This window comes from Trachurus trachurus, assembly GCF_905171665.1.
Source record: "Trachurus trachurus genome assembly, chromosome: 5".
Lineage (NCBI taxonomy): Eukaryota > Metazoa > Chordata > Actinopteri > Carangiformes > Carangidae > Trachurus > Trachurus trachurus.
In genome coordinates, this window is record NC_139896.1 from 14,251,098 (window position 1) to 14,395,276 (window position 144,179).

Below are 144,179 nucleotides of genomic sequence, written 5' to 3' on the forward strand. Positions count from 1 at the left end.
GTAATCCATCATTTATAACATAACTTTGTGATGTCACAACAAAGCAGTAAATAGCCTCAGCCATGACGCACCCTGGACCCACTGCCCAGCCTTGGAGGATTTGGTTTCTCTGAGTCTATCAGAAATTTGCTATATTTTTATTGAGCCAATCAAGAGAGAGATTCAGTTGAGGATTGCTCTGTCTAGTAGATTACTAGATGGTTTTTGGTTGAAACCACAAATATATCTTCTCATGAACCAACACTCAAACACAGGAGAAGTGAAAAATGCAGGACACATCCTTTCCACACAGACACACACAACCACTCAAGATCTTGCTGCCCCAACACTTCACTCATCTTGATGTCTACACAAAGTCGGCTGCTGTCTGCTTTGAAACAGCAGCCGACCTACTGAGGTAACCTGCACCTGGTGAGGAACAGTGTGTCTCTGTCCTGATGCCATCCTACACTCTTGATATATTAAAGCCTTTTTGGCAAGGCCATCTTGAAACTCACAGCCCCCCACTGATGTGGTCCATTGTCTTATGTGCACTTTGATGTTAAAGAACATTCACTCCAAGGACGTCATTTTAAATGAGACACTCATATTATATGAGATCAAATTAGATAGTGATTAAGGTCCCTTATTTCTCACTCATGATAACACAAACATGATGTAAATTAGGCAGTGGGAGTGAAGATATTGCATTAGATTAATCACTGATGATGAAGATCCAGAGCCCAGTCACATTACCTCAGACACAATGGGCATCATTCATGTGAGATGAAGACACACAGATTTCATCTTTAGATGATGCGTATGAGTGAAGGACGCCTTTATTGGCTTCATTAATTCCTACAAAGTCCTTGTGTGTAATATAAAACAGTCATGCATTACTGAGGTAAATTCAGTCAGATACGTTATATATGAATGTCCTATTTATGAAAAGTTGAAGCAGTTATAACCAACTGGGACTTAATAACATACAGTAACCTACAATGCAATGTTTGCTTTTAGGGGGAAAAAATAATGATGTAGGTTTGTTATTAATTGCTTCTATCTAGAATTTAATCATATTCTGTATTTGTACTTGTTTGTTTATTTGTAGTGAACTAATTCAGTGATGCTTACCACATTCTTAATTTTGTTGTGTAGACTTCTCTGGAATAAAGGTGAAGTCACATTGCTTTTCCCATGACAAGCACCCTTGTGGCTACACCCGCTCTTCATAGGCACAGGATTTAAGCCGAAAAATTGATGATACATTTTGCATGACCTTAGGAAAATCTTTGACAAGTCTCTTATGATTTGTTCAATTATCCCTGAAATAATAATAATAATACATTTTATTTCTAATGCACTTTTCATAAAACAATCTCAACGTGCTACAAGGTAAAAATGTGTGCATATGGCACATAAAATCAGCAGTGATATGGTCTTTTAAAAAAGGTGGGTTTTAAAGTTTAAAGTGTCCACAGACTGCGGTGCCCGCAGATGGTCTGGGAGGGCAATCCAAAGGCAGGGGGCAGCAGAGCAGAAACCCCGCTCCCCCATTGTATGCAACAGTCCTTGGGGTTTAAGGAGATAGGGGGATGAACGGAGGGAATGTGTGGATGTATGAGGATTGAGGAGAGCCTTGAGGTAAGTGGGGCAGTTCCATGAAAACATTGGTGGGTGAGGAGGGAGATCTTAAACTGTACTCTGAGGAGTGAGACAGGGAGCCGGTGGAGTGTTTTGAGAAGGGGAGTGATATGGTTGAATTTAAGCAGCGCTGTTAGATCCCAATGAGGAGTGCATTGCAATAGTCCAGCATGGAGGAAACAAAGGCGTGGACCATTTGCTTTTTTATTCCTGAAGAAGTTAATGAAGTTATTGCACTTTTCCACAGTGGCATCCGAGTGCGAGGTCGTTTGCATCTGGAGAAGGTGGCTAATGGTGGAGAAAAGCTGCTTGGAGTTGCCAAGGTTGTTGTTGATGAAGTTGGAATAAAACTGGGACCATGCATCTTTGAGGGATTTGGCATGGGCCTTTTGATGTTCCCTAAAGTCCTGCTTATGTACAGTTAGCCCTGAAGCCTTGGAACGTCGTTCGAGGATACGTCCATCTGATTTCATCCTCCGCAGCTCACTGGTGTACCAAGGGGCTGAGCATGAGAAGGTTACCGTACGGGTCCGGATGGGGGCATGGTGGTCTATAGGAGGCTGTTCAGAGACTGATTGTAAAAATCCACTGTGAGAAAACAGTAGAGTCAGAGGACCTGTGTCGGAGGTCTAGAGCTAAGGCATCAGAGTCAATGTTTTTAATAGATCTAAAGTGGATTTGGTACTTCAGTTTACAGTGGGATGAGTAGGAGACAGTCCTAGATCACGTATCTGTAAATTCAGTCCAGGGATTGGCCGTTAACATGGAGCTCGGCAAAGAAGGCAAGAGGTTGAAAGAAAAGTTCCCGCAGTTCCATAAACTTTGGCTTGAAATACACAGCAATAAGGAGAGAGACAACAGTGCAAAACACTCACATGAGCGACATGCATGCCACTGCTCCAGCCTACTGCTTCTGTGTGATAAATACAACACTTGGTTCTGGAAAGAATGTGCCAGAGCTGCAGCAAAGACACAAAAGCCTGACTAAATGTGGCGCTGATTGTCTTAATGATGCAGCCTAAAGTTGGGCAGACACTGTGTATGGCTTTTATTAACTCATTGAGTGCCAACCACGTAATTTCTCGTTTTTCGTTCCCATGCGTTGAGTGCCAACAACGTAATTTTACGTTTTTTGCTTTTTTTTTAAATTATGAAAATAGACACTTTAATACACATTATATGTAAATTTGGGGACTCTACGACGAGGAGAACTGAAATAGATGACGATCAAAGTCACATGACAGCTCATGATCTGGAAGTTTTTATCATAACTCGGCTTCTGCAAACGAGTTCTGCATGCAGATGCAGCGCAGCTGCTCCGCTGCTGCTCTGCTCTCACCCGCGCTGCTGCTCCAGCTGCTCGAGCTGCTCGGAGCAGAAACAGGAAGCTCTCAGCCGACAGTCCGCCCGGTCTTCAGCTGGAGCAACACCGTGTCCTCCCCAAAGTCCTCCCGCGGTAAAATCTGATGGTCTCTGGGCCAAAGCAGACCGGCATCACCGACCCGAACCACAGAAGGACCGCGACCACCGGCGGGACCGGCCTTCCCGAGCCGCGGTGGCCGACAGACCCTCACGCTCCGCGGGGAGAAGCTGTGACACGGCACGGTGCGTCTGTGTTATTGTTGTTTAGTGGCGCCCCCCCCCCGCCCCCGATGGTGGTTTTGTGAATAGAACAACCATTGTTGTATATATTTATCTTATACGAGCCCTTTGATCCAGAAATGCGAGTGTGAGAAGAGCGACAGACACAAACAGCGCACCTTTCATAAAAGACGCTCTATCTCCTTTTCTAGAAAAAAAGGAGGGATTTTGGTGAAACCCAGCCATGTTTAGCTTGACTTTTCTCAGGAACGGAGGCACGTAGAAACAAACGGTTTGTGGCCACTTGAAGCATTAAGTTAAACCTTTCAATTGAGCCACAGTATGTGTTGGTGGCAATAATATAGAATACACTGTGGCTCTACATAAAAAGTCAAAAATGGTCTAAATTGCCGGTACACTTGACTAAAACTTTGGAAAGGAGCGCGGCACTCAATGAGTTAATCTTGTACATTGTTTTGACTTAGGCTGCACACTTGAATTTGCCTAACAAGCATTGTCAGAACATAGTATAGAGAGGTTTTCTTTGCTCACACGTTCGGCTACAATCAATTGACATGGCCACAACATGGCTCCTCACTCCAAGAGCATATGGTTAGTTTTATTTGTATTCCAATAAAGTCCATTTAAACAAGGTAACTGAATCTTCTTTAATGCTGTGTAGGCTATGTTTCTTTGTGCCATTTAACTGTGTGCAGAAAGTTGGCTCAAGGATGTACAGTACATAATATGGTCCATCTACTGTATTCATCAGCATTCATTCACGATGAGTATTATATCAAAGCAGTAACCAATACAGGGTAAAAATCAGGCTTAAAATACACATTAGCTGTGTCCCAAATCAAGGATGTGAAGACTGTTTGCATCACAGCAGTGTGACTGGACTGACCATTCCAAATGTGGAAGATAAATTCTGCCTCTTTTTTCCTGGGCAACAAGGGCCCCAAACAGATATCTCCAACCTATCCCAGTGATGGAAATAATGAAAATAAAATGACGAACCAGCCACTTTAATTGTAAGTAATTGTCAGTTGAACAAATGGATGTTAAAAAACAATGACCTACAACCTCAAGTTTTTGTCAGAAAATGGAGTTGCTAGGAGACAAAAATGCTTTGGTCAAGCAGGGCACATTTGTTACAGAGCGGAAATCCTCGGTGGGCCAGACGTCTCATTTTGGTTTGGCCTTTGCAGTCCAGGCCGTGTCCCCTGAAGGATGTGGCACAGCTTGTGTCTGCATGGATTTTCAGCACAGAGTAGGCAGGATTTAATCATTAAGATCTGGCAACCCTGGTGAGGCAGCATACCGCACTGTATGTCCATATCCTCTTTTGGCTGACACAGAAGTCAGTAGTGAAAGTGAAATAAGTCTGTCTCTTTAAAGGGGGAATATTGGGAGGGTAGCACAATTAAACAGTCATGTGTTAAGCTAAGTACAGCATAAAAGAAGTACAGCAGATCTATTATGGTAGATTATTGTTATCTATTGTTTGTAATTAGTGCTGGCAAATGAAGACGAGAAGACATCAGATATAAAACTTGAAGAGCAAAAAATGGCACAAAACAATAGTGTAACGTTTTGAGATGGAAGACTTTGAAGATGAAACAAAGGACTTGGTTGTGATAGTTGCCCAGTCTCCCCAGGAAGTGCTCTCATATTCATACAGGATACAATTCATGTGTACTGCCAGCAACCAGTGCCAGCGAAACAGTATGCCACTTGTGTAGTATCTTCATGCTTGCGGATGTGGCAAGGTGAAGAGGGCCCGGGCGGGGATTGAACCCACACCTCCCGGGTAAGAGTCACGCGCGCTGGCCAGTCACCCAAAGGGACATCCCCTTGGCCAAGTAGCCAGGGCACATGATCAATTGGAGGCATAGTGACAGGAACCTCAACTGTCACACGGACATGTCGCACGGATGCAACAATTAATTGTGACCATGAAAGGTTTTGGGGTAAGAGGTGTAATTTTAAGGCATGGACACTTCACTTGTTGATAAGTCTGATTCGGTCTGAAAAAGTCATAACAGGTCATGAGAGCGTCATTTAATTGTGGTTTGAGAAACAAAATAAAAGTCCAAAGTAAATCAGTTTTGAGCATGATGATACTCCCCTAACCCTAATCCTCCCCTAACCCTAACCCTTTACCCCTGACTGTATTTGAGAAGGTACACTTAAATATTGTGCAGTATGTTGCATGATTGTGCACCAGCTGCCAACATGACTGGGAGTGCAGGCAATTTTTGTGACAAGAATAATTGCTATCATAAAGCAAGGATACATTTTGTCCCCCTAACTACCGAGGCCAATGTGTAAACAACAACTCGAGCACTATTGAGTGGATACAATCAGGGAAGATTCTTCATTGAAACTGAGATATTGACTCCACACCCAGCTGAATCAGGGCCTATTTTCTATTTACTTTCTGGTGTATTTCACTATTTGCTTCATTGCTTTTTGGTATTTTAACAGTCCCCTTCAAAATATGCATCAGGCGTATTTCAGAAGATGAAAATTTGTCTTGACAACATAGCCGCCTGTGTGTATTACCACTGTGTCTTAGCACACCTACACCCTGCTACCTGTATTCTTATGCTGTCCAACTTAAATAGCAGAGATGTAATTAACGTCTCAAACAAATGTTAATATAATGTAATGTATAATGTTGTATAATAAAAAAGTACCCTCTCTTTGTTGTCTCTTAACACTTGAATGCTTTTCAACATTCATGCAGAGATACATCACATTTACTGAATGAATACTGTATTACATCTGACACATTGCTTTAATTTCAGATGCACAAATTATGTTCAAAAGTTAAATCGTTTTATTTGTAATTGCCAAGGTGAAGCCTGTAGCCACTGAGAAAATAGAAGAGATTTAAGCAAATGCGTAACGTGTGTTACTGTATAGTCTTTGATAATAAAAATGGGACAGTCAGTTTAAGTATTATTTTGTTTACAACAAAAATAAACTATGCTACCTTGCATCTGAATTTTGGTTTGCATTAACATAAACCACAGACTGAGTTTCACAGATAATACTTAGCCTTGATAACTCAACTTGGCTAAAAAAAACAACAACAAAAAAAAACACTCAAGGTCCATGGAGCTTTTGATGCAGCAACTTGATCCGCATCAGCAGATGGATTGTGTCCAGTTGTCAATGCATTTACATTCTTACTGTGAAGGTTAAGGATATCTCAAGGAAAACATTGTGTTTCCAGAGCAGGGACAGAACAATCTTTGCCACTTTATTTCTAAGCCAACATGGACGAGAAGCACTGGAATACTTGTATAGTAAATGCCTGTACACCTCCAATCGGGATCATCCCTATGCTCCCCGGGTCCTATGTTCCCCACTTTGACCGGGGAACACAGAACCCTTTTTCTAAAAAAGGGTCCTATGTTCCCTGCTTGTCCCCAAAAGGACCCGGGGAACATGGAATTTTTGGTCCCATACCTGGAAGTGGAGTTGTGACTTTGAGTGAGAAGTGTAATTGTCCCATTGGTTGGGTTTAGGCAATGAAGAAAAGAGTTGGTAGTAAAAATACCAGGTAGAGGCTATACAGGCCAGATAGAGTCCAGATAAGTAGAGAGAGTCCATCGACTGGCAACGGCAGGGAACATACAGTAGGACCCTTTTTCAGAAAAAGGGTCCTATGTTCCCCATGTATTGCGACTGGGGAACATACAGTAGGACCCTTTTTGGGAAAAACAGGGAACATAGGACCCTTTTTCAAAAAGAGGGTCAACATAGGTACGCTCCCCTCCAATCAACTGTCACATTTAAAAACTATTCGATTCGATTTTAATTGGGCACTGGTATTCAACTCCAACTTCAAATTAAAATGTATGTTTATGATATACAGTATGACCTCTCCTATGCAGGCTGCACAAAAAAGCATACAATATCAATAACACATTAGCATAGAGGAGTTTCTAAATACAATCTGTTCAGCCCTTTGCTGTGGTCCACCATGCTGGATATTACATATAACACTTAAAACTTAAGTAGACTGTTTCTACTCAACACCAGCAGAAGCACATTTGGTGCCATAAGTGCTTATAAAACACTGTAATGTTATTTTTATGGCTTGCACTTAAGCCTATGTACAAGCTTCAATTACATTAAATCTATTGCATTAAGCACAACACACCTACAGGGCTGAGTTGTGCTTACAAGACCAACGCATCTGCACAAATCCTTTGTCTTCCCACCCAATCAGTGGCAGGTAAAGACTCCTCGTAACCTCGCAGACAGACTCAGCACTGTGTGGTCAGCTGTGCAGTGCCCAGATGATATAGCCAACACTGCCAGGGAAAGGTCACCTGGCCTTTATTAAGCAGTCATCTAAGCTTTATCAGGCTGGAGAACGCTTAAGGCAGGCCAACTGAAAAGACTGAGCTGCTTGGTGGGGCTAGGTAAGAACACACAACAAACACACATTGTGAAAAGGATGTTGATGGTCAAGGCTGCAGTGGGCGAGGAGACATTTCATTTGATGTTGGTAATAAAAATGGTATGATAGTCACCCACTGGTGCAGCCTTTAATTCAGTTCACAGCATTAACATCATACCAGACAAAAGTTTGTGTTGCCCATTCATTTACTATGACTAGACACGCGCTGAACTATTGCATCACTGTACCTTTATCATCTCGCTCAATCAAGGACAGTCTCTGTGTCGACATGTGAAGTTTCTCTGCTGAAATGGTTCTCCTGAGAAGGGTGGCAGCTGTTATTATTCTCTGTAAACCTGAGCTAGTACAAAAGAAAACAGGTGCCAGAGAATGTGTCATCTGCAATAGAGAAGAGAGAGAGAACACTCTGGTCTGAAAGTCCAAAATAAAACAACAAAAAACACTGTTTAAATAACTTCACATGAGCTCAATCTGAAATGTACATGCTTCAGTACTTTAAGTCACCATGAAAGCTGAATTATATTGTAGTGCTGAATGAATTCAAATCAGTATGGAGCTTCAAGCATTTTGCCCTATGACAAGTGCTTATTGCTGCTGTGCGGCTATTGCTTCCTTTTTAGTGAGTGAATGGCTCAAGCCCTGCAGGTGACCGCAAACCCATACAAGCTAGTGGTTAGAATGAATGAAATGAGAATTGCTGTACACAGAATATACTGTTGCCTTTTTTTAACTGTGAGAGTTTGTTGTTCAAGAATATACCAAAGGAAAAGGCAGAGAGATCACACCCTTTAATCCTTGACGTTTCCTCAAAAGGAATAAGAAGAAAAAAAAACTTCTGATATCATAACTTTTTTCTCCCTTCAGAACAAGATACAGCACTTTCATGATATTATGACATATTTTTCTCATTAAAGAGACAAACAAAAAGTAACTTTACTCACTGAAACAACAAACTTTTAAAAGCTTTTTTTCCCCTCATGATCACGTACAATAAGTTGGTAGGTTGACATAACATACAGTACAGGGGTTTGCAACCTCTCCCAACTCACATCCAAACACATACAGCAACAATACAGAGACCAAAATAATGTGTTTTAATGATACTGACCAATAATTTGTGGTTGGGAGGGGAGACATCACTTGTCACCTTATGAACAAACTGTATTTCTAACCAAAGTACTTTTTGTGAAATGTGGTGTACAAGATATCACTGCAAAGATCTATTCAGAACCCGCTCAAAGTGCATGTTATGCCTCATGTGATGCAAACTAAGTCAACAGCTGAATCATTTTTAAAGTTTGTCTATCTTTGCCCAACCCTGTCTCCTAGAAATTGCATTTATATTGTCTTTATTTTTTTTCCCAATCATGCTGAGCTGACAAATTCAATTGCTGCTGCTGAGACTGTCTTTGCAGGCAACTCTTTTTAAATGAATGAATCACCACATTCAGAGGAGTACTGACTGATGTTTGCATCCAGACTGCTGCCCCCTGTTAAGGTGAGATGTAAAAGAACTGATTTAGATTATGACGAATCGTGTTTTTTTCTGGTGAAATGTTGTGTATGAGATGTAAATCATTTGTTGATGTTCAGCATATAGTGTGCTCTGTGAATCAAGTCACTTTATGCGTTAGTCACCACAGGCAAATGCTGTATTTTGACAGCAAATATATGAAATGTATTGTCAGTTGTCAACATTCCTTCAAAATGAATAGTTGTTTGAAAAGAAGGTTGGCTAACTTTGTGCAACTTCGACATTGTGTTGATGTCTGAAGTGAGAAGAAATAGATACAGAACCTGCAACAAACAAGAATCTGACTTTCTTTAAATGTCCATTCCTGTTTACTTTTTATTACTTTAACTTAAATAATACAAGAACTGTAAGAGTAATTAAGACGTGTGGAAGAACTGAGAAATTATCATTCTGAAACCTTGTGGTGACCGTCAACAAAAATGGGCTCCTACAAGCGACCAACAAAGGATCTAAAATTCACTTCCAATCCAGCTTGAAATCTCCACTGTCTGAAATGCTATAATTATTACATTGAGGGCAACTGTGGAGGTTAACACAAAACCTGGAAGAGCAAGAAACTGCTCAGATAAAACTTCACGTCTGCTGGCTAGTAAAACCCCTGAAGGACTGGGAGGATTCAGCTAACACAGGAGTGGTGGTGCAATCCACCAATGTGCAGTAAGTTTGTTTATGTGATAGCTCAGTCTCAGACTGATTTCAAAACTTGAGAGACCTTCAACTCACACACATGGATCTTCAACCTACTTACTGCTGCCCAAAAGACTGCTGCTAGCCTCCGTTTATATCCTCCTATTGCAATCTCACGGCCTTTAAATGTTGACATTTTCTTGGCGCTCCCACTCTTAAAGGTCCCATATTTCACATTTTCCAAGTGTTTTATTTGAAGTATTGATCCTAAGACGATATATTTGTGGTTTTAAACCGCAAAACCATTTCAGTGTAGTCTACTTTCTCAGGCTTCCCTTTGGAGCTCTAGTAACAACAGGTCAGTGAGCCAATCACAAGATAATCTGAGCCTCTCCTCTGATTGGCTGACTGTTTTCTGAGCAGTCTAAAAAAAAGTAGCATATTTCAGGTAAACATTCAGAGAAACCAGTTCCACAAGGTTGGTTGGGTTGATTGGTGGGTCCATGTGGGCAGGACTTCACAAAGTCACAGTCCTAACAAACATAATTTCATAAGTAACAAACCATAATTGACAGCTAAACAAATACTTTTTAAAAAATAGTTTCTTTTTTATAAGCAGTGACATTAACAATTATGCCAAGCAAACATCATGGACACTTCAGAAGCAGCACAGATGAAGGAAGTGGTGGTTAGTTTGAGCAATTTTGCCTTTTCCTTCTCCTTGAAATTGGGCTGTTAATGTTGTACAAAACACACTGTTCACAAGTAATTTATTGAGGGGATCCTCAGTTTTTATTGAGTGTTCTATTTAGTTATTATGTGACACACTTCACATTTAAAATGTGCAAGGTGGTACTCATGAGTGGGAACTAGTAAAGCAAGCAGACTTTCCTTTATTTTACTACTTATCCATAATCCAGTTCAATACATATTAGTAGATGACAAGAATGAAGAGACCCAGAGGTTTTATTCTTTGTATAAAACCTGTAAGCCTAAATTAATGTGTAATTTGCATTAAATATGCAAATTCTAATTCCAAGTCATGAACTCAACGGGAAGTAGCAACTGCTGTGCAAGATCAGTGAAGATCCATGGTAGCTATAATGTCTGTTGTAACCTTTACATGATTACGGCATACATTACCCATTAAAGCCAGTTAACCCTCATCCGTGAAGTTTCTGTCATTTATATAAATGCTACTGACAGTGTGTACAGTACAGCGTGCAAGCCGTGTAAGCCGTAAATGAAAACTGTGTATGTGTGTGCGTTTATGTATGGCACAAGTTATGAAAGCACCGAGCCTTTGTGGGGTTTGTGTTCAAGCACAAAGCTCGTAAAGAGATGTGATCTGACCTCGTGGCTCAGGATTGATCTGCGGTAAAAGGATTTTTATAGTGATCTCAAATTTGACTGAGTCAGGCCTCACCACACTCTGTATCATATTTTCAAAATGACATTGCTGTACTTCTCCACATTAATATATATTCTGTTGCCGCTTTATTTCATTATTATTTCGACATCATATTGACTGGCTGATATTTAAAGCTTGCGAGTGGCTCAGCCATCGGCATATGCCAAGAAGGGACTCAATCACAGATTTCAGGGGGATATCAGGTTTGTGTTCAATCTTTTTTCTTCTCAGTTCACCAATAATGTCATCAATCTGTCTGTCTGGAGATGTCCTCTTCTCTTCAGTTCCTATTTGATACCCAGCTCACGAAAGCTGGGGCTGAATTTGCACAGATTGTCTTGTGAATTTGTTGAAAAATGCTTTAAATTCTTCCTGAGTTCATTCACATCTATTTTTGGTGAACCCAAAACATGATTAAATATTCATGTTGTAACATTAGGCCAGTAATACCACCAGAGTATATGTGGAATGATGCTGCTTCCCTGCATCACATTCAGGCAGGTCTTGGGAGTATTTTATAACCATGACAGGGGAATGTAGCGCTACAATAAATCAAATGTGTTGGCCAGTAATTATTGCCTCTGCTCTCTCTCAGGGACCCTGGGATTTCACTCATGAACTTCCTCTCGTTGGGCTCTGTGGCGCTAGCTCTTGTGTGTTTTGAAAGACAAGTGAGCAGGAAGCTGAATGTCAGTTTAATTGGTGTGTTTGCAGTTCCCGTTGCACGCTCCTCACCAGCTGCAAATTAGTTCCAGGGTACAAGTCAAGGACAAAGGGCTTGACACATTGATATGTGCGCACAACCATGATCAGTTGCTGTGTGCAAGCGTCTGAAAAAACGTTGAATGCTGCTGTGAAGGAGAACGCCTGTCCTGACACACTGTAAGCATAATACAGTATGCTTTTAATAATCCTGAGGTGCATGATTTTGCATTGCATTGTGAGTCACATTGTACCGTTATGTAGATAATGGAGCCTCTTTTATAGCCTCTAGTTTAGTAATGATGCTTATAATACTATTTACAATAATTGTAAATCATGAGACACAGGCCAAGGGCATCAGGGCAAATTGACATTGCTCTGGAGCAATATCTCATCTTCAGTGTAGCATGTAGTCTCATAGCTCAGTCTCTTTGTTCACTGCCCTGTGGAGCAATGATGTAGGTGCACTCTCATGCTCCAGACTTTGCCATTGAAAACCATAACTGGAAAAACCTCATTCAAACATGGATGTGCAGCATCAAGACTGCAGAACCCCCCTTCTTTGTCTATTCTCTTTGTGTTTCCTGGACCTGTGAACCCCAGCAAGGTGGAGGAGGCTGCCAATAGGACAGTGAGAGACTGTGAAACCAAGGGCAGACAACGAATGGAAATATGAGAAAAATCCTCTCTCAAATGTCTTTAAACTTGATCTGATAACATCATCATTATTTTCACCATATACATAGGTGACACCAAGGACTCTATCACAAAGCATCATAATGCCAGTGTCTGTGTTGGTTCCAGATCGATGCAGTTGTCATTTACCCATCCGACACATACTGTATGTTTATGTTTTTTATAATAGATTCCCTTGCAGCTATCTGAGCACCCAAAGACATGTGTGTCTTGTGTAGGTGCACTGTTGGTGGCATTGATATCCTAATGAAGCAGAGAGCCACTGTGTGATTGACCAACAAAAACCTGAGTCTGAAATCACTTCCACAATATAATTTTAAGACATTGATATTCTCCTGCATATTGTGTTCACTCTGCCTGTTACAAAAAAGCAGGCTGTGCTAAAAATGCACTTCAGATGTTTGGCTAAGTTAGGTGGAACATTACAGCTTTCAATAAGTTGGAGCATCATCATCATCATATGTATTTATTCTTTTGTCTCCAAGACATGAATGAGGCATTTCCTGTTACTCCCTGATTCATCCACCAGTGTTAACTCTGAACTGAAAAATGTAGTGTATAGCCTGCCTTTAATATAACAAAAGATGTAGTGATTGCGCTGTTGCTTCTTTGCAGAGCAGTGTGCAAAGCATCAACTCACTCAGCCCTCTGTGTCCCCATGGGGTGCTCACAGGCATGCACAGGGACTAAGGTCCCTGGTCAGCCACGATATTTAATTAAGTCGCCAATAGACTACTTCAATGTGGAACACTGCACCATAATAACAGCATTGCACTTAGGTACAAGCATGCCTGGCTTTTAAAGGGAATGGTAGAGTGGCACAGTGATTGGTTTATTGTATGCCTGCCTGCCTGCCTGTGCCTGCTGCAGCAATAGTGGCAAAATTACAAAAGTGGATGTGGGCATGCCCTAAATGCACAGGCATCATTCACTTTGGACTGTTACAAAAGAGCCCTGAGAGTCAAAGAGGATTTTTCCTTTTATTTTCAAGATTATTCCAAACAGTCTAATCTGTGATTATGTGATCATCAGCAACTCAACACTTCCTATGAAGAGGAGATTCACGAGGGGTTCAAGTGTTGATTACTGACTAGGAAATGCATGTGTGAGAACAGAGAGGATGTGTGACTAATGTAGGGATGGTAACAGCGATGCAGCTAATAGCTAACAAAATCCAAGGTGTGGTCAGTTTGACAATACACTGGGGCAATTTTGTAGCCTCCTTTTGATATTGGAACATTATCTCTCCATTACTGTCGTTCACACCAAAAGCTTCCAAAGCGTCCAAAACGCTCGAGGGTGCGCTTCAGACAAGACAGCTTCCAAAACGGCAAATATTTCAGCCGCTTTGGCCGCTCGTCACGTGATTGACGTCAGTGTTCGGTCGCGCTGGTCATTGGGGAGCCGAAGGATGCCTCTATTCTGACAGGTTGTCGCCGTGCCGCGTCATAGCTAATGGAAACAGTAAAATTAAAGTTTAATTATCTGTGTGTTGTTCCTATAGTGACATCTTTCATATTCTACATAAAAATATTGAGTAGCCTAGTGCAGCAGTTGGTGTTGAATTAAACTAAGCTTTATCATAGTGACACAAAGCTTAATTATTCAAAGTCAGTTACTTCAATTATTTTCACATTACCGACACATATGAGGACCTTGATTTATATAACTTATTTTCTCCTGGGGCTGTAACCTATTTTACAGTGTCTTTAACAACTTATTTGTTTTATTAGTTCAATTCAACTGAACTAATTTATGCATGGAGTATACACAGTATAGCTATCCGTTGTGTTTGTATAATGGTTCATACAGATTTTATAGTTGAATATGCTTGTCCATGTTATTTTATCAACTTGTTTTTATGCACCACTCTACATCACAATGAGATTGTGGTGCTTTTTATGCATTGTGGAGTAGTCTGTGGCGAATAGTTTGCAGTAACTGCCTCTGCATGTCGCCTTGCTCTGATAATTGCGCCTTGCATCGCAATCACTTTGGCCCCACATCCCATCTGCGAGTGACACAGGTTGTTTTTCAAGCTGTTTCTTGGGACATAGCAGGGCTGTAAATAGTGTAATGTTTCTCTCTCCGGGGAGCGCTGAAGCATTGTTGTATTCACTCTTGCAATCTGGGAGCATCACAACACCATTTTTCACTTGCAGAAAAAAAAGAGAAAGAATGCCTGACTCTTGTTGTTTTACAGTACTTTTATCCTGCAACAGGTTATTCACTCATTGGGTGTATGTCTCCTCCCGAGTAAAGCTGCACTCATTTGTTTTGCTGCAGTTAAACTGAGAATATGAGGTTGGCATGGCTGATTCCAACTCATTTTATTGAAGTCTGCAATAAATAAGTACCCAAGTGCCACTTTCACCATCCCGTCTGCTCGCCTGGATATACCTCGCTCCCATTGCAGCCATTTAGGGAGGGTAGGAATGTTATTGCTCTGTCAGTTTTATCTCACATTACCTGAGCTGCAGGATGTCAACAGTGGTGCAGAATCTAAACCCAGTTGTGGGATAATGGAGCCAGGCCAGTGTTGTGCAGTACAGCTGCTAATGTCTACAGTCACATTCACTTTTCTAAGAGGCTTGTCTCAATCTGCACTGCATCTCTGCTAAAGATACACTCACATTACATACTGTAAATGCATTCTGACATAAATTAAATGATATTCTGCAAGCCAAAACCAGAGGAAATGTTGACAGGAGAAAAAGGACATGAGAATTCCCTGGATAGACAATGCTAACATAGCCTCAAAGCTGCAAAAATTGTTTCAAGGAACAGTTTAAAACCAACATCAGAAATTAAAGACACCAGTATGAGGAAGCTCTCAATAGCTGACTATGAGCTCCAGCCTGCAGGCGGAGGGAGGATAATTAATGTCAAAACAGTGCAGTGGTACAAACAGACTTCGGCTCTGCTCTCGGCCTGACATGGCTACAACGCACCAGCAGGCTTCAGAGCCCTTCCAGTGTTTCAGTGCAGACACATTCCAGCAGACTGCACTGCAACAAGCCGCCTCTGACTCGCCCTCTAATGAGGTTGGGGACTGTCAACAGCCTCCCTCAGTGCTTCTCCAGCCAGCCAGGGTGCTTGCTCCCTACTCACTGCCCTGCTCCCTCCGGGCCTGCCACACACTTTACACTCGCTGCACCGATTAATCAAATAAGACCTTCTGCTGCTCACTTTTACATTTTTTTTTTAAAGATTGTAGCCCTTGAGAAGTGGTCTTGACGGTTATAATAATTGGGAACTCGGCTGGGCTTGTTAGCAAGGCTAAAATAGGGTGGCAAATGTGTTTCCATGCTGTAATTAAATATTTGCAGCAGCAGCAGCAGCAGCAGTGATGTTTGTCCATGTGCAGATTATGGACGCAAATTGTTATTGTATCAGGGATTTTTTTTTTTTTTTTGGGAGGATGACTGAACTCTCTTTCATGACAGACCACATCCTGCAGCACTCAAAGCCGAGCTACTACAGCATTTTTATTAAATTGCACTACATTTGTTTCAGGATGAAGAGAGGTCCAAGGAGTTCTCACTGCATGCAGGAAGACATTTTTTTTTATAATAACCACTATTACATAGCTTTTTAGTTCATGAAAAATCTCATATTGGTTTTCTTTCAAGACCTGTGATTTTCCAAAGAAGACTCCAGTGGAACCATGAAATAATATGTTTTATGTATCCTGCAGTAGAAGGGAAAAGGCACAGTGTAAGTGGAAATCACAAGTGCAGTGCAAAACAGCAGCACAGCTCACTAAATATGCCACACAGTGCAATAATGGTCGTGCTCCATTGTTTCCCTTTGAGTATATATCACACACCAAGCCATCCACTTCCTTGTTAGTCAGAGGTAACTGTGTGGAAGCTCCAGTGTTCACAAAAAAATGTGAACACAAACATTTGTTATTTAAAAAACAAAAAATATAGAAAGCAAATTTTAGTTTTGCCGAGCACAGGGCAAGGTAATACGGGCATTCTTCTTTATTGCATACATTGTTACATTAACATATTGTAACCCCTCCGATCTCTCTCTCTCTACTGTATAATGTCAGTGGAGGATAAGGTATCCCTCCACACTGTAAATATACTTCAGTGAATATTCTGAGTTGATAGTGTCACATAAATAATATGTGTAATGAGATACTGAGAAACTTGTGAATAAATACACATCAAAATACAAATAGCAAAAGCGACACATTCAAGAGAAAAGCATGCTAATCTACAATATGGTAGACATCTTCCATGTTGTACAACTTGAATTAACCAGTGACTATCGCAAACAAATAAATGTAACTGAGCAAAAGGGAATTGTCTACATTCACAAAGCAGCATTAATGATGATGAAATAGAAATTAAAAAGAAAACATTAGATTTGTTGTTTGCTGTTTCAACACAATACCTAAATTCTTTTGTTTTACTTGAGTTGAACTTGAGTAGACTAACAATTTCAGATGGTCATGAACATCACCTAAACAGCTAATGCTATAACATTATACATTTGTAAAATATTTGGAATATTCCCTTTATTATGTGTTTTTTTTTTCCCCCTAGCCATTTTTCAAGCCTTCAGGCCACTTTCACTGCATTCCTCTACTAGATTGTGAATGCCACTAATGAACTAATGATTATTTATAATGGTTTAATGTCAAACACTTAATTGGTGTCTAACAATTAAATACTTAGTAATTAGACAAATAAGTTCATATAAATAATTTAAGTTGTATTATCCTTTTTGGTTACAAAATACTAGCAAGACAGGACAGTAGAAGCATAAAAACTAACACTGAAAGTAAAGAGTCAATAACTCCTCAAGCAAGCGTTGGATCGTTCATGAACACAGTGTGAGAGCGAGGACAACACTGTCTACTGCTCTGCACAAACCATGCTGGCAACAAGGGGTGTAAGGAGCAACAACACGGTCTCCAGGGCTCATACAGAGGCTGGTGTTTTTTTTTGCACACAGAGAAAAGGAGCAGAACAGAACACAACAGATCTGCAAAAGCTTTGGATAAAAGCAAACAATGCGGTTTCTATCATATACGGTCAGAATGAGCACCCAGCGGGTTCTACATGCTTTACCAAAATAACATGAAACTACTTATCCCATCAATCACAACAAGCGTTAAATGTTATATTTCGGTATACTTATTGTGGGAAGAGCTGTCTCTGTCTGTGTCTTGGTTGATAACCTGCATGCTCCAGTCAGCATCAGTCAAAGTGGTCAATATGTGCAGAGGCGTGAATTGCATGTTTGGTCTCTCCCCACAGAGCGACGGGTGCCAAATTAGGGGGCTGGCGGCAGATGGTGTGGGGTGTGAGATTAGACTGGCATTGACACATGGCAGGAGGCTGTGCTGGTGTGAAGTTGCTGTGGGTGAGAGTGGAGTTCAGAGATCTCTTCCATGGGAATTAGCACTAGCGCTGAGGAGGAGTAGATTTACATATGTGTCTGTATCACCAGTTCAGCTTCAGACAGTGTTTCTCCAGTACCTCGGGGGAAGAATGTTAAATGCAACATTTTTTTTTTTGCTCTTAAAAGAATCCAAACAGTCAGCACAGTACTGTATGCTTTTTATGCTCCATTTCTCCCTCTGGACTAAACTGTGTGTCAGAAGTTTATATATAACAGGATGAATTACTAAGTAATCACTGACCAGCCCTACTTTGCATACGGCTGCGCTGGGAAAAATAGACTTCTTTATGTTATTGCTACCATAAAGTAGAATGATACTGCTGCTCAAGTTCACTAATAACAATGCCGGCCCATAACTCTTGAAGAAATATGATGTGTTTTATACATACAGGAGCACATTGGAACAACTGTATTTTTACTGGGGCAATTAAGGACAAGAACCTTGCTCAAGGGCATGAATACGAGTGGCTCTTTAGATTCATCTCCCTGGTGTTAAATCACTCGGCTATTGACCCTGTGTAATGCCTCCTGCTGAAACAGTAGAAAAAAGGACTGTAATTATATATTCAAGTGAAAATGGTGGGGGAAATAATGGGATACCCCAGTGGCAAGGGGAGCTCAAAGTCAAGAGCAGCTTGAAAAGAATATTACATTTAAAAACATCACTTTTTGCCTCTGTGGGCAGGTGTTAATAAATTATGACGCTTGATCATTTTCAGGCATTTGACCAGACCGACACAATGTGACACATCAGAACATCTGGTTTGTTAAGAAAAAGAAAAAAGAAAAGTAAAAATATTTCTGCCCTGAGTCCTATTATATTAAATCAGATGGGATGGGTTTTGAGGATTTGCATTTGAGGACTGTGTTTATATGCGTACGATCAAATACAGCCAGAGGAGGGCGACTGAGACAGCAAAAATGACAGTGCAGGGTGTTTCTTTTCTTTTTAATTTTAAGAAATTGTAATTCTTCTATAATACCAACAGAGGGAAGCAGAGCACAATTTTTATAAGCAGACTCTTCGTTGGGGGAGGGAAAGTGACTATACTCTGAAATCTCTGATAATTTCAGTAGATATGAGCCTATGAATCAATTTATGTCAGTCACTCACCACTGAAGAGACATCCGAGGTTATCTTTCCTCCACAATTCCCCTTCAAAATCACATTATGTTCTGAGGATTAAGATGATGTTCAACAAAGTAGCCTGCTAAACATTAATCCCTTAGCACATCACTGATCTTAGAAGTGATGCAAGGTCACACTGTGACACAAATTATTAGCACAGGGCAAATGTGAATCTACTTATCAAAGCCTGCCACTTGTGAGGGCAGCCTATAAACTATTCACCAGTCCAGAGCACATGTCAGTGAGTAGAAAAGCACAGAAAATATTTAACAAGAGCCAGGGAAAGTGATTTTTTCTGTTTTAAGATGTTCAGTATAGATTTAAAAATATATTAGGATTGAAGGGCATTGTTATTTATTATTTGCAGACACTTCCCTATTTCAAAAGCTGTTTCCACAATGACAATTTCATGTGACGCTTAATGAATGTGATGTGCCCCATCTTTAAGATAATTAGGCTACATCAAACTTAGCTGTTGCTGTAAGGAGTGTAGATACACACATGCGAAAAAAAACTTGAGGTCCATGTGATACAGATGCCCACGATCTAGCTCTGCCCTTTATTTAGCTTAACAGTTGCAAGCTAACTATGTTGGAGCTTTGTTTATAGGGTTAGGGTTAGGACAATTGGAATTGGTTACATGAGTGGTTCTTCAAAATAACAAATATCTTATTGGCCAATATTACAACAAAAATGATAATTAAATAAAATGAATACATGAACACATGAGTTAAAGAGGAACTATGCAGGATTTGTAGCTTAAAACTATGCTAATTTTTTACCATAATTAAACAGCTTTGGAGTAGAGGGAGAATGGAGACTCTCTGACTTCCACATGCGTGTCACTTATTGCATCTCTAGGCTGAAAAACAACTTTGCAAGATCGGGGCCGCCGCCCCGAGGTCCCATGCTCTCGTCTCTGCACACAGCGCCACAAACGCTCCCCGTAACCTGTAATCTCTTGTTTATGACAGATTAAACTACACAAATATCCACGTAATCATATATGATAATGTATCTACCGCTCCATTGATTGATTTCTCGTCAGCTTTGTTGTAATCAAATGCACATGGCCAGGAGGAGGGTTAGCAAAACTGTGGAAAAGCGACCTGACTTGCATAATTACTCTTTAAATGGGAGGACTCTTTTCATCTTCTGTGATGTTTTCAGTTTGCTGTTGATGTGAAGCTACTGGGCTACTACTAAATTTCAGAAAATGAATCCTCCACCTCCACACTGCTCAACCCTGGGAAATACTCCCAAACTTTGATTTTGACGTCTTTAGGGATCCATGGTGTTAATTAGGGAGTCCGAGCCCCCCTAAGAGCCCCAGTATTTTGCACACTGCTTCTGCAACATTTTGACTGTGTTTCACACAAAAAAGAAAGAAAAGCAAGAAAGCACTTTGCGAGAGGCCACAAGACAAAACAGTCTTTCTCTGTGGTTGCTCATACCAACAGAAACGACAGCCTACTGCGTAACACTGGCCTTTCTTTTTCATGGTAAACAACAAACTAAGTGGTTACCTACAGTAACATGCAACCAAATCAAGCTAATAAGTAGAAGAAGATGCTGTTTTTTGTGTTGATAGACTTTCTTCACGGCTGTTGCTATATTTGACTTTGAGTTGACAGTTTAAGGATTGTTTGAAAATGTTGTTGCTAGTTTGTTGAGAGGTGCTTCTTTTTTTTTTTTTTTTTTTTTACTAAATCTAGTTGTTAGTTTAAAGCTATACGTGGAGAGCAGGTGATTGACTGAAAGGTGATTAAGTGCATAGAATCATGACAGAATATTTTTACAATATTGAGTTGTGTAAATTATTATATTGTACGCATATTGCACATATTCAAACAATTAATTTTATGTTGAATACTGAACACTTCAAGGCTCTATTGCTACACCAAATCTATACATTCAGAAAATCAAAGGTGTATTTCAGACTGAAATATGTGGGTGGGTCACTCAAACCATTTTGTTAATGAAATAATCATCTTAATTAATTATTTGAAATTTCTATGATTACACTAGGAAAGCCTTCACTGCAACACAAGGATTCTGACTGCTAAGTTTTGTAATAAATATTCATGATGTGTACTGAGGTGGAAAATAAGTAGACACAAACACAGGTAGGGGCTGGTATACTATGTGGAGAAGGGCGGAAGAGCTTTTGTGAAGGGGGGACTTCATCAGAGCTTCATGTGAACACAAAGAGGCGAGACAGAAACTCGATTACTGCGAAATGGAAGTCTCCTGTCGTGTCACAGTGACAGTGTGTGTGGGGGCTGTGACTCCAAGATGATACCATCAAAGTCCTCCTTTATTTTGCTTGATGAGGAAGAGATGCCGCATCCCCAGAGCTGCCGGAGGGCATGCTGATGTCATCTGCCTGTCAGACACAATGACGGGAAGCCTCGCTGCTGCTGCTCCGAGCCGTCTGTAAATGAACGACTGAATGGAATCGGCTGGTGAATTCATCAGGTCCCACAACCGAAACTGGTCAAGGCACTGATAATGGACAGAGAATACATTTGCATTTTCCCAGATACACCGGACCTGATTTGTGCTGTGATATAAACCTGTGCCGATGATAAGCCCTGAACCGCCCTTGGTGAATGCATATTGCTTTTCATTAGTGCTGCTGTGATGCTGTTTGGAATTCACATTGCAATATCGGGAGCTGCGCTTCTGTGCATTTGGGGGTTTCTTCGGTGATGTTGCTCGCTGCTCATGCTCCACCCTTGATCCTCAGAGACACAAAAGAGCTGTGAGACAGAAAAGCAAGCAACTTCTTCAGAGTATTTTTGGAGGGAAATGCAAATCAAGGCAGGCTAAGTGTGTGTGCATGTGTGTGTGAGTGTCTTTTGAGGACTTTGTTGCACAGACAGATTTATCAGCAGGGCCTTTTGTGACCATCCCCAGCCTCCAGCACCTTTGGCTTCAGCACAGGCAGTGGAGACAAACACATGTGGTCTATCCAGATTATACCTCATTTGAGATCTACAATAGCTGCATTAGAGCATTTAAATGGAGCCCCTGAGTCATAAACCTTCACACTGCTGACAGGTCACAGATGCACGGATTGTAAACTGGCCGCTGCTCATTGAAGCAAACCGCAGGATAAGACACCCATGAATGCTTATAAGCGTAATTCTCCCTGATAAAAATAAATCCCAACCTCAACTAGTCACCGCTGCCAGACAACATTTTAATGAGATGCAGCCAGATTGCTAATTGACTTCCCGAATTCCATGTAGCCTACATCTCCATGGCAACTAAACCAGCCATCTCGCTCTTCAAACTCACAGGAAAAGAAGAAAAGTTTTTTTTTAGAGCCTCCATTCACTCTGCCCTCTTTTATTCTCCAAATAATACACTGATGATTACATTTAAACTCGGTGCTCACTCCAAACTATTAGCTGCTAATGTTATTCGTGAAATAATGAGGTTTAATCAGTGAAACACACGATTACACAGATTATATCAGCTAGGAGCATGAGTATTAATGGCTCAGATGTACAAGGCAGGACTGTGAAAGGAGGTAAGACCATTAAAAGAGGGACTGTAGTGGAAGGAGAGGGAGGAGGAGCAGGGATCGTCTGAGTGTCTGGCTCCCCACTGACACCAACATGGCCCTCTCTGTTCTCTGTCAAAGTGACATCAACCAGTCCTGAATCACTGCTGCTGGCCTCCTGGCGACGCCTCTGTGAATCTCTCCCCTTCACTGACACACTGACCCCCCCATACGTCAGATCATGTGCAGCTTCAGACGGGTAACAAGATCCAGGATGTCTCGTCCTGCTCGAGCAACGCAGGAAGTGAGCTTTGCAGGAACATGCTGTAAATTGCACAAGAACAAGCTGCACACGCCGGCTTCTCCAAACAAACTCTTGATTTGGTTCTGGCTTTGCCGAGCCAAACTGTTTATAACAGTCACCCCATTTCCTTTGCTCATGGTCAATTTAACAGCAATGTTAGCTCGTCTTTTAAAAATACATATTACATTTCATGCAGATATTCATCAGAGAGTTGGTGTCTAGACCCTATCAGGATCAAAAGATAATCAGCTGGGCTCATATTTATGCGTTTTATATCTAAGTGGCTCCGTGGCAATGCAATATTGCACTCTTGTGGAGTTAAATTGAAATAGAAAAAAGGTAAGCAGTATATGATTAATATAAACAAAATGAGAGAGTCAGCGGATTGCAGTCAAGCTTTTTTCCCATTGTTTTTCAAACGTGTTTATTTTCTGTAATAGATGTGGAGTCCCAAAGCAAAATACACTTAAATTCAGCCAAGAACCGTCTATCTGCTGATGTCAGGGTTCAATTAAGGCCATGACTCACTGATATGATGTCCACTAATTGCTAAAATGATTTTGCCACAGCCTGAAAATGTCACTTGTCACACTTCAAAATGTCATGACAACACTGTGATCATTATATCATACCGTACAATATCAGATGTGAATGTCTGAGTCTCAAGCACAGGAGGAAAGCCTTGAGCAAACATTAAGAGGGTTATACATTTGGTATTTACATTTGTTTTTATTCATTATCACTATCTTAGCGGATAATGGGGATTGTGTGACTTTTCACTCTGACTAATTCCCCACATATTAAGGGGAAAGTGAGAAGACACTGAAGCAAACATGAAGGATTATTTTTATCGATTTGAATTGCTTCTTTTTAATTAGCCCCAGGCCTTAAGTTGTGATTAGATGGAGTGCTGGATCTAAAGTTATTGATTAGTTGGCAGACTCCTTTAAAGCCACTCTGTTGGTTATTACCAAACCTTTCTGCTTGCCTGTGGGGAGCATTTGCCCCACTACCATAGCTGTCGCTCCCCCTCCAACGGCTCCCAAAGACGTTTAATTGAAACAGACAAAATAACACCCCTGTTATCCCGTGGGCCCAATTCTATTACCTGCTTATGCATCCCCCCCTGAGAATTGTGTGCAGCCGCAAACCATGTGTAACACCAGTGCATCATTCATACCTTCAGACCTCATCTTGGGATGATCATACAGCCTGCCGGACCAGTCAGAGCGGAGCAGAGATATTTCCCTGTTTGTTGAATAAAGCTGCGGCATGACATCTTCCTTATCAGAAAGCAGATGATGTTGTTTATCCATTCACGCAATAATGAATTAATACAAACATCGCTGTGAGCTGCCACTTGTGTTCCTAGAGATCTGATATGGCCGTGCCTGTCGACCTATCTGCCCGAGTACTAGCGGAAAGGCAATTATTTGCATGATCACACAGTCATTGTGTTGCATCCAACCACAGAGAAATTTAATTATCTAATGGGAAATTCTTTCACAGGAGAAGAGTTGTTACTCTGCCCCACGTTCTCTTGCTGTAGTGGTTCGTGTCTTAGACTGCACAGCACGGTCAGTAGCATTTTTCAAGTCTCGAGTATGACAACAAGGTGCGATGTGTGAAACTCACACTGAAAACACAGCAGCTTTGCTTGGTGTTTACAGTAAATGTTCACAGTTGTTAAGTGCACAGCTTCTCCTCTTTGATTTCCACTGGAAAGGATAATTTAACTGATGGCGGATTAAGAGTATGGATGCTGCACTGCAATTGACTTTATTGTCTCATCCCAGTGGTAGCAAAATGGTAAGCCGCAACAGACAACCACTCTCATGCACGCTCACAAAACCCACACGTGCTCTCATCTAATGATTACACTCCATCTTTATCTAGTGGTTCGGCAGTTATATTAGTGTTGGAAGTGAGAGAAAGCGTATTCCCCATTTCCTCTTTTGTTAAATGATTGACGGCAGTTTGGCACCAGTCTCCCACCTCAGCTCAAATTTCATCGCTGCAATATTTGGATTGCTATGGAAACGGCTTTTCATAATGTGAGCTCCCCTCCCCTCTCCTGCTTTCATCCAGACACCACGGTATCTCCCAGCCTTTATTGGGTGAGAGGATGCTCCTTGTCGCTCTCATAAAGACTAAATGATTCCACGAAGGCATATGATGAAGCTCCACTAGTAGAGCAGTGTGCTCTCTGGGGAGAGAGCGCCTACGCAGAGAGCAATCTGCCACAGGAAAACGCCCTCTCCCAACCTGCCGCTGATATTAATTACGAATCGAAATCTACGGCTGTGCCTCCAGCGCTTCCTGTGTGATGCGGGGAGGGGCTACGAGAAGCCATGGGGAAGCTACAGATGTTACTCACACATTCTTATAGTAGAAAATGGGAGAGGCTCTTGCTTTATTCTGATTTCTTCGCTTCAGGTGTGCTAGTAAAAGCTGAGCAATTGGAAGCCTGAGCAGAAAGCCTTCATGCAATAAATCACAACTGCCCCCAGTGATCATACAGCATGTGCTCAGCCGAGGATTCCTCTGGGTGGACTCCCATGATGTATCAATGTAATATATCCCATGTATGACTGGTTCCTGATTATCTTTATTCAGCAGTCCTGTGCCTGCGAGGGTAAAACTATACATTGATGAATAAACTATGTTAGAGCTTCTGTTCTATGGGGACATATTGAATGACTGGATCCAGTATCTACCAGTATCCACAGCAATGCTTTGGACTAAGAATACAGAATTAAAGAATTTAACATTGTGGGAAATATGCCTTAATTCCAAAACTGAGAACATTATAAAAAACCTCATGCCATTTCTCTTGCTGCAGTTTTGCACATACGTACATTTAGGAAGAACAACCTCTGTGTCAATAAACTGGCAAAAGAAAATGATATACATGAACCGATATTTCTATCCACCACAGTTCTGTGTGGGTGCATCAAGAAGAATGGCTTGAAACGCTATCCGTTTGGTCCCATGTGGTCAAACCCAACTCATGAGGAAAATGTCTGTTTCATTTTATTTTTTGTCACAATTTATTATGTGTTTCATCTGTTTCCATTGCCTTCTGTAGAATTTTGTTTTTTGACATGATAAACTAATCTTTCCATACTTGAGTAGAAATACATAGACTGATGGCTGACTTTGGGATGCTGTAGTCCCCTGTTCCCATAATCAATGCAATTTGTTTGCAGATGGGTAGACTTTGAGACATTTTCATCTTTTTCCCAGGCAGAAAAGAAATAAGTGTATTTCTCTGCATGTTGAGCTCTTGCTTCAGCTCAATGTGCTGTGTAAGACCAGTATGGAAGAGCAGAGGTTTTACTCAGAGCATTAACAATGGCTCTGTTCTATTCAAGCGCCCCAGTAAGTCATGATATTTGACAATGAGCCAGCAGGCAACAATACCTGATGGGACCCTGAAACTGAAGCAGCTAAATGGAATTCAGCTGGTGCTATTTTTACAATTTAGATCTCCACTTCTCCTGTGACAAGTCTTCTGTTAAAAAGGTGCATAGTTGTGTTGCAGTATACTGGGTCATAATGACTTCAAGACTTGCTTTGCTACACAAAAAGATTCACAGAAATGTATTGTCACGCAAACAAAACAGGCTGAAAATGAGCAGTTTTTTTTTTACAGACTTATTAAAATTACAGCACCTTATTAACCTTTTTTTTTTTAGTGCAGTTTCTCTGTGTATGCTTGATCAGATAGTATGTGGCATGTTGTGTTTGTTGTTATCAGTGCAGACTGTCCTGAGACTGTACAATGAGTTAGTATTTGTGGACCAGCAGCTGTGGGTGAACAACTTGCAGTTCAGAGCACACGCATTTGATAACACTCTCTCTCTGAAGAAGATTTCCTCTCCAGTGGCTCCAGAGCTGACAAGCTGCACTTTAATCCACCCTGACAACTTAGTGTTTGTTTACATCTGTGGTGTGTGAATTTCAGCCTGAGCTGTGTTGTGCTGGTTTCATTTTTATGAAGAAAAGCAGGGAATTTATTTTGTTGAGTTAGTCAGAGTAACAGAGCGGCTCCTCTAATGTTGTAACTCTTCGCCTTGATGATATTCATGAATATTTTAGATGTGGGGGTCTTGTGTAACGTTTACTGCACATTTCCCTCTTCACACAGAGCAACTGCTTAAGTGATGACTCAAAGAGCGCCTGTGTGGCCTGTTATACATATAATGAAACCACCAACTGAGCAACGAGAGGCTGGGAGCGGGGGCTTAAAGGACTTAGGAGTTGTAGGAGTTGGTGTTTCACATCAGTGGACTGCTATATCACAAGGTTCAATGTGATACAAAACATATGTTAACTGTTTGTTTTACATAAGTGCAGTTCAATGTACTGGATGATCTCCATCGTGTTCTCTTCAAATAAATATCAGCAGTGAGAATAAATGCAAATAAAGAACAAGTTCCAAATGGGAATTAATGCACATGTTAAATCCTTTGAAATGGCCTTTGAATTCCGCCTTAGATAAATAAAACACCGTGCAGCATTTTTATGGGCTTTTGGCAACACAATCCATCTTAATTTTTGATGAAAGCCTATGGGCTGACTGGTATAGGGTGGCAAACAGCACACAGCCTGCATATTTACTTCCAGCTCATTTATTCTCATTATGCAGCCCTGCAGACGTCAATGAGGGGATTTCTGCCCCACAGTGATATTCCATGATACAGAAGGAGAGGGAAGGAGAGAGGAATGGGGGGGTGGGAGGGGTGGGGGGGCATCAGGAAAAAACAAGACGGAAGCGAGGCGATGGGAGGGGGTTCATTCATTCATGCTCTGCCCGTGAACTTTGACACCTTTGACAGAGGTACCCTCTGTTTTCAGACCCCACGTTGACGGCACTGCCTCATTCTTCTCCTCTCCCTCAGTCTCCATTAGAAATTTCACATTCGCTGTCACGTAATGAGGCCCTGCCCTGTCTAGCTGGAGAGATGCCATCATTTCATATCTTGGGTTTTCTTCCCTGCTGTAATTATGGCTTATATGGACAACAGCATGTCACCTGAATAATGATGCAGTTTGAACATACATTATTTCTAAAGGTGAAAATATCAGTTAGAAATATTGTCTTGACTGGATAGTTTAGAACATGTGTCTAAGCAGAATATGCATAATTACTTTGCATATAAATAACTGTGTAAAGTTTTTTTAGGAAGATTGTTTCCATTAAAAATGGAAATGTAAAATAATCTATTTTCTAAGCAGTTTGTGTCACAGCATAAAACCTTCAGTTTTTAAATGTTAATACTTAAAGCAGAAGTAAGCAATCCGGTCGTTTTGGCTAACTTCCTGTCAGCCGATGGAGTCAGTCCCCGCCCTCGTCCCTACGTCACCACATGCATGTGCATCCCTTGGCTGCACACACAGAGAGGACCGCCCCTTTATGCCGTTCTCTCTCCTCATTGGATAAAGGTTGTAGGATACAAGGAAAGTTTTCTCCTCGGCTTACAGCAGAGCAGAGTGACTGACAGACCTGTGTTTCAGACCAAACACTCTATATAAGTGATTGCTGTCGGAAGATAAAACTATTTAAGACTTATATTAACACAAACATTCCGCTTACTTCTGCTTTAATACTGTTAATATGTAGGCTAAAGATTTAATTTCTCTAGCATTCACTTTCCATGACTAAAGGCATCTCTGCAAATTAATGCAGAGCTTAAGGATAGACTGAATGCACTGTAAACAGAAACTTTGCTTACAACAAAAAGTAAGTTTGGAGATAAAATATTGTGAGGTATTGTTTATTAAGTTGTTGACACTCCCAAAACTCTGCTAACTCTGCACACAGTGATTTGATTTGATGCATTAGATTAGAAGAGCAGTCTCAGTTTCAGGATTCAACTGAACCACATCTACTTCAAACTTCTGAGCCCACACAATAAGTAAGCTTAAAAGTAACTTGTTCCTGTATAGGGCCCTGCAGCTCATAATCAGAAACTGGTTGGATCGGGATTTAAGAAATGTCAGAAGAGAAAATCTTAGAATAACATAAGTGAGTCAGTTTACACATATGTCCACCTTTTAACCTGGGCCTCTGGAAAGTCAGCTGAGAACTGGGCCCTCTAAACTACTTCATCACATTTACCACATAGAGATGAGACAGTTCCTGCAGAAAAAAAGGAAGCAGATGTCCCACCAAATCTAATTGTATTTGATAAGAGCACTCACTGTAACACAGAGTCCTGCACAAAGGTATCTTGTTACATTTATTGCTCAGTTAAACCATTGGATAATCCATTCAGAGTGATTATGATACCCTAAATCAGGTTATTTGGATTCAAGTCAATCTGTTCATTTCCCCTCTCAGTGTAACAGAGAGGTCTTCATCTCCCCTCTCTGGTGCCATTTGGCCGAGGATGAATCCACCGTGGATTGACCAAGGAGACAACCTGATTCACTACTCTCTATTCCGCACCTTTGTTACCTTTAGATCAATAGCATGTATTTGAATTGATGATGGTGTCTTCTGAATGTGCTTTATTTAGCCAATTTGCATGTGTTTTCTTGATTTGTAGTGTGTTATGCCCTAAGGGCCACCATAGTTACAGTTGCCATTCAATTTAATTACAATGGTGTTGTAGCTTTGGGGGGAAAAAAACAAGTCTGGACTGGTTTCAGGTATACACACACACACACACACACACACACACACACACACACACACACACACACACACACACACACACACACACACACACACACACACACACACACACACACACACACACACACACACACACACACACACACACTCATCACAGACCACAGCAAATGTGACAGGTTTGACACTGACACTCAGTCTTCAATATGAAATGAGATGGATGTGACCAGGGAGAGGCAGGACCAGAACAATATCTCTGGAGGAGATGGCTGAACTACAACATTGAAATATTTTTTTCATTCCAGTTGTAACACCTGTATCCAGCCTTAGAATACACAATCTTTTGATCTCTCAATACTGATCAAAGGCCTTTTTATGTCTGAAAACAAACGGCTGTATATCATGGGCTGTATTGACATTCAAAATGACCCAGTGAGTCAGAGATGACAGAAAGCGAGCACGTGAACATTACTGGCAGTGGTGAGAGGCTCTTTCCACCTCGTCATTTCCAAGTTGGAAATCCACTCCATTTCTGTCTGCGGCTCAGATTCATTGGATTGAATTGATTTCTAGCCGACCTTTACTGCCCACTCCTCTGATGCAAAGAGTTCTTAATGATCCTGTGCTGTCAGAGGTGCTGAAATCACAGATCCCTACAGAGACTATTAGTCTACAATACATGGGCTGCCATTATGATGAAAGGAGGGAATACTGTTGATATATCCAGCAAGTTGAAACAACAACATGAACACCTGTTAATGTAATGCAATGAATCCAATACAGCAGCCATGCAGAGAATACAGCATTAGTGAAGCCTCAACCGTTCACCAGAAGGTATGGATTTTCCCTTATGGTCATTTTTGAGGCTTTAATTTTTAGTTTGGCAATAATGTGGATTACACTGTGAATTGTTTTTGTTCTTTATAGAGTATGTGTCTGACAAGCTTTTTTTTTTTAACTGTACAGTGCATTATGTTTGTAATAATTCTGCAATAACAAAATCCACTATGTTTTAAGACATTTAAAAGCACTTTATGTTGAGTATGGACATAAGCTTGATTTTAACATGAACACAGTTCCTCCAAAACAAAGAGAACTTTACACTATCAACTGAATGGTTTTCTCACTTACGTAAAGATTATGAAAAAAAACAGACGGACTAAAAGGAAAGGAGAGGAAACGTAACATGTTGATAATGCACTGTTGAATCAGTACAATTTAATAATGTAAAGTTATTTTTAATCATACAGTAGTGGCTACTGGTAACCAAACAACAACTTCTGGTCTGACAATGATAACTGACCCTACTGATCTGCTCTTGCTTCATCACTGTCATTAAGCCTGATATTTGTACAGGCCATGAGTCTCCAGATAGAGGCCCCTGCTCTCTCAGTCAATCAAATGCTTGCGTCGTCTTAGAGACGCAGCCAAGAGTTCACGCAAATATTGGTAGGGACAATTCTGCCCTTCCATATCATTGGTAGGGACGTGACCCTTCTGTTCATATGCAAACTGATGCCCTTGATCTATATTTTCTTTGCTGTTGTTTTTTTAATATCACAAAAAGAATTACAAACTACATGTTTTCCTTCTCTGAAATAAATGACTGTGTGTGTGTGCATATGAATATCAGAGTTAAGTGATGGTGAAAGTGAAGATGTCTAATTTACATGGTTGCGATGTCACAAAATCCTACTTCAAGTTAAATTAAAAAGTATTTGTAGTTAAATCATTTTCAGATATCTTTTAGTTTCAGCCTACAATATCCATAAGGTTTATGCACTAAAATCAAAATCTCTTGAGACCATGTTGTTTATAGCCTATTGCGGAAACAGAGACTTCTGGGAGAAAATGCTGGATATTATGAATGAAAATTGTCACTCTTCCGTTATTCCTGCATTATTCAGGTGTCCTTGGGCGAGATATTTACCATTTAACTGTGAACATGCCTTGAATGCAAGTTATGAATTAAAAAAAAAAGACCAATAGGCCTAAATAAATGAATAAATAACAAACTAAAACATCCAGTTATTTAGTAGCCTAGCCTACACAACAATATTATGATGCTTAATACAGCAGACAGTGAACATGTCATGGTCTACTGGACCCACAGTAAATGTAAACGTTATTTCATCTCATCCATATTTGAGCAGCAGCAGAGTTTAGTGCTCCGTTTTCCTCCCAGTCAGAGCCGCTTATTCCGGAGCTTGGGAATAATGTCGCTGTCACTGTTTTGGGGGCTGGGGAGCGCTTTAACCCGGTCACAACGTGGGGAAGTTGCGCACGGTTTTTCTACGTTGCCATGGGATTTTGTAAAAACCTATTGACTACGATAGGGTCCCTTCTTTCTTTTCTCCGGCTCTGTCTTTGTGGAGGAGGAGGAGGAAGAAACTGCTATTACTTTTTTCTTACAGAGGCGGGGAGGTGGAGGAGGGTGTGTGAGTGAGAGAGACAGAGAGAGAGAGAGGGAGTGTGTGTGAGTGTGGTGGGGGATAGTAGCATCCAGCAGGGGAGGGGGAGGAGAGGAGAGGAGGTAGCTACTCCGGCTCACTGCGAGGCAAAGCGGCGTGAACAGTCAGACCTCCCTCTCTGCCCGGTCTGCTTCTTCCAGCGGAGGAGGAAAATCAACTTTTGTGAGAGGCTGCCTGCCACGGCATGACTTCCACCTGAACGTGAGTTGACACATTTTTTTTTCTTTCTGTACTCTGTAATTGTTATTTTTTCCCCCCATGCACCCAACACATTGTTGAGTGTTGTCAGTTGTTGTTGCACACTTGTTAGAAATGTTGGCTGAAAGCTGTGAAACACGGAGCTCTCAGCTGGTAAAACACGGGTTGAGCGGGCACCTGTGCAGAAATTGTCGATCCTGTGTCGCTGCAGGTGGCTGGAAATTAAAATTAAGAGAGGTGAGGTGAGATGAAGGGGTGTGTTGTAGGGAAGTGTAGTCACGACTGATGTTTTATCTTCATTTTTAATAAGTAGACTTTCAGTTTAGTCACAAGCAGAGATGAGAGGAGGGGAACCAGTGGAGGGGCTAAGCTAGCTTAACCTGGTTTACCCACCTGCAGAGGCACTACCCACCCACCCCTCCTTTTTTATTTTTTCCAATTTTTATTTAAGCTTAACCTATCATATTAAATTTTTTACATTAACTATGTGATGCAAGGATGCAGGTGGTATTAGAGCTGATGGGAATGCTTTAATGTATCTCTGCGGCAAAAGTTAATTTCTTTTATTACCTATTTATGTGAGTGCCTGATAACAATCAGTGAGTGCACATCACACTGTCTTTCTTCTTATTTTCCACCACACTGCCCATCACTCATGTAATGATCTCAGCCTGCTTATCACTGCCTCTCTCATGCTGAATACCGAAACCGCAGAACTGAATCATACCTTGTCACCCAATGTGGTTGAACAGCATATTTCTCATTTTTGTATTGGCAGCAGATTTCTGCGGCGTGGCCGGCATAGAGGGACAGTTGTGTATAGAAGAGGGGGGAAGAAAAAAAAATTGCATGAGCAGACATCTGTGACTGCTGATGGTTGAACTACAGCAACATTTTACTGTGCAGATTTCAGTGTAGAGCAAGTGCCATTTCAGCAGATTTATTCTTACACTGTGAAAAAGGTAAGTGTTGTCAAGTGGCACTAGGAAAAAACATCGAAAGTCTCCAAAAGGTTGTTTTATTCTTGAGAATAAAGTAAAGAATCCCCCTTTTCAGGACTTCCTTTGTAGCTGGCGCCTGTGACAAACCACTAACTATTTGTCTTTGCAGAGAGAATTTCTTTTAGAGCAGTCAAAATAACCTAGGTTTACTTTAATCCCCTTTCACACTTAATGTAATTGCTCGTCATTACATGCATTGCTGTTGCACAAGTGTGAGGCGTGGATGGCACAAGATTAGAATGACTGATGAGACTTCAATGAGTGTGATTAAAATCACATTACACTGACATTTCAGTAGATTGGTGTTGTGGTTGTTACCTATAGCTTTGGTAATTGATGGGGATGTGGATGGAGCAGTTGTTGCTTGCATGTTTGATGTGTTTGTTGCATTTATAGATCAGATATATCTCACGTGGTTAACACAGTGATTCCCTCAATATGAATATTTACAATGTATGCAAATTTATCACACACTGTGGAAGTGCTGCGCATTCGAATGTTGGTTTTCTCAGTTGTTGTTGTTGTTGTCGTAGTTGTGTGGTGTCTCATTACAGATGATGCCTTTGAGGGGATCCCAGGAAACAAAGAAACGTTACACAGTTTACCCATTATTTGATATTTGTATTCTTTTTGATGCCTTTCTTTCATTGTTCTCAACACACTCAGCCTGCCCTATATCGTCTGGAACACAGTCTGTGGCACATTTTCCCAAAAAATCAAGAAATGCGGTCCCATTGTAGTAAACACACTCCTCACTACAGCTTTTGCTACTAGTCGTAGTAGTGCTAGTGGTGCTGCCACTCCTGACTCTGATCCTGCTGCTGCTTAATGTTAAACACAACCTTCTGAAGGTCAGACAGCCATTAGTGAATATAATCATCTCAAGCTGCTCTTCAGGAGGAGCAGATCCTATTTATGTTGCCCCCCTGCTCCTCCCAGCAGCCCCGTGCCAAAAGCACGTAAGTTCTCCAGCGTTGCCAGAATTATCGCAGGTAAGTTGCCTGAATTTAATTTCTAGGCCAAAGACAAGAGCTCCTAATGGCACTTGTCATCACACGTGGTCCCCAGCCTCTCTGTATTCAGGGCAGTGGTGCTTTGTGTCCAGAAGTAGGTCGAATGCTTCTCACCAAACAATTTGAGCGAGAGCCAGTAATTGGACAAGCGAAGTGTCGACCATCTCCCAGCCGGTCCATGTCAGCCAGCCCCTCTCGCCACTTAATATGCAGCTCCAACCTGGCACATTTCATGGACCTTTTTCATCCTTTTAATCATTTAGATTACAAAATGCAGGAAACAGAACATCCTTTGTAGCTACAGACAGACTCAGTCTTCATATGTTAGTGGCTGGCAGACTCAACCAGGAACAAATGTCTGCTCATGTGTCAAGAAAACACCCAGTTATGGTAACTGTTTGGATCAGACTTTCCTCCTGCACGTCACAGTATGATATCTGGCTGTCTTTGCCGAAAAACAGATTGAAACTCAGTCACACAGACGAGCGATAAAAAGCGCCGGAGCCTGCGTCTCGCTGTGTTGTTTTCATCTTTTTTTTGCGCGATCATCAAAAACTTGTTCGGAGGCAAGAGGTGCACTGAAGATGTGAAAGATGGAGGCAAGCTGTGATTTTGTCTTTACCCCATACAGGTGTGTGTTTGCGGTGATGCAGGCCTGTTTGTGCTCTCGAAACTTGGTGGGTTGTCCTTTGTGCATGAGAATGAAAAGGAGATAGGGAGAGAGAGAGACATTTCTTAATGGTGGGGCTGTATACACCTGGCCTTAAACAGTGCACACTGACAGATGTATGCATGAAGACTCAGTGCAGCTTCAGTTATACATCGGTGTATGACGAGCCAACCAAAACTGGAACCTGAATTTACCACATATGATTTTGAAGGTTTAGCTTCTGTCTGTGAATCTTTGTGAATTTAAACCACTTTAAAATGTGTTTTCTGCTCAGTCATGAGTAGATGCATCTCTTATCAGCATCAGTGGTGTAATTTCAGGCTATAATTCAGTCTCTTGGATTGAATCAGGAGTATCAGATGGCTATTAGAGATTAGAGAGCAGGAGTGAATTGGTATATCAGTCTAATCGTCCATTTAAGATGCCCTATCTAGAGTGTGTGGTGTGATGATTTAAAAAAAAAACAGTGAAGACTATGTTTGTAGGTTGATTCGTGGATACCAAGTGTAAAACCTAAACTCTGATAACAAACACAAACACTACAGTGATACCTTTTGGAGTTGAGATGTTAACAGTGTGTGTCCAAGTGTAGCTGGCGGATGCGGCGGGAAGGTGTGGAGCCTAGCAAGTAGTACCCAGGCCCTAATTGAGGTTCAGCTCAGGCACCAGCACTACAAGCAATTACAGTGACGATTCGTGCTCTCTGTGCTGCAGGCAGAGTTGAGAGTGCTGCAGCGCCATCGTACCTGAACACCACCCCACCACCACCACCCCTTTCATGTTTGTCACTTACTGACAGCCGGAAAAGGCACATTCTAGCCAGCATGCTCTGGAAATGTGTTTGGTTACATTAAATATTCATTTCCTTGTCTGCTGTCTGGCAATGTGCATATTTATTTATCAGATTTTTAATGATACCTTTGGCCAGTTGAGAGCAGAGAGAGATAGGAGAGAGAGAGAGCATCGGTGATGATTCCCTCCTCACAGCCTCTGATGGGAATGGAGGAGGATGTGAAGATAAGAGGCTGCTGATCATCAGAAATCAAGGTTTATTTCTTATTTAACAGGCCAATGCATCATCAGGAGCCACTGGGTGAACGTGATCAATGGCTTCTGGAGCTGCACGGACAATTAATCAGTGAAGTTAATACTGAAGGACAAACCCGCAGTGAGGTCAATGTTATCTCGTGTGTTCAGCGCCTCTTTTCTCAGCAGGAGGGAATGAGAGGTCAGCAGCCAGCGCTGGCAATGTGTTATGGATATGTCTGCGCCTGAGGGTGGAGTTTAGCCCAATGTTGTCCTCATAAACAACATGTAGCCCAGACATATTGTTTGTTGCCAGCTGTGAGGATTGTGTGCTTTTCATGCCTTTCATTACATTTCGTGCTTGCATGTCGCCATTCAGAAAAAAACGGAGGATATCTCTTTATTGTTGTGTCCAAGCGACAGCATCCACTTGTTGTGTTTTACATCCTTACCCCTGGGCTTTTTGTGAATGCTTCTTTCGTGGGAATTCTTTACATCCTCTGTTGTATTCAATGCAAAGCCTGTGATTTGCCCTGATACCCATCCTCATAGGGTTTTCAGAATTGTAATTCTCTGTGTTTAATTAATCAACAGAGATTATGCTCACATGAAAACCATAACTAGTAAAGAGAACCAATAAGGGGATGTTTTATGAGAGCAATTCTAATCCCCATGTGCGCCGCTGTCAGCTCCAAACTCATTTTCCAATCGTATTGTCCCGATTCTTGTGTGCCTGCTCAGATTTATAATGCCGCTGTTGAATAACAGGGAACATATCCTCTAAATCCAATGTTTATGTTAAAAACCTTGGTGAAAAGGGCAGCACAACCATAAGATTCACCCAGGAACAACAAACATGACAGCAATGCCCCAAAGAGTAAGAAGTTATTGCCTTAAAGTCACCGGGATCCAGGGATGATTTCCATTTCAATTGCTGGCTCAATTTGGGATAACTCATGCATACAGAGAAAAAAGGAACAAAGAGCATAGAAATAAAACTGACAAATGTAGAGAATGGAACAGAGGAACGTGGTGTCATTGGCTTTGTGTCCCATGAAGGGTATTGTGTATGGCTTCATGGATAAGGTTGGAAGGAGACCCTTGGGACGTGGAAGTGAAGGGCACCAAGGATGAGGGGAGGACATGTGTGACAGGCAGAGGACATACGAGACAGAAGTGAAACACGCCTTATACTATAATGCTAGTGAGGTTGGTACTGTTGGCCAGTACCAATTGCTCAGTACAAATTCCCATAGTGCAAAAAGCATGCTTTGTCCAAGCAGCAGCCCAAAGGCCTACACTCCATTCAGCCATTCAGCTCTTAACCTCCAGCAAATCCAGTGGCCTTTGTGAAGCTCTAAGGAACTGTATCTTAGCTATGGTATCTATTAGAGCTTTATAAAAGGCACATGGAAGTCCAGTTGCCTTTTGTAAAGCTCCAAGACTATTGTAAGCTTTGACTTGGTATTTCTTAGAGCTTTGCATTTTAGGTTGATAATTTAGTTATTAATTTTAAATTTCAAGTTTTTTTGTCAGTTAATTCACTAATTGTTAATCCCTCAAACACATTTTGCAACTATTAAGCTGCATGATTGTGTATATAGTCATCTAATATTACATCCATCAAACAGATATTTCTTTATCTAGCTCATTACTTTGCTGGTTTCAGATTGCATTTCATCTGTACAAATCTCAAATGGCTGCTTTCTCTGAATACAAATTTAAAGTCTGGACCAGCAAAATAAAATGTCAGAATAGGATACTGGCATACAGACTTTTTATTTTTATTTTTTACTCAGAACCCCATTCCCCTCCCCCCTGCACATTCAGATGTGATGCGGTACCTTACAAATCAATACTTGATCATTTGTATGAGATAATGTGTCCCTTAAATGCTGTAACAGCCTGTGTAGAAGTAGGTGGGTCGTGTGTGTGTGTGCGACAGGGTCTGCTGTGCGGGGCAGCAGTGTCCAGAGGCGTCCCCAGGGATCTCATTACACTGTGCTGGGCTCCGCTGGGTACTGTAAGTGGACTGCTGGGAGCCCCAAGCCAGTGCAGCTACATGTATGTTGATTCGGTGTGAACATGTGAGCCGGGCACTTGCTCTGCATAGTAAGAGGCTGTTTACTGGCCCATTGAGGCCCAGAGTCAAGCACAGCGCTATCCTCCAAATGGGGGATTAGAGGGCAGATCAAGCATGATTAGAATGATGAAACAAAGAGGCTGAGCCTCTGAGTGGTCAATTAGCTAAGTCGGCTATGAGAAAGTAGCATAGTTCTTGTTTTGTTTCCTCTTGTAGTGGTTGTATTGGTTGATTTGCCTCAGATTGTCATTTTATGTTCAATCACAATGTGCAGACAACAAATAAACAAAATATTTTTTAGACCTTCCTTCCCAATATAAACTGAATGGAGACAGCCTGGTCCTGCAGCACTGTCTAGTTATTGTCCATTAGCTACACCATTGAAGTATTTTACTGCAGGTGCACAGCCCTCCTATCTGTGGCAGAACTGGACTATTTTCCTCATAACTTACATGTTCAGCAGATTTTGAGAGCTGAAATAGTTGTTGGGAGTCTTTGCACTTGTCCTTAAGGGTCTCCTTCCAAGAGTCAGAACTCAGCATGCCTCCTTCTTAATGTACTCACACCCACTCTGAGCAAATGTTGAGTGAAAGATCTTGCCAAGCTGGTACGAATCCAAATTAATTCATCAGCTTGGGGGAGCGCCGCTCTCCATTTTTACAAGTGTGACCCGCAGACCAGCCGTTATGAACTACACACCTTTTTGACCTCATTATTTTTACACCTCTAGATTCTTTTGGGTAGGAAACAAGACTTCTTGCCAGAGCACGTTTTTATGGCCCCATATCGCGTTGCAAAAGACCTCACCTTGTAACATTTTCTGCGGTTTACAATGGATTTTTAATGACTATCGGGGGATGGATTTGCTGTAGAATTGAGACCAGTCACAATGTCTCATTCTGGTTAGGTAGTACTGTTATTATTCTGAGGCTTAAAAAAAAACAGCCCGCTACTAAATTACTAAGCATTTTAGTCACAAAACACTGGAACACGCAACAGGGCAGTGGTATGGGTAAATACTGTTTAATTGCATTAGCTAATCAGTGTAATGCAGCCTTTCCTGAACAACTACGAGGGTAATGCTAATTCTGAGTGTAGTGCTCATTATGAAATGCCAACCAGTTAAGCATCCTCCATAATTTGAATTAATAATAATTATTTTCCTTTTAGACCGTAGCATGCAAAGACTGTAATGCAACAGATTGGACCTTTAGATGACAGTAGAGACAGCAGATCACAGTATAGATTTGTAAAGGTCTGTCTTAGAAATAGAGGGAATAGAATGAATTTCCACAGTAGACAAAACTTTGAAGGGTTTTTTCTCTTTTACAGAAATACAGCTGCAAGGTCCTTCTCTTGGCCATGAGCCTGAGAGTTAGAAAACCATGCATTTTTGTATGTTTAGTCTTGTGTGAACTTCTACACTGAAAGAAAAACACAGAATACACTGTAAACTCTTACAGTTAGATTAACAACCTGAAAAAATTTCAGGTCCTCATTTATTTAACATTTAACATGGAAAGAACAGACAATTGTTTGATTCTATTAATATTAAACCACCCAATATTTAATAATATACTGATAATATTAGTGCTTTGCAGCTGTAGTGGTTTGTCAGTAAACATTCATCAATGTAGAATCCACTTATCCTCCAACAAATTGTTTTATGTAGGCTTCACTCATATTTTATACTTAAAAGACATTGATAAAGTGAACTATCAAATTAGAGTAAGACAGAGTGATTTTTCCCCCAGCACAGGAAATGCAATTACATCTGGCTCTACTGCAGGCATCTGTAGGCCATATTAAAAATCTGGGTTTAATCTGGTCTGGGTTCCAAGTGAACCAGTGGAGTCACAATTTTTGTGCTCAGTCAAAGTTGTTAAGTCTTTGTAAGAGGAAACCTACAGGCGTTCAGTGTGAGTGCTTTGCCAATTTGAAATGGCTTAAAGGTTTGAGGCAGTGGCTTCGAGAAACAAAAACAGATCAATAGAGGTGATCCTAGTGGAATCCTGCTTTGATATCCTGGGCTTCAGCCTGGAAATGCTCCCATCAGTCTTCATGTGACATGTATCACAGGCATGTTTTTCATTGTTTTGTTTTTTTTATTTTGCTCTTGGACACTCACTTCTCCATGGCTCACTTCCAGTCAGCAGGTGGTCTTCACTTGTATGATTCACCTTCATCACTAGAACTCCTTGAGATACAGCACTCTAGGCAGTTTGTTGTTTTTAACACTCACATTTGCATTTAAATTGACTTCATGCCACCATCATTTATTTTCTTGAGAGAGTGACACGTTCGTCGACGGCTTTGCTTCTAATTCTCTTGCATCTGCTCCAAGTATGATAACAGAAGCAGGATTATTATTCTGTGAAATGGTGGTCTACGGTAACTTTGTTTCATAGTGCACCGAAATCACACAGCAGCCCCAGACGGACCACTAGTGTCTTACAAATTCTTTCAAAACTGCAGATTAAATTCTGGTCAGTCATGCGTGATGGCTTTTCTCATGAATTAACTGTAGCTTAGAAGAAAAAATGTCTTCGTATTGGCGAGTAAAATGAACTCTGAATGTTGTTGTAGGAATTTAGTCAAATTTTATTTCCATTTCTTCTACTGAGGTGAGAGGAACACTACGACAGAGCTGTGCATGTGGGACTGTTGGCGCTACATATCACACTGACTTGTAATGCAAACTGACGTGTTTCTCACACAGTTTTTGCATGCGCTTTAGTGTCAGCAAAAATGGGAATTACACCTGTTTAACTTGAAAAATAGATTTATTAATCTGAAGCTCTTTGAAGTCATGGTGATGTCACCTCTGTGATTTATCCAGCTTATAAAAAATGTTGAATAAGAGCTCTGCCAGCACTGCAGGGGTCATAATAATTTAGGAGACCACGGTGGGAGATGTGATGGGATCACGAGAGTGACAGTTTGACGCAGGATGCTCGCACAGATCACCCCAGACAGTGACTATAATTGACACTATTAGCCTTGAGGTCTGTCAGTTTTTCTGACAGCCGGTGAATTCACGTGCACCCTCCCTCCACGATACATAACAAATTCATACCTTCTGTTTTTAAACCATTTTATGCCTCAGTAATTCCTTTCTAACAGCCACTTTCTCCAGCTGAGCCACAGTTTCCACCCTGTGTCATGGACTTGTGATTCAGAGACTGAAGTGGGTGAACCGGTGGCCAACATGCCCTCGTGAAATTCAGGTCTGCAGGTCTGATTCCCCTCAGGGTGCTTGTCTTCTTGCTGAACTGGTGCTGTATAGGCCCCTTGGCTCTTGCCGTGTGGCGTAACTCACCTGCTGTCGAAACATTTGGATCACATCCCCTAGTGCCGAGCAGTCCCCGGGTCTCCATTTGCAGCCAAGACCAAGGTTACAGATGGCTTTGCTTCTTCCTGTGGTTCATTGGTGGAAGAGGTACAGAGGGTTTGAAGGTTACGAGCAGGTCTTCCTGCGCTCCGTGTCGAATGTCATTACCAACACACAGAGGCCTCTTTAATACTTGAGCCCCCCTTTTTTCTTTACCACCTGCAGTGCGATGGGATTTTAGCCGGGGTCAAAAGTGTGCCAGAAGTACTGCTATTAACCCTGTGTATTGTGCCTTTCTATGAAGGGCAGTCCACTGGCAGCCTCTTCCCCTGTTTATAATAGAACAGACTGCATTCCTTCCAGTGAGCACGGACATCGTCAGCTGCCTCTCAAAGAGCCTTCATGCCGATTTCGCAACAGTGGACACTGTTTTAACCCTCTTTTACACAGCCCTCATTTTTCAATCCTGTTTAGACCAAAGCTGCTCCTCATTGGGGTTGGGTTCAGCCATCTCCATCATGAAGTAAACAACATCCCTGCTCTTACTCGCTACATGAGCAGAGTGTAAAGACTCATTCAAAGCGAGTGAAAAAAACAATGAGCCCTCTCCAGTGTGTGTGGGAGAGCTGTGTCTTAGCTCAACAAAGAACGACTGATGCCGTGTTTGCAAGTTGACAGAGTCATGTTAGCATCCCACTAAAGAGAGGAGGATTTTCCCAGCATTCACAGCAGCGCTATTTTGATCCGCTGCATCAGGGAGATGTAAATCACCACAGCGATGTTCCTCGCACTTCGTGTGTGGTGGTGTCACTCAAAACGTTAACCTGCACACATTTAACTTCACAACATCTTTTCTTGGACCAACTTATAAAGTTGTTTAATTGCTTGTTTATACACTATTAGTCTATGAATTATAATTTTACACATACTGGCTGTGGTTGTAATCGTAATTTAAATTCTCTACATGGTTTTCTAACACAGATGGTAGAGCAGCTGTGATAGAAAGAATTAGTCAAAAAAGCTCTCAGGCCCGGACCCTCCTACATCACTTTGTGACTGCATGATTACTACCCTGAAGGGAAAGAAACACACTGAATATGTGGCGTGAGTAATGGATATTCATCTACTGTCTGTGTGGTGATTCATTTTATATGTGGCTAGAGGAGTACAGTGTTACAAGGTGAGTGTGCGTTGCCTGTGGAGTCACATCTATCTGTTTATTTTTCTGTGAATTGTGAAACAGGGACCAATATTGATCAAGTCAACCGTAAGCATAGCTGTAGGCCGGGGGAGTCCATTACAATGCTCAGCCTGAAGAGACCAGACACTGTCCCCGACAGCAACTGTAGAGGGATTTGTTTTTCCCAATAAAGCAGGGGAAATGGTATCAAAATGCCCCCACCCGCATACACAGGGGCTGATTTATAAGCCTGCATGGCTCCAGTTTCCTGCTGCCGTGTTAAAGCAGGAGGTGGTAACATTAAACTGATGGCACAGCTTTCATCCTTTTCCACGGTCAGTAAACAGCACCCAGGTAGAAAGCTCAGGTTTTGCACTGGATTTCACTGCTTTGATTTGGTTAATTTGTAGATGTGTTTTTTTTTTTTTGCTTTGGACTTCAAAAGCAGCGTAAACGTACATGTAAGAGAGAGGGAAACTGGTTTGATCAAAGGTATACGTGTCCGCATCAAAGGGATGTTGTTTTGAGTCGTTTGGTTCTGGTCTTGACACCCTAAATCCAACAAGGCTACTATCTACACTAGAGCATGCTGGGGAATCCTCTTCCAGTCTGACCAGAGCCAGAAGCTCTGGTTCCCATAATGCAGAGCACAGCAAGTCCACAGCCATCATCATTAGAGCTGCACCACTGTGGACACTAATGGCTGTCCCCGTTCTGCTGCCTCGGCACATTCAGGGCTCATCTGAGACTTGGGGGGGTGTGAACACATGAATTAAATCAAGAGAGATGAATTCACTGGTTTTGTTCCTGCTTTAAAGCAAGACGCAGGACGCAATAACCCACTGAGCTGGGAGCCACCATGAGTGCATTTGTTGTGAGGTCTTCTTTCAACCACCCCTTGAATCATCAAAGGAGGCTTATTGAGGAGCCGGTCCTTGTTTATCTTCATTTAAAGGTTGGGAAAAGATGGCGTGTGTTTTTTTGTTTTTTTTACCCGTTTCAATATTGAGCAGAGAGGATGTGGGAGGAAAGATGAACAGTGGTGGTAGTGTTAACTGGGGGGATGGGGCTGGTAGAATTGATGGGCGATGTGTGTGCTGTCCCTGGACTCCTAATTGTCTTTTAAGATTTCAAATAGCCTTATAAGCATCTCGAGATGGAAAACGCTCCAGCATCTTAAGATGCATGGTTGTACATAATCTGTGTGCAAATTTTAGGCAGAATGAAGATTTATCACCTCTGTTTTTCAGAAAAGATTATAAAAAACAATATTTGAAAATCAATATAGGGTCATGACAAGGAACATTCATCAAATATTTTTTATATATATATATTTTTTTTTCAGTCATGGTAAAAAGCTTTAGATGGCCATCTTTTTCCAATTACATGCAAAGGCGGACATCATCCAATCCAACCCCGTTCCTGCTGTTTTTTGCAGTGACAGTATAGATTTTCAGCCATCCAAATGAACTCTTCACTGAAGAGCCTGCAGTCATTGTGCATGCCCTTTCCCTGGCTTTAGGCACAACCATTCCCTCCTCCAAATGTACACTTTACAAATCAATAAGCTTTCACAGTAATTTAACTCCTATGTGTGTTCCTATAGAGCGTGCAGTAAATTCACTGTACATCAGAGGTAGAGTTAAATCAGTGTTGTTCCCTGTTGTCCTCGCTACTGAAAGGCTGGTTAATTGATGTCATGGCACAGACTGTATGGTTTGTCACAGTCTAACATATTTATTTTACTCAGTGTAAGCCATTTACAGGCTTACTTGTATGGAATGCACAAAAATGGTGCTTGGTTTTCTGCATGGATTGGCTGCACTCATCAGGATTGCACATGAGATGCTACTTGATTTATGTGTTGGCTTTTGAATCCGGGGTGATTCTGGCAAGTAGGGCGTCATCAGTGATTAGTTCAGTTGTTGTGCTCTGCCCTACCTGATGCCGATCAATACTCATATTGAGGGAGATCGATCCCCTATATAGAGCAGGGGACGGGATCCCCAGTGCTGCTTTTTGGTTGGAGGCTGACTAAATCTGGACTTCTGGGGCCAATGATTAATGATTTTCAGGATTAAAATATTATCTTAACAATTTATCAGCTGATGTTCTTTTAGTTTTTATTTCAGTCAAAGAGAGCTAACAGACACAGTGCTAAAAAGTCAAAAAGTAAAGTATTTTAATTTTGAACATGCTGCTCTGCCAGCTCATTTGTACTCTGACTGACACATCTGTCTTTGTTAAGCCAGTTGCTGTCAATAATATCTGCCTTCCAATATGTTGGCCTGGCTCAAATTTTTGGTTTTTAATTACATTACCTTTGATTCCAGACCAGTAAGGGCAAACTCATTAGTTTTGTGGAAATGACAAACCCAAAAACACATAATTAAGCATGCTGGCAGAAGGCTGCAGTCACTTGTCCAAGGTTGCTTAATTGTATAAACCCTCTGCTTTACATTGTAAACGTCCTCTGACAAACTTGTCTAGCTAAAATTCAAATTATTCCAAACAACAAGGCCTCTACAGAAACCATATGTGGTGACATGATTTTACAGTTGTAATTTCCAGAGATATACTGTATCTAGTTCACTTGCTTTTTGATCAATTCTGCTTTTCAATAACCTCATTCTGTGGCGGTAGTGCCCTGACTACCACGGACAACTGGTGAGGGAAAATCAAAGCCACCTACTGAGAAATGTAGGCACGTTGCTAAGATGCAGCGGACCGACCATTGTTCATCATTAGGCACAGCTGAAGAATATGCATTATGGATGAGTTAGCCATTGCGCATGTAACAGGTAAACTGATAAAGGTTTGGAGATGAAAGCTGGGATGTCAGACAGCGAAGAGCCTGCCTCAGACTGACCACAGATCCCGCTGCGTCCACAGCATGAGCCAGAATCAGAGATCAATCAAAGCCTTCGTTAATGGAGCAAACAGCAGAGAGGGATTCTGTTTGGTCTATTACCAGTCTTCTGAAAAGCAGCAAGGTAGAATACATTAAACACTTCTGTCTTCGTGACATGAAGCATCTGTAGGTATGTTAAAAAAAAGGAGTGTCAGTTGAAGATTAAATATTTAAGGCAAATGTATTCTCTTTTGGGTGTGGTTGGTTTCGTCCTTTGTCACAGCCAGAGAAGGTCATAAATGAAGCACAGTTTCCTCTTATTGACCTTAATGTGATATCAGACTGCCTTCACTCACTATGTATCCTACTTGAGTAGGATACATTATTTCTATTCCATGTCTTCAACTTTGACAGGCGCAAAAACAAAATATAAAAAGTGTTTAAAAGACAGGGAAAAGTGTGGAATTTATTTACCATATTTATTTGGTTACATTTCTCTGTGTACAAATAATAAAATGAGAAATAAAATGCGTAATTGCTGAATAAAAACAAAACATCTTCTAGGAAAATCTACTGTCAAATGTTCTCTTCATGCTGTCCCAACTTCAATATGTCCAAAACAGAGCAATTCCTAAACCCTTTAATAGAGTCTTTCAGGGAGGCACAGGAAGAGGAACAAATGCCTCTATTCAGCAGCGTCCAAAATGCTAATGCCTCCGGCTCTTAACACGTTTATAAGGGTTCCCATGTCACGACATGGCATAGTCCAACCCCTAATGGTGGCTATGGCTGTGGACAACATGAAAAAGCCAAGACACATGATGGGACATGAGAAATATGACAACAAGACTGCCGGTTTCCAGAGGAACAGAGCACATCTAAAAACCCTATTTTCCCTCTTGGAGATGGTCGTAAGCATGTTATGTCACAGCGAATATTGAAATTTCTTTCCTCACAATCGCTCTTTTCACTGAAAGCTCTGTTTGGAATGCAGCTTCAGCCCTGACATTTAAAGTATCTATAAAAAGTTACTAGCGTTGCGTAGTTTTGTTATTACAACTGCCCACACATCAGTGTAGTCACGGACAAGTTAAAGGGGGAAACGAGGCATTAAAGTGACCAATAGCGCAGGTGTTGGCATTGGAACTATTGGCTCAAACCAGTGGGTTGTATTGAATTCTAGTAACTATGTGCCTCCATATGTAAATGATGTTAAAACGTGCTTCCGTATTGGACAAACTTTCAGCGAGCAAATAAATGAAGGGCAGGCAGGGTTTAGTGATTGCTTGGGAAAGTAATTACTCCTTATCTATATGGGTGCTGGGAGGCAGTCTGCAGAGCCAGGCTCCAGCCTCCAGGCCCTTTTTGGATTGATATTGTGTCAACCACTCAAAAGGTATTTCTCGAGTGACATTCTGGTCAACCTGTGGAACTGGCTCAATGTAGTATTGACCCGTTTGACTGATTAGTCAACGAAAACACGAAACTTCTCTTTCAAATCCTAATTCCATTTTCAATATGCTATTTCATGATCCAAGGCTTGTAGCTGTTGCAACAGTTGCCGGTCGACAAGGCAAACGCTGGGCTGACACTATTGAACTACTCTAGGGATGAGGTAGACATAGATGTAAATGGACTGTGCAACACTAGAACAACAGAGTGGCATGCTGCTATCAGTGCCTCAGGAGTGAATAAATGTGTCAATGTCTTTTCCCCAAGGCCAAAGCCTCATGCAATATCACTATTGGCAAACTCTTTTTGTGCATACCAGGTAACATTTGTGCCCAAGGTTTTTCAAATCCTCTGTTTTCCAGCATCGGTTTCATTCACTCAGAAATGGCAACGCTCATTGCTGTTTTCGGTGCTGCAGCAATCCGTGTCTCCACATTACCTTAAGTGATGTTTGTGACTGATGACTCATGACATAACTTGTGTGCTGCGTGCAGCTAGAGAGGAAATGGAGGATGTTACCCAAACTTCCTTGTGCTTTTGTCATCTGTTTTTTGGCGCTTTCTTTGCATATAAACAGCAGAAGCTGCTGGTTAGCATCCGATGTGTGTTTAGCTACAGAACACACAGCAGCTGGCGTCCTCAGAGGAACTGCAGGGTCTTCAGTGTCTTGTGTAGTGTATTCACTCAGACATAATATTTATTATTAAAAATTATACCATCATTTATTTAATGGAATTTGTTACAATTATTGAAGGTCAGTAGTGTGAACATTTCCCACCATGTCTAAAGGCTGCTGGTCAGTGCAGTCAAACAGTTTGGTCAGATGTTCCCATGAACAAATGGACCACTATTATGACAATCTTGTAGCTTTGCTTAGTGGTATCGCCTTTTTTATGAACCGTCTTTTGTTGTCATTGTTCCAATTCTTTTCAGATTGTACACTGCATCTTCACCATGACATCACTGACACAGCTTTCAATCTGTTGGCATGTGCATCAAAAGAAATAATCAGGTTGAAGTCACTGGTGCCTTTTATTCAAACAGAGCTCCTCCGTTTGTGTTGTTGTGCCGCCTGCCTCTGAGTGGCCTGTTGTGGAGCTCACAATGCTGTGTGTTCAATCATTAGTTAACCTGATTATCCAGACACCACGTGGAGTCAGCTACGTGTCTGGATAGCTATCGGCCAACCTGTTACTGGGATCTATTACAAACCACAAAGCAAATCTATATTGCCCTAGTGTTTGAAGTAGTGTGCGTAATGAGAGTACAACTCTGTGGCCTAGTCTATGGACAGAGGTAGCATGCCACCACAAACGATTTTTGTCTCCATTTCCTTCCCACACCCTGCCCTGTTGTAGGTTTGATTTTATGATCAAACTAATTAGATTTTATACCACTCAGTGCAGATGCTAGAATGCAGCATGGCTGTTGTGGAGTAGTACTCAGAACCTGAGGACTCCAGTCTCGCCTTTGCTCTATCCACTTGATACCTCTTGAGACCTGAATTATCTCCCCCTTTACTCATTTGAAACGTGGAGCTTTTTACTGGTATTACCTCTCAACCTCCTGCAGTTTAAGCCTTTACACAGGATGTAGTGCACATTTTTGTTTTGCTCTGCTTCACCTGCACTGTACAGCTTGAGCGGAAGTCAATTTGGTCACAAATTGTATGGCCTGAACCTACAGGTGTCTGTGTTGGCTTTAAATCTAATAGCATGGGGTTGGTAAGGTTGCTTGTGCTTAAAGCAGATATCAGCTTCACGGCCATTTCGGCTAATGCTGCGTTCAAGGCAGGCTTTTGAAACCGTAAGTTACAGCTTCAAGTCACAACTACGACTTGGTAGCGTTCCAGGTAACCCGTAGCTCGTGTTTTTACCATCCTGTTGTCTGTGAAAGTTCCCTATAACGGCCACTCGTAACTTCCGACCCGTGAACTCGTACCAGATCGAACTGGTATGACTTCACAGGAAGGAAAAACACAAAGTACGAGTTTCTTTGAACGCACCATGAGTTAGCAGCCCCCGCCCTTGTCAGGCATCAATTGGTCCTCGTGCTACGTCACCACATTCACGCGCATCCCTTGGCTGCACACACAGCCCTTCATGCCGTTCTCTCTCCTCATTGGATAACACTTGTATCCCACAAGGAAAATTTTCTCCTCGGGTTACAGCAGAGCAGAGTGACGGAGAGACTCGTGTTTAGGCTGAAATACTTCATGTAAGTGATTGCTGACGGAAAATAGGACTATTTAGGACTTATATTAACAAAAACATTCCACTGATATCTGCTTTAAGAGAGACCCATGGAAAAGGCAAGGTTAAAGATCTATTCTAAGGTGTTTTTATTACTTTCTTTGGATTTATCTGCAATAGGGTTTGTGGTCTGAGAAGCAGTCTCTTGGTGTGTACATTGTATAATAATTCATGAAGAACCGTGGTGCTCCCTAGAATATGTAGTTTGAAAACAACCTACAACAAAAGTAAATGGTTTCTCAACTGTTATTTTTTTTAAAGGTTCAGTGTGTAATAATTGGTAAGGTTTATTGGCAAAATCTGAATATACTACCCATGAATATTATATTAGTGTATAATCGCTATAAATTAACATTTGTTTGGTTTTCGTATAGCCTTATAATTATTCTTTTACAGTACATATATAGCAAGGGTCTTGTTTTAGAGAGTCTTGCGCCACCATGTTTGTACAGTAGCACGAAAACAGAAAATTCAGCCAGGCAGAGAGCACGTTTCACGAGTATAAATAAACCAACGAAGAAGAAGGTGGAAGGAAAGGAGAAGTATGGAACAGCAGGCATATCTTAAAATGGTTTAGATCTTCACCTCATGGCTCCATGTTTCTGAAATACTCCCAGTTGTGCCGTCACTTTGCCGACAGGAGGGGTGAGTGCGAGAGAGTGATTGAGCACTGCAAACTAGAATCTGAACACTAGATATCACGGTTTTACCCCCATATTACACACTGGACCTTTAAATAACTTTTTTTTTCTTGGGATCTTGGGAGGCTGGGAAGAATAAGAGCAACACCCATCATTCTGGGTTTTTTTATTCCCAGCTGCTAATTGTAGTCACACCAGCTAAATAGTCCGAATTAACTTCTGTTGTGTTATAGCGGTTCGTTAGCAAGTGAAATCAGATGTGGGTATGAGGTGTATTTCCAATGATGCAAGCTGTGAGTGTTAATATTGGCTTTTATTTGAATGTGTTTGCCAGTGATGGTGCATTTGCAGTCAACAGTTTGCTGATTTGTTTGTTGTTCTTGTCTTGCCAGAAATTCCGAGACAGAAATACGAAGTCTGAGTCTGACCTTAATGATTTTTTCAACTTGGCAGCTCAAAATTATGGTTTAACTGATTCGATGTGAATGCAAAACAAGACATGCAGCGTAGATGTTTTGTTGAGTAACAAGACACTAATGCTTTTTGATATTGTAGTAACAAATAAGGATGTTTTTTAGGTAGTTTTCTTCCCCCAAACATCTCTTTTAAGCTGTAATTAATCAATTGAATTGCAATGTCACTTAATCAAAGAGAGCTACCGCGATTGATCTCCATGGATCATTCTTGGTCATTGTTCAATAAAATTAAATGATCGGTAAATCAGAATGAAAATTTCCTGTTACCAATCACCGACTACAGAATAGGGTCGCATGTTTGCTGCTAAAACATGCAGCCCAGTGTTGCCCTGTCTGGACTGAGATCTCTGACTTCCAGTTCCTGTTTCAGTGGCAAAGATGCAGAGGAAATAAGTCACGGTAAGAGCAAAAGGTCTGTTTTGTGTCTTTTAATGCTTTTTTTAATCGCTTTGGACGCTGGTGTGTAAAATGTGTGCAGTGATGTGTGTGGAGTCTTGCCAGCTGTTGCAATTGCACAGAATATCTAATAGGCGTTACCACAAGTACCTGCAGACCTGTTGCTTCACCTGCACTTTCTGCCACCATTCAACACATTGTTTTGTTTTTTTACTGGACCTTCCTTTTTCTCTTTGAGTTTCATGTCAGAGTAGAATACTTGTTGTATTTATCATTTGAATGTAAATCCATTTGAAATGATCTTTAGACCATAACAGGAGCTGAAAGAACTAGATCTTTGCAGCTTAGTCGTAAATCAGCGAAACAATAAATATGTGGGAAAAATACTGCAAGTGCTTCTCAATGTGACTTCCAGTACAACAAACAGTAGACCTCCACCCACACACATACACACAGAAAACAAAGTGATATTCTGTCTTCAGGCAGAGCTTTTGATGTTAGCCTGACAAAGGCACCAACTCCAAAAGCCCCTTTCACTGGATTTTTTAATGCCCCATGTGTCCTTTCAAGTTGTGGAAAGATAACTTTCTGGGTGTGCCTCGTGTTTCAGTCTGAAGCAGGCATTTGTTTCATTTGTTCAAGCATCCTTTCAAGTGGCAAAGGCTCTTAGAAACACGGAGAGCTTGTAGCTCTTGAATTCGGTGACACACTCCACATCTGTCACAGCGGTTTGATGGTGGGCAGAGATCTCGGCATACCTACAGCATAATGTCCTGTGGTTATATTTCCTACTTGATGGTTTGTTCCACAGCTTTGTCATTGCACTTTGGCACTGGTTGCACCTGAACCATAAAGCAGTGATGGAAGCCAGTCATTTTTTATGATTGGCGGCTCAGAATTGCATCTAATGAGGAAACTGTACCTGCTTTGCCCCAAGTCGGCAGGTGCTGCTTTATTCTCATCCATAAATTTCTCTGCTACACTATTATTTATTAAGCCGACCGTGTCGTGCATGAGGTTCTAGGCAAATGTCAGGTTCTTGCACCTCCTCAACAGGCCCCCCTCCAGACAGGATGAATTATTTATGAAAGATTGATTCTAAGTTTTATAAACCACTACTACCCTGAGTCCCAGGTACGCTGGAACATATGTAACATAAGAATATAACTCCGCACCGATAAGCTCAATCCATCAAGTGAAGCCAGGAGGCGTATTTGCATGGTAGCACGATTTCTGGTGTACTTAATAGAATTGTGCCTGTGGGCTACTACACCTGACATGGGCTAATTGGCTATCAAGAGAGGCTTTGAGAATAACAGGGCTACAGGGTTCCCACCAGTGCACGCTGCCTGCGCCAAACGTAAAGAACTACGTAGCATTGTACTGTAGCATGGGGGTTCTTTTTAGATTTCAAGGTACAAATTGGAGAAACAAAGCTTTCCAAATTGTTGCTAAGGCTGAGAAACATTGAGACGGTGTTACCGGCCCACACACACACCCTGAGGTAGATGTGCCAGTGTTCTTTTTTTATCTGTGCTCAGTGAGGATCACGTTTGAGAAGTTGTGCAGTCAACCTATTGACGAGCATGTCTGTGGAAAACACACACACACAGCCTCACCCACACCCACAACACCCCCCAGCTCTCCAAACACACACACACCCACACACACCTCTTTAATTCGGCCCAAATATTGGTCTGCCTCCTCGCCTCTCGCTGTGCGTCCATGTGAGACAGATCCCGCCGACATTTTCCACCGCAGGATTAACTGTGTAGCGCGACGGGGCCGCTCTGCCTCAGCGCTCCTGAAGGGCTGACCCCGAGATGTGTGTGTGAAAAGGTGGCCAGCAGGGCGCTCCTTAAAAGGCTGTTAGATCCTTGCTGCTTATTATGAGTGGGCGTGCGACTAAATTATCTGTCCCGCTCTCCCCTTGTCACAGGACTATAGGCGGAAAAAAAGTTATTTTCCGGAAATAATTAATCCTACTTGTTGGCTTAATAATATTGTGGAGAACACATTGGTGCGGTGCCTTGAGTGTTTCCACATGAAACTTTTCTCTGACAGGTGGGCTGCTTCTGATGAACATGATCATCTTCTCATTTAGCTTCCTGCCTGCAGGACTTTTCCATTAAATTACAACTGAGCCCCCCTCTCTCAGGAGAAGGCAGGGGATTTGAGTGAACACTTGTGTGAGCAGGTTGTTGCATATGTGAGTGCATGTATGTGTGTGTGTGTTTGCATGTTTGCACACACACACACACACACACAACACAGTCTGTGTGCCAATGCGTGTATGCTGATCCCGCCAACCATTTGGAAGGCTGTGTGTCCAGGGTGTATCTCAAAAGCAGAGCCAAGCCCGGTTTCCATGCCTACACGTTTTCGCTGAGAGACAATGCGTGTATCTTAATGAATTCATTATTCAGGTTTATATTTGCCTCTGTACTCTCTGTCAGCTGGGTACACACTCTAAATAGCTGTGGAGTAGAGGCCTTTTCCAGTGCTAAAAGTGACCCGGGGGAAATAGCTTATTGATTCTTGGGGGGAAACATGATTAAATTGAGTTCTAAGTGGACACTTCATCTGAACTTGTCTACAGGAGAGGAGATAAGAAACTATAGAAGCCAGTCTACTTTTGTCCAAGTTCTGGTCTAGTATTTCTGCTTTGATGTGCTCAGATTAATCGCTAGCCTTCCATTTCTATAATAGGCCGGCCATTTATGTTTGACTGTGGGTTTGAATTAAAGAAATAGCACATGACTGTGATTAAAGGCATCTTGAACTCTTTATTTTTCTCCAGCCTTTTAAACTTATTAAAGGAGATGTGTTTTTCGCCATAAATGTGAATAGTTTCAATTTAATCAACAATATTTGTTGTTGTACTGTAAGAGGCAGAGTGCTCAATGTTTGTAAAAGTCATGTTTGCCTACTACTGTAGGTGTTTTGCAGCCAGAGTGAACAGACGTTGTTGTGCACACTGTGTTCAGTAGGTGTGCTAATCAGGAGAAGAGATCCCCTGATCACTGCCATGATCGCTGAGAGCACCATCTGTGATACTCTGAGGGCCGGCAGTCTGACTGAGAGAGCTGGAGAACAGTCTCTCTCCCGTCCCGTCCTCACCGGGCTGCAGTCAGATCCGTCTTTCTGTTTCTGGACTTGAAAGACCTGGAACCACTTAACACTTGCTTGCATCACATTTTAAAAACTACACCACTTTTAGAATATCAATCATTTTGTTTAGTATAAAACAGAATGTGTTCAGCAGCAACCCCCCGGACTGTATTTTGACTTATCTGTTTCTAGATATGTCTTGTTTGATCCGTTTCTTTGTAGTGTGCTGCACTGAATAAATCAGCTGTCAACACAGATCTGGAAATAATTGAGGAGACTATTAAAGTGCCATGGATAATGGAGAACTGCACATAAATGTGGGCAATTTCATCACAGGAATTTTGTCTGTTTTTCATTTGCAGTCACAGGTCATAAACTGCACAAGTCGCAACAATAATGGCAGTAATGACAATAATGTGCAGGTACTTCCTGAGTTCAGACGGTGTTGCAACTTGTTTGCGATGGAATTCCTAAACTGTGACCTGAACCAAACATGTGAACACCTCATCGGGTTATATGGTATTGCTGTGACCAGCTGCAGAGTGGATCAACACAAGAAAACTTTTTTTTATTTTTTATCAATGCCTGAGTGATCAGTAGATCGGGGCACTTGTTACCATGGTAACCCATAAGATAACCATACACAGAAATGCACTGGTGTTCATATTGATTCAGAGTGCAGCGAATAAAATGCATGATATCAGCCAAAGGCAGGTTGCCTTCCTTCTATCTGCAAGTGCCAGGTTAGAGGCTTATTGACTGTTTTTGACAGACTGAGTAACAGACGACTTTTTGGCGAAATGGGCTTTGTGCCCAAAGTTCAATTAAAAGCCTCACACTGTGTGTAGCCAGCGTATTTGCCAAATGGTGAGAAACGTGTAAATCAGTCTTCGTGCTTTCTCAGCAATCTGCTTCTCCTCGAGGGATATTGATGGCTCTGCCTTGACTCATTTTTTAAAAATTCCCTTCAGAGTTTCACCATTTGTCTCAAACTGACAGGTGGAGGGAGGTTTTGAAATATCACGTGAGCAAATGCTCCAGAAACACACAGCTACGTTCTGGGGGTTTAGTAGGGGCCATGAACTATTGGTGCGACCACCTCCATTTTTCTTTAGCTTTCACTTTGAATGGGCTCGATGCGGTTTGTGATTCCTTCTCATTCTGTCTGACTTGCCTGTGGGGGGCCGGTGGGTCAAGGGAGCATTATTTAAATTCATGAGTGACATGACATGGCTGCAGACCTCTATCTTGTAGAGGTTAGATAACACTTTGATTGCAGCTTGAGGTAGATAAGAGATGTGTTACAAATTAGATGTTACACACATTTTCTGTGAATGTGCAGTGGATTTTCTCATTTAAATTGAATGTATGAATGAGTTCAATCCAGCTGTAGTACCCACATACTCGGGCGTACTTGACTCCGCGGACGTCTGCGCGTACTCAAAAGTTGGATGTCCACCAGACCCGTCCGCGCAAAGCTCAATATTTACGACCGCGTGGACACTGTACGCCCGACTATGAAACCTCAAACGTGCACGGACAGTGCACATAGAGTCCGCGCTGCTAAGCGCACAGTACGCCCGAGTATGTGTGCGTTCAAAAACTGTATTAGACAGGGAGAAGTTTCAAATGAAACATCAGGGGACAGTGAAGCGTGGTGACAGCAGAAAATATATGCTTGTTCGATTTATGAGAGTTTATGGAGTTATTTGATCTGCCTACACTTTCTCCCTGACTTCCTTTATGGCATTTTTAACAGTTGGTTCAAAGTGTGAATAAATGTTTGCCTTCTTGCCTCCGTAAGTCATGTCCAAATCAGTGAATCAACGGGGCTGGAAGTGTGAATGAGCCAGAGTAGCGGAGAAGAAAGGGGAAGAGGCTTTCCCCGGGGCAGTGCCCAGGACAATGTCAGGTTTGTCTGGCCTGAGTGCATGAACACTAAGCTTTTCGGAACTGGCAGCCCGCCCCGGTACCTACCCATCTCCCCTTGCTTCCAGAGCTGTCCAGCCCCGGAGCACTAAGCATTTGTGCAAAGTTCATAAGGCTTCCCTCTGTTTGTGTGGCCATAATGGCAGCTCCATCCTGTTGTAGCTCAAAGAGTGCTTATGGGCTGTGAGGGCCTGGCGCTGACGCTGCAGAGGCGTGTGAGTGTTCTCAGTTACTGACTCTGGCTGACTGGTCTCATTATGAAAAGACCGATGTAACCCCCACCGCCCCCTGCTTCCAAATCCCAGCTTCAAATATCACTATTTCCCTCATCATGTTCTCCGTCCGCCTTTTAAACCTAATTTGCTAAATGAAAACTCTCAATCTAGATGAAATGAAAAGCCAGTCCATTTACTTCAGTCTATTTATTTGAGCAAAGAAGCTCTTTCTGCATCAAATCAAGATGTTTTGTTAAGTAGAATAAAATGAATATATTTGAACAAGCTGCAAAATAACAAAATGCATCCGCTTTATCCTATAAGTGTACAATCTCACCTATACACCATTCCCCAACTGTCAGCATTTGCGAGGCCTGAGTGATAATAACCTTGTTATTCGTAGCTGCCAGTTCCGTCGACACAGCCGTGCCTACGGTTGGTTTTTTTTTTCTCAACGCGGTTACGACCCACATCAGCATAATTCAACCATGACCCTCCTCCCCTCTTTCATTTTCTGCCTTTCTCCCCCGTTAAAACCCAGAGTCTCAGACTAGGGTCCACACCATACATCATCCAGACTGGGGGCGCGTCCTCCCATCCCCCCTCCCCCGAGTGTCGTGGGAGAGCGAGACTGCAGTTTTTGTGTGTGTGTGTGTGTGTGTGTGTTGGGCTGGTGGAAGGCTCTTATCGACAGTCTCAGCACTCTCAGCGCACTGAGCTTTCCCCCGACATGTCACCCAGCCTCCACTCAAGTCCATCTGTATAACCGTGGAGCTGGGTCCCTGTTCGCCAGTGCGGAACAATCAAAGTCCTCTTGAATCCAGATGCATACCCCCAAAAAACCCATTGGTTTTTCAACCAAATACCCTTTTCTAAAGGGAAGATAAAGGGGAGGAGCATGGTTTAAAAGCTCCAACAATACTATCCTAATACAGGGTGACAATCTTCAGCAGTATTAGCAATTAAGGAGATTGTTACTGGGTGACAGAAGAAGATTTTAGCAGGACCAAAAACTCAACAGATTTTCACACAGCAGGTGATCTGTGCCCCCACCCAGTACACTCATATTTTCATTTTTTCCCCCCTCAATTGATCATTGCAAATAAACACTTTCTATCCAGCCTTCAGGTGCACCAAACATCTTTCATGATGCTGAACAGCGGGCAAGATGGAACTTGCATTCCACCACTCTCCTTTGTACACAGCCAGTGAATAGACTTTAGATTGTTCTTTGTCGGGATGATTGTCAGTGGCTTAATGAGCGTCTTTGCCAAGCTAGAGGCTTTGGCAACATATGTGACTGCAGTGGCTCTTGCTCCCGTTCGTCTCCAGCAGCCTGTATGACACGGCACACAACCGGGCTCAGTACTCTCTGCTTTATGCAGAAATCTGATTTCACCTAACTCATGGTTTCCTTCTATTTTGGATGTTATCACTGGGAAAGAAGCGGTTGCACCTCTCATGGGGACCAGAGCTGAAGGCTGAAATAAAACCTTGTAAGTATTCTGTAGTTGCTGAGGGTGTGTGTGTGTGGAGCTGCTGCAGCACATTTGGGTTAAGCATGTTTTGGTCTTTCCACATGGAGGATTCACTTTAGGAGGCATTTAGTAGGTTTACGTCCACTATAAGCAGAATTGGCAGCTGATTCACATTTATGTCACTGAAATGTTGTAGGTTATGGTCATGTAGGCTAACATCTGACTTTGCAGTTTCTTTTTCTAAGTTTGTTTTTTAAGTGAAATGTCAGCATTTTCAAGTCTTTCTATCAGGGTTCAGACCTGCAGCCAAATCAACTCTCCAACTAAACAAAGTTCTCTTCACCACTTTGCATCTCCAAATAATTGTCACAGAAAAATCAACAGTTTACAAGACAGAGAATGTTTGTTTCATGAGGCATCGTCCTCAGTAAATATTTGAAGCTTGAAGTTTGAATCCATCTATCATGTTGGATTTGATCATTTATTCACATTTAATTGTAAGGATGTGGCAAAACATGTAAAAAATAGTTCTTGCTTTGTGTTTATTTTTGATAATACATTGAATGAAATGTGTTTTGAGTTCATTAATTGTGGCTTAGTGTCCAGAATTAACAGTTTTCAGCTCCACAATCATGGTTTTCTTTACTGTTATGAAAGTAAAGTAAATGATGGACTGTGGGACGTTGTGTCATTCTATCACTATTGTCTAACATGCTCTGAGTAAATGTTAAATAATTCATTAGAAAACAATTGTCAAATGAATCAATACTGAACAACAACTGCAGCTCTAAGTAAGATTAATTGTTCATTTCGAGGTAAACACATTCAGATAAAGCGGTCCAGAACAAAGCTCATCTTCGGTTCCACAGGATGAAGCACAGTTTGATTATGTCCAGTGTAATCAGGATGATTCTGTTGTCATGTTTTCACACTGCATACTTTATTAACTCAAAAAGCCTTAAGCTTAAATGAAAGTCTGCTGTGATATAATACAGTATGTCTGGATAATGTCCAAGTCACACTCACCAAACAGCCATAGACTGTATTCACATTCACTGGAGTTCATTTTGCCCTTGCTTCTTGCCAAAGCAAATTTACATCAAACTGAACAGTAAGACTAATGATTTTCAAACTGACTCCCTGGTGCAGCACTGTCGACCCCCAATTAGTCTTAGTTAATAAGCCATTTACTGTGGATTGAATCTTATAGTATGAACTTTCTTGTATCAGATTCTATGTGAAACCAAACCAATTATTTTCATTTGTTCGTCTCGGAGGCATCTTGCTTTGATGGGTTTGTTGGCTGATAAATGATAATAAAGAGGACGAGGGGAGCTGTATTTTTTTAAATATTTTTTACAGAGGAAGTCAGTGATAAGATACTGAATATACTGTATGAAACTTCCCGTCTCTTTTCTCTTAAATGTGCCTTCGAACATCAAAGCCAGAGTTGATTTCCCTTTCCATTCTGAAGTTTTTAACTTTGATCATTAATATTTCAACAAGTTGTGAGTTGATGACACTTTTGCTTTAGAAACAATTTAAAATTATGGCTGGATGTTGAAAGTTTTATCAACATTTAAAGGTTCAACAAAGATGCAGTGACTTATTCCAATGGGGGTCTTGTTTTCATCTCTACAGACCAGGAGAATCCAGTGTAAATACAGAGATTCATGCCTTGTCATATGAAAATCTTAAATCTTGAGCGTCTGGTCCTGAGCTCACTCCATTCGGTCGGTCTCAACACAGCCTCATCTCGACCTTATTAAGTGATGGAGAGGCACAGGAACTGGGCCACATATCCGACAGCTGTGTCAAACAGCTTACCCAGAGTAACACTGTCCAGATGCTCCGCTCCAGCACGGAACAGGAAATTCAAACTGCTGAATTAGAGTCAGTGCGGAACCTCTCATTTCACAGGCTGAAATTATGATTTTTTTTTTTTCAATATGCATATTGGACACCTGAAGGGATTAGAAAAATGGATGAAGCAGCAGAGGTTTTCCTGTAGAAAAGTGGTTTTTGCTGCAGCTGCGTATGTGTGTGTGCTGTACGACATCAGAAATGTTCGGTTGTTGGCAGAAATAAATTGCTTCGGGGTCTGATGGAGGTAAGGATTTGGGATATAAGAGCCATCGATCATGTCTCGCTGTGGCACAGTTTCATCTGGGGAAATTGCCAGCATCAGTCAGACAAAGTGAACGAATGTAGAGAGAAGCACCATGTGTTAGTTCGCAAAAAAAATAATATTCGGGTCCCCGCAGTCCCAACTTGTGAATTAATCTCTCTGCCGGCTACTCAGCGAGGATCACACACTAATGTGATTATTGTCCTGGGCAAGGGGCACTCCTGTGGGACTTCAAAGAGAGCAGATCAGAGGGGAAATGAAGGAAAGCTGTAAGCTGTGATGCAGACAGGTGCATGGCTCCTCATGAAACCTTTTTCCTGAGCTTGAAACATATTAATATCAGGTTCAGAGTGAGGTCTGAAAGTCTGAAAGCATCTGTTATGTGGTTTTATTATCATGTCATGTGGCGTTGTCGCACGATCACCATTCCCATTCTGCTTATTAATTATGCAACAGACTAGAATTAAAAGTCGTAATCCACAGCAGCGATAATGGTTACCTCCTGATATGGAGAGACTGCTGTAGTGGTGTGGTTTTCATTCCTGTTTAATTATCCACTGCAGAGTTTCATATTTAATGGAGACAAACAGCTTTCAGAAACACAAAAGAGCATCTTATCAGAGGCTGGAGGAGGAAACCGTCATTTCTTCCGTTTTATTCATGAACAGATGCAAAGCTTTTAGGGGGGAAAAAAACGTTCCTGACAAAATGAAAACCTCTAGTGGCTATCATTTTTTCTTCTTTTTTTTCAAAATCACTTCCATCCAGAAACACGCTCATGTGTGTGCATGGTGGCTGCAGAATGTATTGGTTTTGATTTCAGTCACCATGTTAACAGGTTAGAGCAGACGCGCTGCCTGAAGGATGCATGTTCCACGCCTCACGGCTGCATCGCGTTATGCAGACATCCAACACCTGAGGTCCCATTAGAAATAGACAGGAAAAAGACATGCTGATGTTAAACCGACTCAGTGGTTTTTGGTGTCCAGATTGAATCTGAATATGACAGAGACCTGAAAAAATAGAAATATATTTTAGTAGAAAATAAATCAGCAATTGATTTACAATGAAGAGAAATTCAATATTCGACTAGCCTGCAAACTATGTTCAGCAGTGTGTTCTCGATATCACATAAACTTCCAGAGCTGGTGACAGTATCATTGTAACTGTAGTTCTTTGTACTGTTACATGAAGCTGCTGCAGGGTCACTGCGCCATATACACTGTGTGTATCCCACTCTCTCCTGGGTGATGGGAGTTCATGCCGGGTCACAAGGGTCGTTCTTCATTAGTTCACAGAGAACACCGGGGTCAGACCCTGAACAGCTCATCAGTGCAGCCGCTCTATATCTGTCTACAACTGAGCCCCATTCCTCCACAGCTGAGAGCATCTCTTCCTCACTCCACCATCCTCATCCCCCTCCTCCTGTCACTCCTTCGCCCCAGCTCCAGAGCCATGTCCCCGCAGCATGCTGAAGCCACAGACCCCTGAAATATTAATGGTTTGATAATGGAACTGTCATGCTTTCTGAAGTGGAGTAAAATCTCACCAAATCTCAATTAGACGAGCATATTATCTAATATTGCTCCCACTTCCTAATCTCATTTAGTGTCTTGTTTCTGTTATGTCTCCCGCCCCTTATATTTTAATAATGGATTAATTGCATTTCCAGGGTTATACAGTGGGAGCCACATAGAAATTCCCCTGCCATGCTGCTGCCATGCTGTTCCCATGCTGTTCCCATGAGAGTTCCAGTAGAGCTCCAGCAAAGTCCCAGCAGCTGGAGTGACCCCCTCCTTTTCCTGGGTGTGACTAGTTTTTACTGGAACTCCACCCATTCAATGAAATACATGACATGACCAGAAGATGGCGCTTCTCTCACAGAACAGTACATATCGCCAGAGGCGGCATTTAAAGTGCCGCCGCTGGTGGTGAGTGGAAATTCACATAATTCATAGAACCACGAGTACATGTTTGATTTAAGAAGTGAAATTATAACAGACCTAGCTACTGGAGATGCGCTGGCCACTGTTTTATCTGGAAATAAATTGTTGTAGCTAATAATACCTACTGTCAATTTTTTATCACAATTTATTTACTGTGAATCTACTTTTAAATAGGAAAAAACTAAGGGAGTGATGAAAGCCTTTTTAAGATGTTTGCAGTTGCAGGTATTCAGTGCATGCCTTCGACCAGGGAATTAGCATTATCATTGCTCAATCTTTTGTTTGCCCTAATGGGCCACCTATTGGTCACCCATTGTCACACAAATCGCACAGAGCCTGCAATGGAGCTGGCTCAACTTTGAAGGAGGACCGGGGGAGGGGAGGTTATGTTGGAAGGCTAGCTGGACCAGACTCTCTCCTGAGCAACAACACACTCCAAACATTCACACCTGCTCCAGAGCATTACCATCTCCAAGCATCCCCCACCGCTTTGACTATGAATTGATTAGAAAATGAGCAGGTATTTCCTTAAGGTCCTGCTTTAAACATTTTTATTTTCATGATTATCTTACATTATTATCTATCTTACAAAAAATGTTGTAATTTTGCATATGGAGTCAGTGCTGGAATTTCATTTAACTCTCCTACTTCCTCTGGATTAAATTTATTAATTAAATGTATTGATTTTTCACTATAATTTACTAGTTATAGCACTAGCCTATACTGTCAATCCCCCTATAAACCCCATTCCGATTTGATATCACAACTTCACAAAGTTGAAGACACCTGCTGCACCTAGTCTAATCTTTGTATGACTGAATTATTCTGCATAAGACCCTGACTAATACTCATAGTAATGCTGCATTAGCATCAAAACAAAGTAGGCTAAATAAATACATCATACATACGTAGTCTAAGAAAAAAAGTGGAAAAGTCAGGGGCCCACTTTAGTATTCTTTCAGGGGCCCCAGAATTCCTAGCAACGGCCCTGATTATCTTGCTTATTTCACTCAGTGGACCGGCGAAACCGCTGGTGTGCAGTGCGCGCTGCATAGCCTACTGTATGGTCTCTCTCTCTCTCTCTCCCTCTCTCCATCGCGCTGCACGTCTTCACAAGACACAGGTCGACGTGTGTGGGGTGAGATGGAAATAAGAGCAGAGCGCACCTTCGCTCTCATGTTGAGTTCCATATTAAGACAGGTGCGTCAGTGCCAGTAGATCGCGCGTCAGGCATTTGGCTCTCCTAATGGGAATGGCTGGTTTGACGTGACTTTATCATTAAAAGTGATAAAAAAAGAGAGAGAGAGAGCTGTCAACCACTCTAGACGCGTCAGGTCAGCATAGCGCAGAGGGAGGGATATTAGTATTCTGTGGTGAAAAATACACTCATACATGACATTTTATTGAGAATTTTACAGAGGTGCACAGCGCATGTTTACGGTGTCCGACTGTCCGGCCACTCTGACCCCTACACCGCAGCAGCCAGCAACAGACTTTTACAAAAATAAAAGCATGTGAGCAACATGCATTAATGCGCAATAAAATAAATGTCGGCGTTGATGAGTTGCCATAACGCAACTTGCACAGCCCTAATAAATACACAAAAGAAGCCCGTGGTTCGGAGACGTGACGCGCTGTGGTCACTAGAAATGTATTTATGTATTTGCGGATCGGGAGTGAATGAGCAAGCCAGAGATGCACAGCAGATTTCATGGTTGCCGACTGGCAAAAACTGAAAGAGGGGCTTGTAAATAACTGTTTATATTACAGGTTTCACACAAACCAACAAAACACATCCAGTAGCCTATGTTTAGTCTCAGCTGTGCCATGGCGAGGGCGCACGACGCACAATCATGGTGTTTTAATTTATGAACCTCATAATTATTTCTCTTTCCTCTTGTTTGAATATAAGGGCGGTCACATAGGACCACACTTTCATTTTACACGTACAGTCTCATGCGTTTATATTCACGGACACGTTGGCATGTTGTTTATTTATTGGTTAGGGTTTATTTGCGCACCGTATGCTTCAGTGTTAACATTAAAACCACCACAAGGCAAACATTTACTAGAATGCAAAATCTGTAGACAGGTAAACTGCGAGTGATATACATTTTTATTTGTGCTCTGTCGGTGTTTATTTATCTTTGAAGCTACTTATAGATCGCCTGTTTTGGAGGCAATTATAGCAATTCATCTGAGGGAAAAAGAAAGGAGGAGGAAAAGTGATTGACAGATTAACTCGGGTCAAAATCACTGCTCCTCCCCGTGGACAAATGAGACACTGCTGCTGATTTTCACACGGGCTGCAGAGGGGCGTTAACAGTCGTGGCTGCGTTCGCTACGTCATCGCGGGGGATTAAATTATCACCTCGGGCCAAGCGGGAGCCCGTCACGGACCCGCCACGGACCCATCACGGTCCCGCAGAGGTCCCGACAGGGACCAGGGGGAACTTCTAGGTGGCTACATCTGTAGTAGAATACTGACGTGCTTATCATCGCTAAAGGTCAGAGCAAATGCTTAAAATTCAGAAGAGCATGAGGGATGGAACAAAAATGCCTAAACAAAGAGGAAAATTAAATTCTAAATAAAAAACAGTTTCACTCTCATGTGGATTTTGGTTTTTCAATGAGAGCCAGGCGGCGTGTCAGATGCACAGGCTAAATGAGCTATTGATTGCACACAAAAAAAAAAGAGAACAAAATGACGACCCCAAAAAGCTGCATGCTCATTAAATACATCTGAAGATGCACAAGTCAATTGGCGCTTAGTGTTAATCAGCTCGGTCGTTGTTTTAATTGTTCTCGAGTGATCAAATAGGAATCAGTGTGGAGGCATTATCAGGAGTGTGAGAGGGGAGTGTGGAGCTGCTGTCTTCCTGTTGCAGGTCTTTAACGAAGAGAATATTTTAATCCGGCCTGACAAGACGAGGATCTGCTTAATCCTATTACAGGCTTGCACTTTAAACTACAGTAGGCCCACACTTCTCGGCCTGTTGTCTCTGTGTGAGAAGCGGAGCAGCAGATGGTGCCAGCTCAAGAGCCTACTGTATTGAACTTGGACCGGTTGAGCCTGGACCCCGCCCCCTGCCCACCCCACCACTAAACAACACATCTACAAGTGTGTAAGAAACAACAAGTTGTGGCCTTTTTTTTTTTTTTTAAACTTCACACATAGTATCCTTAGCAACCACGTGCAACGCTGGTTAATGTAGCTGTACGTTTGTTTATGGGTCACAGTGAAAGTGCGATGCCATGACCAGATGGCTGAACTATAGGAGTCAAGAGACAGACAGAGCCTGCCAGTCGCATGGTGCTGTGCCAGGATTGTTTCCTCAAGATAAAGAAGTGAAAGCTGCACAGTAATCACAGATGCATGCAGGATTCAATAGCGTGAAGAACGGCTGAAGGACTCTTAGATACACTGACACAAGAACGAGCAGTATCCATTACGTGATACAAAAGGGGATAGGAGTTAGGTTTCGTTGCCATAGAGAGTTCTCTTGATAGGAAAATTGGAAATATACTGTGGAAAATGCGGAAATTATATCACACCTCATATCACCAGAAGTGAGGTATTTTCTATCTAATCACACGGCAGCTTTTTGAAGATGTAGCAGCTCACTGTGGGCTGTGTAGTGGCGATAGTTTGGTCAGCTAAACTCACAACATGCCACCGCTTTGATATCAAAAGTAGATATGAGAGAGAGACGAGCATCCCCGCTGAGAGAACTGATGCTGCTGGCACATAAAGTTACAGCTCTGCAGCCACAGCCACTGATCATGTGAAGGCACTGGAGAATATAATCAACAGATTAATTATTGATGAAAATGATATTCAGCTGCAGCATTATATATCACACACACATTATATATTCCCTCCTTTTAATTGCAAAAGACATGGTTTCAATTAGGACTACAACTAATGATTACTTCCATTAGCGGCTAATCTCATCTGCTGCCTCATTTTTATGCTTTATCATATAGTCTATGAAATATCCAAAAACGACAAAGCTGAGATATGCTTGGTCTGCAGTGAACTGTGACAATGAAAACCAGCTATAAATTCTCATTTGAAAAGAAGCAGGGATTATTTTAGAGCATGTTTTCTTGAGAAAATGACCCAAAAAGTCTAAGTAATGATTTAAATTGTAAATTTTCTGCTGTACAAGATTGATAGATGCCATTTGAAATAATGAGTTGTCAAAACAGACCCAAGATACAAGCTACCTGATGTGTCTCACTGCAGGATTTCCGGATTTAAACAGAAAGCACCAGACTTAATGTTGAGGTTTATCTTTGTATGACTTATTTATTCAAATAGATTCACTGTTTGCAGCTCATATAATCAGCTGACTCTACAACAAAGTTGTTTTTAAGATGAAGAAAGTCTTAACGCTCAAAGTAGAGAACAAATTTATGTTGAATAAACAGTAATAAATAAACAGTTTAATTCCAACATGTTGCCAAGTCTATATGCAGCTCATGACAGGATTTTTATTAAAGCTGGAAGCTCAAAAACGGAGTGAGCAGCCTTCTATTGTGGCAGACGCATCAATGATGACGGGCGAAATTGGGTTACAATGTCTTTGCATCAAATTGGTCCACATTCGCAAAAGTGGTTCGGTCGTGTTTACGAGGAGAAAGTTTGTCGGAGAGTGCTCTACATATGTCACTCAGACAGGCTTTAAAGTATGGAGGCAGATTTTTCTTGGCCCATCTCGCTTGGTTTCCCTCTTTGCGCCCACCTCCTCGACGGAGCTTCTGTCCCCTCTGAGCCTTGGCTAAGTAAGGTTAGGGTTCGTATTGGCCTTCCCACAGTGCGCAGCTTTTAACCTCCTGCCAGCTTCATCAATCTCCGGCTGGTGTGATCGCCGCTGAAAGGGGCGGGGATTAAGAACAGCCCCGCGGTCTCTAAATCAGCCGAGCTGGAGGGTTGGAGGTGGGGGGGGGGGTCTCTCATGTTCATGGTATAGGTCCGAGTCCGACACCCTCTGACTGCAGTGTAGACATTGTCAGCAGTTAAGCTCTGCGCGGACCTCCCTCAGCCAGATGGCGAGTTGGTTCTCAATAAATGTTTAACGAGGGGAGAACAAATTAAATCAAAAGGCAAGTGATCAAGCACAGTTTGAACAAAGTGTAATCCATCTAAGGTGTTGCCGGGTTGGTAAAGGATTTTTTGGCCGGCACAATAGGACAATGAGAACACATTGTCTTGTGGGAATTGTAACCCTCCCTCCCACTCCTCTTAACCAGGCCAATCTTACCAACAAAGCACAAGCCAATTAGCACAAAGCCCTTACGTACCTTTTGGTTTTAATCTTGTGTTTAGTAGCATAAATCACTATGTGTGGGAAACACTGAAACAAAGGAAAGCCTCGGGCATTTTTGTAGATGACTTATAACTCTGTGAGACCAATAAGCCCGAGTTGGGATAGAGGCAGGTGGATTTGTGTCACGTATAGCACCCTGTCTCAAACCTCGTCTGCGATGCTATTGGTGGGCGGGGCAGGGGTCAGCAGTTGGTTCAGAAAAGGTCAATATTGAAGTCACAGGCGGAGTTAATACCATTACCATGAGGCACGGTTGAAAAGTTCAGAGTGCGTGTTCATAGTTCACCCAATGAATGAAATCGACTCTTTTGTTCTCTGGTCAATTATTCAATTACATCTCTTGAACAGGAGTCTGACCTCAGTGTTTCCTGTCCAGTTTGTTAAAGGCAGTGAGAGGATCAGGAAGGAGCCGGCGTCGGATTCAAGCTCCGTGGTGAACCGTAGCCTCTTTTTTTTCGAGACGGTACACAGCTGGCTGAGCGTGCTCCTTCGCTGTACTGTTCATCATCTTCATTACAACCGCTTGACAACACACAGATGCCTTTTTTTGACATTAACTGGTTGCCCTGTCACCACTAACACAGTAACTGTGATTACTGAACTTCCTTTGCTCCTTTATTTACTGTATTGTCTAGATGTTTTTAGTTATACTGAACTTTTTCATCTCGGTTCCATCCTGCTTTTTTAAATATCATCACCTTGCTCTGTAAAGTTTGTCTTTAAAGGTCCAACATAAAAAAAAGTAATTTATCTACAGTATATTATCGATATAAGCTCTTTGCATGTTTAAGCATTAGTGTCCACTGCCATCAAGTGCTTTCTTATGGTAAGAACTGTTGACTGAGTTTCTCTCTGTAATATTATAAGGTCTTGTATGTTACAGTTTGGTACTACACAAATAAATTGAATTGAATTATGTTTTATGAATCCCTGTAACCCGAGAGTATTATCTTTTACCATTTGTCTAAAGCTCCTGTTTTGCAATTATTTCTCTTTTTGTTATGATGGTGCGAGTTAGCTGCTGAGCTAATTAGCACAGCATGACCTACCGAGCTGGGTCACAGCCAACACAGGGAAGACTAATGAACTGACACCCCACAGAGTTTCACAGAGCACAGACACTAAAATTCCCATACATCGCTCTTTTCCGTCCTCCTCCCTGCTTCACTTCTGCACTCCAGACTGATCATGTGCTCATTATGGTTCGGACTCTGGTTTGTTAGCTGGAAAATGATCCAGAGCTCTGTACTCTACCAGAGTCTGTCGCTTTCGAGTGCAGACAGCTCGCTGTGACTGTTAACTATGTATGCGATTTATGACTCACACCCCTCAGGCAGCAGTATTTGCTGCAATAATAGATTAATGTTTGGCTGCATTGTTAATCTCTTTGAGTCATTGTTATCAGAATCATGCAGGCACTGATCAAAACAGCAGGACGATTAAATCGACTGAATAGTGTCTCAACTACAATGTTAATTCTGATTTCAATCTTGGCCATGTTTTGGAATAAATGCCCCCCCCCCCCCCCCCCCCCCCCTCTCCGTCAATAATGTTGAACATCTGCCATGAATTAATAAATCCACAGGCTCCATTTGCTTATTTATTTATTTTTATCTTCACATGGAAATTACACTTTCTGCTATGCACTTCCAAAGACATCAAACTAGAAAACAATTTTAGTCCCAGGGGTGGGGGGGATGATAGGAGGCTTTAATGTGAATATTCCTTTGTCACAGCAAAATTCAAACTAACACGGTACACAGTCCCTGTTGATGCAAATGAAAACGTGTGGTGTGCCTTGTTATGCCTGGCTGAGCAGAGAGCAATCAGACTCCCAGTCACGGGGGATTTGTTGTGTTTGGGGTTTGCCTCTCTGTCTGCCAAGCGCGTGGGTGGATTCATGGGGCCTCTTTCGTCTGTGCCGCTTTTGCAGGTACAGCATCTTCAACGCCCCAGAGAGATGAACTGAAGACGTGAAGAGGAGAGCGTTCGTTTCTTCAGGACGTCCGAGATTTGCAAAGAAAAACCATGAGGAGTGGAACGGTCACCGTGCTGGGTTTGATCACCTGTATTTGTGCCTTTCAAACGAGCATCGCCATCGACATCCCACTGGAAAGTAAGTGCCAACTTGTGCTGTAGCGACCTCACCTGTGCTCACCAAAGTTAGCAGGAAGGTGCATGTGTGTCTCAGTGAATGCTCAAGTAAAGGGGCTGCTGACTTAAATTAATACACATGTTCTCTTGTTGTTATTGCAGGATTAACATTTTTCTCCTTTCTCTTAAAGTTCCTATTTAAAACAACTTGTCTCCAGATAAGCAACGCCATTGTTTTCTGAATACATTGTTGTTGAATGTGTAAATTTCAAAGAATAAAGAGAGGGGTTATGCCTGCACACTGGTAGTCACAAAAAGATTACTACTTTATTTGCACACACAACTTTTAGACCAGGTGGTCTTCTTCAGGTGATATCATAGCACCTTGTGGCTATTAGTGTGCGGGCATACCCTCCCTCTTTTTTCTATGGCATTTTATACTGCCCTGCACCAAAAAAACTGTGATGTGCGTATAAAAAACACTCTTTTTGCTCTAAATGTAAAAGAATGTCAACATCTAAAACAATTCTATTCAATAGATGTATCAATACAATTTTAATTAGATTAGAGATACAGCAGAATTTACCTGAGGTCAGATATTATTATATTATACTATTGTTCAGCAATGGAGTCCAAGAAAAGAGGACATGAAGTTTAATATAAAAATTGATGTGAACTAACCCTTTAAATCATTCTTTGTACACTTTAAAATTGCGCTAAATTTAAAGAGTCTTGTGTTGAATGAATTGTTTGTCCTGCTCAGAACATGTTTTATTCCCTTGCAAACGTAATTTGAAGAGTTGAAAAAATACTTTGCAACACATTCATTCAAATAATAATTTTAAGTCACAACAAGAACACGTGCACTCAGTTAATGATCAAAGATTAGTTTATTCTAGTAAATGTTGGTGTGATGTTTTGTAGTCCAACAGTTCAGAATCAATCAACTACATGTTGAGATAATAGACACTTAATGAACACACATAGGAAACTGAAAGAACTGGGATCTGGTGGAATATATTAAAGGGATAGTTCAATATTTTGGCAAACTGGCCTACTGCCATAATCCTTATCGTCATAGGAGGATGACATTCATTACCTGCATGTTGTTTTGAGATCCGCGAGGTAGAGACACGAGCTGCTCAGCGAACACAATGAGGCTGTCCCTCAAAACTCGTCAAATACACAGTCCAACAACTCCAAAACGCTCTAGTAGTGGACAAGTAGTGACCTGCACAACCATGCTACAGTATAAGATAATAATGTAACACTACGAGACAAAGTTGTTTTTCAAGCTCGGCTGCTGGGCGCAGTGATTTCAAAAGCACAAGTAGTTCCGGGTATTTGCTTCATGTGTCGTAATGTTACATTATGATTATTTCATAGTGTGGCGAACGTGAAGGTCACAACTTGTCCACAAGAGTGTTTTGGCGTAATTAGATTGTGTATTTGATGAGTTTGATACTGTAAGGGGCAGGGGACCTTGTACTGTTCACCTCCATTGTGTTTCCTGAGCAGCTCGCGTCTCTGCCCCCCAGATCTCAAAACAACATGCACCGATAATTAAAGGTAATGAACCTACTCCTATGATGATAGGGATTATGGCAATGGCGAATTTGACAAAATGTAGAACTATCCCTTTAACAAGGAGAGCTTGCGTCGGGGGAGTCCCACGATTCTTTGTGCTCATCCTCAAAGAACCTGTCCTTGGTTTAACTAAGGGCTTTTATCAAGATGCTGAATAATTTAGAGGCAAATGAATCACACCACAGAGAACTGTTGTAATCATCAAACACTCAAATAAATACATCTGCAGCTATTATCTCGTTTGACTGAGGTTACAATAGTGTTTTGTGTTGGATGAGTGTGCGCCCCTGTTTCATTCAGAACCTCTCCCTCTAAATAATTCATATAAACATCTCCTAAAGGCTTAATAATCAACAGTTTTCTGAAAAGGCAAAAGCACTTTTGGGGCTTAGTGTTGTCAGAATATCTTTTTTAATTCAGTCTTATGTAGTGCATTAGTAATGTGTGTGTTTATAACGGTTTGTGTGCAGAGAATACTTGTGACAAAGCTGTTTGTGTTTTGTTTATGTTCCCTGCTGCGGTGGATTGTGTAGTTTTAGGTCATGTAAACAGTAAGTTCACCCTGCCATACTGTCGTTGGTATTAGTGACGACCTCAGCTCTGTCACTTAATCTCCTGGCTCGCTGTTGAGCACAGCAGCAGCTTTGCTCGTAGCCATATGTATTGGATCTGATTCTCATGTGTCATCAGTCATGACTCCATAACACTGGTATTTCAGCTTTCTAAGACTCATGCGATTTCATTCTGCTTCACACTGAATCATCCTATTATCACACATGCTCCATCCGTACCATATGTCACAGTTCTGCCATCGTATGAGATTTAAAGGAAGAGTTTTATGCCAAAATAGAAACTAAACAACAAAATGAATTGATCATTTAAATTGCACATGTTTATATAGTTAAGTTTGTGTTGTATGATGTGTTTTGGGATAGAACTCTGCTTAGTCACTCCACTCACAGTCATAAACATCATTATGCAGTGGTTTTCAATCCTCAGCCACAGGGTCCCAAAATGTTTAACCCAATAAGACCCATTTGAGTACGACCGGAAAACAGATCAGATGAATCTTCCCTCTGTTGGCAGTGATACTGGCTCTCACCTGGTGGTTAGCAGTTAAGCAGATTGAAATCAGTATCTGAACCTTTTAAGTCTTGGTTGTTGTTGTTGTTGTTTTTCTCGATGCAACTCCAGTAATCTGCTTCAGTATAACTTACCTTGCTCAGGTCATTAGTCACTGTCCAAACCACAATTTAGAAAACTTTGTTGCAGCTGAAAAGGCTGAAAAACAGACAAAATACATTTCCCACGGTGGATTTAGCTTTCCTCCTGTCAATCTCAGCAAACAGCAATGCATTTCATTGGTCACTTAAAAACCTCAAAGTCATAATTGCTGATCACATCAAACTTCAAAGGAAGAAACATGCACACATCTGGTCTTAATGGGCTTAAATAATTTTTTTTAATCCTTGGATTTTTCTTCTTTTTCTGAAATCTTAGACACTTAAACTACTTCAGGATCTTAAATTCCCTCACATAAACAGTCGCTGCAGTTGAACTGAACTCACTAAGACCTTACAACCTATGATCCAGAGACATAAGAAGGCGCCAAACGGGGTTGGAAACCACTGCTGTAGTATCATGTTTAACATGGTGTACTTTCTGAATTGGGGTTTCAGTATTGAGGCCTGTGTTGTATTTTGCACATCTCCATGCTTGCTTGTGTGTTTGTTGCCCAGTTGAGCAGCTGCCCACCATCACAGCTCAGTCGCCCAGCTCTCTCATCGCCTTCCCGTTTGAAGAAAGCTTCCCCGTGACGTGCGAAGCCAAAGGGAATCCCGAGCCGGAGTGAGTACCAAGCCTTGCATCACTTCAGATGGGAGGGGGAGAGGATGAGAGAGCTTGTTAGCAGCCAAACAGACACTAATAACAAACAAACAACAAAAACAACAGTTGGCCGTCGAGTTGATGATGTACTGTATTTTGTCGCTCTTGAGTTTGTGCACCGGCTTTTGGAAAAATGAGCATGCTGCAGTCTCAGATGTACAACTTGACATTTTAATACTGGCTTTCTTTATGTAGCTTCAAATGGACAAAGAATGGCCAGGAATTTGACCCCTCTCTGGACCCCCGGCTGATGAAAGAAGAGGATTCTGGGACCTTTGTGATACCCAATAATGGGAACCTTACAGAGTACCAAGGAACCTATCGCTGTTACGCCTCAAACAAACTGGGGACTGCTATTTCGCAGGAGATTGAATTCATTGTGCCCCGTGAGTAACATACATCTGTGAGTGTATAGATGTATGCATGTGTGTGTGTGTGTATGTGTGTGTGCATGCAGGGTGCTCTGTTACAGTCCTTTCAAAGTGATTCAGGGCCAGCAGTCCTGTGTAATGACTGCACCTCTCCATTGTGAGATTTTCATTGTATTGGACGTGGCAGAAAGTCGTTGAGGCTCCCTAGTGCTCCACCCCTCGCAGCATCTCATCTATAGCTCGGTATTGGAGAAAGCATCGAATGTGATCCGGCCTCTCCATCATCGCCTTTGCTTCATTTTTCATTTTGCTCCCATGCGCAATAAATTCTCAAAAGGAAATACACTCCATAGGGGCGCTTTGACTGAATTTGAGTGGGCCTCAGCCAGCTTCTCAGCAGTGGTGACGAGACACACACAATAGTCACAGTGACGTCTGTTTTGTTTCTGGAGGCCAAGAATTGAGAAAAAAATTCCCATAGAATCCAATCTACTGAATGACACAGAGCTCAGGAAAACACTCGTTCCTCACAGAATTCAAGTATGATATTACTGCCATCTGCTGGAGAGACAGGGCACTGCATGGTCTACTATATTTAATCTTGTCTGGCTTGAACTGCTGCTCACTGTTGGTTTTGTCTTTCATCTAGATGTTCCAAAGTTTCCGAAAGAGACAACTGATCCTGTGGTGGTGGAGGAGGGCCAGCCTTTCACTTTAAAGTGTGACCCACCCAAAGGAATACCTCCTCTGCAGATCTACTGGATGACTATCAGTAAGTGATACCTTGTGCTGACAATAAAAGTATAATGGTGTATGTGCAATTCTGTTTTAAAATGACAATTTAAATTTTTACTTTATTTTACTAAACTTTTATTCTCGCCCATGATATCCTTTGATTAGGTTCAGTGAGATAGAGACAGATTTCAGCTTCTCAAAAAATCATTCTTCCTTTGATTGATCCTGTAAATCTGCTTGCTGAGAGTTACAGATCTTTATTTTGATTTTAAGAGACTGAAGTTCCCAGACGTGATAAAAATGTTCAAGGTTTCAACAAAGAGCTGACACACAATATGGTACATACTGTATGCAATGGTGCCAAATCGTGTGGAATAAATGGATTTTTCGAGGCATTTAACAGGAGTAATGAAAGGAGTAATTGCATCCTTAGCCCAATTTAAAGTAGAAACGCAATATATGACTGATACATTGATTTAACAATAGACTGATGCACCAATTTTTCACTTTCTCTACTTTATAAACAGTTTGGTGGTAGAGTGATTCTCAACATTAACGTCAGGCAATCACAGTGTAAACCTGAGGGGACATGTGATTATTACTTGGGGAATAAAAGAAGAAAATGTTTCTACACTAAATTGGTTATTTGTTTGGTTTGGATTTTTTCAAAATCCTTTTTTGACTCATACCATCAAAAAATCCACATTTTCATGCCTCATATGTTGCAAGAGGATGAATCATAATGATTGGGAATAAAAAATCCATAAATGTGATTTAGTAAAAATTGTAGTAGGCTATCTTCCTCTGAAATGTGGTGAGTAAAAATATAAAGTCATATACATTTTAAACTACTCAATTACATGATATTTATAGATTAATACAGCACTTGAACAACTTGACAAAAATCATGTATAAATGGATAAAATCATGGCATTTAGAGTAGGCATGATTTACGTATATCCAGTTTTATAATTACATTAAAGCTCTGGTTAAACGCTGTCTAAACTGGTCCTGTGTCTGTCCTCAGACCTCCAGCATATCGAGCAGGATGAGAGAGTTTCCATGGGTTTGAACGGAGACCTTTACTTCTCCCACGCGGTGGAGAAGGACAGCAGGAGAGACTACTGCTGCTTCGCCGCCTTCTCAAGAATACGCACCATTGTTCAGAAAAACGCCATGTCTGTCATCGTCAAGACAAGTAGGTGTCACTTCGGTTCCTTTGTCTTCGCCAAAGCGTTGTTTTCCTCTCAAACCAGCATGACGCAAGTGTTGATTTGTTTTGAGCGCGCTGATCATTTCCAACATGTTCATTGATGTCCATGTTCATGGCAACACTTCAAAAGCCATTCAGATGTCATGCTGTCTTGTTTGTGCGTATCCTTGGTTTTTTTATGTTGTGATTTTGATCTCGGTGATGTTTGTCATGATGCATCCATGTTGTCCTCATGTTCATTGTGCTTACGTCTCATCCGCCTCCATTTCAGAAAAAAGTGACAGTGAAAGTCCTGACACTGGTAAGTTGTAAGAGTAAACCTCCCCTGTGCTGTGCATCATCTGTAAAGAGCTTTGTGCACATTGCAGGGGTGTCAGTAGCAGTGCATAAAGTATAGACGAGTAGCCTTAAGGAAGCTGCATTACACCTCTGATTGGTGTCACACCCTCTAATTCTCTGCTTTCTCTGCTTCATCAGCGAATGCAATCCTGGAGAGAAGGCCCTCTCTTCTGACGCCCTCTGGTGACAAGTCAGCAACATCGCTGGTCAAAGGAGACGACCTGAAACTGGAGTGTATTGCTGAGGGAATGTAAGTAACACTATTATTATTTTTTTTAATAATTTAGTGCTCTTACCAAAACAAACTGTAGACTTTAGACTCACTTTAAGACACATCACCTCTTTGAATGATAATTTCTGTAATGTATATGTAACATCTAACCTTTTTGAGACTCACTATATTTCCCCCCTTTTCTTTTAGTCCAACTCCGGAGGTGGAGTGGGTGAAGGTGGCTGACCAGCTTCCTGTTAAAGCAAAACGAGAGAATCATGGGAAACTGCTGATTGTGCCATCAGTTGAACAGGAGGACGGTGGGACGTACATGTGCAAGGCAAAGAACACATTAGGAGAGGTGGTCCACTACTTCACAGTGACAGTAGAAGGTAACTGCTGCACACAGTGGAGCTACAGTGCTGCTGTCACAGCTGACAGACGTATTTTAAATCCCTTAATATTTGCCCTTTCAATAATGGACTGATCCTTAATTTCTGGTCTAGAGCAGAATTATTGTGGGGGCTCTAATAATACAGTATTCAATCATCTTTTAAAAGGAGCACGATTAAGTGCTGGAAGAAAATTGATGAAGAAGTATGAATATAACAAAGAATAGTCTATAAATTCTGTCTGACATATTTTAATATATGACATTAACGGATTATTTTCATTTTTTTTTTTAGGTTTTTATAGTCTTAGCTTTTTTTTTAAAATATTGGACAGTTTTATTTCTTTGTGCCTCAGACACCTATTTAAATTAAACTATCTAATGAACTATAAAGGGACAAATGTCTCTTTAGATGAATTAGATAAAATTGTATTATATTTTATGAACCGAGTTATTACTGAATAAACTAGCCCACTATGTTGTATGTAAAATCTTAAACCGAGAACTAACAGAGTAACTAGTGACTAACTGTGGCTTTCAGCTACATGTGGTGTAGTTAGAAGTACAATATATCCCTCTGAAATGCAGTGGAGTAAAAGTATTTAAGTAACAAAATGGAAATACTCAAGTAAAGTACAGTATGTTGTGCTTGAGCAGCAGTGTAGAAAACTATATTGTAGTGTTACAATTATAGACTGTATCTAAAAATGTTACAATAGATGGTGTCTAAATCAGAATTTTAAATGCACTGGTTTCAGGACAGATGCCTATAACCACAGTCCATAAATTCAGACTGATGTATTATCACAGATCTACGATAAATGCACTGTTTAACTTTAGAGTACATTGTTAACCCACTGTAGCTGTGTAGAACAGCTTATAGGCATATCACTACAACCATGTGGGGAAAGATAACACCCACTGCATAACATATCAGCCTGGTGATGACTCAGTCAGGCGTGACTGTGGTGTGACACTGGCACTAGCGCTGTCTCCTGAGTAAACCAGGAGTCATCCTGTACGTATTGTCTGTTCTTGAGATATCCTATAAATAATATGCTCACTTGAATTGTTTCTATGGTCCCTGTTGTACTGAAAAAGAGCCATCTGTTTCAATATAAATACATTCATATGAATAGGATAATATTTGATAAAAAACTTTACACATCTTGAATATAATGTGCCAACAATGACATTGGGGAGAAAAATACAGAAGTGCCTTTGTGTCTCAAAGTGTCTGTCATGTGCCGACCTGTGAATGCAGCTGTTATTGTAACAGGGCTCCTCTATTCAATAACATATTCCTGTCATTCTGTCCTCTCTTTGTACACGCTTATTGTCTTTCTTCAATAGAAACTCTTCAGATTGATAATATCAGACTAACTGTGTTGTTCCCAGAGCCTCCAGAGTGGCTGTTTGAGCCTGAGAGTCAGCTCAGCATGATCGGCTCAGACGTGTTCATCAAATGCTCGGCTAGTGGGACCCCTCGGCCCACTATCACATGGAGGGTCAACGGTGTACCTCTGCAGGGTCAGTCGCACACATTTTACAGTCTTTTTAAATAGAAAATGTTGTTGGAATAATCCCAAACTGTTCAACAGTCTGGACTCTTTGCATACAACCAGTGAGACACAGGTGTTTTGTGCAACAGAAGAAAGATCTGTGTTACGAGGCTGATAACTGTGAAGGAGCAGATTTTAAACCAAATAACACATTGACTTCTCTTTGCTTTTTTCTGCTCTGCATTATAGTTAGATGCTACTTTAGATTAACTGATGCAAAAAAAAAAAAAACATTCATTTTGAATAATCATGTATTTTTAGCCCAGATATTATTTACCTAACAAAAACAATTATTCTGTGCTAAACAAGTGTAAAACTACATAACATCTCTAAATAGATTATGGATGATAACCTTTGGTTGTGTTTAATTCTGACCTCAACATAATGGAAACAGTATTTTCTGTGCCATGTTTAATTAAACAGAGTTTATGGAATATTAACTGCAGCAAGAAGGTTAAAAGCTTAAGTGCAACGTCCATGTACACGCACTTTACTTAATGATCCACACGATCCAGACCTTTCTATTATAGTCCCCATTTCCACAGTTTGCAGCGTAGTACCAACTCTTACTGTAACTGCCAAACTGCCAGACTGTAGAGTGATGTGTGATTGGGAGACATGCAGGACTTGGGGAGAGGACTGGACATTGGGGAGTGTGTAAAGAGCTGGGGCTGGAGGGGGAGAAACTGGAGGGAAGATGGTTCCACGACATCAGCATCAGGATGGAGAAAAAGAAGTTTGTGGGAGAGCCAAGATGAAGTGGTTAAAGCAAAGGGAGGGTCAGTCAAGCAGAAATAGCAAAGTGTACAGTAGAGTTTAAGGAGCTGTTTTGCCACTTTTTAAAGCACTAACAGCCAGTGGAGTATGGATAAGACAGCAGCTATATCACCGGGTGTGGAAAAAACATCAGCTGCAGATTTAAATGCTGGCACCTGTTGCTCTTTTATTACCTGTATTTAAATATAAATGAAGAGTGTTGTCTTGTTTTGTTGAATGTTAATCTGATTTTATTACAGAGGTCCCAGCGACCAACAGGAAGAGGTCCGGTGACACTATAGTTTTGCATAATGCTAAAGTGTCCGACAGTGCAGTGTATCAATGCGAGGCCTCCAACGTCCATGGGAAACTCCTGTCCAATGCGAACATCATGAACATGAGTAAGTACAACGGCATTTGGTTTAGTTTCACTGTGTCGTGATTTTATCAATTTTTGTGGAAACGCAATGTAAAAGTTTTTGCCACAAAAAAGCGGTAGTTTCACTTGTTCATGAGTGAGTGCAGTGAGTCCTTGGGAGATGTTTCAAGCTGGAAGGCCGGCGCTGATGTAGGCAGGCATATGCCCATAAAGCAGTGAGGAGCCCGGGGAAGCAGGGCTGTCTACAAGCAGCACTCCCTCATTCAGGCTGGCGGCTCTCCCTGCGGAGCAACAAGCACCGTTCCCTGACATTTATATGCTAACAAGTTCTCCTCTCAATTCCATACTGATTTCAGTGCCATAAGACAAACATGTGCTGCTTTACAAGTGCAGATAAAAAAAATAAAAAAAAAGACAGAATGCTGCTTTCCTTTGCTCTGCACAAAACGTGGGGAGTTTGTTCTTGGTGACACAGGAGTTAATAAAGCTGGACAGCCTCTGAATGCTAAGTCCCAGCTGCTGTCTTTGTAAACAATTAGGGGAGACAGACCATTTTAATGGGAGGCTGTGGCTACAACAGATAAGGTCCACGCGCCCGGCTAACTCATTATTCCACAGTTTTTTGTTTTGTTTTTTTTCTTTGATTTCATTTTAACGTTTACACATTTCTGACAACTTGACAGTTGAATCTTCTTCTTTTTTTAACACCCAGGAATCTACAATTAACAAACAAAAAAAGCAACCTCATTTAACCCATAATTATCTGCCTCATTCCACTGCGGTTTTATGTGTTTTTAAACACAGCCAAACTGTGAACTTGATTGCGCTCATTGTTGTTTTTGTGCCTCCTAAAAGCTACGGAAAGCACAGCAGTGATCGTTCCATCAGTGATGTATCGCATGTGATCCGTGACTAGATTCTGCTGCTTGTCTTTGCAGATGTGGCCCCCATGATTTTGACCGAAGAGGGCGAGGATTACTCTGCTGTAGAGAGGAAGGGAGTGATAATGCACTGCAAGGTGTTCAGCTCTCCTCCCTCCACCATCACCTGGTAAACACACATCCCTGTCCTCCATCCCACCAGCAGAGAGCAGTAGATCTCAACCACTCGATGCACACAAGCCTCCTGTCCCCTGCTTCCGTATTGATGACCTGCTGTTTCTTTAAAAACAAGCTTGTTACTCAACACTTATGTTCTATTCAGTAACTTTTATCTCATCTCTGCATTTAGACTGCTGCTGTGTTCATATTTAATTTGTCCTGACAGAACTTGGAAACCTAAATGGGTGCTTTTTCTTCCCAGGAGCAAAGATGACTCCTCTGAATCCGTAGAAGGGCCCAGGTTCACCGTCCATGACAACGGCTCGCTGGAGATCTACAGCGTAGAGAAAGAAGACACAGGACAGTACACGTGTTTAGCTAAAAACACAGAGGGGTCGTCCGCCATAGACGCCATGCTGTATGTGAAAGGTAAGCAGTTTTACAGCAAGCAGTGTGTGCTGTTGCTCGCAGACCTTGAGTTGTAAGTAACACGCTCTTGCCTATGGAAGATCCCACTAGAATATCGGGGGCCCCTGAGGACCAGCGGATCTTAATAGGTACCACGGCCCAGCTCTCATGCCTGGCAGAGTACGACAAGTCCTTCAGCAACGACTTTGAGCTCCTGTGGGAAAAAGATGATGTGGAGATAGCCCACAACTACACTGAGAATTCAAGGTAGGACACTGAATTTTATTTTTTTCTTTATTTTTTTTCTCTCTTGCGGCATTGCAGGCTCAATCCCATCTGGGATTGAGCCTGCAGTTGTTCTACTATTCGTCAGTCAATATTGTGTCTCCATCTTCTTCTGTCTACAGATACTTAGTGGAGGATGGTATTCTTCAGATTATCAATGTAAGCCACAGGGACCAGGGTGTGTACACATGTGTGGCAAGAACTCCTGTGGACCAAGACATGGCCTCGGCACTGCTCATGGTGTTAGGTGAGCTAACATTTGAACAGTATTTTTGTTCTGGGGCCAGAGAATCAGGGACCCCCAGTGCTGTATTAATGCATAACACCTCCATGCACAGATCAATATGTCAGGAAGCCGAAGTAGATCATGAGCATGCAGACCATAGCTTTGTTAGTGCAGGACTGTGTCTCACAGTCGCCCTTATGAGATGTCTGGGTGAAACACTTGGAAGACCACGCAGCTTGTTCCACATCCCTTGACTCTCAGGATGCTTTTATTGAACATTTGTTCCTTTACCATTTTTTTTTTCGGCTGCATAGTTTGATGGGTCAGTGATTTTTCGAATCCATGTTGTTGTGATGGTTTTTAGATGTCCCTGATGCTCCTGAGAACTTGGTGTTATCCGAGCGCAAGGGCAAAAGTGTGAAACTGAAATGGATCCCCGGAGACGATCACAACAGCTCAACCACAGGTAAAAGGGAAGTCTGTGAGCAGATGTCAAGATTCAAGATTTCACTTTTAGACCATATACACAAGACAAGGGCATAGCAGAATTAAATGATGATGCATCCACCTCACGATGTAATTAGTAAAAAAAAAAAAAAAAAAAACAAGGCAGGAAATATATAATTATTTGTGGAACTACTGACCATTAGATGAAAGAAAATGCACATGTTGAATAAGGAGATAAATATAGTCATGAGTTGCACACAGCTAAAAGAAAATTGCACATATAAATAAATATATTAATGAAATATGACCTGTATAATAAAACAGAGCAGAGAATATTGAACAAGACATAAGAATAATTTAGAGAGCAGCGTCGGTCCACCAGTCCAGGCATATATATAGTTGGTACACTAGCAGTTCAGCGACTCTTGCAATTAATATGATATACACATGTTGGTTATCGTTGTGCATGCATGCAGTTTGTTGGATACCATCTTGTACGATGTGAATCTCTTATTGATTAATCTGAGCATGAGTTATAATGTGGATTAGTGATTTAAGAGTTTTCTGCACAGTTGGGTTTTAGATAAGCAAGAACCACATCAGTGAGGGACGACTCTGACCGTCTATCTACCTGTCCACAGAGTTTATCATAGAGTACGAGGAAAGTCAGTGGGAGCCGGGAAACTGGAAGGAGTTGCTCCGGATGCCCGGGAACCACAACTCGGCCGTCCTCAAACTCCACGGCCACGTCGACTATCGCTTCCGCGTGTCTGGACTGAACTCTGTGGGGAGGGGTCCTCCCAGCGAACCAACAGAGAGATACAAAACCCCAGCAGCAGGTCTGAGGCGTCAGCCGCTCATTGTTTATTATGCTTTCTGATAAGGTCCTCCAGGCCACTTGAGCTGCCAACAGTGCTGCTCTGTGAACTTTAAAACACTCAGACCTGCTACATAATTGATTCCACTCTTGTTGAAAATCTGCTCTCTTGTGTGTGTGTGCATGTGTGTGTGTATGTGTGTGCGCGTGTGCTTATTTCACTGGAGATTTCTTCCACTATGCCAACAAAATCTATATTCCCTCTTTTCTACAGCCCCTGACAAGAACCCAGAAAATATCAAAATCGAAGGTCATTTGCCACATGAAATGAATATCAACTGGGAGGTAAAGAGAAGAGTTTGGTCTTTTATTATCCTCTTTCTGCTAATTGTGCAATGTGGGCTACGTTTACACAGTGTATTATTCACATCTACTACAGTTTTTGCAAGTCAAAGAATTTCTCTAACAGAACATAGATGAAGTTTTATCAATGTTTCATAGGCAGTTACCAATAGCAATTTAAGAAATAGAAATGTCCCACTTTTGATATTTCATTCCGTGGTTCAGATCTTTAGAAAAGCCATTTCCTGGGATCACTGTGAAAGAGCTCCTATTGAAAGCTGCTCCTTTCCTTTGATTAGAAAGAGAAAAGGAGGGCCATGAAAAGGGGAATTTTCTTTTAATGTGTACAGTAATATATTCAGCTTTATTGTAGAAAGATGAATCTCTCCTTCACTTATTATCTGCTTGCCCTGTCATGGTAACGTAACCCCAGAATCCTGGATTCATGAGCTCTCCCACTGTTAATGATTTGCTTTTGTGGAAAATGGTATCTCATTCTATTTCTCACGGTCTGACTTCTGTGGGGAGATAAATCTTTTCATCTACGATGATGTACGTAGCCCTATATCAAAGAAAAGCCTCGCTGCGAGACCAGGTCAATTGTTCCATTGTTTATTAGATAGCAGGATAAAGCAGTGCCAGTGCTCCACGCACAGTTCACTGGCCTAGCTTGTCATTTTAATCCCACAGAGGCAGTGACACTGAGCAGTGAAATACAAGAAGCGTCTTATGCAACTGTGAAAGTCTGCATGAAACCCTTCTCATTGTTCTTGCTTTTCATGCCTTTGCGCCAGCGCCAGCCACGGCAGGAGACGTTACATTTTTCGGGTCGTCTGTCTGTACGAACATACGCATGTCTGTCGGGCCCATTATCGTGACCATCATATCTCAGAATAGCTTTGAGGAAAATTCTTCAAATTTGGTGCAAACATCCGCTCGGACTCAAAGATGAACTGATTAGGTTTTGGAAGTCAAAGGCCAAAGGTCATGTGCTTGTGACTGTGATAAATCAGAAATTCTCAGAGTGAATTTCATTGCATCTGGCGCAAACATTCACTCGGACACAAGGATGAACAGACTAGATTTTGGTCAGCAAAGATCAAAGGTCAAGGTCACTGTGAACTCAGAAAAAAACTTATCGGGGAATAACTCCTTATTAGATTTATTACAACAAGATTTGATACAAATGTCCATAAGGATGAAATATTACAGTGATGATACATTTTATATCCAAAAGGTCAAAGGTCAACTTCTTTGTGGCATCATAACATTCAGCGAAAACACTTCAGTGCTGTAACTCAAGCACAGAAGGGGAGATTGTGACCATAATATATTCTGCAACTAAACATGTCAGAGGCAGTAATTCTGCTTTACTTATGCTTTCTTGTTTCCATCATTCAGCCCTTGTTGCCCATTGAGCACAATGGCCCTGGTCTGGAGTATAAGGTGAGTTACAAAAGACAGGACATGGAGGAAGACTGGAAAGAGCACATGGTGAAGAGACACTCATTTGTGGTGAAGAACACGCCCACATTCGTCCCCTATGAGATCAAGATCCAAGCCAAGAACCATCAGGGCTGGGCCCCCGACCCCAAGATAGTGACCGGCTACTCAGGAGAGGACTGTGAGTAGATGACATTTCATTGAAACTGTACTATTTTATAATAATGCAAAGAAATATCACCAAACTCTGTAGTTCCCTTTATCTCTCGTGTCTTTTAACAAATTGATTCGGTTGTCCTCAGTTCTACTCTCTTCAGGGCATCGGTTCTAATAAACTGTACACTGTATCACCTGTCAAGCAACAAACAATAGACAAAGAAACTAGCTGGTGAGCATGTGGAGCATTCAGATGCTAAGGAGTCGGGTATTTCTCTCAGGAGTTGGTGGACCGTGATACAGAACTAAAATAAGAATGAATAAAAGATACTGGACTTCCATTCATCAGGAGCCAGGAGACACACATCAGAATGAATGTTCAGTGATTGAAAGAAAAGATAACGCAAACAATTATCTCCCTAATGTAAAAAAGCTAGCAAGTATTACTTCTAAACACTTAGATGTAGACTTATATTACACAAACAAGCAACTTAATTACACTCAGTTCTGCATCTTTAAAACATTATGATGCTGAACTTTAGAGACAAACTAAAATGAAAAGATGATACTTGTTAGAGAGACCTTTGTAGATTTTCTTTTAATTACTTTCTAACAGAAGAGTAGGAAGCTGGAAATCAGAATTTGTTGCTATTTTCAGTGGGTATCTGGACAGCATATACCCCTGATCATATTTTTGGAGTTTACTGACATAAAGTTAAATGGTTTCTGGGTATTAGAGGAAAGAATTTCACAAACCTCCCACTCACATCTTGTATCTATTTGGAGCTGCCAAAGTGCAAAGTGGCCGCTGTTGCTTTAGGATATTTGATATATGGAGAAAGTTGTGGCTTAATTAAAATATGTTCTCCCCTCTTTGCTTAACTCAGCTGCAGTATTCAGGTGGACTTTGTGAAATGATTTTCTATTTTTAAAGTTTTGTCTTGAAATTTCTAAGAAGTTCCTTTTAGGAGTTAAAGTTCGACTTTGAGATTCAAGGTTGTGCACTGTCGCAGTTGCAGTTTCCCCAGAGATGGAGTCTTTACAGAGCTTTACTCTATTTCCTGTGTGCAGTTTTCTTCTGGACTTGTCCCCAGGAGGTCACCTCAGGTCATGAAACGCCTCACTGTTGTTGTTGTTGTGTCCTCGCTCAAGTGTGGTGTGAAATTGCAGTATTTACCTCCTTTAGTGTAGTTGATAATAGGAAGAATCCTTTAGCGATTGATTGATCAATTTATCCCCAGTGTCTTTTCCTATAAATACAGTAGGTGAAGTTATTTCCAGGATCACAGTTGTAAGTCCTGCCTCACTGCTCTGTGCTCCCTGACTTTACTCTCAGTTTACTGTAGATTGTGATGTGTGTTTGCCTTTGCAGTTCCCTCTGCTGCGCCTGATGATGTAGCTGTGGATGTGATGAACAGCTCAGTGGTCAAGGTTAGCTGGACGCGTGTACACAAGGACAAGCTACATGGACATCTGGGAGGCTACAGGGTAATACCTCAAAAACAGACCTTTGATTTTAGACACAGTTTAAAAGGAATGGCCCTGACCTTGCTCCAAACATTTGCTCCTCTCACCCCACTCTGTCTCCTTTACTTGGCCGGCTCGATGTTTTCCTTCTCACACCAGCAGATAAAAAAAAAAAAAAACAACAATAACTTATTTAGCATCCTCTCATACAGTGTAGTGTCTAGTGTGTGTGTTGTACAAAGTTTGATCAGTCTCCTGAGGATGGCTCTGTGTATCTCTCTCTCTCCTGACATAGATAAACTGGTGGCGTCTGCGGCGTCTGGTGGACTCCAAGAAAAGCCACGGAGACAAACACACACTGACGTTCCCCGGGGACCGGAATCACGCTACGATACCGGGACTAACGCCCTTCTCCGAGTACAGCCTCATTGTCATGACCTTCAACGGGCGGGGAAATGGCCCCGGCAGCCATCCCGTCAACTTCAAAACCCCAGAGGGAGGTAGGATTGTGGAAAAACAGCATGAAGTGTATTGATTCACAACTACTGAAGGGAAAATCTAATAATAGCCAAGGAAACTGCGTTGGAGAATTCAACTGCTTACTGTGTGTATTACCTTCTTTGCCCCCACAGTCCCTGAGAAAAATCCTGTTTTCAGGGTCACAGATGTACAGAGGCACACTGTCGCTCTGGTTTGGGCCCCGCCGCTGGAGCCTAATGGGATTCTCACCGGGTACCTCCTCGAGTATCAGCTCAGTACGTATCCCTACGCCTCATGCTCATACTTAACTAAGTCCGATATAATGACGATGCCCCCTTCTTGCCACTGGGGGATATTGTTTTTTCCCTTGTGTTTAATTGTGCTTACATAGCTCTGTTTGTTTCCAGTCCGTGCTCTCATATGGAAAAAGAAATTAAGTACACAGAAACACAGGCTGCATATTTCCGTCTGGCAACACCGACTGCATTTTAGAGACCTAAATAGCTTCCCTGTTTTGAATGCACAGCCTCTGCCTCCATGTAATAGAGACAAGTAAGTCAGTGCAACATCTCTGGAGTGTATGGGTAAAGGAGGGCGGTTTATCTTAGGCTCGCTGGTGATTGTGTAACCCGTGATCCTCAGCACGGAAAGGAAAATCATTGTGTTGCTCTAATAGGGCCCAGGTCATAGTGAGGTCAGAGCATCTGTATAGGAAACATGTCAGGGTGATGTCTGCTGGCCCGTGTGTCACAGTCATGGCTCAGCTCCTGCTGACCAAGGCCACTGTGTCACCGTCTGTCAGGGTCCAGGCATACTGACCCCATACTGTCCGCAGGGGGGACATCTCCACCATAGCTCACGGTCTCACGGGATACCGTCACCCAACACATCCCATGTGTGCACACACTTTGCTCGTCCTTAAACAAAAGTCATATAACGAAGCTAATGACTAACTCCCAACAGCATCTTAGTGCCACATTTCCCGGCTAATTGAGTTTGATTTGGCGGCTGCACGAGAGGGCCAAGTGTCATACAGTATTTCAGGAGAGGACGTTTTCATTGTGCCACGGCTATAAAGCTGATGGACCCTTTGAAGTGTGACTTTTTTTTCTTTTTTCTTTTTTTTTGAAGTCCCCTTGAGGGAAGTCATGTGCGAAATGTTGGGTATCAGTGTATCATCAGCAACATAAGTGGAATATCAAGCTGCAGCACAGCTGTTTGGAGGCAACGCCCACCTTCATTCCCGCCTTTAATAGCTTCTCATCTCACAGGTTTCACTCTCGTAACATTGTGTAACGCGCTGAACCCGGCTTTGACTAAACTGATTTGAAACTACAGATTATCTTCTATTGGCAGCTCACTGAACCCATGTGAGGATTTTCACCAGTGTTCTCTAAATCACTAAAATTAATTTCCAAATGTAAAGCCTTAATATCCCTTCAGGTTTTCCTGACCAAAAAGTGGGTGGCTTGTAACACGCAACCACATGGTGAGAACTCAAAATGCAGGTCTCAAAACACAGCAATTAGAGACACAATCTCTATTACAAGCTTGGTCGATACACAGTGGGTCAATCAGGTCAGGCAAACAAATCCAAAGGGTGAGGTCAAAGACTAGGTTAATGAAGGAAGTTTACGGCAAAGACAAACACAGAGAAAAAGACAGAGAAAATGAATGCTACAACACCAGAAAAACTGTCACAGAGGACTAGGAGCATGCAGACTTTTAGGAGGCGTAGTCAACAGGACACAGGTGCGACACCTGTTAGGGGTGTGGTTGACAATCACAGGCGCAGGAAACGATGGCAAGATGTGTGAATGTGAAACAAGAGGAAAGGTTGGACGCACCAAAATAAAACAGAAATTGATTAATAAATATGAAAAACAGATAAAAACGTGACCTAGGTTTCAGGACAGACATGACAGGCACATTCACATGGCTGTGAAGAGCCGCTTATTTTTCAGCAGGCTAGTTGCAGCATTGTCAGGTTAACGTAAGTGTGCCAGTTAAGTTAAGATGTGGACTCACATGTCCATTCTCTCTTTGTAAAGACACCTCTCCTATCTCCTATCTTCACTCTAACGAAAGATTTTTCTTTGTCAGTTACAGAAGGCAGTTTTCACCTCCACTCCAAGTGTATTTTAATACTGAAAGCTGAAGAATTTCTGTGAAGAGTATTGTGCTATTGTGTATTCATGCAGACTGATCTTGCTGAACACTAGACCATTTTACTGTATACTGTACCAGATATACTAAAGAGAAAAAAAACATGTGTGGCCCAAGTGAAGTTTGATCTGAAGCACAAGTAGGAGTTCAAAGTGACCTTGGCTGCAGGTCACTCTGTTTTCTTCCCATTCGGCACTAAACTCACACTCAGTTTCAGCGTTGCGGAGCCTCGTTTTGACTCACACCACACAAGGCCAACCGTATTTGGCCCAGCAGGCTGAAGAATATTTGGAAATATTCAGTGGAAGAGCCAAAGTGTGCAGCCTTCAGCCAGTTCACTCTGTCAGATCATGTGCACCAGCTGTCAGGCCTGAGTGTTTGTGGATAAGTGAGAGAGCAGACACACAATGTTCGCAGCCTCGATTGCATAATTCACCGACGATGGATCGCTCTCTACCCTAGAGACACAACAAAAAAAGATCATGATGTCTGATAACAGTGGACGGTATCCAGGCAAAAAGAGAAGCGACCCGATACATCCTTGTCATTGTTTGCTACCACAGAGACACAGCAGCTCTTTCACGACAAAGGTCACCTCAACACCTGGTGTGTTTGTTTTTGTTCCATTGAACATAAATGCCACCCTCTGACCTCCTGGCCTGCTTTACGTAGTGAAAAATGAGAGATCGCATCACAGTGTAGACAGAGAGCAGATAATAACATAAAGACATACTGGTTGAAAATGTGCAGGATATATGTGTATGTTTGTCAAATGGGCCATTACAAAAAGAAAAAAAGAAAAGAAAATAACAGCTTGCCTTGTGCAAATATTATGCAAGTCAAAAATAAAAGTGACATTTGCTTTCTTTGGCTTTGTTGAAATGTCTAATAATAATTCATCTAATTACTAAATAGCGGGCACCAATCCCAACACATATAATGGGTGGAAAAATTGGATGAAAATGGAAAATTACACAGTGATTATTGATATACAGTGCTACTGTTAGCGGAGAAAAAAATATTAGGGTAAAACAGGATGCTAACATGTTATTTGGTTTGAAACTGATGTGATGGGAAAATATTGGGGAAATAGCTGAGTGGTGCCTTGTGGTGCTAACAACAAAGCTGCCAAATACATATTTTTCTGTCATTTCACCTGAGCTAATGGCTGACTGCAGTTGTAAAATAATGCAACCACTGTTACTGTAATCACAACAAAGACATGTCAGGTATATTGGATGTGTGGTGGGGTTGTATGTGTGAGGTAACCCTAACCCTACTGGAAGTCCCAGAGGTAAGGAGTGAGATCACCACAGATGCAGACACAGGTAACATAATAAAGTAAAACTAAATTAACCACCACACAATGACATGGTTTCGCTGTGTAAACCAGCGTAACCCCTGTAAATGTACCTAATATTAACAATGGTATGATTTTTGTTGACAAGCAATATTATCTTAATGTTTTTGGAAATGTGTTTTCCTTTTTTGAAAAATGGTGAACGCTTTGAACAATGCCAAAAATTACATGGAGAAAATTGGTAATGTGACCCATGTACTGTATGCTCTTGTTATTCTATTGAGTGAAACTGAAGAAGCCTGAGGATGTGTTGATTTTTCATTTAAGTTATTTCTGCAGCCACCTGATCACTGGTAATGGTTGCGCATAGGGAGTTATACTGTATGTGCTGCGTGAGACAAAACAACACCAATGTTGACCCAAAAAAACCAATATTGTCAGGAAAAAGAATTAGAAAACAGTGCAAGTACTGTAAAATGTTCATTTTCCCTCGATTGTACATCATGTGGTTTTATTTTATTTCTTTACATCTAGTCAACGACACCGAGGAGGTGGGGCCGCTGCAGACAGTGGACATCAGCAACCCCGACATCACCCAGTGGATCCTTCGCGACCTGGAGCCCGTGAGCAAATACAAGTTCTACCTGCGCTCCTGCACCACCGTGGGCTGCGGGCCTGTCGTCAGCGACGAGTGCACCACCACCCTTGAAACAAGTGAGTGATTGGAGGGGTCCAGAGAGCAAACGGCTGGGCGGTGTGTGTCTGGATGGGCTTGTGGGTGTCTGAATGGGTGAGCGAGCATGTTGAGAACACAGACGAGCTTTGAGGTGCAGAATTGGCTCGGCATGAATTCAAGCTGAGCGAACAAGGTGACAAAGCCATTTCACGATTTCAAAATGGCATTGAACTAGCAGAATATGATATATGCTTGGGCAGCCAAGCTTTTCATATCTCCATGTAAGTAATTTTTGTGGATAAACAATTTCATATGGGTGTAGTGGAGGTTTCCATTTGTCACTGTCATGAGAGAGCAAGTGCTTATTGATTGGACAGAGAGCGCAAGCTATGAAACAATCAGCTAAGAAAGAAAATTGCTTTTAGCAGGAGGGAAACTGCAGGTTTTGATACTGAATTGTATAATCATGAAAGAGTTGCTGGGTAAGTAATCATAATGAGCCAGCTCGTACTATATAATTTTTTTTTCTTTCGATTACATATCATTTGTGGAGGACTGCACACTGTACCTTTCAGCTGGCCTCAACTCAAACCAAGTCTCTGTGAGATTGTGGGCAGCGGTACGAGTGATTGGACGGGAAATGAAACAGGAGGGCTGGACGTTTCAGTTTCACCCAAGTGTCATTAAAAATCCGACCGCAGCAACAGATACTGTCAGCGGAAATAATAGGGTGGCACACCTAAAGAAATTAAGTGTGTTGTTCAAGTTCTGTTAGGCAAAATACGAAACTTAATGTTGAAACACACAGCAGTTGCTAAATATGCCAGTGATTACTTAGCGCTGGAGAAGAATCACAGAATGAAACTTAATTGGCTCTTAGGGGTTGTTTATTTGCATGCTGAAAAGCCGGCAAAGTGATTACAGGGAGGAAGACTCATTTTTTATGTATTGAATAGCAATTGTGCAGAGCTACGTTACATGTGTGTGTGATAACTCTACAGTCAACAGTACGTTTATCACTTACACCACTAATGCTTCTGGCATTACCTTTTTATTAAAGTGTGTGTGTGTCATAAATGTGTGTGAACGTGTTACCGTCTGCTTAGAAATGCAATGTTTGTCCTTTCTGTCATTTTCTTTTTTTTTTTTTTTCCTGCAGCTTCCACTTTGGCTCCTACTGTTGGTCTCAGTATGTAGATCTGTGTTTATGTAGAAACTGTGGCCAGTCATACCTGCACACACAATCTGACACTGCGCTGCAGATACTATGTATTTCTAATTGTGTGTGTTGCTATGACATGTTTCACAGTATCAGTAGCATTAGGGTAGTGCTGTAAGTGCATGGATTGGATGCAGAAATGTGTACGGGTGCGGATGCTCTAGGCCTGAATAAATCATCAGCTTTGGAGTGTCGACCAGCTGAACATATTTTATTTTCCCTGTTCAGAATTAAAAAGTGCTAAACACTGTGCTCCTCTGCAGATAATTGACCTTGTCTGCTGTTTGCCCTTGCCATCAGCAGAGAGCACTCTGATGCCTCCTTTCATTAGAAAAATGTCAACTTCTTCTTAGATAAAGTTTGTGGCTTTCTCGCTAATAGCAATGGTAATGAGTAACCTAATTATAAATTCATATTAATCTTGGCTCATTAGTGACTGTAAACGAATATTGACTTTTATCCTAGCAACAGCAGACTCATAGAACATGTCTACCAACTCAAGCTGAGGAAATAAATGATGCTTTAAGAGCCAAACCCAGGAAGAAGATCAGACACGCCACACATCCATCCCTCTTCCATTTAATGATGTACAAAAAGGAAATTAAACCTAATTTAAAAGGCAAATTAAAATCCCACCATCTCACCTTATGTATACAAATGTAAAATGTTTGTTTTTGTAGATTATGTTTTACTATATAGCCATGTAGTGACTAATCTTAGACTTTAGCTGAAAACAGGATGCATGCTAACAGTAGAACGTAGCACCCCCACCTCCCTGGGGTTCGAGCACAATCGATAACCACGACTGTCTTTTTTTTCAGGCAAGTCAGCTTCCCCCTCACCTCCAAGCACTCGAAAGTCCCCAGTGACCAAACCCACTCGTTCCACAATAGGTAGAGGAGCCGCAGCACATTTTGACACAACAAGCATCAAACCGCAGAGACAAACAAACATGAAACAATAGACACTGAATATTTTGTTCGAACATTTTCACAGTGACATGACAGCCCGTAGAGCTCCCCGACTGTCGGCTCAAAGTAAACTGACAACCCAAAAACAAAGATGCAAAAGTAGCTGTGTATCGCTGTGTGCAAGCTAATTCGCTACTTCACTTATTTTTCCTCGATAGTTTAAGTTCTGGGTTCCCGGTGCAACAACTGCAGAGGTGTAAGGTAGCAGCTCCATTTCATTGTTTGTTATATGACAAATGCATGCTAATGAAAAATCCGGTTTTAATTTCTCTGCTGCACCACAGGGAAATCTAGGATACTAAATCTATCCTGATCCAACAGTGGAGCTGCCTGAATGGGACAAATATGTCGAATTGTCAGTGATTGATTTGTTGGGCCTCAGTCCCCTTGTACACTGCAGCGTATTGACCCACCAGCCACCTGACATTTCCATGAAATCTTCAAGTGGGTAAACAGCAATACAGCCCTGGGAGGAGAGTGTGTCCCAGGGCAGCGTCTGAGCTGAGAGCGAGGAGAAACGTCCTCCTGGGCATTGCTAGGGAGGTGTGAGCTCAAACTGGGAGAGTGATATTTACAGGACACTGAGATAAGTGGATAAGTGGAGGCTGTTGAAAGCTCCTATATCAGAATATTTGGTCCCTCCTTATAAAAAAAGAAAAAGAAAAAAAAAACTCTTGACTTTGAAGGGGCGTCTTCCAGGGCATCAGTGTCCTGCTGGGTGAGCAGCTGCTTTCTGCAGCAGTTAATAGCAAGCTGCGGAATGTGGTGACAAAACGCAGCAGCCTGCCTTGGGATATTTTTAGTTCAGGGGCCTTTGTCAGTTGAAGTCATCGCACAGCTCCAATAATTGGAATTACCATAGTTGCAGACTAATCCATCAACATTAGTCAGAGAGTGTCATTTGCAGTGGTTGGGACAGGCAGCTCAGACACAGGTGTCCTTGTGTGCTGAATTATCACCTGAGCAAATAATGCACCTGAGCTGGAGACACAGCAGAAGATTTGCATGTTTGCCACGGGGAAATGAAGTGGATTGTGCTTTGTTGACTCGCTTCAACAGCTGCTGTCAAATCATACTTTTCCCATACTAATGATGCACATCATTCACTACATTATTAGATTATTTTTTTTTCTCCTGTCGATTATCAAAAGGCCACATTACATGTCGGAGTTGGACGGCGCTTTGAATTGCCTTCAAAGGAAATAACATGAAAACAAAGTTATTAAAACCCATAAATAAAAATAAGCAGGACTATATCTGTCATTGAAGACAATGACTTCATGTCCTCTGTGTTATTCCTGCTAATTAAATAATGCAGACAACTCTGCCTGATATCTAGCTAATTGTTTATTTACCTTCTAATAATTAGTGTTTTAACAAGCAAAAATTGCCCCAGGTTCCATTTTCCATTAAATGTGAGGATTTTTTTTCTATTGTAAATTATTGGAAACCAAAATATTTTGGTTTTGGGGCAAAATGAGAAATTTGTAGATCTGATCTTTCATCAAAGAAAATAGTTATTTCACTAAACATCTTCAAATTCAATTGTTTCTAAGGTTGGAAATATTGTAATAAAGGAACATTTTACCCTAGGGTAGTAGTAACGTACCAATCTGGAGAGGGTTTGTACGGTATAAATAAAACAATATAAATAAAATGATAAATTAATATTCTGTCTGACCAGCCTTTTTTGTCAAGTGAAAAGTTTTTCCTAAATCCTGGCTACAGACTTAAGTAAACTACTTATTAATTAGTGTTGGACATATCCGTCTGTTATATAACAGCACAGTTATATACAGAAACATGCTTTTGATTTTAAACCCTTTAAGGTTGCAGCAGCGGCTAATTTAGCTCTGCAGGCTTAACTCATCTCCATATCCACGCTCCTTACTTGTCATGTGTGCTGCTACGCTCGACCAGTGTCACATTCTGTCAGATGTAATTGATGCGCCCTTACAACAGTGTTAGGAAACAGAGGAGCACGCTCAGCCCTGTCGTAGAAGGTGAAGAGCAACATCCTTCATTGCACGGTGACAATACTCCTAACTGCTCCATGATGGCCTTGACCTTTTCTGTCCTTTACAGTCCTTTACTAATCCTTCCTCAATGTTTCTCTCCGCTTCTCATCTTCTCTCATTTCTTCCATCAGTATCTGCCCTGTCGAACGTTAGCTCCGCTGTTAGCGACAGCTTTGCAAATATCACCTGGATATGTGAAGGGGAGCACACAGAGTTTTATATTGCATATATGAAAAACCGTAAGCTCATGTTGTCCTTTTTCCTTGTTAGTTTTTGGACGTTGTTTGAGTGATTGAAGTAGATTATGTAGGTGAAACATCTAATAACATTGGCTGTGTTGTGGCTACTTTGGATTTTTGTGATTTTTCTTTCATATCTACATTAGATTAGACTAGTTTAGTCCTCATGAGTACTAACCCACCATGATCATTCACCCTCTGCACAGGTGATGGTCTCTGGAAGATTTCAGAGGCCTTAAACACCTCTAAGACTTTCCACATCATTGACGGGCTTGAACCTGGGACTGAGTACACTGTGCGTCTTATTCCTAACAGAAGGGTTGAGAGCTCTAGTATATTTGAGGATGTAATCACGACCAGGTTCACAGGTGAGGCTATAGGAAATAGCTCAAGTTAAAACAAGATATTGGCAGAAATGATTGACCTCTGAGTGAACAGAGTACAGGTGCACCAGTGCACCTCAAGCCGCGGAGCGTGGTTCTTTGTGATGTCGCTAGGATTTAGACTCGCTGAGAGGAATTACATTTGTACAGCGTCCCGTACTTGATTAATTAGACAAGCAGGATTAGCTGTTTAATATTAATATTGGACCGTTTCCATCAGCGGCGTGCCCTACCACCTTCTGTCTTTGCATCAGATAGGCTTTGTCGATGTAAACATTCAATCAAGTCTCCTGATGAAAAGGCCAAGGCATGTCAAAGTCATTGGGTATTGTTCTCCTCAGGTCTGGCCAGCATCCACGGAGGAATATCCACCCAGGGCTGGTTTATCGGCCTGATGTGTGCCATCGCTCTCCTCACACTCATTGTGTTGATCGCCTGCTTTGTCAACAGAAATAAAGGAGGAAAGTATTCCGGTAGGTGCTCACTCACAAGCACACACACTTCACCTCGCTTGAATACTAATTGCAGCATCATTATATTTCCATTCTGGTTGTTTGTTGCTAGGAGAGAAATTATCAATCATCCTTGAAGCCACTGCAGGAGTATGTAACCTGATAGGTTGTTTTTTTTTTTGCCCCCAAAGCCTCAAAATTATTTTAATGCAAATTTATACATAAAATAGGCTGCTGTATTGATAGGAAAATGAGCCTTTTGCACTGTATGTCCAGCATTTGAATGTTGCATTATTTAGACACGCAGCTTTTTCCAGCAGCTATCCAAACAAAGTGCAGCGCACAGCGAGACGAAAAATGCAAATGCTGCACGCGGGGTGGCTGCGCGGGGAGCAATGACATAAGCTCTGTGGTGTGTCCCAGTGTTATCCCTCCTGTTGGGGACATGAGAATCCTTATCAGCTTTATTATTCACTGCTAATGGCCATCAGGTTGTCGTCTGGGCAGCCATCGCTTCACTCATCAGCAGAAAAAGAGCGAGGCGCAGCTCTGTCCTTTGTTTTCTCATTAAATTCTCATTATTGCCCGTAGCTCCGACAACATTTTCTTTCATTTGCCTGAGCTATGTGCCTTTTTTTTTTTGTTACACCACATATAGACTGTGTTTTTTTAACCATGAATGTAAAGTTGATTATAAAAAAAATAAAAAGCATTTCAGTGAAAATAAAAGCTAAAGTTCTATATAAAACTAGGTTTATATATATATTTTTTTTAAAGATAAAAAAAAAATGAACACTACAATAGCAATAACATTTTTTGCAATTTTTCCTTTGGCTTGCATTGAACTTTCATCTGGTGAATAAGAGCAGGGAATAAGTAACTGAGAATCAAACAATGCTACCAGTCAGGGGACACAGTGATCTTCATTGGCAGGAGTCTCCTGAGGTAATCACTGATATCTTCTCTTCATTTTGCGAGCAGTAAAAGAGAAAGAAGACCTTCACCCAGACGTGGAGTCCCAGGGCATGAATGACGACACATTTTGCGAGTACAGGTAAGCATAACCCCTCAGAGCACTATTTCACCACCTCACTGCAATTCACGCGCAACACCGTATGAATTTCTTCTTCTCCTTCTTCTTCTTCTTCTTCTGGTGCTCATTTCCATCTTCTTCTCTGAGTAATTCTCTCTGCTTTTCTCCTCTTGCTGAAAAGACAACCCAGCACGAGTCAGGTTCACGTGGAGCCTCACACTTCCGTTTGATGGACGGAGTAACTGGAATGTATGTGATGAAGAGCAGTAGCATCCCCGAGTGTTGTCGGATTGTTAGCTCCTTCCCCTTATAGGCCCATTGTGAACTTAGACACGGTGTTGTGTTGGTGGTTGACAACGTGGTAGACGTGTGTGCATCATAAACGGAGCAGCAGTGCCGCTCGGATTCTGCCATTTTCTGTCCTTATGGTGCTAAACGCAGGCTGCCCGGCACACAGCGGGATGCTAAAACCAATCAGCGTAATTGAAAGCAGCTCATCTCCAGGGCAGTCATATCTGGGCACGTTTCATTAATCCTGTAGATGTCCAATTCATATCAGTCCGCTGCAGTAGGAGTCCCCGTCTAATCCCCCGATCAGTGGGATCTACACAACACAACGCTGATATGATGAGGTTAAAAGAGGCTCGGTGTGCTGGGGTTTATGTTTTGTCAGGTTGACTTCTTAAATGCTGCTCGCACCAGCTGATCTTAAATCTGTCACTGAGTGTGAGTGGTAAGCACTTCCTGAGTCCGTAGTAACTACTGTAGTAATCAGGTCACACCATTAAAACGCCAAATTACGTGACAACTTCCTAGCTAGTAAAAAACCAATCGCTCAGAAACATCTGTAGCAGTGTCACTTTCAGGGGGACAGAGAGTTAATTAAAACTTAAAGGAACAGTTCAACATTTTGAGAAATATGCTTCTTTGTGTTGTTGCTGAGAATTAGATTCGAGCACTCCACTGACGCCAAGCTCATCATCATCTGTCCGTTCAGCAGGTCAGGTTAGCTTAGCTCGGCACAAAGAGTGGAAACAGCTACTTTTTCGTGGCTGGGATCTCTGCTTGTTGCCTGGCAACCTCACAGAGATGACAAGAGGAGATGCAGAGTCCCCAGCCAAAAAATTGTGACATGACTCCAATTGAAACTGATTCATACCTACTTCTGAAAATGTCGAACTTGTCCTTTAACTGGTCCTTTGCAAATGTATGTATTTTGTTTTATACCGGCATGTCTACATGGAGAAGTATGTGTGTTCTCAGTCACAGAGAGGCTGCATGATTTCACTTACACTTTGACACAGTAGGCTACTGTGGTTAGAGCCAGTGGAAACAGTGGGCAGTCACAGGCACAGTGTTTGTCACACATCTTGCCCTGACTTTTTTACTGATGACCTTACACTGTTTATTTAGAATAAGTTGGACTTTTGCACTTAGCTAATCAACTTTTTTTTTTTTGTGCTTTAAGTTATTAATTTCAGCAGAATTGTATCTATTGTATCAATTTAGATGTGATGTGTTGGGTTAGGCGAAGGTGAAGTATAGTAGTAATAGCAGTATTTATAGGTATAGGTATTTATTTTTAACCTGCAATATAAAGGGGTTATACATGGAAAGCTTGGAATAGTTTTGTTAGCTATTAGTTGTTGAGTGTAGATAATTAGTAATAACTCATTCCCAGTAGTTTGTGTGTTGCAGCCTGTTTAAATGTAGGTAGATATAGTCCCTTGATTGGTGTTGTAGTGGTTGTGGCTGTGCTGGAGTTGTTAGTCGATGATCTCCATCCTCTGTCCTCTGTTGTTCCCTGTCCTCTGATTTAGTAGGGTGTAAATTTGCACTTAGTAATCACTCATTATAATTAGGCTCAGTTACAATTTAACAACAACTGGCACAGCCGACTCCTGACTGACAGGAAGCTCTTAATGCCGTATCGAGAAAGTAAGTTACTTATGAACCAAATCAAATAAAAGTACAGACCATTTAATAGCCTCACAGTTAAAGTGCAGTTAAATTACAGAGCCACAGCATGTGCAGCCTGAACATCAGCACCGGTTTAATGTCCTGTTCAGTGTCTCACTTCTGTCCTAGTCATCACTTTGTCAAATGTACTGTATTCACATATGTACAGCAAAGTGATTAATATCGTCTCAACATGTGCAACTGTGTGATTATTTCCCATTGGTCATCCAGAGGTAAACACCAACACCAGTCACACAGTCTCATCGCACAGGCAGTGATTGCTGAAGCCTGCACGCCCGTCCTCTCCAATAAGCCGTAGAGTGAAGCCATGAGTGAAATGAGGTGATTCTAAATCCACTGTGCCTCTCTTGCAGCGACAACGACGAGAAGCCACTGAAGGGCAGCCAACACTCGCTGAGCAGAGAGATCAAAGCGGGGGACAGCGGGGACAGTCTGGTGGACTATGGCGACGAGGACGTTCAGTTCAACGAGGACGGTTCTTTTATCGGCGAGTATGCGGGGCGAAAGGAGAAGAGAGTGTCCACCGAGATCAAAGCCACCATTCAGACCCCAGCATGAGGAGCGGAGCTGCCATCCGTCCTCCCCTGGACACCGTTTTCATTAAACCTGCTGGGAGGAACAAATGAAAGAGGAAACAGACATTATCCATACCGAGCACAAGATTTGTGTCAAATGTAATGCGTCATTGCCAACTGCACACTGCCATTTTTCATTTTATGAAGCTCTGTTTTGTCAAGTTGCAAATGAATGACCATTACTAAATAATGTGTATATATAGTGTATATTCTAAGTGTGGAGTGTCTTTTTTTTATAATTATTATTACGCAAACATTTAGAGAGCTTGGATTTTCTTTTCTTTTTTTCCCTATTCCATTACTTCAGCTGCAGTACTGTTTGTGCAAAATGTTAGGAACATTTCATTCACTCCCTATTGCACATGGTTTACATGCAGCTTTGCCTCTGATGTCATCTTGTAGCAGACCACACATGAGTGGGGATATCAAGCTGATATTTTTCAAGTGGAGCAAATATTACTGACCTTTTATATCTGAAATGGATTCATTAAATATGATGTACGATGTGTATAAAAGTTGCTTATTAACTTATTTTTCTCAGTGGTTTTATACCTGACAAAATAACAAGGAATTTGACATATCATTTCATATCATAAACATTGATATTTGAATTGCCCTGTGATGCTAGAAGAAAATATAATTTAGTTGGTATGCCTTGTTATGAACATTTAGATTGGACATTTTACACTATTTTCTTGATTTTACTGTAATAAGATCTTGTAGTGTAAATCAATAATCCACATTTTTATCAAAATATTCAAAGCGCCTTGAATTAAAAGTACAGTAAAGTATGTTGTAAGTATAATTACAATGTATTCCAGTTTATTAAGACATTATTACAAGAGGTACTGTTTCAAATGGTGACACATGGTACATTTTTCTCAGATTTAGCCCCCACAGAAAAGGTTTTAGTTTTTACAAGTGGCCATATAAACTTGAGAGGGACAGTTTGGTATTTTGGAAAACACAATTAATGTTTTATTGTAAGAGTAAGAAATGAAGATTGATACGAAGTCCAGCAGCAGGTTAGATTATTTTAGCATAAATACTGGGAAATAGCTAATCTGGCTAAAGGGAACAATGTTCTCCTCCCTACACCTCTAAAATTCACTGATTAATATGTTTTTTTAAAAATATAGCAAAAAATAACTTTTTTCTTCTTTTTTTATAATAAGTCGTCACAAGTTAATCAGTGATTAAGTTATGCTAATTGGCTGCTAGCTGTTGCATCACATTAAGCTCTTACCCCTGACAGAGTGGTATTGATCTACTCCTTGCAAGAAAGCACATGAGCATGTTTCTCAAGAAGCCAAACAAGCCTTTAAAAGGGGAAAACTCCAGTGATTTAGTGTTGCATTTCCATGAAGTTGAAAGATTTGAGATACTCAAAGAAAGACTGTTGCAGCAGAAGCCATGGTATCCTGATTGTCATCCCTCAGCATGGGCCCCTGGTCAGGCTCCAAAACAAAAGTGGACCACATATTTTACTTAATGCAACTCAATAGCGTCTTTCACCAGAAACTTTAGGATCTTTCTAACTGTGGACTTTAAAGCAGATTTCTGTTTATTTTTTTGGTGTTAAGACTGCAATCTCACCAGGGTTACCTCTCTAAGTTGAATCCAGGACCACAGACAACATTGTATCAGGCGGGCACAGTAGTGCTCTGCCTGATCAAAACACTTATTATTATTACTTTTAATAATGTAAGTTGATGGAGTGTCCCTTGAAGAAGAAAATGCATCATAATTGTAATGACTTTTTTATAATCAGATTACTGTATTCTGGTTGCATATTTGATATCTACCAATCCTGCTGATCCAATATTCTGTAAACATGAATGTTAACAATCCTTACTCTGTCAGTTCCAGTATACTGCCATTCAAAACACAAACATGATGCTGTTCGGGAATTAACATTAGAAGGACCATGATCAGAACAGTCACAACGTTTTGTAAAACTTCAGCCAGTGCATGGTAAGAATTGTTAATTGGTGTTTTTTGATGTCATTAAATTGCTTTACTTTCCTACTTCTGGTAATGGTCTGACTACCTGTCTGGTCACAGCCATCAGTGACAGAATATTATTAATGTGTTTGATGCCTTCTGCACTGCATGGAGAGCCCCCATGGATGAAAACATGACCAACTAAATCCATGTCTTCATCTCCTGTCTGCAGTAAGATATGAGTGGAGGGAAAGCAGTACCTGGAGAAACATCCGAGTTCACTCTGAATAAAATGGCAGATGTTTGACAGATTGTTCCCACTCAGAGTATGACTTTAACAAATGTCGCACCAGGGTCAAGTCTCTGTCTGAGTTGAGCATCTTGTTTGATTACTTTAGCTGCAGGAGAGAATCATGAGAAATCAAAAGAGTGGGCTCAGACAGGCGCTGGATCAAGGAGCGAGAGCTGTAATCATGTCTGATGGTTGATAGTATGGAGTGAAGAGTGTCACTGCGAGGGTTCTCACTGCGTGGGTCACATCTGCCTCAAATACCCTCTCATCACTCAGCCAGGTTTGCTTTATCTGCTGAAGTTACAGGCTTCGGTTTCAACATGTAGGACCTTCAGGTGTTCAGAGTGGACCCTCTGATAGCTGCACGGGACGTTCTCAACAATGTGAGCAGCTGGATGTGTCTCGACACATGCAATCAGTGTTGGGGGAAGCTACTTACCGAGGATAATTCTCCAACATGATAATTGCTCCTCTCTGACAGGCTGTACACACAGTTAGAGACACGTATTAAAGCTTTGTAGAGAAAAGTAGAACTAGAAGGATTTGTTCGGAATTTTCAAGTCTGTGTTATAGTAAAACCTATAATTGCATTAAAGTCATATATTAAATCAAGTCATCAATTGTGTTTTGGAGACAAAAAAACACAATTTACCTTTCAACATGGATGTGTATTGTGACTGACATGGGAACCTGTTCTATTTCATACTTCTGTCATCTTCCTTGGATGAAATTTGTGGTTGTTAGCTTGTGGTTCTTAATCACACAGTCACAGCTATTAAAAAAAAAAAACTTCCAGTATGGACTCAGCTGATTTGACTGATCTCTTTTTTTTTGTCAAGACCTTGCTGACTCAATTTACAAGCAGCGTGTCATTTTAAAGGCTGTTGACAGCAGAACGAAGCGATCCGGTCGTTTTGGCTAACTTCTTGTCAGCTGATGGAGTTAGCATTCCCCGCCCTTGTCATGGATCTATTGGTCCTCGTCCCTACGTCACCACATGCACGCGCATCCCTTGGCTGCACACACACAGAGAACCACCCCTTTATGCCGTTCTCTCTCCTCATTGGATAAAGGTTGTAGGATACAAGTAGAGCACTGGAAAAGAGAGTAACGACACGCATTGGTTCAATGGAAGCGCCTCCTGATGGCGGAATATGGGTATTGCAAAAGCGCCCAAGAACTGACAACTCTGCACTGTTGGTGAATGAGCAAGTGGTATTTTCAATAATTAAAGGACATTTATAGATCACCCACGTTAATAGCATCATTGAGGACCCTTTACAGATAAACACTAACACATAGGCGAGTAAAAAAACAAAAACAAAAAAACAGTTGTCTACATGAATGTTTCAATCTACATTTTGTATTAAACAAATTATAAGTATAATTTGAAATGACCAAGACACCTAAAAACACAGCCGTTTTCATCAATTTACAAGCAAGTGGGCAACACACATACATTGGAGTGAATTAATTTTCTGGGCGCTTTTGCAATACCCATATCCTGCCACTAGGGGCGCAAAACCCTTACCACGGGAGTCAATGGTGGTGTCGTTACTCTCTTTTCCAGTGCTCTAGATACAAGGAAAGTTTTCTCCTCGGCTTACAGCAGAGCAGAGTGACTGACAGACCCGTGTTTCGGACCAAAAACTCTATATAAGTGATTGCTGTCTGAAGATATAACTATTTAAGACTTATATTAAAACAAACATTCCACTTACTTCTGCTTTAACAGCTAACAGCCAGTAGTCCAATCCCTCCTTCATAACCCTGAGTTCATGACGTCCATAGTGGTACAACATGCTTTAAAATTTGTTTGCTTAGGGGAACACCTATGGTATGAGCATTTAAACACATTTCTCAACTCTGTATCTTCCGAGGATGAAGCAAATTGGGTTGATTCATGGTGCAAATTGACACTAAGACAAATATGCAAGCTGTAAATATCGTTGAGACCTGAATTCAGTCAAAAGCTGAGTTAAACACACGGAGGCACACTCCCACTCATCATTCATACATAACGTACTAAAGTAAAGTTGGTGCATTGGCAAATAAACACAAACTATCCAGCATTTCAATATGTGCAGTTGATAGTCTTTCTGTCCCAATACTCTGATACGTAATGATCAGCTTCATTTAGCATTCACTGAATTATTCAGCTAACTATAAACAACAATATAAAGAGGCTAGCATGCCTTGTGGCTATAGCCTGGTATCATTCACCAAGATCAAAATGGAAATGCAGATGTTGTGTTTGGCCAGTGGAGGATTGATGCTGAGGAGGTCTTAGTCCTTGTTCATAGTAGCAGCCACATAGTTCTTCAAGTTCACTGACAGCAAAATTCCAGTTAGGCTACACTATGTCAATGTTTACACACTGCAGAGCTTGTCAAGGACAGTGAAAAGTTGAACCACAAAAGTTTTAAAGAGTAGAGGTAAGAAGGTACATTTCAGATTCCTGGCATTAAGAGATAGGTTTTTAAGTTGTTGTTTTTTTTTGTTGTTTTTTTTTGTTAAGCATTCAGCATCCACCACCCCATAGGTGTCCTGTTGAATGGTGGCGCTTAGGCTGCATGTTGGATAGCAAACTGGATGTGGCTACTTTTCATTCACGGCAGTTACAGTACAACAGATTCTTGCAGTGACAAGTTTTCACAGAGGAGAAAAGAAGCAAAAATAACCTCAGAGTTACAGAACCACTGCTGCAGCATAATAATAATTCATTTTCCCTCTGTCCATCTGTAGGCACACTCACACAGCTACTCAACAACAATATTGCTTCTGTTTATAGCATTATCTTTCTTGACTGTATCTTTTTTTGTTTGTTTGTTTCTCAATCTAATGATAAAGCACAGTGTAAAAACTGTGCTATATACATTCCTTTATTTTTATAGTCATAGTCAGCTATGAACGCTAAGAATAGTAAAAAATAAAATAAAATAAATTTGGTTTGAACATCCATTGTTCATTCATCAGTTTGAAAAGGATTTACAGCTATATAGTTTTTGTGTGTTTTTCCCCCTCTCTGCTCTTGTTATTGACTCATCTTGTTAAAAGTGATATCCTCTCAAAAAATTATTTTGTTTCATACAGTAGGGTTTATTTGTTTTCTTTGCTGTAGAATGGGGTTTCTTGCTTGGACTTGGTGGTGATTTTTGCTTGACAAAAGCTCCAGCCAGAGTTGCATTTATGACATAAGGTTCTAATACCCATTTTTATCAGGGGTGTATGTATTCAGGGTACAATGAAGGCAGCAGTGACTATTAGAAAGTGGGACAGGCAAGGGCTTACTAGTAAGCATGCCAGCCTGATGTGAAAGATGTGATTGACTTAACATTGTGTTGCTTTCCACAGCTGTTGGTGCATTGAAGAATGAGCTTGTGATGTTTCTTTTTGACTGGTGGGCTAACAGCTGTTAATGCTTACATTAGTTTTATAACAAGAGCGGCATTGCTCTATTAACCATATGTTTAGCTTTACATCTCATCAGGAGCTCCAGTAACAATGGGAGAGAGCCAATTAGAAGAGAGTCTCTGAACCCCCTGTTCTGATTGGCTTTCTGTTTTCTGTGTAATCAAATAAAAATACAGAAGTTCACTTAAAGACGGTGGGTCCAGGTGAGTGTTGCTTGAGGCATAGCTCAGAGTTAGGACTCTCTGTGCTGTAACATCACAAAGTAACATAAGTCTTGATGGCTCATTTTGGTTCAGTTTTTGGAAATATGCATTTCTCTGTTGGCTGAGCACAGTGTTAATACATAATGAATGTTTATTATAAGTACTTGAGCATCTCAAGTATTATAATCATTAACACTGTGATTAGAGTAAGTTGACAGGTTGTGTCTGGACATATATAAAGATTTTCCTTATGAGCCAGCTGGGCTATGAAGTTCTACATGAGGTGAAATTGCTTTGAGCTGTGCTGAGCAGAGTTGAGCAGGCCCGTGCCACTCTCACTTCCCTTCAACATTAGTAGCAGTTAATTATTCATGTATTAAAGAAAACAAAAACGATCCAAATACTAACAGCCTTGGTGCAATAATGAGTCTTTGATGCATATAACTTCCCATGCTCTTATTATCATAGCATTTAGCTTTATGTGTGCACCGACCCAGTGGATATGAAAGAACTTTTATACTGGAGTTGCACATGTTACATCAGGTGTTTCCAAAGGTTTCTTAAATTTCACAATTGATGTTGCACATTGATAGTGACTTTTTGCATTAGGATTTTTTTTTTTTTTTTTTTACAGCACCTGCTCCACATCACACACTCCCAAATAACTATTCCGGATTTTGGAGTGTCCCTGTCTTTTTCTATGGCTAAAAGAGCAGCAATCACTACACCTATCGATCTTTTGTCAACATGAGGGAGAGTGGTTAATTTGCTTCTCTCTCTTTTTTTTTTTTCACATAATATATGGAATAGATCAAAACTGATGTTGCAGTTTATGTATATAGATGTAAGATATATTGTTATATTATCTTCTGGATATATGGCAATATAAGTTATTTGAAAAACCCATAGTAAAAATGTATGTTCCAAAAAATACATAAATTAAAGTCTATCTATGCTTTTTATATATATATATATATATATATATATATATATATATATATATATATATATATATATATATATATATATATATATATATATATATATATATATATATATATATATATACTTTACACATAAATATAGGCTACAGGTTTATACCTCTCATTGTTTCCATTCCTTATGCTAAGCTAGGCTAAAACCCAACTCCAGCTCTGCAGGCTACCCGAGACATAGCAATGATATTGATATCAATCTTCTCATCTCAATTTGGTGCTAAAGTGCTAATTAAGTTTAATGGATCAGAATGAAGGTTTTATTTGTTGGTGATGGGGTGCCGTCACTGCATGACATCATAATGGAACAAATTTGGTTTTCAATTATATTCTCAGTGGCGTTACAATGATCTAATTTGTATTTGTTCTAATAAACAAACAAACAAAATAAATATACAGTATAAACACATAAGACAGGTCCAATATAACATGCTTAGAACAGCAAATACATTTGTCTACTTCAGTCTTATCAACTAAACCAGTGCTCACGCTTACAAGACCAATTGTACCTGCTCATTATTTTTGTATTTACCAGCTTTGCAGTATCAGGAGCACCTTGCATACTCAACTTAGCCAATATTAATGTTGCACACAGACACATACACACACACGCACACACATTGTTTGTGTGTTTTGAATCACCTGGGTACCATAATTAATTTGACAATGATGTATTCAGGTAAACACTAATGTGACACCCCCGCAGCAGGGCTAAGGATAGAGGTGAAAGGATTTGCCTATAATGTGAAAGCCATATAGTAGTCACATGTATTCAACCAGTCTTCTCCTGAATTATACTTGACATATCAGCCCATGACCTCAGTCCATTACGACGGCAATGTCAAAGACTTAAAAATTGCTCCTATTGTGTGTCTGCACCTCTAATGGAATTCACAGCATTGCAATAGAAGAGAGCCGTACTACGGACATCACCATTTGTTTGGTGATGAATAAAAAAGGGGGAAGGTGAATGACTTAAAGCACAAGGTGGATTTTTTAAGGGATACAATGATGTGAAAGGTTCTAAGAAAAAGGACCCTGATGGTTTTTCATCTAAATCAGAGTTACTATTGAACAAATGTTAGAGGACAAATGGACTCCTTCCCCTGCAATATGAATGTCTTCCCATGTTGCTGAAAAACCTGCTGCAAGGCAGACATCACAAAAGCAGAGGAAACCCGTGGATCCAATTATCATTTCACAGTGTAGGAGTGATAAAACGTCTGCATGCTGTTTGCCTTGTGCCAGATGACTTCACGTTCCTTGATAAAGCAGGAGATATTACAATCGGTTTTCTTCAATAGACAGAAATGTAAAGTCACTTCCTTGGCCTTCCGTAGTCTACATTAGAAATTACAAGTGAGAATTAAGGTGGGGGATGTCTGATTTATAAAGAGAAGTCTTGTGTTGCAGTGGCAGTGAGGGCTCTACACTCCAAGCACCAATTCATTTAGAGTGCTGCAGAATTTCTGGTGCCGACACAGGCCTTGTGACTCTTTCAAAGCGCTCAGGCATCTGGGACATCTGAGGGACTGATCTCAACATATCGCACTCGCGCTGCAAATGAATTGGTCCCCCAGGTCTCCGGAGCTGTCAGCAACTCACTTTGTATGAGAACTTCATTCATCAACACTTTTTTTCCCTGAGCAGCAACTTTTGAAAAAAAAAAAAAAAAAAAAAGTGTGGGTGAAAGAAATGCAGCAAGCCTTTTTTTTAGACTTGTCCTGCTTTGGCATGCTGAATATACATGTGGCATTGAGGAACATCTGTAGAGCTAAATCATGGACTAGTGCCTGCCAGGCTGCTATATTTCTCAAGTGATGCGTAATATCAATGTTCCCACCTTATACGAAATGGAAAACAGTGCTGTGTATGCACTTCATTTTCACTGTATATTTGGGTACAAACACTGGGTAACTCATAATTTGGTCATAGAAAATATTAATTTCACCTTTAGAAAAGCATAATTAAATATGAAGTAAATATAATATTTAAAACAAAATTCAGAATATGTGTTTGATCTCAGGTTTTTGCTGTCTAGAAATCCCTCAGCTTTGTGTTTGTGTTGTTATCTGGAGTTTTACCTGTTGAAACTGTCTTTATAAAAAGAAAAGTACCAAAATGCAGTCATCCAGAAACATCTTGGCAGAGACAGAGTGGGTCACAGGAGTAAAAAGGCCCTCCAATGCAGGGTGTGCTGCTAGCAAGGCCACACCAGTTGCATAGAAACTCCACCATCCAATCAAATTGCAGCTAATGTGGTCATATCTCTCCTTCTGCTCCTGAGTTACAGCACTGAATAATGGTCAATGCAGTTGACTTTGACTATTTGGACATAAAATGTTGTCAATTCATCATCATTATGGTATTAGACATGCATGTGTTTTGTGAGGTAATAGTGAACTTGACCTTTTGACCCGTGACCACAGAAATCTGATGAAACTTTGACCTTTGCCAAACCAAAATCTAATCACTTTATCCAAATTGATGAAATTCTCTGAAGTATTAAAGTGATATTACGTTCAGGAGAAAAGGATGTAAGAATGGACAACTTGAAAACATTATGGCTCCAGTAATGGCTGTCACCAATGCAGAGGCATAGACAATGAGGCCTCCACAAAAAAACAATGCTTTCTATTTTAGATAATGTTACATACTCATATCAAGTATAGGTCGGTAACAACTATTTTCCTTTGTTTTTTCTCTGCATCATCAACACAGTGTGTTGAACATTGCAGACTTAGACCATTCTGGGTGTGACCACATAATGACTCGCCACTCGCCAGCATCAGATTTTGTTTGGTTGGGTTAACACACATTTGCATGAACTCATAGTGAACCTCCAGACCATCGCTGTGCCACTGGAAATTATTAATGGAAAGTAATGAATTATTTGTGTTAGAATAACTTACATTGAAAAAAGGCCTGTGAAGTCTTAATTTCTTCATGTGCATGTGGGAAAAAATGCCAGAAGGAAGTTCACGTCACATGTCAATTGAAAGTCAGTTTCTAGGAAGGCTGTTAAAAAGAAATGGCCGCACTAGTATTAACAAAAATTACATTTGATTGTAGAAAATTACTAGGGAAATGATTGGACACAAGCTGAACTTATCCAATGGACTGATTGAAGTGCTTTTACCAAACTATAAAGTGCGGGTTACAATTCTGTGTCAGTATTTGCCTCTGATGCCTCATCCATCTTGTTGTATCCTGTGGCAGACAAAACACAAGATGGGGCGGTGCGTGGCGCAGTGGGTAGAGCGGCCGCCCCATGTAGAGGTACAGTCCTCGCCGCAGGCGTCCCCGGTTCGAATCCCGCGTCGGGTAGACCTTTCCTGCGTGTCATTCCCCCTCTCTCTGCCTCCCCATTTCCTGTCTATCTCTACTGTCATCACTATCAAATAAAGGCAAAAACCTGAAAAATATACTTAAAAAAAAAAAAAAAAAAAAGACAAAACACAAGATTTTAGGTTAAAATGTAGTCAATACATTTTTCTTGGTTTAATGAGGGGGGGGGGGGGGGGGGGGGGGATCATACTCTGTATATTTTCTTATTCTTAAGAGACCCCCATATAAATCATATTGGTTATATTACACATCCTTTCTTTCAATGTCACAGTCAGTTTCCAAATCTTTAGAACTTGTCAGGCGCTAAAACCTAGACTTCTTCAGAGAAGAGGCAGTTTTAACATTCAAGCATTTACACAGAATTTATTGTATGATACTTGAGCACTGACTTCCTTGTGACCCTACTTGAGAGGCAGTGAGGGTAATGATGATTACACAGCAATGTCAACTGTCTAGGCGCAGCCCTTGATGTTGTGTCATCCAAACTCTCAGGCAGCGTGATGCTTTCTTTCTGGGGAGGTGATAATTTACTGGAGAAGTGTGGGAAGCCTGGAGTGCAAGAATATCCTCTCAGTATTTGTGAGTGAGCCAGCGCGGACCGACGTATCTAGCACAGACAGATGCTGGATGTGGGCTCAGCTGCCACCAATTTAGGAATGTAGGCTATGGGGGAACACATGGCGGGGCAAAGGTAGCAGGAGACCCAGGGGAGGCAGGCAGATGGGCCAATATTAGACAACTCAAAGAGCTTCTCTTCTCTCTGGACGCTGCCCAGCACTGCCAGGTCAGGGAGTGAAGCATCGGCCTCTTCAGATCCAGGTGGTTCCGTGTTTGACCTCAACTCCCCATTCATCTGCAGCCACGTCCATGTCTCATTCTGCATTGGTCTGATGAACAAAATGGGAGACACCTGCTTTTTATCCAGAAAGCTACAGTTATATTTATTATCTCCTTCAACAGTCTTAAAGCTGCAAACAGAACAAAATGCTGAGACATTATCAGCTTTTTAACGTATACATAGTGAATGCATCTCATAGACACCAACATTAAAATTAGCATTAGCATTGTTTCATGCCACACAGTCTTTTCCATGGTGTTAAGTATTTTTTATATACATAGCATGTTGCTGAGAAAATAATAGCAACAGTGTAAAGGATCACCACCTCAGTGATTACCCTGGCGTGAAACGCAATAGTCACGTGGAATCATAAAAACACTGTCACAGCCTTTATTACATATAATGGGCAGATTAGTGGATAATTACTGAAAGTCAAAAGTTCAAATGATGATTAAATCCCATAAAGCTCCTCCACAGTAAATACTCCCCATCTGTGTGTAATGTGAACTGATACATGGGGTAAAAGGGTAATCCAGGAATTGCCCCGAGCTTGTATTCAATAACAATGCAATTTCAGAGCTGCTTGTATTATTTATTGAAGTGCTGTTGAGGGCACTGAACAAATTGTCTTTATTGTCCAAATGGCTCCTTGCAAATCCTGCTTCACTGTATTTGGGTTTGACAATTATTACCCTAGATACAACGTCCTCTGCAAAGGACAAATAGATTTCTTAATGTAAGTGTGCGGCAATACATATGTTAATATACCGAATTTGTTGTCATAAGCTTTTCGGGGCATTAGCTGTTCAATTTACAGGACATCTGGGGAGGGTGTACAGCAGATAGCCTGAACACAATATGTGGGGTCTTGATGCAAACCCTCGCTGCTCTCCCTCAAATAAAGTTTTATATGAGTGGTGCAAGGGATACTGGGAAAAATACATGGTTTAATGATACTGCACCTGTGCCAGATTTTCTTTTCGAAGCTGTGTAAAAAGAGGAGGAAATGTCCCTCTCTGCAAAGAGATGCAGGGTCAAATACTGATCAAATTAACAGAAAACAGGCTTTAGCTAATTGAACAAGAAATCAATCCAGTGTATTCACTAATGCATGTGGTCAGTATACAGTAACTACTGTGTCGCCAAATTTGTGATCAGATGAATATAGGTTATAGTTTTAATTTTACTAATGAATGTTATCCTGCAAAAACTGCAGTAGTGTAATCAATCAGATAAAGCCTCTTTCTGACATTCTGCATGGTATGAGGCGGGGCGTGTCCCCTGGGCCTCCGAGCCTAGCTTAGGGTAAGACTAATGACTCTCTGGCTTGAGTGGGCTCAGCCTCAGTGTAGCTGCCTCCACACCAGCTCCAAGCTGCTGCAGTGTGGACGCGAAGGCTCCGCTGCTCTGATCCAATCGGGGGAGGACTTGTGTTATCTGCCGCCAGTTCACCTGCACTTCCAACCTCACCGGGAGAGAAGGTGGTGGGGTGGGGGCTTCAGAGGCAGGGAAAGGTATTTCAAAGATTTGGTTCACATTTTTCACACCAGTTACTGCAGGATAAGCTCTGAGCCAATCCCCTCAAAGTTTGAGGGCACTTTGAAATACCCTCCAACTCTTGAGAGGATCAGTGTCGGTGCACTACAGTCATATCAATTCTGAGTCTGATGATTCTGACCTTCAGGAGGGAAAGAGAGTTGATAAAACAGCAAGCACAGAAATAATAAACACAAGTCATGTGACGCGATGCGATAAGGGAGCTCCGCACTGCATCGCTACCTTTATCCTTTAAAACATTTACACCAGAGATATTACCATCCATACTTGTTCTTAATTAAAGGAGGTGCAAAAAATGTCGAGACTTTCTAAGTCTTCGGCCTGTGGAGATATTAAAAGACATCTACGGTTGCACAGGGACGATGATGCACGATCAAGATGGAGCCAACGAGCCAGAGTAGCAACAAGCTAACGACATAGCTCAAGAGCTCGGTAACATCTACTCAACACTAACACAGATTTCTGAAGATTTGGGAGGGCTGGCAGAAATACGTCACACCACTGCGTCGGCAGAGACTACACTCTTATCCTTAATTACAAGAATGGATGACATGGAGAAGTGAGTAGCTACTTGGAAATGACCGAGCAGGAGTGGCAAGCTAACCCGCCAGCTAGCAAGACAGATGTTGCATCGGTATGGGTCACATTGGAAGACATGGAGAATCATTTGAGACACAACAATGTTTGCTTTGTCGAATTCCCGGAGGGACAGAGGGAGGAGAAGTGGTGAGATTTCTTATTGAAATAATGAAAAAAAAAAAAAAAAAGTTAATCACTAAAAAGAAATAATAGCTAAAAACTATTTTATTTTGGTTGAAAAACCCCTAAAACCTGCTGGACTAAACCTGCATTAGTCTAAAGGGGTTACTGATCAATAACCTACAAATTCAAGTGCGATAGCTGTTAAAACTTCCTTCCTGTGCTTTACCTTGTCTGTTTGAGAGTCCTCTCAAACTACAATGTCCTCAGGCAGTGGCACCTTTTCTACCTGACATTAGCATGCCGCTCTGACTCCATACTTCATGTCTGGCATATATATTAAAATCCTATTTCTTTCTCCTTCACCAAAAATTTGTCATGCAAAGATCTTCTCCGAAATGTTGAACCATTCCGCCAGAGCCAACGGCACATCCGTCATCACAAATGCATGCTGAGCATACACATTGTTCAAACTCACATAACAATTTACAATTCTAGACAAGATGCCCAGGTTTATATATGTCACTCTTTAATGTGGAGGGAAATGTATTAATTCAACATCATCGTCGTATATCTTCACTTGCTGTAGGAACCTCCTGTGGTGCACCAGGGTTGTTTCCTCAGCTGAGTCTTGTTGGTATCTTGGTGATTGGCCTTTTGCCCCAGTGGGAGGATCTGCTCCATCTGCAGCCTCTAACAGGAGGGATGGTTTCACTGTCATGCCACAATTATACACAGCAGATATTGCTGGTTCAATTTGGTGATGCCACAACCAGGCTGTTGCCGAAGCCTCCGTGTTTATGCATCAAACTAATTATTCCACAGTTTCTACTGGACACCAAAAAGTCCTGGATCGCTTAAAACCTCATTGTCCTTTTTCAGGACTGTCCAATCATCTCTCCTCTTCCCTGGTGTCTCAATCCAAAACCCCAGGTAACCAAAGCAACAGCTGCGCCCTCCATCTTCTTTTTAACAAGTCTGGTCAAAGTAACACCTGGAGCTCTGCATTCTTAATTGCAATAAAAGTGGGGAATGACGGCTTTTGCCAACAAGATGTGACAGAGACTCTTAATTATATGTCAGTAATTTTTCGGAAAACAAGACAGGATCATATGAAAACTGTAAAAAAAAATATTAGACAGTCATTTTCCCATTTAAAACAAGTACATTTAGGATTAATCAAAAATTTAAATGAAGAAATACTTTTATTTATTTATTTTTAAACTAAAAAAAGAAACTAAATAAAATAATCACAGTGGATTTGACAGTACGGTGGTAGAAAGTTTGTGAACCCTTTAAATTGTTATTTGTTCTCATTTTAACCTAGATCTTGACTTCACCCTCTGAAAACTAGATGAAAGTAACCTCCAGAAACACACAACACCTTTTAATTTATTTATTGTGCTGAATAAACAAACATCACACATCACACATATAGGTATAACTAGGCAATTATTGTTGTTCAAGCAGCCTTGTAGAGACCATGGGGGTGAAGACACACCACAGATATGTGCGTTGCGTTACTGTGTGAAGTGTGATAGACTGGTCGCCTGTCCGGGGTCTCACAACCCTGCACGGATAAGCGTTAGCAGTCAATGGATGGATGGTTGTTCAGGTTGGGGGATTTGTTGAGAGAGAGATCCCCCAATCCAGAACAGGTTTGTAGCGTTACTTTGTAATGACCACAGTGCGTCTGATGTTTAGTGATGTTTGTTTTTTTGCACTTATCCAAAAAACTTCACAGCGGGAGGCCCATACAGCGGCGGTGCCATAGGGGAGATTATTTTCAGAGATGACGACCTCCTTGACATTGATCTCGTCTACATGGGAGGAGATGAAAGACGCTAACAGGTGACGCTTATCTGATGTTGGAGAAGATTATCTGATTTCAATGTCTAACTTACCGGAACCCTGCTGCTGCTCTTTTTTCTCCTGCACAGCTCACGTATCTTAACTTGATCTCAGTCCATAAATCAATCTGAGGCTTTGTGTTTATTTTTATGTCTTGAAAATGTTCAAGCAAATGTAAAAAGGTTAATCCATACAAACGTGACCCTAACTTTACTGGTGACAGGAGATATGATCACAGCCATATGGGCATAGTGATATGAGGGATATTAAAAATGGATTGTTTTTGCATGCCATGAGACAAAATGATAGCGCAGTGAGGTTTTTTTTTTTTTTTTTGTAAAAATCAAACAAAACACTTTTCTCCAAGAAAGATGAAGTTCCATCTCATTGATAAACTAATGATGTATGCCATGGGTCAGGCAGGGAGAGACAATAATGATGATAGTCATTTAACATATTTACTGGCGTACACTGGATTACCATCTGCAATTTTATGGTTGATTTAGAATCACTTTATCCTCTACTTTATAGCGGAGATTTCACAATCAAACGTGCATCAGCCGTCCTTTTATCATCTCATGTTTGCTGAGCCAGCAAAGATAGGCACATCGCATTTCATTATGTCTCAATACATGCACATTGCTTTTTTCAAACCAGTCTGTTTTCAGAGGGGAGGCCTCCATGTGCTGCACGACCAGTTCCCATCATCCTTTAGCCTCTGCCTGCACACAACACAGCCTGGACTAAGTTGCCAGCCTGTTGTGAATGTGATGTAATGATGATGGTGATGATGTGAGTATGTTATGAGCACAGTATAAAAGCCAAGGACAGTGTGTGGTTGGATCATAATACTGTATTGGAATCAAGAATGAGAGGGGCCAGAGAATTCAGCTGAATTAGGATGTTAAATACAGGCAAATACATAGTGCTCATTTTGATTAGAAAATAATAATACTAATTTTACACACATTGTACGTTTTGTTGGGAGAGTACCTGTATTACCATCATATATAAGAGTCTACAGTATACCAGTATTTGAGCCATTTATTTGGCCTAATTTTTTGTAACAAAACTGGGGAGGTCTTTTTTTCTTAGTCATTTAAAGGAGAATTCCGGTCATTTTTGACCCCTAAATCGTTGTCCTGATAGTCACCCAGTGTTGGGGGGAGCAAAAAATGTGACTAAAATTGATGCAGGCAAACCAGAGTTACACCATGGCTAGACGGCGATAGCGACAACGCTAACCTATGGGGGCAATGTTTTCAACCACAACAAACACTCAAAAAACAATCAAATATCTATGGCACATGACTCGAATCCTTATGACACACCACTGAATTCATATAGTGTAGCTCAAGTATAAACAATTTGAACTTTGTGTTTTTGCATGTGATCACTCACCTCAGACAGCCTAACTCTGAAACATCCTGGAAAGACATTACTATCGGATCGCAGAGCACCTGCTCTCTCCGCCACAGAAACAAACACTTTTTCCTTGTTGTGATGATTTCTTTACAAAAATAAATGGTTGAGCAGTGCAGTGGTAATGTCCAAAATATCTCCGACCGCCTCTTCTTTTTTTCGGACACCTTTGCCAGAGATTTTTTGGAACAATAAAAGTTTGTTAGCTTCTAACAGAGTGACTAGTACGTTTTGGAAGTTCAAACTTTGTGCCTTTTCTGGCTGGCAACAATATAAAAATCCCTATGATTGGCTTATCACAGTGACAGGCCGTAATACAAAAAAAGGTTTGCTTGTCTTTCACGTCTCACCAGATACAGTAGTTCAGCTGGTCTCAGTGGTAGCAACTCTCTCAGCCTCCAAATATGAACTTGAGATATCTCTGGGGTTTTCCCTTGTGTTTCTAGCCTGGTTTTCTCCCCTGAAGCCAGGGGCAGAGCCCCAACCCATGCTGCCTCCTCATCTGCCAGAGTACACTTCATCCTGAAGTGACTCCAACCTTCTCCCCAAACAGCCAGCCCTCGCCCTTCACCAACCTTCAACCCTATGTAACTAATTTTCTAATAAATATGTTGCCAGCTCTCCAACCGAGTCGTGTGTCTGCACCAGGGTCAAAGTGTTACTAGAGCCATTGCACACATGCATATATACTATAAAATTGCAGAGTTGTAGAGGCCCTTTTGCAAAATCGTCATGAGCCACAGGTTGGGAACCAAAGGTCTATGCAGGGCACAAAACATGAGCAAAGATCACACAAATGAAAAACAAGTCTTAAGATTGTCTTTATATTATTTTACATGTACATCTAATAAATATATATACATTTTACAAACTTGAAGAGGTAAGAGAGTATAACAACACATTGTTGGTTTAGATATGTTCATGTTTACACAGACATCAACTTCATCCTTACAGTTTATTTATATATTTTTACACTTTTAAACCCCACAGTGCCTCAGTCTATCCATTGCCATTATCACATTTCCTATATGTAGTTTACTCTGAGAATTATCATGTTTATTATCATTAAAGTCCAATGGCTGCTGCCTACACTGACATAATGTAGGGTATTGCACAAAAAAGGATCTGGCCGACTGGCTGTGATGTTGTGGCACACTGCCAACCTCACACCTTTCCCACCTGTCAGGTTGTGAGCTAAGCAGTGTGCACTGTGGTTGTCTTTAAAATTAACAAAAAATAAATCAAAGCCAGCAGATGGGCAGCAGGACCTGTGTTTACCCAGATGGCATTTGAACTGACAAAAGAGCAAAAGACTTAAGCAGTGATTAATACTGTTCACTCTGAGAGAAACAAATCGTACTCGAGGAAATATGTTTTCTTTATCCTCAGGTTTACACAGGTGCATACTACAGTAATTCAAAATGAAACATTGTAATTAACCAAAACCTGTAAAAAGCATATCAGTCTCTAAGAAAGGTGATGCTGATTCTTTATTCATAATATCATCCTAAAACTCCGTGTATACTCTGGGAGAAGCTGTTATTCTCCTGCTGAATTTAGACCCACATCGGTGATGCTGGTCAGTCTTGTTTTTCATACGTTTTTTTACTTTTACCGTTCAACTCTTGGGTTTTCAGCAGTTAAAAATAAATGCAGACAACAAGCATCAAAGCTTCTTTTGTGCAGAGTGACTGCTTCTCCTGTCTAAATCTAATGGTTGTGGCAGGGAAACTAAACATGTAGGAGTTGTGCTGGCATGTTTAGCTGAGAAGTGAAGCCATTTCAAGACTTTCCAACATCAGAGTTATATTTAAAACAATGCCAGTCTCAGAACAAAAGAAATTCAAGAACCGTCCCATCAATACCAGAGAGGATCAGCTGCCTTTCAATACAATTCCAATATTCAGGTTCAAATTTCTAACTCAGTGACAGGGTATAAAGAGAGAACATTAAACATAAACCTATGCCCAGAGGCCAACTTCAGGAGAGGCAAACCAGGCAAATGTTCAAAGTGGAAAAGTGGCCCCTGATGGGCCCTCATACTGCCACATTTGGCAACGACAACTATAAACCCCCTTAAACCTCTCATAAAGAAACTTTAGAGTGCACTGCTACTATGGTGGGCCCCCTGGTGATATACACTAGCCTCTGGGAGGCGTAGGGGACATTTGTAAATTGTAGTGTCTCCCGATAGTCTGAATGTGAAGCATCTAAGGGACATCTGTGCATTGTAATAGCCTGTTGGAGGCGTTTAGGAGACATTTGTGAACTGTAATCCCACAATCATCTATGTGGGAGGCTTTCAGGGGATATCTGTAAATTGTAGTGTATCCTAATTTTCTGAATTGGAGGCATTTAGGGGAAATCTGTAAATTGTAGCATCTCCCAGTTTTCTGCATTAGTGGTGGCGAGGAAGGGGGAAGCCCATAATCCAGAATCACCATGCACTGTGAAATAAAACATTAATGAAAAAAGATGTAAGAACATTATATTGCTAGATCCCACGCTGAATTGCTTTCTGTGAGTCTCTACTGTGTGTTTAAGCAGCAGGGGGACTAGGACAAGGAGACTAACAACAATAAAACTGTATACAGAGGAAATGATTACACAACAAAAATACACTAAATTGTTATTGCTGAAAAAAAAAAACCATGGCAGAAAACAGAATTTGATATCATCAGAATCTCCAATTGTAGCAGTGTCCTGTCAAAGAAGAGAAAGGGGCTTACTGATGTGGATTTAGGCTGTCTTTCATCTCAGTGCTGGGAAACCCAAGTCTAATAAATATGCTCAGATTGTCGTTGCTACCTATTTTATGTGTCCACAGGCAGAAGGTCCCTGTGGAGATCTCCATCTGTAGTATTCTGATTGGATTTTAGCCACAATATTATATCCTGAAAATGATGCCGTCCCACCCTTGCGCAGCTAACATTAGAGGAGTTAGCGAAAATGAGGAACATATGATTCAAAGTCTGATCCGGAGGCTAAACAGCAGGATCCACCGTTAGAAAGGCCTCTCTGAGATGTGCAGGAAGTCTGCCCATTAACTGCTACCAAGGCACGAATGTGACAAAATATAATAATGAGTATCACAGTGCAGCAGAGGATAATGTGCCATGGTCTGGGTTTCCCACATTCACAGTTATTTACAATTTCATTTGGCTCTCTCTGGATCCAGTTTGCATGTTTTGCACGTGGAAAAGTTTGGAGGCATAAGACATGAGGGTAAAGGACCTTTGATCCTAAACAGGAAAATTACAGTCAGTTATAAGCCTATCTGGGCCTGTTTTATGCTCGTTTATTTTCTCTTTTATTACTTTTATGTGCATAATTTATCATTCATTACCTTCACTTATGTATTACCCCTTCTGGTATTATTAAGGTATCCTGTCCTTTCCCTGTCCTGTACTCCACTGTGTTGCAGGCTAAACACGATGGGGTAGGCTACAGTATAAACGACTAAGGCAATAAAGGTCTTTGTATTTTTGATCGTAAAAGTTGAGTCATTTTTAAAGCAGAAGTAAGCGATCTGGTCGTTTTGGCTAACTTCTTGTCAGCTGATGGAGTTAGCAGCCCCCGCCCTCGTCATGGACCTATTGGCCCTCGTCCCTACGTCACCACATTCGCGTGCATCCCTTGGCTGCACACACAGCCCTTCATGCCGTTCTCTCTTCTCATTGGATAAAGGTTGTAGGATACAAGGAAGTATACAAGAAGTTTTCTCCTCGGCTTACAGCAGAGCAGAGTGACTGACAGACCCGTGTTCCGGACCAAACACTCTATGTAAGTGATTGCTGTCAGAAGATATAACGATTTAAGACTTATATTAACACAAACATTCCGCTTACTTCTGCTTTAATGCTGATAGTTGAATGGAGAGTTGATATGCTTCATTGTGCAGAAAGTTGCTCTTTCTAATTCTTGTGCACTCTGCAGTGATCCCACCTGTAGCCTGGTGAGCAGGGGGAAGAAGGATGCTTGAAAAATCATTGTTCTTGATTACACACCTCAGGTGGTTTATATGTGAGGATCAGTGTTGGGGCTCAAAAAAGTAATATATTACACATTACACATTGCTCTTAAAAATAGTTATGCCTTACATTACTTGATTACTACCTGGAGAAAGTAATTAGTTACTCGTTACATTTTTTCTACTTACTGTACTCTGTAAAATTCTCTGAGATGCATAATAAGATGGAAGGAGAACATACAAGGAAGGAGAGTTCTTTAGGCTCTTCATTACCATTAAGCCAACAAGCCATTTCTTGGACAATCAATAATCGGATGATTTCACTGTGTGAATGTTTTTAAGTAATGTTTGAATCTCCAACCGTCAAAAGTGGCTTTTAGGCAAGGCGCATGCAGCAGCATGTTCTGCTTGTGTCGTTGACGCTGCCATTTTTATCTCATCTACCCTTGCGGGTGGCGACTAACCAATTGGTGATTGTGAATGATACCTCGTGCCAAACTCCAACCAATCACTGACTGTTCCATTATGTGACTTCTATCATGTATATGGTGAGGATTATATTCTGTGTTTCAGTGAGAGATGAAGGCACTGACTTGGAGGAAGCAAGAGATACACTGTGTTTTCTAAAACTCAGGCTGCCAATCTGAATGTGCAACTTACACAGATAGATGTCTTTTGAATTCCATGCACTCAAAACTCTTCGGTCTTATTCCCTAGATAAAACAGCACCTGTGTGGTAATTTAAGGCTGCATTAATCTGTTTCACGAGCTGTAATGATTGATACATCAACAGGCAGGAGACAAGCAAGTTTACAGCTTACAGTTTAAGGCTTTAAAATTCCTTACATTTTAGGCTTAGTTCCTCTTTTTTTGTATTAGCTATAACTGTGGCACAAATGATGCCCTTTTATAATTTACCATATTTTATGAATTAACATAGCTTCTTGGTTTATTCATTTGGCAATATGCTATTTTCTATTTCTATTGATCTTTTCTTTCTGTTTTTAAGAAGTGATTTTCAAATAGCTCTAGGACACAAAATCTGAGTGCACTACGTGATACAAGTCACATAATGAAGCTCTATCTCAGGCTGTTCAAGAAAAACCTTGATTTGTTATGTCGTTGAATAACTTACAACAACACGGAGAAAAGTGTTTAAAAATAATGAAAAACGCGTCTGTGTAGACTTGCAGTATGGTCCATTAAGGCAAAACTGTCTGTGGAGATATTTCTATTTCTGTCCCTTAATTTGGGCAACACTGCAGTGATCCAACTGATGACAGTCATGTAACCACTGGCACATTTAGTGAGAGATCAAATCACAGACAGGGCCTATTACTGTATGTGTTGCCATAATTGTATAGCTTTTTCATAGCTCAAAGAAACTACTTGTCATTCTCCAAGACATGCACAGATTTGTGTTTATTATGTGGCCAGTTGTCTGTGTATACTTGGGCTTTTGTTTCCGCTGGTTTTGTTCTTCATGTTCAGTCAAACTCCAGCCTCACACTCACACACGCAATTTAATGTCTGATATATTTGAAGATAATGATATTGTTGCAAATAACGTATGTCTCATTAAAATGATAATGTTGTGTCATTGTGTGTTTTTCTGAGCATATACCGAGAGCTGAGACACAAATGTGGCTCATTTGAAATTATGCATTTAAATGACAAAGGATGCTCACGCTGGGATAACACAACAGCTATATTCAGTTTTGTCTAATTGAAGTCAAAAGTCTTTCATCAGCTTTCGATTTGATGAATGAGAGAGCAGCTTGGGCTGGGCCTTCCACTGTATGCCGATGCGCCAATAGTGTGACAAATGGCTGTGGGCCCGGTGACTACAAAGCACAGTAAACAGAGCCGGAGCTGCCACTGCTTCACGCAGCCCAGCTTTCCACAGGGCTTCCTCACACATCATTCATCTTCCTCATGGCTTGATGAAACTGTAGAGAACGCACAATAAGGATGGCGTAATAGTTCATACTGTATACGCTGGCGCTGGGAGACACAGTTGTTTTTTTGTTTTTTTTGCCTCCTCTCTGAAATACACACTTGTGCACAAGCAGTTTCCTGCCTTGGATCAATATGGAAGGCTTCACTGTATCTAGGTTTCAAGCAAACAGCACAGCAAATAGCAGAGCAACAGTTAGGAGGAGTCATTTAAGGTCCCATATTGAATAAATTGATTTAAATTACTTTTGATCAATCATAAAGCAGGTCTAGGTTCTAAATTATAGGTCTACAAATATACTCTGTATTCAGAGACTGACCCATAAATCGAGACGTCAAGACTTTGTGATGTCGCTGGCATATTTCTGGGTCATTTCATTCAGGAACCTTCCTGCGCCAAAAAGACTTTTCGACTGCAGCTCATTTTACTGAAGGATTTTTCAACCCCAACCCTGAACCATCTGAGCAGTTTATTTTCTGTTTTAGATTAGGGTGTTATATGGTTGTTGTTTACATGCTATATGAGAATGGCAAATAATGAGGGGTCAGTGGCAGAACATCAAAATTGCTAAATGGCTCAGAAAATTACGTAAAGGCCAGCACCAACATCTCTGCCCCCTAATGGTGTTTCCCTTCCTTTATTGTACCAGTTTTTTTTTTATGTTTTTTTCAAGAAACCAGCCTGACAAACTTGGACAACACTTACAAACCACACCATGAATAAATCTGACTTGACCATTGTTGCTAAGCAACAGGTTTTCTGAAGACCTCCGCATTGTATGTCTCGTCAAAAGCAGACAAACAGGCAGGCAGTAGTTTGACTGAAGTAAAGGATGTAATACAGAAATAAACACCGAAATATGGAGAGAGTTGAGTTTCCTTCCGTTCCCGAAATGAAACACTCACCAGAAGGCTGAAGTCAACTCAGTTAGTCACACAAATGCTGTCCATTCCTACAACAAGGTTACCAGCGTAGGAAGCACCAGACCCGATGTGAAGCCAATTTCAAAATGGAGACCTGTGATTCCAGCTCAGACTTCCTGCCCAATAGGTGAGATTTTCTGATTGTTGCTCTTCACACACTCAAGAGATCTTCATGTGGGATATTACCTTTTTAAGATTGCATCTCATTTTGGTCTGTTTAGTTTTACAGTGGACTCAGTTGCATTGTAATTGTCATACACGACACAACTCAGCCAATCTATAGTGACATATGTGGCATATCTGTGAGAATACACCACAATTATTGCCATAATTGCATCGTTGTTTCAAGATGAGACATAAAACAAAATAATACTTTATAAAAATGTCTATTAAACGGGTGTGTTCACCAGATAATCACTGCCTGCAGGTTGAATGAAATGAGGTTAATTACAAGGCCACTGGAGAGTGGGAATAGAATAAAATAACTGAACTTGAGAGAAGTCATGATGTGTTGTGTGAGCTGTGGATAACACAAGGTTGACTAACTCAAGAGTATTGAGTTCATATTGTTATTTTTTTTTCCAGAATACAAAGCTTCAAAGGGATGACACAGCAGCTAACCTCTCAACCAGGTAAAATGTGTCTCCTGCAGCCTCTCTCTTTTTCTTTCAACAAGTTCTTGTACCTAAAGGCAATGGCAGAGCGGGACATTCTTTACTGAGAAATTGAGAGTTCCAGGAGCCTGGGGATGATAAAAACATTTTAAATGGTCATTACTTCCATTAACTAACCATTAATTACACATAAAGCAAAATAGTCTGCTCACCCTAGGACAGAACAACCTACCTTGCTCGCAAAATTTCGGAAGCAGAATGCTGATTTAAAGGAGCTTGAGGCAGGATCAAGGAATAAAACTCATTAGCGATACAACGGCCGTAGCGGCCGTCAGGGTTACTGCAGCCATCAGCCAAGCTGGTGCGGGAGCGCGCGTCAACTCTCCACAGCAGTGCAGCTGATGATGTGACAGTGACACTGTGGCTGAATTGGAAACGGCAAACTATACCAGTGTTTTCCATTAATCAGCCGCCACAGTTTTGTTTGGGTCCGCCGCAGCAGTCTCTCACAGAAAAAAGAACAGCTTTCACTATCTCTCATCTCTGCCAGTCAGCCCCTCTACCTGCCGTCTCTCTCACGACACATACACACGTCGCGCTTGGCTGTTAATAAACAGTAAATGCGCCATGCCGCGCTCATTGTACAGTGCTCAATTTACCGCAACACCCGGAGGTTGACCGCCCAGGCATCAGGTCAGCACACCGGCTGCCGCCTCTGTGAGCCGCTGGTGCCGCTCGGCTGCTCTAGTGGCTCTGCACTCCTCCCAACACGTCGGAGAATTTCCTTACAGGCGTTGTTTGGATAAACTGACCACGGATGAATCAATCGGCTCATTGTAAAACTATTTATTTATTTATTGAAGAAGCCTAAATATGGTGATTTTTGCACGTACAGAGCCCCAAGGCTGCGCTGCTCACACACACCCTTGGGTCTGAAATAAAGATTTAATAATAACACCTGAAGCTTCACTTTTCATTCAAATGAACTAATGCGACTGCCACAATTATTAGATTTCATCAATGAGACCAGCATTTATCTCCTAAAAACAATTCAACCAGCCGGCAGAAAACCTCTAAAAACCTGTGGGTAAGTTACTCGGCTCGTTTTCTTCCCTGGGAGGAGGACAGGTTGCCGCTCGTGTGTGGCTCTGCACTCCTCCGAAAAATGTCGGAGCAAATCTACTTACAGACGTTATTTGGATAAACTGACAACAGATTGGGAATCTAAACTGTCACTTTCTCGCATGAAAAAATATTAAAATTTAAGAAAGTGACGTTATTTCTCTACTCGTTGATAACTGTTCAGGCTGCAAGACATCCGCCGACCGCCGCTGGTCGCAAGCGGTGGAAAGCCAAAGCTGTCGAGGACGCGCATGCAGCGTCATTTGACGTCACATCCGCGGACAGCGCGGGAAATTCGAACCCAGAATTGCAGCGCATTATGCAGCACACAGCCTGTTCAAGGCAACAGAGAGATACGCGAGTGGGCTCATTCTTTTTGGTTTTTAACGCTTCATCGCCCATTAGCAGTAAAAAAAACTTAAAACGCATGTGCATTTCTTCACAAATCCTGCCTCATGAACCTTTAATATCACTAGTGCTGTCAAAGTTAACTCGTTAATTTTGGCGATTCATTTTAAACATTTAACATGTTAAAAAAAATTAAGGTAATTAACAAAACAGAGTTTAGAGTTGGTACTGGGTCATTAACTGTTACAGCTGAAGGCACAATGGAGCAGTACCAATAGAGATGGGCTACTCATGTTTTACCCAAAGAACTGGTTGGAGCTGGCAAGGCTCGGATAAACAATGCATGGATTCAAGGTGGTCTTGTTTATATTTACCAACGCTCTAGCCTGTAAAATGCCAATGACCCACCTAAAATTCTCCTGAATCTACCCATTACCACCCCATTACTTCCTGAAGGACATACTGTTGGCAGTTGTCTGTCCTTCTAAAGTGACTGAGTAGTCTTGCTGAGCTGGTTCCCCGTCAGTAGGACAAAGAAACACTTCATCACTTTGTTAAGGTTTTCTTGTCAAGAGAACTTGTTCTGTGGGCAGACAGATCACTCAAAACTCATCACTTCAGACCATTCTAACATGAGGTCATGAGGTTACATCCAACAATGTGACATTTACACCTACTTCAAGTTTTCTTTTTTTCAGTCTACTATGAATAGGCCCTGCATGCTGCAGTAATTAGTCAATCAACAGAAAATGAATCATCACCTCTGTTTCTTTGGTCATACAACAAAGTAAATTAAACGTTTTTCAGTTGAGAATAGGATAAAAAAAAAAAAAATGTGTCCATGCCGACCATGGCTATACAGTAGGAATTTGTGGCAGGGATTTGCCCCATTTTCTGACTTAAAGCAGAAGTAAGCGATCCGGTCGTTTTGGCTAACTTCCTGTCAGTGGATGGAGTTAGCAGTCCCCGCCCTCTTCCCTATGTCGCCACATTCACGCGCATCCCATGGCACACACAGAGAGGACCGCCCCTTTATGCCGTTTTCTCTCCTCATTGGATAAAGGTTGTAGGATACAAGGAAAGTTTTCTCCTCGGCTTACAGCAGAGCAGAATGACTGACAGACCCACGTTTCGGACCAAACACTCTATGTAAGTGATTGCTGTCGGAAGATATAACTATTTAAGACTTATATTAACACAAACATTCTGCTTACTTCTGCTTTAAAACAACAAACAAATAAGATAAAAACTAATCTAAAGAAAGTATTCAGATTAAATATTAATTTAAAAATCATAAGGTGCAGTTGAGTGTCTTCCAGGAAATATGCCGTCATTATTAAGTGATTGTACTTAACAGTGCTGTTGAGGTCTCATTGACCACTAAAAGAGCTTTAAAATGGAAGCCACTTTCACCCATTTGCAGTACACACACAATCACGCAGTACGTCTACCATGATGATACACAGGGGGCTGATTGGGGTTTGGCATCCTGACCTGGGACACTTTTAAATATGGACTCAGGAGACCTGGGGACCTAAACCATCCAATGTCTTATTAGTGGACATTGACGACCCACTCTAACTTCTTAGCCACAGCTGTTCCTGTTTTCATAAACAACCACCCACCACTATCATCCCTTCAGCCTCTCCGTTTGACCCTGAAAAGATTTGATTTTTGATTTTTCTTGCACAGGCTCATGAAGAAAGGTCTCGAGTAAATATTGAAAACATCGATACCTCACTCCTCGTACAGGACTTAACAGTTTTTTCTTCCTCCCCTTAATAAAGTGGGGCATAAACACAACTAAAAAAAACATTTAATAGGTAGAGGGTCAGAGATGGTGAGACCACAAATGTTCTGACCTGACATTAAACATCATGTTGGATGTTCCACTTCCTTCGGACAGCAACACTAGTTTCTTTTTACTACAGCCACAAACCCTAGTTGGCTTAACCGTCGACATTAATATTTCCCTGACTTTGACCAAGTAGGTTGGCCCAAATGTAGAATGAATATTCCTGTATGTGGTGTATGTCAAACTGTCAATCGCAGCCTTTTATGTAATCCATGATAATTGTGTGAAAATAAAGATTAAACAATGGTTTATAGTGGCAGGTGGTTCTAAACTGTGCCAAAAATGGAAATTTTTGAAAGCTCGCCTGAATATTTTTTAATAAAATAATTTTGTACTGCTTCACTTTATCAGAATCTACCACTGCAGAGATAATGTTCATACATTGTACAATCATTTGATAGAGGTTTTGAGCTTTAGCAGCATCATTCTGAAGGACACTCATCCAAAATATGATTTTTGGGGGGGCGACCATTAAATGTATTACATTTTTGCTGTGTGTCAACTTCATTTACTCTTCACCAGTAACACATACAGTATACTGAAATTTACACATCTCAGCAATTTCTCAAAAATGTCCCTTTACTATGACACCAAAAGTATTCAAATAGACCTTGTGGTTGCAGAGATATACTCTATATGCCTAGAAAATAGGCTTGGTTTGTGAATGTAGCAACACAGCTTCTCAGTGATATCATTATCTTGTTGATTTCTGCAGGTCCTCATTCCTTCAAATTTAAGCACCGTCTATTCAAGATCGTTTCTATTCAAGATTTCAAATGTTTGTCAAATCTCAAATAGGATGAATAAAGAAAAGGATGAATTCGCTGTGGATCACTTTGTGAGGTAAAGTCAGGGGAGGAGAAAACACAATTTCTGAGGACAAAATGTCTAAATAAACAATGCTTTGGAGTGAGCAAGTCTACCTTTTTCTTCAGAACAAAAGTGCTCAGCTTCCCCACAGTGTCATTTCTCATTTTTCTTATCTTCTGCACCTTGAAGGCTGCCACAGAGGAGAAGTCTACAGTGAGCGCTCCAGGAAGGCTTCAGTGGTCTCCAGAGAAAAAGTCTTTCGTTTAGTATTGAACAGTCCAGTAACCATGTCTTTGAGCTGTGTCTGAAGCCTTTCCCTCCTCTCTGAAAACTCCAGTTGTGAGTTTAAAGTTGCGGTGGAAAACGTTAGAACATTTTCTCAGGATCTCTGTGGATATCAATGCCTTTTTCTCTCGACAGAGTCTGGGCTTCAAATTGCTCGCCCACAAATGTCATGAAATTGAAATTCTTCAGGATCTGTTGACAGTCGATTTGAGGAAAAAAAGACGAAAAAAATGAGGAAGAGAAACATTCGTCAGGGCTGTTCACTGTTTTTATGCGACTGACACTGGGGAAATGGGAAACGCCTTATTTGCTGTAGGGTGGGATTTTGCTTTTGCTGACAATTTTCACACCCTTGAGTTCTGCACATTTAAGTGAGCCTGAACCACTTAATACGGGCAGAAAAAGCTATTGCCAGTGTCATCTGTAAAATGGGATTTGTGATATATAGGCAGCTATTTCTTATCCACTGTCTCTTAACATACAGTACTTGTAAGAACATGGCTTGTGTCATCGCTGTGTGAACTCCATATACCCACATGGTTTTATGCTGTGAAAACTGCACGTATTTCCAGATCATCTGTGACAGTTTCTATTGAGAGTTTATGTATAATGCAGCTTTTATATATCAGTTGTATCTGGTGAAAAGCCCCAGTGGCTCCCTGCATTTGAATGTGTCATCTCTGACCCTCTTTCGGATGGCAGAGGGTAAAGGACAGTTGAGGATCAAAGTCAGTTACCCAGAACACACACTGATTCCTTTCTTCTTGCGCTCTTTGTGGAGGAAATGTATTTTTAACTCGTCTTTCATAGGAAAGGACATGTAAAGGGTGCAGCTCATTGTCACATCTTTTGATGAACCCATTTCTTTGAAGGTGAATGGCCAGCTTGTGTACCTCTAGTCGGATAATGTCATATGTTGCATAAAAAAACTGTTACGACAACTGCTGTGTTGTCTTTTTTTCCGGGAAAGGTGTCAAATGTTTAAAACTAGAATAAAAGCTACAATGCTAAATCCAACAGTGCATGGCCCCTGGGCGAAATGTCAGACCTTCCATTCACCATTCACAAAACTTGAATATCACCAACCTTGACGCCGTTCGGCAAAATGCTATTCATTGCTTCATAGATGTCAGCCAGAAAGGCTTTTTGATGGAGTCCCTGGTGGTTGGTTTGGGTCTCTGCTACTGCTACTGTCTTGAACATAATCTCATAATCCTTGGAGGAACAGTGTGGTCAATAGGATTATTTTCAGTCAGGCTATATCATATACAAGGTATATAACATGAAACAGGTCGCTTATAGTGAAGAACGTCCTCCAGAGCCCCATGGCCCTCTGCCCGGCATTCTCCTCACCAACTTTTTTTTTCTCCTTGTTTAGTCCTGGTACAGTATGCTCCCTGAATTTGTCCGTAAGTGAATAAATACCTTTTGTTCCACCACACCCACTTTATGTGTCTGCATTTGGGTCCAATCTCCTCAAAAACCTGACAATTTGCCCCTACAATGTAACATGACTGCTTTTATAAAGACTTATCTAAATTGATTGTCAAAGAACATTAAAGAACACAATCAGAATGAGGTATGGCCTGGTACAACACACAAATAGAAAGTGAGTTTGATCAGTGGTACAGTATGATAGATGTCACAACAAGGCTCCTGAAGATTCAAGGTCTCCAAAGATAATCCAAATTAGTAAAGAATAAACAATAAATCACGCCTATGATTTTGTTTGTCAGGTATTCTTCAAATACAGCAACTGTTTTCACACATATGGCACCATGTGGGCGTCCTACAAGTCAGTTTTTTATTTTATTTTATTTGTGTTATTGAAAGTGACAAATCCGCACTGGCTGCAGCAACACTTAAAACCACATGGGACATGATTTTGGAATTGCTCAAAGAAGAGTTGTTAGCTTTTGTTGCGTGTCCTGGGACTGACTGTCAAAACATACCATTTACTATCACATCACATAGACTGCACATGGCATGACAAACTTGTATGACTCATTTATACAGAGAAGGCACTAGCAGAGGTCTGGATGTAAATTCTGTGGTAAAGGTTTTGAATGTATTTCCATTGCATCATAAAAGTGATGAAAATGTGTTATGAGGTTTTAAGAAAACACAATCCACAGTAGTGATTTGATGTAAGAAAAATGCCTGAGGTTTTGCTGAGACTGATTTGGCTTTTCTTTTTTTTGTTGGCAAGTTCCAGGTATGGAAATGTTGGTAAACTGTTGCTAAAAATAAATAAATAACACGTGTTAAGTGTGTGATTACAATTTATTCCAATTCATCCTTATTTTTGTAGTCTTGGGTTTTGTTTCCATCGTTTCTGACAACACTGTACTCATTACCAGGGATGGACTGGCCATAGGGCAATACGGGCAAATGCCACAACGGCTGCGCAATGATGTGGCTGCGGTTAGGCGGCCGTGTGACGAGGCGACCAGCTGCTCTCCCTATGATCAAGACTGATGGTCCAGTCTCAAATTCTGCAATGCATTTTCTTGTCTCGTCATCATTATGATCACTGTTATGTATACTGATAGTGTTTGTGTAATGTGTGGACTGTCTCTGTCAAAAATGCCAGGGCCTCTTTTTGGTGCCAGTCCATCACTGCTCATTACTGTAATTCAGGGGTCTCCAACACGTCGCTCGCGAGCTACCGGTCGCTCGCGGCGCCTTTCCCAGTAGCTCGCGAGGATTAATAGCAACATTTGAAAACTTGATTGGTCACTCGGCAAACCTGCACCTATATCCAGGATTGTCCCTGCCTATGGCGCCGCCTTGGTTGAAGCGTGTGCGTGCATATAGGGCCGTAGGCTACAGATGTAACGTAAGCTATATGTGCATCATGTGTGCTCACAACCAAAGCGACACTGTAACGGGCGGCACACAGAGGAAAGATCTCAACTTTTTGGGAGGCAGCAAGCGCACCGCATGTCATCTGATAAGAACCCCCCCCCCCCCCCCACACACACACACCCGCCGCCGCCGCTCACTCTCCCCTTCACACAGGCAGTCACGCACACAGCAGGCAGTCTACACACCCTCCTCATCACTACGTGAGTTAGTTGTAGACTAGTGCATAACAATATTGTCGCTACAGTAGGCTACGCATTAATGTTGGCTGTCTTATTATTAGCCATTAACGTTATCAGGCAGGGAGGCCAAACGTCCTCTTTTGCCCGCGGACATGTCCACTTTTCACGTCCTGTCCGGGGCGTCCGTGTTTTTTTTTTAATGAAATCATGAATATGTCTGTTGTTCATTGTTTTTCACGGGATCGCGCATCGCGGATCCTCTGACGGATTAAATTACCAGATGCGGTCCGACGCACGGGGCTGAAGCCCGGACCCGGCGCGTTAACTCTCTGACCCGGCCCGTTGAGAACTGACATGTAGGAGCCCAAACAGATCCATGGTCATGTAGGAGCTCAGAGGAACAGACAAACAGCTGCTTCAGAGCACAGTAGAGAGGTGTGTGTGTGTGTGTGTGTGTGTGTGTGTGTGTGTGTGTGTGTGTGTGAGAAAGAGAGAGAGAGAGAGAGAGAGAGAGAGAGAGAGAGAGAGAACCTACAACCCCCCCCTCCCTTGAGCAGATAAGAAAGTAAAGAAGCAGGTGAGAGAGAGGGATTTCTCTCTCTCTTTTTTTTATCCCTGGTATCGAATATGGTATCGAGTATCGAATATTTTCCTGAGTGTCGGTATCGAGATGAAAATTTTAGTATTGTGACAACCCAGAGGACGGACAATAATAATTGACATTAGAGGCTTAAAACATAGGCTATCATTTTCATGAAGAGTGGGAGACACAGTTTTGTTTTACAAACGTAAAGAATTAATGTTACAAAACATGAGTAGCTCTTGGCCATTTTCATTTTGTAAAAGTAGCTCTCGGAGGAAAAAAGGTTGGAGACCCCTGCTGTAATTGCTGAGATCTCTGAACATGTCATAGTTACAACATCTGACCAAACTCAGACAGTCAGGTTGTAAACAAGCTGACAATTTATTATTAAAACCACTTTGTTTTGATATCAAACCAAAAAGGATTATGTCAATGTTGGTAATAAACCCTAGCAAAAGAAAATATCAACAGAAAATTATGCATAAATAAGTCTGAGGCATAAGTAATTATAAGTACTTATGGCTCAGACTTTAGATTTCTGTATTGTATAATAGGAAAAAGCAGTCCATAAAAATGTAAAAATAAAAATAAAATGGACACAGATAAGTAATGTGCTGAAAAATAAAATGGACACAGATAAGTAATGTGCTGGGCAAGTTTCCACATATATTTTTTATATATACTGTATATAACTTTGAAGCAGTGATGAACTCAGACAAACAGGCTTGTTGGAAGGTACAGATCCTCTCATTTAACATGAAAAATAGTCTCACTGCATCTCAAACCCTTTTATGATACTCTATACTCCCATGGGCTTTAGAGGTAACCAGACGTGGGACTTGCTTTGTACAGTAACACTTTCTATTCCATTCTATTAAGTCTGCAATAAATTATTTAAGTTATTATATAAGTTGTTAGGTCAACATTGACATTATTATAAGTTAATTTGGTGAACTTGAAATGTCGGAAACAATAATTTCAGATCCAGTTATCACAGAGCACTTTCTTTCTTTATGAACTGTATTTCTGAACACATGGCTTGAATTTTTGAACAGCTGGTAAATGTTCCTCTGTGTTCACCATACTTTGCATACTGTCTAGCACTGGGCAGCTATAGTGTAGTTTGTCATTGAACTCTGTTTCTCTCTCTACAGAGGGATGGAGAAAATGAACCTAAAAAATAAGGTTTTGGCTCAGATAAACAATGAGCTGAAACTAACTAGAAAAGCTCTGCAAAGCTGGGGGTAGCTTCTTTGATGATACTTCTCTTCAGGGGGGTTGAGGTTTTTTGCTGTTATTCACATCGTCAAATACATTGTTATAAAAATATTTATCAGCTGGTTTAACCGGCGTATTCATCATTCTTCTTGTGTTTCCTGTGGAGATCTCAGCCATGAATTTAAATAACAGTGTTATCATCACCAAGAAGAATGAATGCTAAAATTATGAAAGGTTGCGCAATTCAGAGATAAATTAGACTTCAGACTCTAGTGTACAATCCAAATCTGGCTCAGTTTTTTATTAAGTTTTTTTGCAAAATCATGCAGACTTTACAATTCTAAAAGGTGCCTTGTTTTATAATTTTCAGCCAACAACAGCCTCTCATTTGCTGACTACAGCAGATTTTAGGTACCATAATTTCCGGACTATTGAGCGCACCTGAATGTAAGCCGCACCAGGGCTGCACTTGAATATAAGGCGCAGGTTTTCATGTAGTAACATGAGATATTTACACAGAAAGACACACAGAACTGGAAGATTTGTGGAACTATGCAAGTCTGCTCGCTTTTCCGCTGTTTTGGTTACGCTCCTCTCGGCCCATGTGCATTTGTTGACAACGAAGCCGAAGATTAAATGACTCACCCAACACTGCTGCCCAAAGACATGGCGTCTCCACATGGCTGCCATCTTGGCTCAGTCTGCTCGCTCCCTCAGAGCATTATGCCTATGGCGCAAATTCTAAAATAACCAGAATTTGCTCCGTTTTTCAAACGATTTGATTTGTTATGAATGTCTGACTTTTCTATGAAAGTAACACGATTATGCAAAAAGTTATAATTATATAGCGACAAAATTTTAGCGCAGATGACTGGATCACCCATCTACAGTACTGACTACTCTTTGTGATATCACAAAGTCATAAAAGTCATGTCATCTTTTTAAAGGCTGAATTTGTAGCTACGGGCTGTCCAGAGTTCTCTGTGGACTGAGCACTTTGACACTATCATTATAGAATCTAAACAGCTTTATGATCAAACAAGACATAAGATTAGCCCTTTATGCAATATGGGACCTTTAATCATGTTAGTGTGTTTACAGCCACTTAAGTTTTCCATGAAATGTTCAAGCATAGGGATTAAGCAGGATTGTTCATTTCTGTTCTGAACAAGAAATCAGACTTAACCTCTCAGAGTATGTGTTCCTCTTTGCCAGATGACTGACTTCAGTCTTTCTTCACTATGACAAATGTTGTCATTTAATATTGAAGCTGGTCATGTAGCCATGTAATAAAGAGCAAAGCGGTTTAAGAAGCCAAAATTTCAATAAACACTTTCAAGGCATCATTAGTGCCCTCATTACACAACACATAACATGGTCAAGCCACAGCTCAGTCTAGTTTAATTAGTATGATGAACCTTGTCGTGTCAGTCTCTGCATGTAGGCTACACAATAGTGCAGCAAGTGAACTCAAAATCAATTGAATGTGGCACTCATTGATCAATGACATTTTAGCCTGTTGCAGTTTAAAACAGTCATTATCACAACCAAACAATGTTGAAATCCCCTGCTATTTTGTTGTAGTTCATCCATTAGAGAGTACAACAACGTACAATAATGGGAAGAAGCCAAGCCCAGGGTGAGTTTGCGCAGTTTAAGACAGTCTGACCCTAATCAATGATTTGTGGCCGCTACATGGACCACTGTCTTTCCTCCTCACTCTCCTGCTTTGTTTGGAGGTCTTGGCTTGGTGAGCAGTGTCTGGAGGTGGTGACAGCAGGAGGAGGGGGCCACTTGGCCATGACAGGAATTAATGAGACTTCCATGGGTAATGACATTACAAAGCTGTATGGCAGGGGAAAGTCAGAAAGGAGGATTACCAGGTATTCACTGTCACGGCCTCTCTTCCAGAGAACAGAGCGGGAACACACCTGTACGGCAACCCGACGACTGACATTCACAACAGCACTGGCCTGAATGGAAGCATGGCAGCTGGGCCATCTCATTTGTGGTGTCTGGGACTCCCACTACTCCCAGTGGCGTCAGGTTCATGGCAAGAAAAGACATCTGCCAGGCTGTCTGTTCGTCTCCTGTGGGGTTTCACTGAAGAGACGAATACAGTCTCTGGGAAAAAAATATATTGTTAGAGATAATCAATTACCGACATGCATCTACACTGTTGTTCTGATTACAGTACCAGCATCTGCTTAACATCTGAAAAGTATACAGTATTTGATTCAAATACTATATACAATTACACATGGAGACAGATTGTATGATGAATGAGTGTGTGCAGTAACAATGGCCATGACCTTTACATATTGCATCATCATCGTATTAATAATGCATTCTGCAGCACTTTGCACAGTGCCATTACTATGTTTCATATTGTGAGTCGAGAAACAGCAACAGTTCGTTCTCCTACTCTTGCTTGCCAGCTTTGTCTGTCAACCAGGCCTTAAGGGCCTGTTTAAAAAATTAATGAGCAGTGCTTACACTGTAAATAACTGCTGGTAATGCACCGTGGGTTATTTGAAATGTAAAACCTACTGTCATGCTTTGATTATCTATGTATCTGCCCTGAGCATGGATCCGAGCACGGAAGCAGTGTTCCGTGCAGTCTGGTTGCTGGCTGACTTATTAAGGCTCGCTGTCACTTGTGCACATGTTGAACGGGTTCCCTTGAGTTGAGAATCAATGGGGTTATTGCAGCAACATTTTGAGGGCACTTCATGTAAATATATAACACAACGTAGTTTTAAAAAGGTAATTATTTTTCGGACTTACTGACGCGCTGCATTGCAGAAAGTATGTCATAGAGGTAGATTGTTTCTAAAGAAGCTCAAACAGCCATTCTTTAATTTCACATTCATTCATTCATTCATCTTGAACTGCTAATCTGGGAAAAGCTTTTACACAGACAGTTTTCAACCAAAATTGCATTGCAGAGGGCAGACAAATAGCTCCAGGACTCTGCCATCAATCAGTGTGTCAGTCCTCATTAGTTTTCTTTTGGATGTACCCTCCAACGAACCCAACCCTGTGCCTTTGTAATTGTGTGTCTGATACCAGGCTCCCGCCCAGTGAAATATTAATTTGGGTAAACTGTGCTGTTGTAATTTGGATTCCTACTGTATAGTCTCATGGTCACTCTTACTCTATATCGGACTGGAAGTCTATTTTCTGCCCCATATCAATTTTTCATACGCAGCCATTTGTCCTTAGGGGACAAATGTCATCCCAACACTGGATACTGAGTTTTCACCTGTCCCCGCGGTATTCCACTGACATTTCTTGGGCACTGAATGACGTGAGGGGAAAAGACTTGGTTAGACTTATACTCTGTTCTTACTTACAAATGTGCCCTACTTCTATCAGACATAGCCCTGTTGCTTTGAACAATCAGACTGCTTTAGGTTCACAATAATATTTCACCCATGCTGAATAACAATCATCTCTGAGGTATTTTTTTTTTTGTTTTCATTACTTTCCATCCAGATGATACATTTCACCAGCGGCAACAATTGACCCTATGCAGAGCAACATGAATGAGTTTCGGAGGCACCTGATTATCAACCTGCTTGATGAGTCTGGGCTCTGCCTCCCACCCAGTTTAGAAAAAAAAAAACGAGTGAGGTTCACTCCAGATGGTCATGCCCTTTAGAAGTCACTCTCTTCCCTGCAATAGAGCGAGTTGGCTCCAACTCCCCAGACTGAGTGCTGGGATCAGTCCAGGCGGCTGCTGTTAATGAGCCTTGGTGTTCCCTCCTCTGTCATGCTGGGGTTTCTGGCTCATCTTATACCTCACTTCTGTTTCATCTGCCCATGTTTCTGCATGGGATCAGACAGGGGGAATTGAGAATCAGGTTAACCCTAAGAAACCAGCAGCTTCGGTCTGTCCCATGCATTGCATAGCAGCAGCTGACATCCTAACCCAGTTGTGTCTACACACAGCGTCATTTAAAAGATCCCATAGTTCATCTGAAGAGCAGCCAGTTTGCAAATTCTGTTTAAAATATACACACTGCAGTATATTCATGCTGACACACGTACGCAATTTCATTAATGCGTAATTCATGGTCAGTGTGAGAATGATTACTGTTTATCCACCCCAGACCAAACTGAATATATTTTCTTTTCTACCTATACTACAGAATTATTTTTTTTGTTCTTTGTGCTTTTATTGTTCAAAGACAATTATTTGACAGTAATTTCAAATAATCTGAATAAATTCAGGTTTTACAAGTTAATATTAAAGTTTAAGAAATTATGCATACAGGAAAATACTGCTATTATGATGAAAAAAATGGGTTATTTTATTGTTCAAATATTTGTGCTTGTTGGAAAGAGTTGTGTTTTCTTTTTTTCAGGTTGCTAAGTGTTGTTTTAAGATAATTCTATTTTCTGACCCTGCCACACTGTAAAGCTGAGATGGCTAACATGCTGTCAAGCAGTTGCCAAATGACCCAACTAGTAGACACAGAGCAACATCAACATTCAAATGTCAAAATGAAACTTCTGGCCCGACATATGCATGCATCGTTAGTCCCAGTCTGGCCTATATACTTCCACAACTGGGCAGATTTTCTGTGTGTGTGCCAGAATTGGTCCAGAAATGCAAGTGGCATCTGAAGCTGTATATGGGCCCGATTCAGGCCAACCATGTGTATACCGGGCCAGAAGAAAACAAGCATGTGGTCAGAGTGTGGTACGGATTTATATCTGGGATGTTTCTGGCCACCAAACCGATACAAGCCCTTTATTTATTCTTCTTTAACTCTGGTTTGATCTCTTCCAGTGCCCAATGCACAATCAGTTTATCAGATTTAATTGACAATAGCTGTAGCTGCTGGAAACAAAGAGCAGTTACAGTATCAAACCAGAAAAAAAATGTGTGAAAAACAGTAAGTATAAGTTGAGGGAAACTCAGGTGGGGAAATTCACCTGTTGTTTTGGAGGCGGGGGTCCTATGTGACGATAAAACAATATTCAGAAAACATAATTATGAAGCACATTTAACAAACGGTAGAAACGATACCACCACGAAAAGCAATACAATCATAAAATAAACAAAATCATGAGATCAGATTCAAGAATTAATGTGAAAGTATAATTACAGAGGAACAAAAAGGGAGATCCTCCGCGCTTCAGCTTGACGAACTCTGGACTGGTGCGTCTCAGGGCTGGAGACAGATGAGCAGTAGAGACAAAGGGAGGGCGCTGGAGCACATCAATTAATATAAAGTTATTGAGGTGCAGCTGCTGACGTTTCAACGTTGAATGTTGCGTGTCGAAACGTCAGCAGCCGCACCTCAATAAATTTATATTAATCGACCGTGTGCTCCAGTGTCCTCCCTTTGTCTATAATTACAGAGGCTACACTGTTGCCCACAATGTTGGAATTAAATATTTTTTCACCTCTTCTCATGAAATGATTGTGACAATGTGATTTATTCTTGATAGATAAAGTGTATAATTATCTTCTCAAAACTATAGTAACTGGGACTCAGATGATTACTGACGTGTATAAACTGGAATAAAAAGATGAATGTGTCTTATTCCGACTTTATGGGCAACTTAATCAGTATAGTACAATAAAGAGTGTGATAATACAGATTCAATATCTGCAGGTATATCATTCCAGTCATGGGTAGCTGTAAAGATACTGTAATGGCTTTCTTTGTTGTTAAGTTAGACACAGCACAGGAGAGGAAAGTATTGTGCTGTACTGAGTGTCTCAATAGGAGAGAGACAACACTAATAGTTTTAAATCAAGAGGATAACTGAAATGTATACATTTAAAAAAAATAACTGCAGTGGCTTATTAGCAATAAAGAGAGGAAGAAGATTAGTTTTGTTAGCAACTAGATATATAAAATCAGCACAATCCAACATTGGTGAGATGAATTGTAAAGCATGTACAGCTTCTTTTTAAAGGCAAATGAAAAGCAGTTTCTGAAAGGGTAAAGAACACCAATACTGAGGTAAAAAATTTTCAACAGCATAATAATTATGGCATTTAAATGAAAGTTCAGAGTCAAACCATAGGCCAAGGTACTGTATGGTGTGTTCAACTCTTTGCTGTGGCATACAAGACAGGCAATAATGCTTGAATAAACTGTAGGTTTAGAGATTTGGGTTTAATGCTTTGTCGAGTGCCAGAAATCAAAGTGTGAGATTTAGTTTTACTGAGAAGTAATTTATTAGCAGAAAGCCTGTGCTGTAGAATGTTAAAATCAGATTGTACGGCTGATTCAGTGTGTATCAAATTAATTTGAGATTAATTTTAGATGTGTGTAAAGTTGAATACAATGTTCTGAACAAATCAAGGGAAGGTCATTAATGAAAAAGAAAAAAGAAAAGAAAATGAGGCACACCTCATTCTTTTAATGCATCAAACTTTCTTCCTTGTACAACAACTCGTGTTCTGTTACCTATATGAACCATGGAAGGCAGAACAGTTCAACCAGAGAAATAAGTACTGACAACAGTCAACTTAATTTATTGTAATTCCTTGCAGATAAAGACATGAATTTTGAAAAAGCCGTATGGATTTGACTGTTATTTACTGAGATAATGACACAATTAATCATTAATTTGTCTTTTTTTTTTTTTTACACGTTTGCCATTGAAAAGATGGGTCTGTAGCTATTGGCCTTGAGAGCATTCCCTCACATTAACATTTCCATATGGCAGGTATTTTACAAGCAGGTGTGGACAGACTAAAAAGGTGCATGAGAGTGTGGGACAATGGTTGGAGAAACTTGACAGCCATCTAACCCCTGGACCATTACTCACGCTTAGGTCATTAATTAATGGTACCTTGTTCCTTGACAGCTGTTATTCTCCTGAAAATGAAGGAGCTGAGAGGGTAAAAACATTACCAGTATCGCATCGAACAAACCAAGAGGAACCGCTGATTAATGCTTGAGTCAGACACATTATAGTTTTGATTAAATACCAAACTTATTTGGGATTTTTTTTTAAAGCCATGAGCAGGAGGATCTTTGCAGTAACAGTATCTGGCATTTCTGGTGAAGGTTTTGCTCTTATTTCCTCTAACTGTCTGCACTTCTACAGTCAGCAGGATCCTTGGACTTTGGAAATGCGGGCCATGCAAGATCTTTCTGCCTGGAAATACTAACAAGGTCATAATTTATCCAGGGAAGATGCCTCTCCTTGATAGGTAGGAGCATGTTTAGGTTCAGTGAATTCAAAATCTAAAAAGCTCAGGCATTTGGTACTGGATACCTTTTCCAATGAATTGACATGAATCAACATGAATATAATATATTATTCTTATACAGTAGTGCCTGATTCCAATGAATTTTTATTTTTTTTATAAATGTATTGTGATAGCATAGTGTGAAACTAACTAATGTAATATCCAGTCAAACAGAGATTAACATTGACAGAAAAGATGTAAGGCAAAAAGATAAATGCACAAAGACAGGCAGACAGATAGGATGGAAACACCAAGAAAAACCATGCAATCAACAACTCTGAGGTGGTGTGAAAACCTATAAAAGTGAAATAAAGCAATGAATGAATAAAAAAAGTTAAACCAACACTAAGGAACTTTTCAACCTTCATATAATATTTTCATAACTTTTGTGATGGTACATCGACTACAGGTTGAATGACACCTCTGTCATGGCCTGAGGGGGTCTGTATACCTTCACTGGCACTAAGCAGCTTTGAGGAGCATGGTGGGAAACCGGCTCTTAAGTTTCACTTTCACTTTCGCGAGTCACGATGAGGAGGGAGCAGGCAATGCAGCACCTTTCCGTCGGATTGTGTATGTGTGTTTACTGTTAAATGATCCACTGGTAACAGAAACTTAGTTTGGACGTCTTCTGTTAAGATCAGGATGTTTACGGCGCTACGCGCTGGTGCTCATGGGAAATGGAGTCTTCCTTCAGGCAAAACACTACCGCTTTGGGCCACTGGCGCCGCCAAACTCAACCAAAATTGAAAGTTCTTAAGTAGGCTAGGCTACTGCTTTAATAGGCTAGCCTACTTGAAAAATCAAATGTGTGTTATTTTTTACAGCAGGATTCCAAACAGTAGGTTTCCAACATTATGGGTGTTGATAGAAACTCAAAGGTTCCTGTAAAAAAAAAGGAACCTGTAGAGAAAATAAATGAGCAGCAGTTTCAGGGGAATGACAGCAGTTTATGTCTTTTCCTTTTTCTTCCTCTGAACTGAGGAATATATATGCATGAGTTTAGAAGAAACATCCTTAATTTTGCATTGTTACCAGTAGGCTAGCCTATGCCTGAGTTCAGCCTCACAGCATCAGATGTGTTTACAATGGAGAGCGTAGCAAGAGGCTTGAAAGCTTTTCAAGCTATGGCTTCCACCATTATCCAAAATAGGATAGGCCTATATGCCCAGTTTTTCATTAGATTAAATTAATCATGAACCATGTTAAATTAATTTATTAGCCTACATGTTTAAAATTCTCTATTGTTCTTAGTAGGCTAGTGATTGTGAAGCACACAAGCTGCAAGACAACGATATGGCAAGTAACAACTCCACTTAGTACAATTTAGTAGGCTACCATTAAAAACATAGCAATCATTGCACATTTAGAACAGTAGGCTAATGCTGAGTTGAAGAGTAGGCTATAGTGTTTTTTTTCAGTTAGCTACCAACATTTTTCTCCTGACAGCCTATGGGTCTGATTGTCTCAGGGCCTGATGGAAGCAGCAGTCACATGTTGTGTTTCATCGTGATTCGGGAGGGTGGGGGTCAGTCCAAGAATCTGTGCTTCAGGAGGAAATCTTGCCTGCCTACAGCTGCCTCACTCCGGGGGTGTCAGGGAGACACAGTCTAGACTCTAATAAAAAATCATTCATCATTCCAGACAATCATAAATGCATATTTTAGATTAATTGTTCTGGTAACAGTAGCCTAAAACCAGTTGTTTTCATAATGGTTCAGTATACCCCCCCCCCCAAAAAAAAAACAAAAAACAAAAAACAAAAAACAAAAAAAACAACAACAAACAAAACAAAAACAAGATCCTATCAGACTAATACAACTTTGTCACTGTGTTAATAAAGTTAATTGAAATTCAAACATATTTACAAGGAACAACTAGAAGCACGGTCATGGCATCAATGGCATAGATCCATGGGTCATGGTCACCTTACAACTGAACATGGGGGGGGGGGGGGGGGGGGGGGGGGGGGGGGGGGGGCTCTACACACCAGGCTCTACAAACACTGGTGTGCTTACCATGCCACGTAGCAATGGGACTTGTCGCTCATTAATATACTGCACAACTGAAAATATTGTTGCGACCCCGCAGTAATGTTGTTATGATGTTTGTGATTTCTAACTGACTGTGAATGTGTACGGGCAGGTAGCGTGTGGTTGGATGAGAAACTGAGGGGCCGGGGTGAGTGTGAGGAAGACCTGTGTGTGTGAGTGAGGAGGAGCAGAGGAAGAAGTGAGAGTTGTCAGATAAGTTTGTGTTATGTTGTTGTAGTTACATCGGCTCGGACGCTACAATATCAATAACAACGTGTGCTTAACATAGACGTCGGATTGCGCCAGAGCGCGCACCTCTGTGCCAGGCTCGCGCTCTGCAGCGGTTTGTGTTTATTCATCTTAACAGAGCGCGTGAGATATTAACACACACATTCACACAGGCTACACACACATACGGGTTACACATACCCACAGACACACAGCTGATGGGCCGAGGCTCCCCCAGTGGGTGCTCAACCTGGAATCGGCGCCTATGAGTCCATAATCGCAGTGCAGACGAGTGAGTTTGGAGCTAGAGAGGAGAGACCTTCATTATCGCTGCTCTGCTGCGTGTTTGTGATCGTGGGTTTGGATCTCTTTTTTTTTTCAAATGCCTGGAAAAGGCTCAACTGTCTTTTTGACATGTCTATACTGGACCGGGCGTAATCATCACTAGCGGTAGTGTATAGGCGCCAGAAATCAAAAAGAGACAGATGACATGATGTAAACGACAATCACTGGCTTTTACGTTTCCAGTGATTGGTTTAACAATCAATTAACTCAGCACGTTTAGCCTGTTACAAACAACAAGCGTCTTTATCACACCCCCTCAAAATAAACAAAATTGCTTCTTCTTTTTTTCACCTATGAAAAAAATTGTAAGCACAGTGCGTACAGGATTCCGGCTGGCGGCGCCACTGATCAGAAAGGTATATAGAGGGGCGGATAAGAGCAAGCCTAGAAGCCAAGGGGAAAACACAGTGTTAATCTGCACAGTCCATGTCCAGTACCTGGGTGGATGCAGCGTTTACCGCCGAGCAACAGACTGTGAGAAGCATATGTAGTGATGGGTCTCTGACACCCGAGGCTCCGACACATGCGCGGTAGCTCATGAAGCATTTGTATCGAACCACTGTGCCAAGGCGTGGTTTGGTCACGTGACTTGTGACGTATGAACCACTTGGATGACGTTTGAAGCAGTTGAGTGGTTCAGTCATTCATGAAGCACCGTCAATGTTTTGGTTGTCTCTGCTCTCTGTGAGAGCTGAGCTGAGCCTTCGGAGCACATAGAAACTGAGGCGGCAGAGATTTGGTTGGAAAGTGTAGCATTCAGTACTAGGAATTCTATAACATGATATGTGGAGCAGAGGAAAAATAATTTATTTAAGCGTTGTAACACGCATATTTGTAACGATTGAAGCGTCAACGACCGTATGGGCTTTAGAAATATTTAATACGTCCCGTACAACACAGCATGAAACTGACAGTGGCGCACCATGATTACATTGGGCTTTCACCCCACAGACGTGAGATCGAATCCTTTGCCGAACTTGCCATATTTCTTTTCTATTTTGAAATGAGATCACATTTGCCATCTACACCATTTCACATCGTATAAAGCCATAGACTGTTTAGACTTTTTTCAGAGGAGAATGTAATTCATAGCAGAGCCTAATAGCTATATCAGGCTAAGTCAATACCGAAAGCCTATCACAATCATTATGCCAAAAGAGAAACTTCATGTTTATTTTATATTTTTATTTTATTTTATTGTGTCAGCTTGAAACCATACAACCATGTAACGTTTGTTGAACAGGAGTGTGCATGGCAAATCAAATCTCAAACAATCAATGAACCAATGAATGACACGTCTCAATTGCACTTCATTTTATTGAACACTAGATGTCGTACTGGAGCACTGTGTCAGTGAAGCCTCGCGAGTAATGAATCATTAGGCCTACTCGAAAAAGGTGTTGAAGCCTCAACAAAGCCTCGATTGCCCATCACTAAGCATGTGTAAGGTAGATGTTTGTTTGTTTTGTGCTGCTTCGACATGATACTGTTAAACTGGAGCTAAGTAGCCTACGATTATTAGCCCATTAGCGAGCTAGCAAGAACTAGCATTTGAAGAGTTCATTTGCAAAAGCAGATAACTCCGTTTTAAAAAAATTCTAGAATCTTCATTTTTTATTTACATAAGATTATATCAGTGAAACCAAAGTTGAGTGACTTTGAGATGTAAAAACACAGACATATCTCTAAAAAATAAAGTTTTATTTAAAACAACACTATGCAAAGAATAATTACAAAGCCTCAGCTAATTTTTTTCAAAATGGCACTTATCTGCTTTTGCAAATGAACTCTTCATTTGTTTCGAATGTGATAGCTGTTGCTACAGTGTGTTGCTAATGTTACCAGCTAGTTTCATAATATGGAGTTATTTTTGTCTCATAAATACCTGTAAACGCACAGAAGGTGATCTACAAATGTTCCTTGGTTTGCACACGTGTTTTGCTATCCACAAAGGGTGATCTACAAATGTAATTGGTTTGCACACGTGTTTTGCTATCCACAAATACAAATTTCTAATTTGTAACTTGTATTTTGGTTTTTACAAATAAATGTGTATTTGTAAATGTATTGTAAATGTATAATTTTCCATTTGTAAAAACAAAAAAGCCATTTGTAAAACCGAAAATTCTGTTTGTGAAGTGTGACTCTGCATTTGTGGATCACCAATCACACACACGCATCTCTTTCCGCAATGACGTATTTCTGAGACATTCCTGCCGAGATCCACACAGATCCACAAACTCACAGCTGCTGATTCACAAAGGGCCGCTCTCCTAGGGGGCAGTGGTGGCGAGTAGCTGAATTAAAACTAACGAAGAAGACTGCTACTGGATTATCTCGAGAAATGATTTTAATTCCCACTGTTAATGCGTCACTTTATTAAGTTTTAATGTTTTTTCATGCGATAAAGTAACTGTTTAGATCCCCAATATGCGGTTAGTTTATCCAAATGACGCCTGTTTGGAAGTTTGCTCCGCCGTTCGCGGAGCAATAAAGCTCCATCTGTGGAGCAGCTAAGCTAACTAGGCTACCACCGGACGAGCGGTCTATCACAGAGGCTACCGCCGGGCTGCTGTGGTGGTCGGCCGGCTAACCTCCGCTGTC

The 144,179-nt window shown here is 41.2% G+C and overlaps 1 protein-coding gene across 1 annotated transcript; it reads left to right on the forward strand.

The window, feature by feature from the left end:
- Window positions 1-32,142: 32,142 nt before the first annotated feature.
- Window positions 32,143-98,570, forward strand: chl1b (cell adhesion molecule L1-like b). Its single transcript, XM_083970983.1, has 26 exons — window positions 32,143-32,292; window positions 68,735-68,917; window positions 72,222-72,330; window positions 72,565-72,755; window positions 73,390-73,512; window positions 74,503-74,673; window positions 74,960-74,989; window positions 75,166-75,277; window positions 75,449-75,630; window positions 77,028-77,159; window positions 78,208-78,348; window positions 79,265-79,376; window positions 79,629-79,795; window positions 79,876-80,041; window positions 80,182-80,306; window positions 80,650-80,751; window positions 81,374-81,571; window positions 81,824-81,894; window positions 83,293-83,515; window positions 84,863-84,978; window positions 85,253-85,457; window positions 85,590-85,712; window positions 89,438-89,617; window positions 94,751-94,882; window positions 95,843-95,915; window positions 98,228-98,570. The coding sequence occupies exons 2-26, from the start codon at window positions 68,830-68,832 to the stop codon at window positions 98,430-98,432; spliced, it is 3,477 nt and encodes a 1,158-aa protein (XP_083827109.1). The 5' UTR covers window positions 32,143-32,292; window positions 68,735-68,829; the 3' UTR covers window positions 98,433-98,570.
- The last annotated feature ends 45,609 nt before the right edge of the window (window positions 98,571-144,179 follow it).

Excerpts from the sequence above, each read along its gene's own strand:
- chl1b (XM_083970983.1), top strand. The coding sequence starts at position 68,830 with ATGAGGAGTGGAACGGTCACCGTGCTGGGTTTGATCACCTGTATTTGT. Across the intron at positions 72,756-73,389 it reads GATTGAATTCATTGTGCCCC|ATGTTCCAAAGTTTCCGAAA; the intron begins GTGAGTAACATA and ends TCTTTCATCTAG. Across the intron at positions 79,796-79,875 it reads CGCCATGCTGTATGTGAAAG|ATCCCACTAGAATATCGGGG; the intron begins GTAAGCAGTTTT and ends TGCCTATGGAAG.